The sequence below is a fragment of the Aplidium turbinatum genome, chromosome 18, assembly GCF_918807975.1.
Source record: "Aplidium turbinatum chromosome 18, kaAplTurb1.1, whole genome shotgun sequence".
Lineage (NCBI taxonomy): Eukaryota > Metazoa > Chordata > Ascidiacea > Aplousobranchia > Polyclinidae > Aplidium > Aplidium turbinatum.
In genome coordinates, this window is record NC_137489.1 from 19,522,625 (window position 1) to 19,641,433 (window position 118,809).

At 38.4% G+C, this 118,809-nt stretch overlaps 7 protein-coding genes across 7 annotated transcripts in view; 3 read left to right on the forward strand and 4 right to left on the reverse strand.

Moving 5' to 3' along the window:
- The window catches only part of LOC145787758 (tripartite motif-containing protein 54-like), an 11,971-nt gene extending 6,411 nt beyond the window's left edge, over window positions 1–5,560 (forward strand). The window contains exons 6-7 of the mRNA XM_082599576.1: window positions 442–582; window positions 5,172–5,560. Of these exons, the coding sequence (XP_082455702.1) occupies window positions 442–582; window positions 5,172–5,327 (297 nt within the window). The 3' untranslated portion in view covers window positions 5,328–5,560. The remainder of the gene's footprint in view (window positions 1–441; window positions 583–5,171) is intronic.
- Window positions 5,561–8,698: 3,138 nt separating this feature from the next.
- Window positions 8,699–11,865, reverse strand: LOC145787750 (mitochondrial import inner membrane translocase subunit Tim22-like). The gene is made up of 3 exons (XM_082599561.1): window positions 11,589–11,865; window positions 10,543–10,724; window positions 8,699–10,091 (listed from the first exon to the last, which is right to left on the reverse strand). Exons 1-3 carry the CDS (start codon window positions 11,848–11,850, stop codon window positions 9,939–9,941), a joined length of 597 nt encoding a protein of 198 aa, XP_082455687.1. The 5' UTR covers window positions 11,851–11,865; the 3' UTR covers window positions 8,699–9,938.
- A 13,131-nt stretch (window positions 11,866–24,996) lies between these two features.
- On the forward strand, window positions 24,997–29,392 carry LOC145787281 (citrate synthase, mitochondrial-like). Its single transcript, XM_082598991.1, has one exon. It carries the CDS (start codon window positions 25,036–25,038, stop codon window positions 26,443–26,445), a length of 1,410 nt encoding a protein of 469 aa, XP_082455117.1. The 5' UTR covers window positions 24,997–25,035; the 3' UTR covers window positions 26,446–29,392.
- Window positions 29,393–48,798: 19,406 nt separating this feature from the next.
- On the forward strand, window positions 48,799–62,833 carry LOC145787746 (uncharacterized). Its single transcript, XM_082599555.1, has 7 exons — window positions 48,799–48,900; window positions 58,215–58,418; window positions 59,018–59,185; window positions 59,702–59,821; window positions 60,551–60,786; window positions 61,200–61,368; window positions 62,622–62,833. The coding sequence occupies exons 1-7, from the start codon at window positions 48,848–48,850 to the stop codon at window positions 62,740–62,742; spliced, it is 1,071 nt and encodes a 356-aa protein (XP_082455681.1). The 5' UTR covers window positions 48,799–48,847; the 3' UTR covers window positions 62,743–62,833.
- A 645-nt stretch (window positions 62,834–63,478) lies between these two features.
- On the reverse strand, window positions 63,479–65,678 carry LOC145787265 (general transcription factor II-I repeat domain-containing protein 2A-like). The gene is made up of 5 exons (XM_082598977.1): window positions 65,068–65,678; window positions 64,726–64,907; window positions 64,202–64,576; window positions 63,772–64,119; window positions 63,479–63,576 (listed from the first exon to the last, which is right to left on the reverse strand). The coding sequence occupies exons 1-5, from the start codon at window positions 65,676–65,678 to the stop codon at window positions 63,479–63,481; spliced, it is 1,614 nt and encodes a 537-aa protein (XP_082455103.1).
- Window positions 65,679–85,030: 19,352 nt separating this feature from the next.
- Window positions 85,031–88,297, reverse strand: LOC145787307 (protein FAM219A-like). Its single transcript, XM_082599028.1, has 5 exons — window positions 88,196–88,297; window positions 87,639–87,676; window positions 86,558–86,692; window positions 86,224–86,295; window positions 85,031–85,328 (listed from the first exon to the last, which is right to left on the reverse strand). The coding sequence occupies exons 1-5, from the start codon at window positions 88,226–88,228 to the stop codon at window positions 85,121–85,123; spliced, it is 486 nt and encodes a 161-aa protein (XP_082455154.1). The 5' UTR covers window positions 88,229–88,297; the 3' UTR covers window positions 85,031–85,120.
- Window positions 88,298–92,254, reverse strand: LOC145787306 (la-related protein 7-like). The gene has a single exon (XM_082599027.1). It carries the CDS (start codon window positions 92,232–92,234, stop codon window positions 90,399–90,401), a length of 1,836 nt encoding a protein of 611 aa, XP_082455153.1. The 5' UTR covers window positions 92,235–92,254; the 3' UTR covers window positions 88,298–90,398.
- Between the last annotated feature and the right edge of the window lie 26,555 nt (window positions 92,255–118,809).

Sequence of the window (118,809 nt, forward strand, 5' to 3'; positions counted from 1 at the left end):
AATAACACTTCATGATTGAAAACCTGATGTTTTAGGCTAAAAGAAAGACGAGTTCGGATATTCAGATTCAGCGCCCCAAAATTAGTTCTAGTCTAAACGATTCGAAAGTTGGTTCGTTTACCTGCGTCTATTCTTATTACTGTAAGCCTACAGTAGCTTGCCATGTTTTATTTTTGTACAATTTCTTAAGCTACATACCGGTAGCTTACTCATTTGATTAAATCACCACATGTTTCATCAGAAATGGTCTACCGGGTAGGCCTACCTAAACAGCAAAGCTATCATCATGTGCGGAGAGAAAGGTTGACTGTCAATTGCAAACCTATCGGAATATATAAAAGTTGCTTCTAAGTTGAACAAACTGCGTGTTCTAAAACTTGTGTAAACAATTGAAACTATTTGATTCACCGGTTTTCCTTTGTCAATGATACGATTGTGCAGGTGGACAAAGAATGCGACGCGATGCTTGCTCAGATCGAGAAGCGGCGGCAAGCAATGTACGCAGACATCGATGCCATTATTGAAAGGAAGAAGGGAAGGAAACAGAAAAAGATCAAAGGACTGAGAGTAGAATTTAACCAGGTGAGAGACACTAGAAAGAGGGAGTAGTCTGGGAGCCTACGACAGAAGATTTCACCCCATAAGGTACAAAAGGTTTGACCCCTTGAAGTTACTGGGGTCAACCATGTCACTCACAAAAAGTATGGAAGATTGACCGCACCGGGTGGATCTGGACGTTAGAGCCCCCTAAAAAGCCCAAAAAGGGGGTTAATTTCACCCCATAAGGTACATGGACCAAACTTGGTGAAAACGAAGTTCTATGTCAGGATATCACAAAAATATCAAATCTAACAATATTTTCGGGTGGAAAGGTGATGTAAGACCCCCCCGAAAGTGACCCCCCGGGGGGTTAATTTCACCCCATAAGGTACATAAACCAAAGTTGGTCAAAACGAAGCCTTATGTCAGGACATCACAAAAATATCAAATCTAACAATATTTTCGGGTGGAAAGGTGATGTAAGATGCCTTCAAAGTGACTTCCCTTAATGTGACCCCCTCGGAAGGTGTATTTCACCCCATAAAGTACATGGACCAAACTTGGTCAAAATGAAGTCTTATGTCAGGACATCACAAAAATATCAAATCTAACAATAGTTTTGGGAGGAAAGATGATGTAAGACTCCCCCTAAAATGACCCCCCACGGGATTAATTGCACACCATAAGGTAGGCTACATGGACTAAAGTAGGTTAAATCATGGATCACGGTTAAATCGAAGTCTTATTTCACGGCATAACAAAAATATCAAATCTAACAATATTTTTGGGTGGAAAGGTGATGTAAGATGTCATCAAAGTAACCCCCAGAGGGTTTATTTCATCATAGAGTACATGGACCAAACGTGGTCAAAACGAAGTCTTATAGGTCCTAGGACACCACAAAATATCAAATCTAACAATACTCTCAGTTGGGAAGATGATAAAAGACCTACCCAAAAGTGAATCTCCTCCTATAGTTTAATTTACTTCATTCCTTACTCGAACCAACCTTGGTGTAACGGAAGTGCTATGCCAGGACAGTACCAATGGATTAAATCTAAAAATATTTTTATTTAGGTTTTGGTGAAATACATTCACAAGCTGTCCCATGATGCATGAAATGAAACTATAGCCTAATTTACAAAAAGTTTTTGCATAAATCATGTTCAGTCAATCGAAAAAAGGCAACAGGACATGACAATACATGGCTTTGTAACACCAAAAACAGAAAGTACATGAGAAGCATATAGGCTACAGTAGCCAGAAAATTGATCAAAGATCTTGATACGACCACTAAATGTTGAATTAATCGAACAACTGACTATCCAAATCAAAACGTTTCGAAGTGAACCATTTGGAACGTTAATTCAGGCAGTAATGAACATTTTCCAGCTGCTACAATAAATAACCCAATAAACCCAATGTAGTAAATTTTTGTTTAATGCTATTTGCTTCATGTCTCTAATCAGTTATTGTAACTGTTCATTCATAAAGAGATTGTTTGTGTAAATGTAAACGGTCGTTTCTTTATTCTTCATTGTCACTGCTGTCGCTTTCACTTTCTTCGTCTTATTCTTCGTCTTATTTGGATAGTCAGTTGTTCAATTAAGTCAACATTTAGTGGTCGTATCAAGATCTTGGATCAATTTTCTGGCTACTGTGGCCACGGGCGCCGATTCCTATAGGACAGTGGGGACATGTCCCCACCATCTTTTTACATGTCTCCACCATCTTTTTACATGCCCCCATCATCTTTTTACATTATTTTTGTAACGTAAAAGGGAAAATATTACCCGAATGTCACAATTTTACCAGTCAAACGTTTAAAATATATTGAAAGGAGGGGACAACATTTTTGTTTTATGCGAGGAAGCCCCAACCGTAGTAGAAATGTTTTATTAGGCAGAGAAACCCTGGTGTAACTCGCAAATTGTATTTAATTTGGTTACGCCAGGGCCACACAGTGCAACGTTTTAGAATTACTTTGAAAGAGTCGTACAAGCATGTAGTGCAGTAAGTGTAGCTTGTGTTACTTTTGTATAAGGAAAAAGCTATTTTTTCAGTTATTATTACATTGAGGTTAAGAGCTGCTGAAATGTCTTTACCGGTTTGGCAAAAAATTGTATATAGGAAAATTAGCAGTTGGAAGGCTGGCAGGCAGCTTTTTTTCAATTGAAAAAACTCTTACCCTACCCAATTTTTAAAAGACTTGTCACGTTCCAAATCGTCTTCAGTATGGACATGGCCATGGTCAACCTCTTAAACTTCAAGATCGATCGGTCAGAGTATTTTGCAGTCATTGACAGCTCGCAGCAAAATCTTACTGACTATTTCAAGTCGACCGATCTTGAGCACTACAAAATTCTACAAGAATCACTCTTTAGTGGAAAGCTACAATGACATTTGGTAGACGATTATCTTCAGTTCTTTGACACAAAGTCCCTTGCACAAGATTTTCGAATGATATTCAAGAAGATACCATCCGCTGTTCGGCAAATGTTTCCGCAAGTGGAACTTTTGCTCATATCACCAGCCCGCTCGTGTTCAGCTGAACGCTCATTTTCAACTTTGCGACGTATCAAAACTTTGTTACGATCTACCATGACACAGAAACGGCCAAATCATGCAATGGTCTGCTATGTGCACAATAAAGTTTTGAATTCGATCAACCTTCATTACAAGCCAAGGATCAACCAAGACTTCGTTTTTAATTCGACGGAGACTTGTTGCCGAGTTGCAGTTTTTAGACTTCTGCTGTCCAATGCTGACACTGACAATTAAAATACATCGCATTAGACTTGTAGCCTATCTACTGTAGGCCTATTTGTTTGTTTGTTGAACAGACCCCAATCTTTCAGCTCGCTTCGCTCGTCTGCCCTTTCTTTCCTAGTAAATGTCCCCACCAATCTTAGAGAGCGATCGGTGCCCATGACTGTAGCCTATATGCTTCTCATGTACTTTCTGTTTTTGGTGTTACAAAGCCATGTATTGTCATGTCCTGTTGCCTTTTTTCGATTGACTGAATATGATTTATACAAAAACTTTTTGTAAATTAGGCTATAGTTCCATTTCATGCATCATGGGACAGCTTGTGAATGTATTTCACCAAAACCTATAAAAAAATATTTTTAGATTTAATCCATTGGTACTGTCCTGGCATAGCACTTCCGTTACACCAAGGTTGGTTCGAGTAAGGAATGAAGTAAATTAAACTATAGGAGGAGATTCACTTTTGGGTAGGTCTTTTATCATCTTCCCAACTGAGAGTATTGTTAGATTTGATATTTTGTGGTGTCCTAGGACCTATAAGACTTCGTTTTGACCGCGTTTGGTCCGTGTACTCTATGATGAAATAAACCCTCTGGGGGTTACTTTGATGACATCTTACATTACCTTTCCACCCAAAAATATTGTTAGATTTGATATTTTTGTTATGCCGTGAAATAAGACTTCGATTTAACCTACTTTAGTCCATGTAGCCTACCTTATGGTGTGCAATTAACCCCCTGGGGGGTCACTTTGGGGGAGTCTTACATTATCTTTCTTCCCAAAACTATTGTTAGATTTGATATTTTTGTGATGTCCTGACATAAGACTTCGTTTTGACCAAGTTTGGTCCATGTACTTTATGGGGTGAAATACACCTTCCGAGGGGGTCACATTACGGGAAGTCACTTTGAAGTCATCTTACATCACCTTTCCACCCGAAAATATTGTTAGATTTGATATTTTTGTGATGTCCTGACATAAGACTTCATTTTGACCAAGTTTGGTCCATGTACTTTATGGGGTGAAATAAACCTTCCGAGGGGGTCACATTAAGGGAAGTCACTTTGAAGGCATCTTACATCACCTTTCCACCCGAAAATATTGTTAGATTTGATATTTTTGTGATGTCCTGACATAAGACTTCGTTTTGACCAACTTTGGTCCATGTACTTTATGGGGTGAAATTAACCCCCCGGGGGGTCACTTTCGGGGGGGTCTTACATCACCTTTCCACTCGAAAATATTGTTAGATTTGATATTTTTGTGATGTCCTGACATAAAACTTCGTATTCACCAAGTTTGGTCCATGTACCTTATGGGGTGAAATTAACCCCCTTTTTGGGCTTTTTAGGGGGCTCTAGTGTCCAGATCCACCCGGTGCGGTCAATCTTCCATACTTTTTGTGAGTGACATGGTTGACCCCAGTAACTTCAAGGGGTCAAACCTTTTGTACCTTATGGGGTGAAATCTTCTGTCGTAGGCTCTCGGTCTAGAGTGACTGATTATGACTTCCGGAGAGCTGCCCTAACGTGCGTTGTTCACCCCGAGAGTCGAACCAGCGCCGCTTGATCTTGAAGCTTCTTCGTTGCAGAAGGCACGCACCAACCAACTGAGCTGTCGGGTTAAATGCATCAAGCTGCCAACTCGTTTGTAGTAGGCTACGGTACCGTCAGTGTAGAAAAATCAGAAATAAGTTAACAAAAATCCATCGTCCACTGCTGTTAGCTTTGTTCCATTGGGGTATAATCAAGCTTAACGTTTCTTCTATGTTTGAAGCAAACCTTGCAATTAACAAAAATTTAAACAAAATGACGGCGAAAAAAAGCAAGGATCAGTTTGATGGTTGTTTCGTAATTGTTCAGGCACGTCAGCTCCTCCATGAGGTCGAAGATGTTCTGAGCACGGATGGACCAACAGACTTCCTCAAAAAGCTCGACGAGGTTGGCCTGTCCTCAAAAGTTGAAGAACTGAATAAGCTGATGACGCAGGTTGGACATGACGTCGCCCAGCAACATTAAGCACATTCCCTTCTAGTGTTGCGCTATCTGGTGGCCAAACAACAGACTTTCAATGTTGATTTTGAGACTCGATGCTGACCACTTCTACAAAACCTGTCAATGCCGTTTCTGTTTACTTGTGTTCACGTTTTATTAAAAACTCAGTTATAATGTGAACGAAGCTAAATTATTTTATAGTTTCCTCAAACATGTAACGAAAGTACAAGTACAGACTCGTTGTGTAAAATCCACTTGAGGGCCTTTGTTTTTATACGTTTTATCGATGGCAAGCTAGTTACAATGACAAAACAAATACGTGCATTTCAGTATTAGCTCAGTGGCCGAGTGGTTTTGTCTTCGGTAGATTTGAGATCGAACCCAGGTCAAACCAAAGACTTTAAAAATGGTACTGACCGATTGTGTTCATTCTTGAATAAGTCGGGTGATAATGTGATGACATCGTAAACCTTATATAAAATAAAACTGAACCTGTCGCTAAAGGACCTTAACTGTTGTAGAGTAGGGTGGAGTGAAAATTTTTTTTTCTTTCAAATCAAAAAGTCTAGTTTACTAAAATTCGGAGTTGACCCCAAAAACACCTTCAAACACAATTTTGGGTCGGTGCCCCCCAGGGGGTGCAGGCACACTCCCCCTAAAGTTCGAAAAACCCCAATTTTTATAAAAAAAATTAATATCTCATTAACCACAGACGATAGAAAGTCGGTTGATGGCTCAAAATCATCATAAGGTACAAGTTCATATTACCTTTAAGAGAAGTATTTTTACTAAAAGCACTACAAAGTGGTCATTTTTGCAATAATGTAATTTTAGTCGTAAATTTACGTCAAATTTAGTCGACTTTTGTATATTCAGTTGATATTTTATGCTTAGTACGGTGTAAATGCGTACAGTGGCGCTTGGCTACAAAACCGCATTGTTAATGACTCCCTTAGTCCTAATCTGTTATGATTAGGCACGGATGTAGCTTCAATAATTGTAAGTTTATTTCAATCTATGTTCACTTGTTCAGATTAATTACGTGCTCGAGGTTCTTCAGCTTTGTCAATATTGCCAACCAAATCTACCACACAAAACCGATCATCTCTAAAAGAAGTAGCAATAACTAGTGAAAGATTTGGAATTTCGGATAGAGCAGGTGCTGCTGTTGCTACTGCCACTCTCAAAGCATTTGGTATAGTAACTGACATCGATAAATCACAAGTTATTGACCAAAGTAAATTAAGGAGAGAACGACAATAGTACAGAGAAGAAATTCAGAAGGAAAAAGAATTGCAGTTCGATATTGTCGATGGACTTTATGTTGATGGGCGAAAGGATGCCACCATTACCAGTGTGAAACAAGGGAGCAACTATCATCGAACCAGAATCATTGAAGAGCACTATGTAGTTGTCGGTGAACCCTTTGAATTTTACATCACTCATATCACACCAAAAAATGGAACTGGTCAACAAATTGCTCAAGCCGTGTAGGCTATGGTGCAATTGAAGGCACAGCAATGGAAAGCAAGCTAAACATCATTGGAGCAGACGGAACAGCAACTATGACAGGGAAAAAATCTGGTTTCATTACTTCCCTTGAAAAAAGCTTGGGCGTCCATTGCAATGGGTGGTATGCTTGCTGCATCTCAATGAGCTCCCTCTAAGGCATATATTTCAAGAATTAGACGGTTCAACAAGTGGTCCAGAATCGTTTTCTGGAACAATTGGCAAGCAATTAAATGGAAAAGTGTCAGCTTGGGCTGTGGCGAATTTTCTGCCTATCTTAAATGACGAATTTCCTATTCTTCCTGATGAAGTAATTGAAAGTCTGAGCAGTGATCAATATTATGCTATGCAAATGTGTCAAGCTGTTATGACAGGCGTTGTTACACAGGATTTGAAATACCTTGAAGTTGGTGGATAATGCCATTCCCGTTGGTTGATCTTAGGATGTCAAATCCTACGTTATTACGTTTCAAGGAAGAGGCCTTCAAAGAATTTGCGCACTTTGACTGAATACCTTGTTCGAGTCTATTTTCCCTGTTGGTTCCGCATCAAATATCATCATAGAATTACAGACGGGTCCAAATTTTTTTTCTTTATGCTAAATGCCATTTCTCATTTTCCAAATGTACTGGTAAACAACGTTGGACTTAAAGTTTTGCAAAACAATGCTTTTTTTGCCCACCATGAAAACATAATTTTGGCAATGCTGGGAGATGATGACCGAAGCGTTCGTATCACTGCAATAAACAAAATTCTTCAAAGCAGAAGTCAAAGTATCCATCAAGAAAGTGGTTCTGCTAAGATACGAATGTTCATTCTTCCGAAGTTAGATGCGGGAGCCAAAGCCTATTACGATATGTCAAGTTTGGACCTTTCCGATTTTCACGAGCCGCCTGCAGTCAGGAACATGACGAATGAAGCTGTGCAACAAATTATGACAGATGAACTTGAGCTAAACCATCCCTGCCATAACCAGGCAGTGGAAAGGCATGTGCACTTGGTAACTGAAGCTGCTGCAAGCGTTGAAGGTTTTCACAGACGAGATGGCATGATCAGACGAGAAGGTTTTCACAGACAAGATGGCAGAAAAAATTAAGTCTTGTATGCTAATGCCATGCTTCAATACCAAAAATCAATTTAATGCCTGATGAAAAATTTGCTGAAATTTGATTTGTGATAAATTTGAACTTGGTCGTATAACTTACACGTAATTGAACATCTTTACATCAGCTCACTGTAGTTAAGTGCATTTCTTACAGCAGTTTTCTTCGCTAAGAAAATTGTAAAGTAAGTACTTGCCCAAAGTAGATTAAAGTACAAGTTTGCCCAACGTATTTTTTTCTGCTTTAGAAAAATTTTGCCCATACTTTTACTTTAACACACGAATTTTTTAAGTAATATTCCAATATTTCACACAAATCTATCTTCACATTTTTCAAATCAAGGAAAAAATTGCTCAAATAATTTCTCAACTTTGCACCTTAGAGCAAACACTGCATTACAGTTACCATTTTATGATATTCATATTGTTAAATGACAATGAATCTGCTTGATTTTTCACTTCTATGACACATACTAAGCACAAAGATTAACTTAATTTACAAAATCGACCAAATTTGACGTAAATTTACGACTAAAATTACATTATTGCAAAAATGACCACTTTGTAGTGCTTTTAGTAATAACACTTCTCTTAAAAGTAATATGAACTTGTACCTTCTGATGATTTTGAGCCATCAACCGACTTTCTATCGTCTGTGGTTAATGAGATATTATTTTTTTTTTATAAAATTGGGGTTTTTCGAACTTTAGGGGGGGTGTGCCTGCACCCCCTGGGGGGCACCGACCCAAAAATGTGTTTGATGGTGTTTTTGGGGTCAACTCCGAATTTTAGTAAACTAGACTTTTTGATTTGAAAGAAAAAAAATTTTTCACTCCACCCTATTGTAGAGTGACAATCAATTAAATCATACACGATCAAACGTCATGACACAAACAGTATCTGTTTCAGAGCTCATCCCCGACGGTGCATAAAACTTAACACATGAATAATATTAAAACGTCGGCTTTAGGCACTGGAGCCCGTGACTGGCGCACTTGTTCATTCACAACTTCACAACAATAACCACTCAATCAATCATTCAACCACTCAATCCAGCTCAATGACAGAGTGGTTTCGCCTTCGGCTCTAGTGCTAGTTGATTTTAAATCGATTTCAGGTCGGATTAAAGTAAACACCTTAAAAACGGTACCGATTGTGTTCTTTCTTGTATAACGCAGTGAGAATAAGTCGGGTGATAATGTGATAACATCGTAAACCTGACATAATAATAAAACTGAACCCTGTCGCTAAAAGACCTTAACTGTTGTAGAGCGGCAATAAATAAAAAAACCATAACATTATAACGTTCATTTCAGCGAGACAAACACTTTTGACGCACTAGTTTAAAATTCCAATTCGTTTATTTTAAAGAAGCAAAAGAATCAAAAATAACTTCACTATGTTTGTAACCGAGATGCCAGTATAAGTTGGAACAAATGACGCGTTTAATGGTACGTTGCAAAATTTACTCTTAGCACACTAAAAAGTTTAGGTGAGTAGTGTTCATTCCTACATTGATACTCTACTGCTCTATCAATAGCATCAACATGCAGAGGATCTAGTGGAGAGTTTAGTAGCGAGACTATAAAATTGGATAATTTAAAGGCATGAATAACACGTGGCTTGTTTAAAAACTTGACATTTACGACTGCAGCAAATACAACCATCTATATAACATTCAAACAAAAAATGACTGAGGTGGTTCAAGGAAACCAATCACATACAAAATCAGAGCCAACCAACCTTTGCAAAGTTAGAAATTTTAATAACTGTGGAATTAACAGAGTATCAGGCCTTTTGTCATGAAAACATAAACATGAAGAAGGCATTAGCACAGTTTAATATGAATCATAGGAATCATGTGAAACCCTGTAAGTTGAAACTGACCGAGCCATACCAACACGGAAGGGTTGTGAAGTTCAGTAAAATGTGGAAGAAGCAACAGCCGCTTACATCAATTTCGTCATCTAAAGTAGATTGACGTGGATGTTTCTACTCACAACTAACAAAACAAGAAAGTAATGTCATAGTGCAAAATAGTAATCAATCGCAGTAGAAAATGCAGCAAAGCCCAATCCTCCGGCCAGTCCTGCGCGAAGCCCCAATCTGAGCCCCAACATAGTTCCAGTCACGAAACCACTAGCGGTGCTGTTCCACATGTCTGAAACTCCCCGATGCTGAAAAGGAAAACGTTGAAACGACCAACTATGGTTGAACCCACATTTCCGACAGTGGTAACTGAACAGCAATGACGATAAGTTTGATTAAGAACTAGCAATATAGTGTCATGAAAAGTAAAATGTGTTAGAAAAAAAGAAAATCAATTCAAACTTTGCATTACAGGAGAAGCTGGAAAATTGATTTTAATCCGAAGACCACACAAATCGCTTATCAAAACCTTATCTTATCAATCGAATAGCTTTGCAGCAATGCAGCACACACTGCAATTTGCTACCAATATAATAAGTTAAAATACGATTCTAAAATCACAGTGCACCAAAATGACATGCTGCATGGCTATCACAATATTTGAGAGGCTTTGTTTTGCAATGTTAAACCATTTCATTTTCATCAGTAAGCTGCTAGTACAGTTAATGAGTTTTAAAAAAAATTTAAAAAAGAAGGAACCTTCTCTATAGCACAATGTGTGGCGGAAAACATGGCACCAATTAACGCGAAGTTCTTTGCCTTTGACTTAATCTCTGTCCCCATTTCCTTCAACGTCTCGCGAACGGTTGGAACTTTTTCAGTGTAGCTTCTTGTCTCCATTCCAGTCATAAAGAGGCCAAAAACGACACCAAGCGCACCACCTAGGGAATACATGACACTAACAATTGATTAAAAAAGTATGGAAAGATGTTTTGCCGAAAAATTACTTTACTTCAGTGGCCGATCCAGTGAAAGAACAGGAGTTAATGGCAGGTGAGGCAGCAACTCCGGTTAAATCAGCAAGTGTACATCACTGAACTAAAATTCCGAAACAAATCTAAATCCTACACAATCTCAATAAACAAACGTGTAACACATTACCTAACACGGATTGTTCATGATCGATCTGATTAACAATAAATGCCACCAAATTTGAACACATTGCCCAATGCACAGGCAATTGTAAGCACTGGTTACTTTACACATTGAAACAAGATATACTTAGGAGGAACTATGTTTAGTATATATATCGCATTTTTGCATAGCTCTTTGGAATCAATGTAAAACTTTGCTTGCAACATCAAGCTACCGGCAGATCATACATTTGAAATGCTACTGAATTTCCTGATACTAACACCAAATTTCTAAAATAGTTTTCGAAATGCACATACATCATTATAAGTTGTGTTTTTATATGGAGCTGTATGGATCACAGATATGTGTTGCTATGGATCACAGAAGTTTGTGGTACTGATATAAAGCAAAATATTTGGACTCGTCGCTATAACTTGTCAATATGACTGCATTCACTTCAAACTTTGATTCATAAGCAAGTATTTTGAATGTCAAGCATTTGTAAGCCAATTGCAAAGTGAGCAAAAAACCATTACCCCAAACATTGGAACACTGAAACCCTTAGTGCAAAAAGTAAATTAAACACAGAAATCAACTTTCCAGCTTGTTAAAAATTCAAGATGACACAAGTTTCCATCAAACCAGGTTGTGAAAAATATACAACAGCTTACCTGCTACACAAGCTGTTGCCGTGTTGAAGGCGCAACTATTAGCGATAGTTTCAATTCGTTGTTCCCATGGGGTAGCCACTGGTGTTGGAATCCCTCCAAATTGAGGATACACCTCAGTTTGTTTAAGTTTTTCATCCCCCACAAGATATTTTAAGACGGTGCTATATTTTAAAGTTTGAAAATCATAATTTTTATTGCTTTGCTCAATATTGGCTGCATTGCCAATATCAGACATAACCTTCCTGTTACAAAAAGCATTCATAATGATTTTAAGTTACCATATTACTAATATAAGAAACCATGCACTTATGAGCCAAGTAATCATTCTATATCTAAATAATACCTTGTTCAATTGGAAAAATAAAATTTCCCAACATTGGCAGGTTAACTGAAAAAGTCATGTTTACGAGCATCCTCAAGCAAAGCATGGAAGTGTTCATGATTTTTAAGAACTATATATATAACTTGCAAGCAAATGATAATAGTCAACATTACATTTCAATCAAGTAACTTTTACAATCAAAAAGAATGCAAATTGCAGAGTTTTAATTTATTAAAATACGAATCATGTAAATGAGCTACAGTACACTCAGAGTCACTTAATCGAAGCGTTTGAAGCTGAATATTTTTTAGAATCAGAAACTTTAAATTCTAAATTTGTATATAAACAATAGTGGTATCTTTGTAATTAAACAATCAATCAAAATTAAAATCTGCCTCCATTCAGCTTCCAAACTACCTCAGTTATTTTTCTTTTGGATAAAAACACACAACCAATCAAAAAACTCTTGAGTTCACCAAGCTATCAACCTCCTGCACCTGCCTTGACCAGACCGTCAATCAAAAAAACTGCTGCGCTAGCCTTTTCTGCTGCTTGTGACATGACAGTTTCACCATGGAATCACACAAGCACAGTAACAGTGTGCACGCGCAGTAAAAGTACCCTAAAGATAACAAACAATTTTTATTTAGTAGGCTAAATTAGATAGGTACGGTACTACATAAATATCTTCTTTGGCCTTAATATTCTTAAATTTTGCAATTAGAATCAATCAATCAATCATTTTATTTTTCGTCATTAACGCGCCCGGGACGAAAAAGATACTAACTACAAAAATCGATATAAACCTACCAGCACGTTAACGAATGAGAAAAGGTGGCAAAACCTTGAAAGGTTTAAAACATGCCTAAATGAAAAATTATGTAGTAGGCTACCGGTATATATCAGTAGTTAGCACGGCTACAAAACCCAAAAAAAACAAATAGCAAAAAATAAAACAAAAACAGAGAGAAACACACATGTAGTAATGAATGATAGCCTAATGAAAAGTGTTGTGAATTGAATTTGCCAGTTCCAATATTGATGAGGATGAGCAGTCATAATAATAATAATAGGATGGAGAAAGAAAACCGGACATAAAAGAAACCCATTCTCAGGCAAAAGCCCGTTTCAATGTGGCCCAGGAGAGCAGGTGTTGAGCTCTTTCTATGGTTAGACTGCACATCACACAGTAGCCTAAGACGATTGAGGTTTGATATCCAGTTTAAGTTATTGTTTCTTGTCCTGGTGGGTGATTGAATGGATGAGCTGGTAGATGATGATGTCCTCACGAATAAAACAAATTTCTTGAGATTCCTGTTGAGTTACTTCTGTGCCATTGAAGCATAGTCACCAGCAGTTTCTGCTGTTCTAAATTAACCTCTCATAAAATAAAAACCAGAAATCAAATGATCAATAAAAACCCAGAAGAACCCTACGGCCTCTGCACTCTGCAGTGAGTGCACTAGTATTGAGCGTTGCCAAGTTATTTTCTACAAAACAAGAAAGTAAATCTGAAAAAAGCAAAGATGTTAGAATCTAATTTTTCCAAGCTTCTGATCCAATTCTGATCCAACGAGTACAAGTCCTGATGATGTTTTGATCTGTTGATTTGCAAAACTGAAGAGGTCTTGTCCTGATCCTGTTAATTTTCAATGATTCTGTAAACATCTCTGCTTCCTGGCAGTGCTGGTCTTAGGGTATTTCGGGCCCTGTGCGGAATATGCTTTGCGGGCCCCAATGACAATAATCAAATTCAGTAGCGTAGTTAGGTAGGTTACTTTGAAAGAGGAGGGGCGGTGGTGGCGGCGTGATCGCGGAAGGTGACAACCAGCGGCGGGAGGTCTGGGGGGCCTCCCCCAGAAAATTTTAAAAAATTACTTTGAATTTGGGGCATTCTGAGAGCATGTTCAACAAAAATTTAGGTATGAATAGCAAAAGGATAAGATCATGCTTTCTTTGGCATTTTTCGGAAATAAAGCTATGTCTCTATGTTGAGTCTGGATGCAACCTATTTCGTCCCCTGAAAAATTCGTACCCTGAAATCGTGTACCGCAACAAAATTAAATTTTGATCTATTTCGTCCCCTGAAAAGATCGAGAAATTTTGAAATGTTTGCGGCAACTCCGATCAGCGACTTCGGCTATGTCGTTTTTTTTTCTCGATCTTTTCAGGGTACGAAATGTTCAGGTGACAAAATAGGTTGAATTCGTTGAGTCTCTATGTTTTCTTGTTGCTAATTCCTTTGTTGAATTTTTCCATTGAAAATGACAAAATTACTGTATTTTCTGAGTAAATTGCGGGCCCCCTAATTTGCGGGCCCTGTGCGATCGCACGATTTGCACATCCCAAAGACCGGCACTGTTCCTGGTAACTCCATTACACAGTCTTTTATCCTTGAGAAAAATAAATTCTAATTGACACCAATCAATCAATCAATGTTTTATTTGTCAGTAGGCTAACAGGAACATAGGTACATGTTTGAAATATGCAATTAATATACACAATGCAAAGTTACACAAGTTTCCATACCGACAGGGAGACAACGAGACGACCATACGGTCTACTAGTCAATTGCCACCCTACGGAAATGACGATTAAATGTCAATGTGATTTACAATCCATACCAATGACAATGGATATCCCGACGTCACAATTTTGTGCTTCACCGGAACGCGTGCGGCATATTCAGCGGTTCGTGGTGCTGTCAGCTCGGGGAACTTGTCCAATATTGCTGAAAACTCGTTGTACTTTGTCAGTGATATAGGTGCGATACTATCTTGTTTGCGTAAATGTTGCAGTGCGTAACGTTGTTTTGTGGTTTCATCAATAATGCATTTATTCTTCGGGTTAATTGACAAATTGAAATGCTGTAAAAAATCTAGACCAATAATACTTTGTTTTACATTGGCGATTATAAATGTCCAAGTTTTTATTTGATCGTACCCAATTTTGATGTCCATGGTACGTCTGCCGTAAGTCGGTATTTTATTATTATTAGCTGCATACAAGATGTCGTTGGAAAATGAAATAGAATTTTTTTTTAATCGAGTAGGTTGAACGCAGCTCACAGCAGCACCGGTATCGCAAAGAAATAGTTGTTGGGAATTTAGATCTTCAAGAAATAGCATGTTGATTTTGAAACCTGACGCTAAGTGTGATATACCTACCTTAGGGCCGACACCTCGTTTTTTGGTTTCTGTCTGTTATTTTGCATTGAATGGGGATTGGTGCGACGTGCTGTGCGACGTGCTGACCGCTGACGTGCTGACGTGCGACGTGCTGACCGCTTTTCCAAATGCGAACAAATAATTTTATATTATCAATTCCCTTTTTCTTATTCACTTCGGGAGCAGATTACATGGAAAATTACAGAAACACTAGGAATTAAATTTAGGTTAAAGTGCCTCTGACAGGTAAATAAATTCGCTAAATTTACCTAAGATACCAAAAAGATGACACTAACAAACTTCCCTGACCAGCAAATCCTAAAAAATATCAACAGGCTACTAAGTTACACGCTTGCAAACTTTCGTTGACATCGGCGAATCTGGCACTCATTCAATTGCAAAAATAAAAACGGCAACACTGCTGTGACGTCACAGTAAGCGGGAAGGATGCATTCTTTCTCTGTAATGACTTGGTAATGTATGGTACTGCTACTGCAAAACGTGAATGTGTGGGACTCTGTTGGTCTAAAGCATGTGCAAATTAAGAATTATCGAAATGAAAAAGTGAACTTATTATTACTATCAGGTTTCGATCAAATAGGTTGAGTTTACTTTTATCAAACAGCATCTCAATTCAATTGAAATTGCAGTTTCATAGGGCTACAATTTTCATACTTTTTTTATTTGTCCTAATCTGGCTATAGCCATTTGCAGTGTAACAACAGTATCTCACAAACAGTAGCCTACGTTTAATTTATGGTTGAGGCAATGCCAACGAATTGCTGTTTATGTGACATTGTCAGTGACAAAGACCGTGTGCTTTCTTTTCCCACTTTCCCACAAAACAAGGTAGGCTACTGAGAAGAAAATGGTCAAAGTTTTCTTCAAGTGTTCGAAAGTGGGATAGGCCATACAAAACTAGTCGTATATGTTCACTTCACTGAAGATGATTTTGTTAATACCACTCAAGTAAAAATGCCTACAGGCATGTGTTGGAGTGTATACTACAAGGTGATGCTCTCGGAAGCAACAATCGGATTGTGATGCCGTCATGCATTGTTTGGCGAATCCGAAACAATTTTCCAGATCCAGATGGCCGTTACACAGGATTTCAATGGCCAACTAAAGGCACATTATGAGAGAGAGAGAGAACTTTTATTTATTTTTGAATAGTGATGATGAATTAAATATGAATGATTATTCGTACGATTTCTTCATTTTTCACTTCAAGTGTATTTTAGGTTTTGTAGAAAAGTATTCAGTACAGTTTTATTAAACTGCAAAAAACAATAAATCTTCGAAAAAGCAACCGCTTGCACCAACTCCAACCAAACTGTGATCTACCAATTACATCTAGGAAGCGTTTGTTTCATCCGTTGCTAACGACGTCCACTTAGGATGACGTAATACCACCAAAGTCGTCCCAGAGCAGTGAAATATGGAGTTTCGCCTGTGGTGGCGCTGCGGAGCAGTCGTTTGATTAAATTACGCCCTAACCAGTCGAGCTACGAGGTTAAGATTAAAAAGCTCGCTAAGTGTAATTCTGCGCTAGGAAATGCTTTAAAAAGTTACTTATACTTGGATCCAACCTGTCAGGGGCACTTTAAACTAGTTCACTATAGTAAAAGGCAGGAAAACTTACATGATGAAATAATAGATCGCTACACCATGCACAGGCTACATAGCCGAGTGGTGAGAGCCCTGGAACGGCAATCGAAAGGGCGCCAGTTCGACACCGCTCAAGAGCATGCGACACTTAGAACACGCGACGCTCAAGAGCAAGGACACTTGAAGACATGCCTGAAGGTGGACATGAAGATTTCTTGCCTTGCCTTCCCGTCCACTTAATCTAAATTTTCAACCACCAGGTGTAAGCCTGGATACGACAAACAAAAAACATAAAGAATAAAATCTGGTGAGTTCGTCAATATTTTCAACCTTTGATATGCTGTGTACAGAGAGAGAGAGATGTTTGCTTTATTTTCCGTCCTAATACGAGTTGAGAAAAAGAAACACAATTACATGAAAATCAAAGTATAAGAATAGAAAGCTTTGACAGCACCGAACAACCTTTGCGGTTAACGGAAAAACCTAGAACATCACACAACTAAGGCGAAAGAGAAAATTGAATTGAGTCCTTTCTTTGTCATGAGCTACCAAGGGGGGTGGGGGGACTTATATACCAGTCCCAGGTATACAAGTCCCCCACCACCCTTGGTAGCTCATGACAAAGACAGGACTCAATGGACGTGGCTTTTTCACCTTAGTTGTGTGATGTTCTAGGCGTTACCGCGGTTAACCAGTCAAGGTGCTGCCTGACATCAGGCCTCATACATTGCAGCGTCACACATTTCATATTTTACATTAGCTGAATTAATAAACAGCATGATTGATAGTGTATGATAGTGTATATAGTGGCTCTGATTGAACAGTAGCTTCGAAATCAAAATGAATCGTATGAGGTTTCGTAAGAAATTGAATCAAGACCAGCTTGCAAAACATTATCATATAATGAATCAGACAAGTAGCCTACGAGGTTACATGTAGATAAAATAATTAAACTGAAAAAATATATTTAATAAAAGTTTAGTAAGGTAATTTTATAAAGTTTTTTAAACAAAGCAAGGTGTTTGCTTTTTATACATTCATCTAATTCACTCCACAATTTAGTACCTCGATGTGCCAAAAGATTGTGTGCTACGGATTTGTTTATTAGTGGAAGAAAATACTTCATTTTATTTAGTTGTAGAGTGTTGTGCGAGTGAAGCTTTTCCAGTCCAAGGATAAAGATTCAATCAATCAATCAATATTATCAAGTTTTATAAAACGATCTTGCAATACAGGTAGTAGATTGTTATTGGAAACTTTATGCAAAAATTTGGCAATTTCGAGTTTGTAAATATCTTCTCGTTGTAATATATTTAAAGATTTGTATAAGTTGGTGACGTGACTGAATCTTGGTCTTCTAGTGGTTGCGCGGATAATATTATTGTGTCTGACGTCTAGCCTACTTTCTTGAGTAGCATTTTGTTTGCAGTACCCATTACATAGCAATACCGTATTGAACATGACTATATACCAAACTATAATATAACATGCATAATGTTTCCTGCAATACGTAGTTACGAAAGTGATAAAAAACTCCAGAATATCGAGCCATCTGCAGCGACAAATGTTTAATGGGTGACGACGATATTTTCGCTCTTTCTATCACTGTTTGGTTAATGCACAACCAGAAATAGTTTCAACAGTAGGCTACGCTTTGGCACTTTGTTTATTAACCCTTTATCCTGTGACGTATTTTGGCTAGTTGACTTGCGGACGGGGGGGTCGGTTCGACACTACCACTTTGAGCTCGTGTAACTTCAAAACTACGCAAGATACATCAATCAAATTTTCACATGGTGTAGATACTTTATCTGACAATATAACATCGAAACTCTTTTGCAATTTGTTCAATAGCGCAACTTGAAAAATCAAATAATTTGATGGTTGGTCATATTTTTTTATTTGACTTGAGAAATTGCTTCGTAATTAACTTATAATTGAGTGTGACGGGTTAATTCCATTGTGTAGATTTTAATCTCTTACGCGGAGACGTCGTCCACGCTTCAATGAAATCGTAATTGGCGTCCGACTCGCGTTTGCTTGTTGTTTTGCCGGAGGCATTGTAAAAAAAATTTGCTTTGTTTCAACATTTGCAGAGAATGAGACAAAGTCACAACAAAAAAACTATTTCAAGTTCTTTTTGAGCCACATGTTTATAGTCTACACTTTTTCAAACGTACTGTCATTACTTGATATTGGAACTAAATCAAGCAAATTTTTCTTCACATTCCTTCTGTCGAATTTGGTTATGCATGATCAAGAAATACTTTGTATTTCACAGCACATCTCGGGAAGCTATTTATTCGTTTTTAACATTATTTCAACGTCTAAAGACTTTGAATCGATGTAAAAAGTGTCTGATTTGCTGCTGTCTGGGTAGCGGTTGAATACAGAAAAGTAAGGTAGCCTAATGGTGTCACGTGGTATTTGAACAACAACCTATCCAAAGGTAGTGACTTGCTTCGATAGGAGCTTGTTCCATTTTAGGCCATCATGCACTCCAAAAACAAAGAGCGTCTAAAACTCCTGACTGATAAACTATGTCACGATGCATTCCAAAGTGATATGTTTCAATACTTACCAACAATGATCACTTTGAATGAAACAATTTTGCAAACAGTTGTGACAAAATGTAGTGATAATAATCGTTTAGTCAAATCGTGTTGGTAGGCTTTCGAAGAGGTCGTTTGCCAAATGGAACTCCCGTTCTGCGTGACAAACTCAAAGTCGTGGCATAACGATACGAAAAATAGAAAAAAAATCTTTTTCAGGCCGAGTGCTATTGTCGTAAAAAAACAAAAAATCACTAAAGTGTTGACTTTTTCCTTGGGCAAAATTGAAGGTTATTGATATTTTAAAAATGCACGTTTGTGTCAAAATGATTGAAATGTTTTTTTCATGTTGTTAACTAGATTTGCAAAATAACGTTTTCTACATTTTTTTTCTAATTTGTTGGACATGCATTTTGTGTCAAGTTATTTATTACGTATTAGAAGATTTCTTTCTTTTCAAATTTTGAAATAACATTTTAGATGCAGTTTGCGGTTGATGGCGTTACTGCAAAAGCCATCTTTTGTAATTGACACACTTCCAAAAACAAAAGACGCATAAACTACTGCTGACTGATAGACCACGTCACAATACATCATAATGATGTTTTTTCGAACCGAAGACCCAGAAAACCAATTTTGTGGTATATTATTTTAGACGTCTGCAGACGTTGAACCAATGACAAAAAGTGATTTGCTGATTTGAAACAAAGTGATTGCTGTTTCCAATGTGCATACATTTTGATAAAAAGTAATCAAGTTTAGGCCACAGCTTTCTGGTCCATTTAGGCTACTATGGTCAATCAACTCACGTTGCAAATAACTTGTTTTGTGTAAAGTCTTGCTTGTGAAAAAGTCGAAGTAAAAACACAAAAATGAAGTAAGCTATATTTACAAAGTATTATATTCTTGAATGAACCAAAGTTTTTAAAAAAAATAGTTTGAAGAGGTTTCATCTGATAGAAACTATAATTGATATCAGCGCGAAGGATCAAATAGCTGCGAAAATCACTTCAAGCAATTCTTTGGGGTGATTTTAATTATGCAAACCAAGGTGAACCTCAATATACATATTTTTATGCCAAACGATAAAAATCGTTCTTTCTTTTTTTCAAGGACAAGCAAAACGATCCGTATAAAATATAATTCAATTCAACATATTTCACTTCTTTTGTCAGATATGCATTTTGTGTAACAATGCTTTAGAAAAATTGCTGAGTATGGTATAGCGTTTGAGATGCAGTCAGAGAATACAACTTTATGGTTGATGGCGTTGTTACAAAAGCCAATCTTTTGTCACAGAGATGTATTCGAAAACAAAAAGGCACAAAAGCGCTGACTGATAGATTACGTTACGATACGTTACAATAACGAGGCATTGATTTCAGATTCTTTCAACCCAACAAACAACTTTGCTCCAAATGACACAAACGTCCAAATTTATGGAGAAAAAGATATAGGCCTACACCGTTTTGTGAAAATAAGCTTTTGAAGACCAACATTTCAATGAAAAGTTTGAAATTATTGAGTTGGTCCTAATAGTGTTTCTGCTGAGATATATCAAAACTTTTCAATCCTCGTATTTTGTAATCTCTCAAGCAACTGCAAAATTACCATTTAGGTAAAGATTCAGTGATGATACAATATGCACAATGCTTGTCAAAGCACAATAATTTAGCTGCGCGTGTTTTTCACAAAAGCCAAGCAGTTTAGATAGTCTGTGTCAAGTTCTTTTCACTATCCATCAATCTCTGTTTTCATAAAACATTTTCACAACATCCATAAATATTCATGTGAGTATAAGTGTACAGGTACATGCAAAAGTTTATTGGCTGGTCAAGAACGCACTCCTTGCTTTCCGACAAGAAATCAAGAAACTTACTACATCAGTCTGTTTGTTTTATGAGATAAACAGAGTTTTGTCAAGAATTTTCCTACTGCTTCTTGTTATAAGTTAGAAACAAAATGTATTGGCCATAGAAAACAACGTAAAATTACATTTTTTTTAGCATAGCTTATCGGATGCTCTCTGATAATTTCAAAGCAACTCAGATGTAATTAAAAGATTAATCAAAGCAACTCAAAACTCGAGTTTGCAAACAAAAGACGGAATCATCACGGTTGAATGCTTTACAACAAAGCCAACTCATGAGATATCTGCGTCGCAGTTCCACGCACGGCGGCGCTCAGTAATCCTATTAATCCGTATAATTTGAAAACAAAAGGGCTAGCTAGTAGCTAGCTAAAATATCAGAGTATGTTATGAAAATCATGCCATATCTCTAAAATTATAGACAATAGCAACGTCATTTAAAGCGGAATAAATAGTTGAACAATTTTTAGGAAAAGTCAAGAAATTTTAAAGCTGTGGATCGCGTAGTTCTTTAATGATATTGTATTGAAAAGTACCAAGTCCCCACCGACCCCCCCCCCACAGGAAATAGGGTTAAAATGTAGTTTGTTTTCGGGTAATTTAAGAAAAGTTTATTTCTTCGTAGCCAATCATCAATTTTATGTAGTTCAGAATTTGTTTCTGTTTGTAGCCTAAAGAATCCAAGTCTTCACCACGTAAAGCTAGATAGGCTATGTGTCGTCAGCAAAAATCGTGAGAGCTTTTTCTGACGCCACGCGCTCTTGCTTCGCGTCAGAGTGATAAAATTTATTTAATCTGTAGCCTACAACACCGTAGGCCTATATAGCGCAGTTTCGCGCCTCACCAGGGAATTGAAAGCACTGAATTTTTAAGAATGCCTAATCGCATTCAAGCTGTCACCTCAGAAACATAGATTTGCCGTTTTGTTACGTTGCGTGTTTGTGTTTAGCGATTGCGATGCTCACAGCGGCGCTTTTCCAATCAAAACTAGGTTTTTTTTCTATTCAATTGAGTAACCGAGGAGGGGTGTTCATTTCTGGTTTCGGGGCCGTCAACCATTCTGGTGTTTTTTGTTCAGTATTCTGCTGCTCAACGTCATGCTTGCTCTGTTGGAATAAATTAATGAATGTAATGTCAAAGAATACCGTTGCTTGATCACATCTCGCTGCGATCGTTCCCAGAGGTGTTGTCGTTCTGCCGACGACTGTAGGCTATATGAGTGGGCATGCATAGCAATAAGCAACGCGCTGTTACATGCTGCAAAAACTTTTGAATCTTGTCCTGATCCTGCTTTTTTGCAAAAATTAAGATCCTGTCCTGATCCTTTTGGATTGCTACTCAGTGAACATTTATGGCGTGGAGCAGGAGTTCAGAAAATCTGAGTCCGTGGACCTACACCTCTAATCAACACACTGTTTATTGAAATCAAAGATAGCCCAACCATTTCTCCTTACCGCTCAACTTTCGCTTCATGAAGTTGAGTAACACAGCATTTTTACGGTTGATTTGGCGAAACTTAAATGGAAGTCAAATATAGTAGGCACTAGGCCTTCCACTTTCTCGTCCTATCGGCCACCTGTCTCCATACCGGCGGCGCCATAGAGACAAGCGTGGACTATGATATTCCTCCTAAGCTACTGCGTGGACTATGGTGTGTGGACTATGGTGTTCCTCCTAAGCATCCAGTCTTTGTACGGATGCCATGCTTTTTCCGCTTAATCGTGCACCAATAGGGAGTGTGTAGCCTATTTTTCTTTTTTTACGAATATGGTAGGCTACTATGAGCACACCATAAACGTAGGCTATAGCCTAAGCAGCATCAACGATTGCACATTTTAACCCACTAAACGGAGCGGAAAATCTACGTGTTTTTTATGAAAAAGCCACAAGCATTGGTTGCTCTCTTGTTGCGTTCCAGTGTAGTCTAACAAACAATGTCCTCCAAGAGGGAAAAAGAATATGATTGAGAACTTCAAACAAAGAAGAAGTAGGCTAGACGAGAAGGCAAGGAAGTTGACCGCCCCCATAGCTCAATTGGTTAGCGCGTCAATTATGGAACGAAGAAACTTTCAAGATCAATAGCGGCGCTGGTTCGACTCTCGGGGTGTGCGCTTGAACAACGCACGTTAAGGACTGTTCTCCATTCAGTGGTATCTAATGGATGGAATAATTTCCCGGCAACAAGACTTCAACAATCGGAAACTTCACTCTGTCAATCTCGGTGACCGGGCCGCGAGATTTTTTTTCCCACGAGATTTCTGTCTCATTGATTCTAGTCACTCTAAAAGTAAGATTTTCCGAAAGTGTTTTGAGAGATTGGTTGATTCAGATTGCGAAATAACTATTTACCAATAAAATTCTGCAATGATAATAAAATATAAGCTTTCCCTAACCCTACTTTTTTTGAAAAGCTCTAATTATTGTGCACCGCAAAAATTTAATTTAAAGAAAAACAAAGTTTGTCTTCGACGGGCGTCGAACCCACGTTCTCACGATCACTAGGAAGAGGATGAAACCACTGAGCCAACTGTGCCAACGAGAAATTGTTGCATTCACAAGGTTTTCATACAAACTTTTACCAAAGTGTGTAAATGAGATAGAAATCTCGTGGGAAAAAAATTTCGCGACCGGCCCTGCGTCAGTGATTCAAAGCCTCTACAAGTATGCGAAACTGTCAGGATTAAGCTCTGCAAGAAGCTTTCCCAGTCCGAGGATAAAGATTCAAGCAATCAGTTTGGTTGTTTTTTATTTTATTTCTGTTTTTCATATATCAAAAACAATACACGTCAACATAGCAAAGGTCGAGAAAAAGGTAGAAGCGACAAAACGCGAACGTTAAAACGTGCTTGTGACCGAAGTAAGTTATTGAGTTGAGAAATTTGGCACGGTCGCAACACCAATCAATATTGGTGTCCACCTTCAAACATGCTCCAAAGTTTCCGGCCAACGACACAACCGCACACTCTTAAGCCATATCACATCGGCGCCGTATCGAACGTCTTGCCAGTGCTCTGTCTACATTTGTCTATGCATGCCGATACCGGTACCGTAGGCGAAAGGCTGGATTTGTTCGTTTTAAGTTAGCCCACCGTGGAAAACATGCATGCCTTTTTCCATAAAATTTAGCAACCTTTTGTTCATTATCAGCTGATACATTGTAAAATTTTATGAGAACTTCGTTTCTGTTTAGGACACGTCAGTCATCAAAATTGACTGTAGGCCATGTCGACGTTTCAAGAAGCAGCTCGTTTGTCGTCTCTACAATGTTTAGCTCGAACTTTTTGGTCTGAAATTTGGCTGACGTAATACGATATAATCATTGTTTATTACAAAAATAAATGGAAAATCAGCAGAGCCCTATTGGCATATGCATTTCGCGCAAACATACGAAAGCATTACCTAAAAGCTGTCACTAAATAAATCTGCAGTAGCCTATAACTAAGATACTGGCCACGACTAACTGGTAGGCTAGTTATCCCCCTATCCTTTATGGAAATCAATATATGTAATAGGCTACGATATAAGATTAAACGTATTGTTAACACAAGTTCCCATAAGCTTCTCGTCAACGTCTCACTGCTTTTTCAAAAAGAAAAAGGTACAGCTGCAGTCTACATTATGCAGCTCATAGTAGCATGTCCGGCAATGTTTGATCTTCTGCTTTGAGACCACTTTCCAATTAATTTATTTCTTTAGTAAATGGAAACACCTTTTATTTGGCCCTGAGCAGTTGGCTTTCACCTTCAGAGTTCTGGCAGGGCACATCATTAAAAACTGACCTTTCAGTGTTCTGAATGCATCAGTTGCAAGACTTTCTTTCATTTAAACAATTTTAAGGTAAAGATTGAGGTTCGTTGGATTTAAAAGCTCACTTTTGTATTTCAGCTTGCTTTAAAAAAATTAGGTTTGTAAACTCCTCAAAACTAAAATGGCATTACGAACGGCGTTTGGCAAAGCTTTACATCAATGCAATACCTTCAGTGCAACACGTTTGGTCTCGTTATCCTCAAGCAGACCTTACGTTTCAGCATCTAATGATTTAAAAGAAGTTCTAAGTGTTAAAATCCCACAGAAGCAAGAAGAAATCAAACAGTTTCGATCAGAAAATGGTAGTACAAAAGTTGGTGAAGTTACTGTAGACATGATGTATGGTGGTATGCGTGGAATCAAAGGGATGGTCTGGGAAACTTCTGTGCTAGATCCAGAAGAAGGGATTAGATTCCGTGGCTACAGCATTCCAGAATGCCAAAAACTGCTTCCAAAAGCCGTAAATGGTTCAGAACCACTTCCTGAAGGATTGTTCTGGCTTCTTTGCACTGGAGATATTCCAACCCAAGATCAAGTGACATGGCTTAGTCGTCAGTGGGCTCAACGAGCTGACCTTCCTATTCATGTGGTTAACTTGCTTGATCAACTTCCTAGCAATGTTCATCCTATGTCACAGTTAAGTTCTGCATTAACTGCTCTCAACACAGAGTCTGTGTTTGCGAAAGCTTATGCTGAAGGTGTTCATAAAAGCAAGTATTGGGAGTTGGTCTATGAAGATTCAATGAATTTGATTGCCAAGATTCCAACAATTGCTGCAAAAATATATCGAAACTTGTACCGTGATGGAGAGTTTCATGGTGCAATTGATGAAAATGCTGATTGGTCTCTGAACTTTTGCAACATGCTTGGTTATGACAATGTTGACTTCATTGAGTTGATGAGACTTTATCTTGTCATACATTCAGATCATGAAGGTGGAAATGTAAGTGCACATACATCTCATCTGGTAGGAAGTGCTCTCAGTGATCCATATCTTAGTGTTGCTGCAGCAATGAATGGACTTGCTGGTCCTCTGCACGGTCTTGCCAACCAAGAAGTTCTTGTGTGGTTGACTGGAGTTCGTGAAGAGCTTGGTGGAAAAGATGTTTCAGATGAGGTTTTGCATAAATACATTTGGGACACACTCAAGAGCGGCCGTGTAGTGCCAGGATATGGGCATGCAGTTTTACGTAAAACAGATCCTCGCTACACTTGTCAACGAGAATTTGCTCTCAAGCATTTACCTGATGATTCCATGTTTAAACTTGTTGGCCAACTTTACAAGCTTGTGCCTGACATTTTGTTGGAACAAGGAAAAGCAAAGAACCCGTGGCCAAATGTTGATGCCCATAGTGGTGTGCTATTGCAACACTATAACATGACAGAGATGCAATACTACACTGTATTGTTTGGTGTGTCACGAGCTCTCGGATGCCTTTCTCAAATGATTTGGAGCCGAGCTCTTGGTCTGCCTCTTGAAAGGCCAAAGTCAATGAGCACAGAAGGATTGAAGGCATTTTTGAAAAAGTAAACTAAAAATATCATTGATAGCATTACTAATTTGAGCAAAAAGTTTGGCTTCGATTTAGCCACTATCACAACAATAATAATTCAATTGATTTCTATCTTCTTGGATGTTTTATATTTATTATGAATGGGCAGTGGTCAAATTATTGAGTAATGGTTCAATCAGCTTATTATTCTCTTTGTTCAAGTACTGTATTGTTTTCATGCTTTAATTTTTCTTGGCTTTGTCCAACCTCTTACCCACTGCAAATATGTGGTGCCGTGCCAGAGTAGTTGAACATCGGGTATAACATTACTACATTATTAAACACCGTATTTCATCTCAGAACTAGTGTTCTCAATTCTCACAATTATTTGAAGTGAATTAATCTCAGAACTAGTGTTCTCAATTCTCACAATTATTTGAAGTGAATTAAGTTAACTCACAGTAGCTCATCCATTAAAATTGGTGCTTTACTTGCAGTGGTGGAATGCAGCTAGTTTGTAGAAACTTGTTTTAGGGCATGAAAACTAGTTGTTGAAAATATCAGTGCTGGCCTTGATTTAGCAAACAATCCACTCATATTGATCAGTGATCACTCATTACTCCAATACAATTACATTATATCTTTTCATAAGTTTTAATAGTTAATTGTATAATGTCTAATCTGACTAAGACTAGCTAACAACAGCTGGTATGACAGTAAACTCATGAGGATGTGCAAGGCTTGAATTGGATTACTACCATATTCAGATAAAATAACTACCAGTCAATAACCATTCAATAACAGGCCTCGAAATTCGTTTTTGTTGACGGCGGACAAACGTGTCCGGTCTGAGCAGCTATCTCGGCGGACAAATTAAGTAACACGGCGGACACACCAGTTTTAGCGTCGATCGTCACGCTTAATCACTTTATCTTGATAATTCTTCGCCATTTGAGAACTATAGCTACGGTTGAGAAGTCTTTTTAAAATTTCAGCGAAGTCACTTTGAAAGGCTTTCATCAGACCAACGACGTGCGCTTGAAGAGTCAAAGCGCCGCGTAGCTGCTTAATACGCCACATAACTAATTAACTTCCACCGAACGAGGTCGTGTGGCTTCTTGCGTCACAATGCTCTGGACACGAGTTGAAAAACTTCTACACTAACGCTACTATTTTCTGTTGTGCAAAGTTTCACTAGGCTTTTTTCTTTAGGTTTATTTTTGCGAGTCATATGAGTGAAAGTGAATTTTCCCTGGGCCTTTTCTTTCTTACTGTAATACCAAAACTAAACAAATTTTGCTGCATCTTGCTGTAATAGCCTACTCGTATAATCTAATTTTGTAACCAACCTTGCCTTATCAATATTACTCGGAGATCAAGGCCAGACATTGTAACGTAAAACTTGAACTAAGTTGCGCGTGATTAGTGTGAAAGTACCGGTACTCCCATCGGTTCTTAGCGAATAATTCACCTTTGTTACGCTGATTCAATGTCACCAATCGTTGAAGCAACGTAAAAATCGAAAGTTTTCCTGCTTGAATGAAAGCTAAAGGATACAGTATTAACATTTTCTAGATGCGCGCTAGAGTACGCGGGAAATTATATATTCGCAACAATTGTTCGTGCTATGCAATGACGATTTCTACCGCTATTTCTCGGCGGACAAATATGACCGATCTAGATGGTACTTCCCGCGGACATCACATGCTGTGACGGCGGACATGACCGCCGTGTCCGCCGTGAATTTCGAGGCCTGCAATAACACTAATGAACTAAATTTTACTTTAAAATCATTATTCTTAAACTGGTTCCAGTATACATTAAGTTTGTATATATGTTTGTGGGTAACTTAGTGATTTTTTTTTTTTGAGTTTGTCTAAGAGATCCCCATAAAAAATTATAGTCCCACTCAGGTTTTACTCGGTTTGATTTTCATATTTCTCTGATCGAACTTGTTTGTAAATTAAAAAATGCCACCACTGTATGGAGGCCATGTGTAAGCTATGTAGGTTCATTTTTTTTATTGCAGAATATTCATGAAAGAATTTGCCATGTGTATGAAGGTTTATCAATCTAGTGCTTAATATTATTGTGTGTGTTGAACAGAAAGAGTGTCGTGGAAGTGGATTATGATGTACATTTTGCAAATGCCCACATAAGTTATAAGAATTTGTATGTTTGAACCTGATAAAATAAAGATTTGTTCCATAACAACCTTGACTCACTGAGATTCATATTGATGTAACTAACGAAACTAAGCCATGTTGTGTTTCATGCTTGGAAACTCATCTTAGTAAAACACCTTTAACTGTAGTCTTGGGACCGGGTCTGCTACTATTCGGTGAGTCCAATTCGGCTAGTCTGATTCGGCGAGTTCCCTATTCGGCGATTTTTTGAAATTTTTTTTTTAAATTATTGGGTACCGTAGCCTAATTATCATTGCCGCTTTTACATCGTTTTAACATCGCTAAACGTTGAAATAAGACCCTAAACCCCAACCCTTACTCCTAACTCTAACCTCAACCCTTACCCCTAACCCTAACTCCACTCTAACCCTAACTCCCAACCCCTAACCCTAAAACGGCAATGATAATTAGGCTACGGTACCCGATAATTTAAAAAAAAAAATTGAAAAAGTCGCCGAATAGGGAACTCGCCGAAAAGGGCTCTCGCCGAATAAGGCACTCGCCGAATTGGACTAGCCGAATTGGACTCGCCAAAATGGGCCATTCTGCTTGGGACCACTATCACCTCAGGAGCCAGAGTTGAAAGTGATGGCCTGAGGTTGTTCTATTACTGTCAACTATACCGCAAGGATATCCGAGCTTTTTCTTAGGAGGCCAGAATTGAAAACACGGAAGCTTTATTTTTCACAATGAAAGAAAGATATTCATAGTGTGCTATGTTGTCATTTTATGCAACAAAACAATATGCTAGGTTAAGCATTTTGTCGTTTACAATTACATATCACGGGATACAATAGACTGTATATTGGATATGTAGCAGAAATTGAAACATCTAGAGAGTTTGCTTTGTTGAACCATAGAGAAATTAAGCAGAGTAACCTTAGCGGGTTTAACATACCTTTTTACACACAAAAATACAACATAATTATAATAAACTCAAACGTTTTTGACACATACGTGTGTCCTCATCAGGAATTAAATCTGCAATATACATAAAATGAAAAATTGTAAGATAAATTTGACTTTGCGCTACAACTGTAATGACACTCTGGACTGAAAAGCACAAAATGACACAGGAATGATCACGAGTAAATTGTGCGGTGAGAAACAGATTACATGAGGTGTAAACCAGTGATTCTCAACCTTTTTTGGCCCATGGACCATATTTAAAAAAAATATCCGATGAACCACTTCAGGGGCGGCGCCAGCCAAAAATGAGTGGGGTGGACAAAAATATTTCGAGGTAATATACTACCGTAAAGTATGGTCACTAAGATTACCGATTGCGATGTGACTCACTGCAGCTCTGTTGTGAAATTTATTGAAAAATGAACAAAAGGAAATTGAAAAGGGGCAAAAGCTCGTTTTACATTGAGCGCACTCTAAATTATGAATAAAAGAATAGAATGGGGCCAAACGCTCCCATACATTTCCTCTGCAGTCCATAGATTTGCCGACTACGATCTTGATGTTAGCAAGCATGTCGTTATTTTATGTCATGGAGCTGCAATGATAGGCGGCCTCATAAAAATTTATTGGGTGGCCCTTTAAACAGAATTAAAAAAAACCTGGCTATTACCCAATAATACCCATAGCCATAGGTTAAAAATCACTGTCACAAAAGTTTTATTTTGCGCTCGCAGGTCAGTTTAAAAGCTTTCACCAATTTTTGAGGACCAGTGTTATCGGCAATGTCTCGCTCACTGCTGATCTGCACCAGATGTTCAAGTCTTTGTGATGACATGGCAGGTTGCAGATAATAATAATTTATTGTCTTAACTTTGCTGTGGATACGTTCACAAGATGCCACAGTCATGGGCAAAGTAGCAACAGTAGCAATAATTTGAAAAAATTCGCTGTACAAATGATTTAGGTCGTTTTGTCCACACAATTTCAAAAGTGAAGGCAAACACAACCACGCGGTCTTGGTCTATCCACTTTGGTGCTTTTTAAATTCTAGTTTCCACTTGTGACAATTAGCTGACCTCAAGAAAAGAAGATCCTATTGCTGCCCAACCTGATTTTCATCGAAATTATAGAATTTGACTAAATATTCAACTTTAGGCAAATTTGATGGAGACATGTGCGTGAAATAAAATGCAGTTGCATTTGACATTAATTCACATGCTTGATCCGAGTAACGCTTTTTAAGTTCATTTAGCATTCTGTCAAAGGATAAAGAAAAATCTCTTCTTAACTTTTCTGTAATAGATTCAGATTCACTCCACGGAAGACTGTTGCAACCTATCAATCATATCTGACCATCTCGGAAATGGCTTGGTGGGTAGCGACATCACTTAGCCGGCGTGGTGGTTTCACTAGTAATTTGATTTCTATCCGCAAACAGCGATGAGTTGAAAACCAATTTGTTAAAATCTTCCTCTGAACGCAGTGAGTCAAATGCTCTTTTCAAGTCGTTGATAGCAGTAACCCCAGTGGTGAGATCCATTTCTTCACTTTTTAAATAATCTGAAGCCTGTTTACTTAGCGAAAAGCATTTATGAGGAATAAGACTAGCAGCAGTAGCAAATTCAGTTTGCTTGATGCGGAACAACAAACCAGTAGCTACACCATTATCTTCGTTTGACATTCGTTGGAACATTGACAGCAGTGCTGGATATAGCCTACATTAATAACCCATCCACATCACCTGAACGTGCAGACCATCTAGTAGCCTATCAGATAACGAGTGCAATGCAATTTTTCTAGACGTGATTTCCTCCTTTTTCAAATGCTCTTTAAAGAAAAAAATGTCTCTTGGGAGAACAGTCCATAAAGTGGTAGATGTTACCAATTGTTTCAAAAATTGTTTTGACTGTCGCTACGTTTTCAACACTGTGCCCAAGCACAAGATTTAATCGGCGTGCAAAACAATGAAAATATACCGACAGTTTGGCACCCGCTAAACTAGGTGTTGCTGTACACCTTCATCCTTTCCTGACATGTTGGTGGCCCCATCAAAACCTTTGCCTATTAGGTCTTACAAAGCTTATGTCTCAGCTGTGATAAAAGCCATCATCTCAAAATGATAAAATTAGACTAGCCTACAATCAATCAATACAACAGAGCGATAACAATGAAGATTCTTCATTTCTTCGTATGTCAATGCTGCAAAAGTAATTCATACGTAAGAAGTTGAAACTAATTTATGACGCAGTCACTAGGCACCCCTAACCCCCTGCATACACCCCCAAGTTTTCTCATCGGATCTCGACGAATTACAAAATTGACCCTAAATAGGAGTGGGGTGGACATGTCCACCCCGTGGCGCCGCTACTGAACCACTTTGCTATGCTGACGCCTCATGAACGCCACTAGTCGAAACTGTATTGCACATAGGTCAGAAAACCCAAGGGCGTGTTCAATCCTAGTCCTTAATAAAATAATATGTAATTAACTAATTAAGCAAGCCCTCTTAATTTGCACACTCAATCTTAACTAGCCTACTTAAACACACATAATTTTAATTTCAAATTTTATTCTAACAAAACACCATGCACATATTGTTTCAATATAATGGTAATGTCTCAGTTGTCAGTTTTGCTTTCTCAGCAACAGAAGCTTCTGACATTTTGTTAATTTGAAAGCACTGCAGAATACAGTAGGCAATTTAGCGTTTGAAAAAATATAACATGCGACATTCATAAATTAATTTAATTAACATTCAGTTGACTTTTATAGCGACAGTTGTAGCAAGTTTAGTTTCCCAAAGTAGGTACTTGCGGGGACGACCACGTGGAGGTACTTGCTTTCGTCCCCAAACATTCAGTGAAACAGCGAATAGCTCTAATTTCGCTAAAGAAACTTTGTACCATGAAGAAGCGCAATCTTCGTGCACCGACAACACCACAACTATTACAGCAACATATGATTTATTGACTAGGCCTGCCAGCTCTTCACTTAAGCCTTGAACAGTTCAATAGCCTACTCGTCAACCAGTAAAATAAGTTCAAAAACTGCTGAGCTTATGCTTATCTAGCACTTCCAGAAAAATCAAACAAAAATCACGCAGTAAACGTGATTATTATATCACACTGACATACAATCATACACAGAGGTGGGCACCCGCTAGCGCTACCCGCTACCGCTACTTGGACCAAAATAGCGTGCGCTACCGCTACACGCTACCAATTTACAAAAGTAGCGCGCTACCCGTTACCGCTACTCGAACCAACGTAGCTACCGCTACTTCTTCCGCTACTTTTGTCTAAAATGACACTATAGGAAACACTCTTCAAATCCCTAGTGACGCAAAAATGACCTTGAAAACGAATTTTGACATTCGTTTACACTGTCAACTTAACGGAAGCCACTTTAACAAGTCGAAATTCTGCCACTGAAATTGATTAGAATGCAACCGCCAACCAATCAGAACGTGTTATAAGAGGCTACCGTCCAATTGTGACCCTTCTAGCACTCATCCAGAGAGTTAATGCTTGTTTTGAACTTTATTTGGTAATTACAGAAGAAAAAGAGCAATAGCAGTGGTGAGAATCGAACACGCGTCAATGAAATGACTACTTTCTATCCCTAACCCTAACCCCTAAGCCAACGAGCTGACAAAAAATCCATCACTTAATTTGCTTTCTATGATCTTCTTTTCGCCATTTTTTACGTCACTTGAGCCGTAGCTCATGATTGGTTGGCGGCTGCATTCTAGTCAATTTCAGTGGCAGAATTTCGACTTGTTAAAGTGGCTACCCAACTTAACGTCGTTATAGAAAACACGTTCTAAGGGAAATTTATTGTTACGCATTTTTCAAAAACACGAACATTTCAAGATGTGAGTCACCACGTACTGCCCGCTTTGACTTAAGCACATCTTTACCAACAGAGAAAAGTCTCTCCACCGCAGCACTGGAAGGAATGGTGGTGTTGTATTTAATGAACAGATGTTTTAACTTGGTAGGCTATTCGAAAAGCCCAAGGACTTGCTTCTGTCCGAAAAAAAAGGCGTCCACAATTGCTGTTTCCTTCTGCACCGACGTTTCACGGGATGGCGCCAACATACCAAAAAATTCGTCCTTGGAGTTGTGACTGGTGTTGGTGTCACTCTTCTCGGTATCAACCTGGCTTGACGTCTCCCGCAACAGTCGAATTGCATCTGTCTTGACTTTTTCTCGCAGTGCGTCAGCATCATCCGTGGAAACGTAATGCAGAAATTGTAGCCACGATGTCTTGATGGAGTGATGACGACATGATACCATAACGCATTTCATGTCGTTGAAGCACTTGTTGAATCGTTTCTTCACCCCTTTAAGGACTTTAACTCTCAACTCACAGGATCACTGATCTCGGTCAACTTCTTCGCGAAAATTGTAATGGTTGAAAGCAAGATTCCGTAATACGCCTTGGACTCGCCCTGGAGAATGTCTAAAGCCTGGCAGATAGGCTTCATCACACGGAGATATTCGCCGAAAAAGTTGACGTCAGCTAGAAATGAATGAGCTGATTAGAAATAAGATAAACTGTGTTGTAACTTCTAAGTTGTAAGCAAAACAAATCACACAAAATTGCCCTGTAATGATTTCTTTTAACAAAAACCATCGGGTAAGAAAATTTTATCAGCAACAAATATCTTAGCTAACCATTTGTCAACAGTTTTACTTTAACCAATACGATAAAACCTTATTTTTGGACATCTTAGCATAGCCTGCATAGGTGATGACTGATGAGGCAATGCTCACTGCATGTAGTCTATATAAACCATATACAACTTTACTTCGGCTATTATTAAAATGAACATTATTGATTTCATACCTTGATCGCAGGATCGGAGCTCCACACCAGAAAACGCGACTCCCGAAGGACCGAAACTTGCAACCAAACCGATAGGCTATTATAATATGGTAGACTCTTTAACATAGGACAGTTTTCCGTGCGAATCAGCTGATTTCAGTCATGTGACTCAGCACGTGATATTCCGATCTTCTCGATCCGCTACTTTGGAAAAAAATAGCGCCGCTACTGCAGCCGCTACTCCAAATAAACAGTAGGGCCGCTAGTAGCGCGCTACTGCCCACCTCTGATCATACATGCTGCTACATAATTTTCTTACACCTGTATGCAGTCCTTACATAATTTGCTGTAGTAGATGAGACAATTGTGAAGAACGTTTTATAAAGGATTTAAGAATTCTCTGTGGACCAACAGAAATTCCTGGTGGACCACCAGTGGTCCACCTGGACCACGTTGAAAATCACTGGTGTAAACTACAGGCATTGTACAAACAATTAGAGCACACAAAAAAGGGGACAATGAGCCACAGGCGAATAATTGCCAGTTGAGAGATGGATTGTTACGTTTGATTCTTAAGGCTTCCATGATCTTAGTCTGAAAATCAGTTCTGCCTCGAGAGATGATTTTAAATTGGTCAATCGAGATATTGTCAGTGCACGTTACACAAGAGGCAATGTGCTCTTTTATTGCACTTTTGGTTGTTAAGTTTGGGTTTAAGTGCTCCCGGCCCTTGTCAACAAATGTCTGGTTGACAAAACATTACAGTGACGTTCGGTGGCTTAAACCGTTGGCAACTTGGAAATATGCTGCAGGCTGCAGCAAGGAAGTAGGCACGAAGGGCGTAACCGTCGGGCGAAGCCCGAAGGCGTGTTGCCGAAGGCAACACTTTTGAAAAACACTTCCAATTTGGTGCGCTCTGAGAGCATTTCCAAAACAAATCAAAAATAAAAATCTGTCAAATTGTACTTCGTCTATGTCGTGATCATATATCCATTTAATGTTTAGAAGTCATGAACAATCTTAATTTTGACATTGCAGAACCAAAATCAGATTTATAATTGTGGCTTAAGTTTAGAAAAACAACATATTTATAAGTAATAAATTTAACCAAATATTTATCAGTAACAATTGACCAAACATCATAAAATTTTACGTCAGTGACTGCCATGTTCTTGATGTTTGTCACACATTAAGTCATAATTACAAGTAAAAGTTTGATTCAATCTTAATCTTACTGTACCACGCTTATTAATATCAAGTCGGTTTCTTTTTTTTACAAAAAATATCATTAATAACAGAAAATCCAGCCTCAACTAGCCATGCTGTTGGAAAGGATATGATGAAAGATTGTACAACTTCGTAAATCTGTGGATTGGAGTTCTTTATTTCAGTATAACCAAAGACACCTTCCCTTTTTATTTTTGTAATAAGCTGAACATTTTTTTCATGTCTAACAGCTCTTCACATATTTTTGGATCAATATTTTCATTTGGTTCAAAGTTTGAAAGATCAAGAACCCATTCTGGGATATCTTTTTCCGAAAAGGCGAAACATGGGGATTCCCCAAGAAATCGTAAACACATAATATTTATAATATTGTTCGGGGGCCAATGATATGTCACAAGCACAGTGAATACGGAGTTAAATTGCTAATAACTTAGCATTGGTACAATACCATAACAATATGGAAATAACTTTACCGAAAGTGTGTGTGTCTTGAATTATTTTATCCGTGGACCACCGAAAATTCTCTGTGGACCACTTGTGGTCCACCTGGACCACGTTGCTCTTCACTGGTTTACAAGTTACCTTGGCAACCGATATCAACGAGTAGAGTATTGCGGTACACTTTCTACTAATATTAATAAAGTTTCAGTAGGAAAACAGTGGTCAATTCTTGGATCTTTACCGTACTATATTTAATTTACGTGAATGACTTTTCACAATGCCTTCAACGGGGCACAGCCATTATATTGTGCTGATGACACGACTATAGCCTGCTGTATGAAAATGAAAACATAGCCTAACTAAATTATATCGCGTTGCAAACAATGACATGAAAAATGTTACCCAATGGCTACCAACTAATCAATTGTCGTTGAATGTTTCTCAAATAACACACACATTACTTTCAACCCCAAGAATCAAACCTCTCTCTTTAAATTTAATCTTAATCTTCCAAAACGATACCATAAAAAGTAACTTCAATTAAATTTTTAAGAATCATCCTAAATGAGCACTTATCGTGGAAACCTCACATGGAATTTTTGCTAAGAAAGATAAAATCGTGTCTTTGTGTAACAAGAAAGATTAAACCATATCTAAGCAAACATGCGCTTTTAGCCATTTGTGGTTACATGCAGGGGCGCCGGAACGATTTTTGACTGGGGGGGGCAAGATTACGAAAAAAGGGCACTTTTTTTTATTAAAAAGCAAATTTTTTGTCAAGTTTTAAGATAAGATATAGCGATAATGCTAATCTATCAGCTCACTATGTATTGAGTAATGATAGCCCACAAGTGTCCAGTATACAAAGAAGGGCATCATGCTATGTCATAATGATGTAACCAGGGGTGCATTCCTAAATTTTTTTATGGGGGGGCTCTAACACTTAACTGCGTTGTTATAGACAAAGTATGTATAAGTAATTAGTGTAGGTTAGCCAACAATGTTCACCTTTTTTAAAAGGAAACACTGTTCAGTATGTTTTTACTTCTGAACATCATGTCGAAAAACAACCCATGCTAAAACATAGCTTGAAGTACAGAAAAAGGTAGAAGCAACAAAACGTGAAAACGTGGTTGAATCCGATATAAAATTATAAGTTTGAAATTTGGCTTGGTTGCTACACTGCAATCTCCTTTGCTTTTTTTTTTACTGCGTAGGCCTACACTTGAAACTCGATTTGCATGAGCTAATTCCAATCTCTTAACTCAATTGTAAACTTATTTGTATGAGCCAATCCTAAGCACACTTGCAAAAACATTGACTGCAATAGGAAAGTAAGGAAATGCAATTCTTGAATTGAGCGCTTGTGGTTGCAGATTTGCTATATAGCCTAAGAACCAATAAGCTGCCAATGTGACAGTTACACTAAAATCTCATTTAGTTATTAACGAACAGTTTAAAAAACTCCAATTACTGCAAAAACATATTCCAAGTTGGTGCAAACGAGATTACACAAAACAAATAGCCTGTCTGCCAGGTCGTTGGTTTTATGGACTAAGTTAAAAGCACCACGACAGTCGTTGATTTTAGCCAGCAAACAGTTTTTGCAGAGATCTGAGTTCATTCAATGTGGGCAGCTTAGAATGCTTAACTTGAATATCCACAGCCGACCGATGAGTCTGCAACCACTTCTGAGTTGCAGCAGTGCCATTCCATAAATGAGGAGGTGGTCCATTGATGCTGATGAACAACAATGCTGAAACAAGTGAGTATATGGTCAGCCGTGGTCGTAGCGTGTGATAACAAAATGCATTTGTGAAAATCCACGTTCGGCTTCACCGGAACTTATAGCAATCATGTTTAGTACTACGTTCTTGAGCAACTTTATCGTATCTGGTATATGACAAGGATTGTCAACATACAATCGGAAATAGGAGTGATGACATGAAATCTCTCCTCTATTTTTCGTAATCTCTGCTCCCCTTCTTGCCATGGAACTTCGACTGCAGCAGGCCTTAACTCTGGTACAATAATTTCCAAGCTCTTCACAGAATTTTCATTGTTGGTGTCCACCATCTTGCTTCCAATGTTGTCAACCAAAGCTTGAATAAACCGATTACGATCAAAAGAAGGGTAAGTCTCTACGTCGAGCTTTGAACTGGTCCAATGTTATGCCTTTAAAGGAGTAGTTTTTTGTACTTCCGGGACTCAAGTTAACAACTTCATCAAACGAATACTTTCCTTCTTGAATAGCTTTTTTTATTTGAAGTAGAGAATTAACAGTTCATTTGACATGACAATTAAGTTAGCTATTACGAAGTTAATATTCCCAGTCTGGAGAGTTTCTGACAAAAGTGATAATTGCCGAAGACAATCTTTTAAAAGCGCCAGATCTTCTACGAATTTCTTGGTGGTCATTTTTATGAGACCTAATCAGGGAAAACGGCGATTGCTATCAACTTATGTTCGTGTTCTTTTGCAGTTCTGTTGTGAGAAAGCTGTTAAAGTGTTACTTGTTCAGTCGAGAAGTTGTTGTTCAGCCAGAAAAGCTGAAAATGGAAGCTTGAACGAGCCCCCCCTGAGCCCCCCCTACATCAAGCCTTTTCGTATTTCGGGGGGCTGAGCCCCCCCGAGCCCCCCCAGGAATGCAACCCTGGATGTAACCTACTGTCAAGCCTTAAAGCAGCCTGCGGCCATGGCCGCTAAGTAATGCTTGAATGACCGCCGGTGCTACCTCCTCAATCGGCCAAGTTTGGCCGCCGGTCTCTTCTAACCAATTATTTAATTTCGCAATAGAATGATCGTGGATTAACTGTCGAAAATATGTAGCATAAAAGAGTGACGCAAAATTAGGTCAGCGAGTCATAATCGCCACTGTTGCATTGTGCGGGGATATTTGTTATTGATTGAATATATCCATCTGCGACCACCAGCGCTGTAAGTCTTGTTTGTAATTCTCGACGTTTATTTTTAACAAAGTCTTAATCCAAAGTGCTAATTTACATCGGCTGGCAATATTGTCGTTTTTATGTCGATTCGATGTTGTCGGACATTGAATCGTTGTTAAAAAGGAGAACTAGGTTAGTTGACGTCCAAGGGGAAAACATTTTTTGATCATATTTTGCAAAAATTATGCTTCTTTTAGTAATGTCCTTCACATCATTGAAATACTTATTTTATTACCTTGCCGTCATGGTCAACACAATCATGTCGAGCGTTGTTTTTCGTTGCTAAAAAGAATTCTAGGGGAGTGGCGAACTTCTTTAAAATCAGCCACATTGGAAACACTCGTGCGAGTGTCGTTAGATGGTCCCGCAGTACTGGATTACAATCCCGATAAAGCAATTATTGCGTGGTGCAACGATTCTATTGTAGGACGTCGCCCACGCCCAGACTTCAACAACGCTAAGTGATCATTTTAGCATTGTTGCAAGTTTAATTCTATTTACTTGTGCTATCGTTATTTTTATTTTTATTTTGTATTTTGGCCTCAAAGCACACAGATTTGGCCGCCGAGAAGGAGCTCCCGAAAAAAAAACGAGTTTTAAGGCCTGTAGGCTACTGTGTTGCAAAATTTTCTGCCGTAAATATTATTTTGAGGCAAAAATGAAAGATTATTATTAGGCTAAACGCGAATAGCAGAAATTGTTATATTGCAAAATGTGCAGTTGCTTACATGATCTTAAAAGGGCACCATTGCCCCCCTGCCCCTCCATCTGCAGAAAAATTGAGGGCAGGGGGGGCATCCGCTCCCCCTGCCCCCCCGCTTCCGGCGCCCCTGGTTACATGTATTTTATATGTTTAACGATTAAGGATAGTTTATATTTATATTTGAATTTAGATTTAATGTTTGTTGGACTATCTGATAAATATTCTATCTAACTAATTTATCTAGTTTGACTATTTGACTCCATGAACTAATTTCCACACAATTGTTATTCGAATTATAATTTTGAGTTACCAGAAGGTGTTCAAATAATATTGTAGGTTATGGCAAAATGAATTTAAGCAGTGTAGTTATGACAAATAAATTTAAACATTGTAGAATAGTGAAATGGCAGAACAGTAAAACATTATCACGAATTATTACATTTTAAGTAAACAAACAATTTAATGTTTTCTGAGAGCTGAACTGGTCTAACTGGGCTCAGCTTGAGCTGGTCCGATTTGATAGAGCTGGTTTGATGTGAGCTTTTTGTCTAATTGAGCTGGTTTGATGTGATAGAGCTTTTGTCAAAGGACGAACAAACCATTTTATTGTGTGCGCTCTTTTTCTTATTTACTCTACTTCGGGAGCAGGTTCCATGGAAAATTACAGAAGCATTAGGAAATAAATTTAAGTTAAAGTAGTTCACTATAGTAAAAGGCAGAAAAACTTACATGATGAAATAATGGATCGCTACACATTTACCATTCTTTGATTAAAAGTGATTTTTTCGAATAGTATACAATGGTGATCGTAGAACAAGCATAAAAAGCCACCGGAACAAAACAAACTTTTAACTACAGTATCTCTCAACACTACACCACGGAAATATCTAGTTTTATGTTCAAGTATGTCAAAAAGTTACTTTCATCAAATTTTCACAACGTCTTCATGTGTCAAAACTTAAAGCTCGAAGCTGACGTCACTTACCCTATCAATCATGCTTTCATTCGGTGATTGGCGGATCACAATGTCATTGTTTTGTCATGCTCTATTAATCACTTGCGCACATAAATTACCTGGTTAGTTCTTCATGGATTGAGTTTTTAAAAACACTTAGGCTAAGGCACATGAAAGTGCTCGCCAGCTCACTTCGGTTGACGTGTTTGTGCTCCGTGGGTCGCTGCAGCGGATGGAGTGTTGTGACCACAGACGCTTTGAGGTTTAGACATTTTTTGATTGCAGTCGTTGACCCTTCTGGTGGTTGGTCAGAGAGTTGATTCTTGCTTTGAACTTTGACAATTAAAAGAAGAGAAAAAGTGGTGGCGGGACACTGACGACAACTAAACGTTCGCTTAATTTAGTTTCCGTCAAATGCTTCAAGCAGAGCGCTTACAATATTACGTGCATGCAGATGCAGGATGATGCAGCACTCCTTCTGCTGCGGTGACCTGCGGATTGCAAATACGCCTACGATTACGACTAAGCGGGACACAATTGACTGACTGCTAGTATTATGGTTGGTTGGTTTTAAGTCTTTATCATCGGACTGACCAAGCCTTGATTGGTTATTCCTGGTAGTTTCGCATAGTTGTAGAGGCTCTTGACACAAGGCCGGTAACCGAGATTGACAGAGTGAAGTTTCCGATTGTTGAAGTGTTGTTACCGGGAAATTATTCCATCCATTAGGTGCCGCTAAATGGAGAACAGTCCCGAAATGCGCTGCTCAAGCGCACACCCCGAGAGTCGAACCAATGCCGTGTGATCTTGAGCCGGGCGCGTAACCACTGAGCTAACGGAGCTATCTATGATTCTACGTGACTTAATAAAATGGCTTTGCCCGTGGTAGGATTTCTTTCAGGGGTTTTCTTTGCCTACCTTGTTCTTCATGATGAACTAACGCATCAAGAGTGTTCCCCTCAAGACCATCACCACTTTTGATAACCACCAAGGTCGATTAATATAGCAACTGTCTTACTGTTTTGTTTTTTAATATTATTATTTATTATTCATTTTTTTACTCCTATGTGACCGTGCCATATTTTAAACTGATTGTCCTGCTTTAGTATCATGCACATTATAACATCCGTGTTCTGTCGCTTCTATCTTTTTCTAGACCTCTGCTATGTTTGGCATAAGCCTATAGGCTATTGTTTTTTGTTGTGATGGTTAGAAATAAAAACAAACTGCCATGCTGAACTGAACAGTTGTGTAGCAAATCCGATGTTAAATCCTCACTACCAGGATGTATCACACAAGACGCTTTATAGAAGTTCGGAAACAAGTAAATCAAATCAAGCGGTTGCCACAGCGACTATTACAATAAATATCCACTTTTCACATGATTTACGTCGGAGAGCTCAGTTATATCCTTCCAACTTATCACCGGATGGTGGCGCTTTAATTATTAATGAAGCGCAACAAATGTTTCAAGTTGTCACGTGGTCACATCGTAAAGTGACGGCTTTATTACGCAACAATGTAAAGTTCTTTTAAACATGTTGAAAAGTATCAATGTTACGACGATCGCAGGATGCAACACGTTACGTCACAATAGCAAGGATTATGATAATAATTGTCTTCATCGCTTTCGCATCCCCATACGCCAACATTGCTTTGGATCATTGCCTGTGGAGCGCGTCTGAACGCCTTAGACAGGGCAAGATTTTTGCAAACTTACATCTTGATTCGCGAGTTTGAGAAGTGAAGACTAAATAGATGAAAATGTTAGCTGTAATAACTAACTCAGGTTCTAAAGTTACCATGACGTCTATAGTGACGTAGTATGACTTCAAGAATAGTCATACGTCAGTAAACGAAACGTGAAAAGGTTATTGAGACGAAATGAGGTCAGTAGCGGTTTAAGAATGTAAAGTAATCCAAGTTTTAAGTTATGGCACAATTTGTGCTGGAAGTTAATAGAGCAAGAGTAAAGTGAACTTGAGGTAGGTAAATGTGGTAGATAAATTTGCTACTATAAATTTGCTAAATAAAATGCTACTAGGCTACAAAAGTGTCCACAACTTATGGCCTACAGTTTGCACTTTTCACTTATAGTTGTTTTGTCGTTCTAAAATATATTTTTTTATTGCAAGTGCAAGTGTGCAACCATCACTTTGCTAACCTTGATACCGAGGGACCAGTGGAGTACGATCATCATTTTTTTGTGTGTTTCCTTTTTTCATCAGGCTTTAACCCGTTAAGTGCGTAATTAATTTTTCGAAACTCTCCTTACTGTGCGTATTTAATTTGATCACTCGCAGTATTTTTCGTCGCATTATTGTTTGGTAGGATATTGGGGAACCCCCATGACCCAGCACAATACGCTTTTGTTCAATTTCTTTTTGTGTCCATTGCTTTAACTTTTCATCGACTATTGCGGAGAAGTCTCCGGCTGGACTATTGTTTTCTGGTGTAATCGCATTACTCTCAAGTGAATATACCTTTCACCATTGTGAAATTATTCAACTAGTTGTTTATTATGAAAAAAAAATACGTTAGTTCTCAGAACAGAATAATTTCTAAGCATTTATAGGACACTAAATAAAGTACACGTAAGTTTAGTTTGGAAATATTCAAACTGTATCATTTTCTGATGCTTGTTCTAACATTAGCAGCAACACAAAACCCTATTGTTTTGTTGACTATATGTTACAAAATATGTTTTCGAACACAACAAAATATTTCTGAAACTGCTTGCAACATTACATCAAAATGACTTCACACTGACTGAACGCGCATGCTGTGGTTCGAATTTTATACACCGAAAGGAAGCGATTTCAGAAAAAAAAAACATTTAAGATAAAATCTTTTTATTCTTGCAATTGTGGTTATATTGTTGGTGTGTGCAGAAGCTACCTAATATTGTAATAAAGTGATTTAGGGATTAATGATTTCCGTCAAGCTGCAATCGTTATTGTAGTGTAAACAATGCATCTATGTTTCTTCACAAGTCATAATGGCGCCATCCAGACAAAGCGAATAGAGGAAAACGAAATTAAAAGTGCCATGAATAGCTGCGATCACGAAAACGACAATTGTCGTCTTACGCACAGCAAGAGCGACTGTCTCGGACGACAATTGCCGTCATACGCACTTAACAGGTTAAACAACCTACGTTTGGCAGTTTGCTCAATGGCTGTTCAGATCATATCAAAATAAACTGATGTGGTATGATATCATATAGTGAGTCACTATGCAGATCAAGCATGTGTTTGAAACTTTCTAAATAACGTAAACACCCAAAAATGTTGTTCACCGCACGCTACTGCTAGGGCCTTCCATTGACGCTGGTTTTCTGCTCAGGAATGTTTATTTTCCATTCATCGACATCACACATACTAAGTCTGTTTTGTTTGTTTATGCTTCAGTATCACGTTATTTTTTTATTCTTCAAATTTTGCCTAAATTGTTTCAATTGTTTGTATGGATGCAATCTAAGATTTACCAGACGGATGCGCAAACAAAACTTGAGAAACTTTAGAACAGGTTTATCTTTAGGAGTCTTAGTGGCATGCTAAAAAATGTTTTATAACTTTGCGTAGTATATTCTATGTTTCATTTTTGTAGGGTACGTGACCAAGTATCAGGCAGTGCTGCAGTTGTACTTCATTGATGAGTTTCATCACAGAGCTGCTGTCCTCTCATAAGTCGCTCTACGATACTCGCAACGGAACGTTTTGAAACCCCTGAAGGGCATTTGGCAGGACACTTAAAGGCATGCCTGAAGGTGGACACGAAGATTGGCTTCCCGTCCACTTAATCTAAACATCTTCAATCTGGACCTGGATACAACAAAACAAAAAAACAGACGAGTTATCACTGCATGTCAAGTTATTGATAAGCAGCGCTGGTGACGAAATTATGCTAGAGGCTGTGTAAACGGGCTACCAGCTGTCAATCATGTTGTGGAAGCTTTTTGCTAGAGAAGGAAGTGGTGACAACCATTCGCTTTATACATTTATTCAGCCTCACACAATATAAGTGTGATGTAACACATGGATCGTTTATTCGGTATCAACTCTTCAGTTTCATGCATTGAGATGACAGAGGCCGCTTTCTTGCTGTTCAGGAACGAGCAGAGAGATCATTAAGAAACTGTGAACAAACCAGAAAATCTTTTTCTTTTTAATTCATACTTCCCACAACAAATTTAGCTTGCGAGTAGCCTATAACTTTTACCAGCTTTCTCTAATTTTGTTTAGCCTACATCTTCCAGTAATTTGAAAAATTACAACTACAACTGAAAAAATGACTTATCACCTGTTTACGAACAATTTACCTGTACGAAGAATTGATGTATACGAAGAAATGAGTTACGAAGAAATGAGTTACGAAGAATTGTTTTACGAAGAATTAATTTTACGAACAATTGTTTACGAACAATTGTTTTACGAACAACTGTTTACGAACAATTCACCTATAACCGAACAGTCCTATCGCTGTATGTGAATACGTTGGTAGACAGGTAGAGTCAGCAGCGCACCCAGAAAAAAAATTAGGGGGGGCTAATTCAGAAATGTTGGCCCGAGTGATTTGCGATAACAGGGACAGTGAGAATAGGCCAATGCCAGTGGACTAGCCAGGAATTTTGAAAGGGGTGTTTTAACGGCTGGTGGCAAAGCCAGACGGCGTGTTCGCCTAAAACGACATCCAGTGGCGGGGGTCTGGGGGGCCTCTCCCAAAAATTTTTAACAAAGTACTTTGAATTTGGTGCATTCTGAGAGCATTTTCAACAAAAATGTGGGAAGGAATATTCCTGTAAAGTGGTGCTGTCCGGTGGCATAGCAAAAGGATAAGGTCATATTTTTTTCGGCAGTTTTCGGAAATAAAGCTTAGTCTCTATGTTTTCTTGTTGCTAATTCCTGGCTGAGATATTTAAATGTTTGGTATTGGCAAAACTCGCTTTTTTAATGCAGTTTTGTTTAAAATTAGGCAAACTTTGTTTTCGAGAAATAAAGAGACTGAAAGCATCATTCTCAATATCGTGACGTCACACGCGTGCCAAAGGGGGGGATTGAAACTCACAACCCCCCTGGCTACGCCACTGGCCAATGCCCATTCCTTTGATTAATATTTAAAGGCACTCACAGCCATGCTACTAGCACCATCAGCATCCTCATCCTTATATCCACTCTCGAAATCGTTTATAGATCTCGACTTTTTTTGTCATGTATGACAAAATAGAATTAGCTTTTTGTTTGCCAACATAAATAAGTGCAAAAACAACAACCAGCACGAAAACAGTTCGAAACAAAGCACAAATTTTGTAAACAGTAAATTTGATGCGGACGTTTTTCCTACTTACATTCAAAATTAGTTCGTATTTTCAACTGAAGTCCCGGGCGCCTTCGTCTCTCTGCTCAAATGTCGTACACAAACACAGTTTTACATGTCCGTGTGATTCGGCATTGACGTGCATCGGTATGTCCACCAGACATTTGACCACGAGAGTACGGGGGCATCTGAACTTTAGGGAGTTAAAGAAAAGTGCCATCAAAGACCATATCATGGAGTGTTCTTTTTGCACAGATCGAAAATTTTCTGCTGACTCATCTAAAATTTACACAAAGGCAAATCCCAATTTGACACCAAAATTCAGGAAGCAGTGTTAATCAAACGCTTCAACCCAAATTTAAACAAACAAATATTTGCTGGAGGTGCGTCCATTCTTCTCAACATTCACTTGATGTATCACGTTCCCTTTGGTGCGAAATTTTTTGTAGTTATTTATGTAGTTGCCTTTTCCTAATGTAATTTTACCTTCAAGAAGTTGAAACTCATTGCATTTTTATAAATATTTTCAGGTTCCTGATGAGGGCTTAAGTTAAGCCGAAAACGTTGGACTGCTAAAACTATTTGTAAATATGTAAAATATATTGTTATAATGCTCAGCCCTGATGTTGTGTCTTATTCATATCTAACCTGTGAGCAAAAGGTATAAATAAGGAACATACAAAATTTTATTTTTGGTGGCAGGTTTGAGGGGCTTGATCCCCCGTAGCCCCATGCTGGGTGCGCTACAGGGTAGAGTGAATCTCGTTTAGGACTGTAATTCACACAATGGCATAGATTGTAAAATATAGGCTGCAAATAGGCTGCTTAAATAATGGAACAGCTTCTTTTAGAATTTCCTATTTGGCCGGTTACAATTGAAAATGACACAAGTTTATTCGATCAATTACTCCAAAATTGATATATGACATGTGGACAACACTGTACAGTAGTGTACACCAGGGCTACTCAACTGGTGGACCGCGGTCCGAATCCGGACCTTCTGGGTGTTGATGGTGGACCTTGAGAATAATCTCGATGCCACGTTTCAAGGCTTCATTAAGCAGATTTCTACTGGTAGGAAGTAATCTTTACTGTGGTTATCCTAGTTGCTGGGGGGCTTCGACTACCAGACTTCCTAACACTTTCTCAGAAATCCCATTCGAGTTACATTTTACATAAAAAAGAAGTTTTAGTACAGATAGTTTAACTTTCGTGGTTGCGTGTGAAATAACTTATTCACCGAACAGCTAAAAATATTTTACTTGTCAAACTGGATCTTTGTTAAGATTAGTTGAGTAACCCTGCTGTAGGCCTACACTATGGGAAAAGACTAGAACATCACACGCCCAGGGCGAAAGATAAAATTGAATTGAGTCCTGTCTTTGTCATGAGTTACCAAGGGGGGTGGGGGGACTTATATACCAGTCCCAGGTATAACTTGTCTCCCCCACCCCCCATGGTAACTCATGACAAAGACAGGACTCAATTCAATTTTTTCTTTCGCCCTGGCCGTGTGATGTTCTAGGCGTTACCCCAAACACTATGAACCTAACTAGATTTAAAGCAATGCCATCCATAAACAGAAAATAAGCAGGAAGGATTTACTTTCATTAATCTTGGTTGAAAATTTTTCACCTTTCTAGGCATGTTGGATCAAATTCCTGGCAAACGCAGTTTTTGAAGTCAAGGTTCAATTGGTCAAGCAAGAATGGTAAGCTATTGTACTCGCTTAGCCAAAGCAGCACCAATTTTCGAGTTAAAACAACACAAACCGTTCAGTGACACAGAAATCAGTGTGCTTATTAATAGAAACAAATGAAGTAGCATCTACAATAGGCTGCAATCATGAAAAAATACTTGAAACTACCCATTTCACTAAAAAAATTGTTTATTTTCAAGTTGGTACATTTTTTTAGTAGCAAAAAATGGGCCCCCCTCAAAAGCAAAAAAATAAAAAACCACTCGTTTTTCCTTTACAATGTTATGCTTGGGGGAAAAGTTGCCCGATGCCCCCCTCTTGGAGCCCCTGATCATGATTTGAAAGCCAGAATCGTATTAACAACAGTCAGGAATGATAAGGAATCTTCTGGTTCCATGACAAAGTCTCAAACTGATCCAATTGAGCATAACCAGTGGCGTACGCAGGATTTTCTTGGGTAGAATGTCTTAGTTAGGGTTATGGAGTCATAATTTGTTTAAAATTTAGTTGCTTAAGAAAATCGTTTGAAAAGGCCATGGCCCAATGCCCCCCTGCGTATGCCACTGTGCGTAACCGAGCGGTGTTGGACGGATTGAGGATTAGATTGTTCGTATTGTTGTATTTCTTTCTTTCACAATCACGGAGGTGATTCTACGTTGTATTGTTTAGTAAATTCTATCTTTGTAAACCAGCAATTAGTGATTCTTTGGAATTCATGTTTCCACATAACCTAGTTGGTGCTGCAGTTCCTTATTGTGGTTAACTGACTCGTGGCACGGCTGTACAACGACTATTCAATGTTGATAATAACAAACATAAAATATTAAATAATTTTTTATCCTATTCAGGCTTACGCCCGGTGGTTGAAGATTTAGTTTAAGTGGACGGGAAGGCAAGGAAGCCAATCTTCGTGTCCACCTTCAGGCATGCCTTTAAGTGTCTTGCCAAAGACACAGTCACATGCTCTTGAGCGGTGTCGAATTGGCGCCCTTTCGAGTGTCGTTCCAGGGCTCTCACCACTCGGCAATGCAGCCTGAAAAATGTTAATACTGTAACTTAATATGAAATAGGCCTACCCTACAGGCTAACTTAACAAACTTGCTAATTTGTATTTAAGGAGAAAAAAGACTTTTAAGAGAGAAAAAGTTTCTTAGTAGTCTATTGAAGTAACACATTAGAAAGTGTTATAACTCTCATCATTCATTTGAATTTGCCACAACATATCAATGGCAAAGCTTATGGATTCCTTGATCAACTTTCGTCATCCCGAACCTGACATGTGAGTCTTGTATCTGTTTATTGCAAAAATCACGGTTATAGTTTGGATCATATTACTGTAAAATAAAATTATTACAAGGCTGGATGCAGGTAAATGATTTTTTTACTCAAGCAACAAGTAAACATTAAAAAAAATACTTGAGTAAGTTACTTGAGTAGGCTAATTCAAATAAGTTGATAAGACATATGCAATTTACCCAGGCATAAACAATTCCGGTTTTAGATGAAGTAGATGTATTTGCATCATGGTATTTTTATGATGCTACATAACCAAGACAATTCAAAAGGCAAAAGAGAAGACATTAAAGCATTTTTGAGTGTCCATGGAGGACATTTTTTAAGAAAAGAGGATATAAGTTAATTCTCTAAAAAGAGAGCATAAGTTAGCCCTACCCTTACTCAAACCAGTGTAGCCAGCGTTGCAAACCGATGATGACATTGGTAATTGTGACAACAATGTGGGCAGAATGCGAATCCGTCGCTTCCTCTTTATAAATCTTTTTCTTGTCTTCCTTACATAAGGGGGGTATCTGACAAAATTCAGCGTATCCTCAATGGCATAGGAATAAAAGTCGCGATGAAACCCTATCTGACAATAGGCTACCTTCCCTCGGCTAAAGACCCCATGAAAGAAAGTGAAGTTTATGGGTTGATCTACCAAGTTCCGTATCATGATAGTGATTTAATCTGCATTGGACAGACTAAACGTGATCTTAAATCAAGAATCAATGAGCACTAAAGAGCTATTAAATTTCAACGTCTGGAAAAATCCGCTCTTTGCAAACACTTTATAAATTCAGACCATAAATTACTCGGACCAACGCTACCATTCTTAAAACTGAAAAGGATTACTGGTGCCGTATACAAAAAGATTGTTTATAGAAAGTTAATAAATAAACCAAAAAGCACGATGTGTTCTTAAAGGCATACTAAATGAAATTTTCAAACGGGAATTAGGCTAAGCATTAAAATGCGTAAACTGAACATTCAAGAATACATTTCAAAAAAAAATTACCGAAAAAAAATTGTTTTCAATGGCGCTGGCAAGGCCCAAAGTCTAATGTTTCATTTATTTTCATTTTTTTTTTAAAATGACCAAAAAGTGCAAACACTGCTCGAGAATACGTCACACAAGACAGCAATGACAAAAGCCACGTTACAACATTTAATGTTATAACATCAGATCTGAGGTTTTGAGCAAACTGTCTGATGTTTTGATGTTGAAATCTGATGTTTTGATGTACATACATACATAGCCTACAGTTAAATCGCCGGCAGTAACAACTGTTGCGTGATCAGCTGATTGCTCGTCTTTTGTGACGTAGACTGTACAGTCGCACGCTTCACTGCTCAGGCCCATTCTGGTTTTGAAAGCTTTGACAAAAGTACGCGCGGAATGTTGATCAGACTGCAATGGGGCAAAATTTTATTGAAAATCGTTTTATGGTAGCAAGTTAAACACAAAGAACGTGGAAAATCGCCAAGTCAGGTTTTTCCTTTAGTACCCCTTTAACCAGAATGATGGTCAGAACTTTTCCTCTGTGTACAAAAAATTACTTTGACTTTGCGTTCACCTCGTCCTTTGCTCAAAGCTTTTTTACTATAGTTGTAATTGCTAATTCCATTTCTGTCTTGTCTCATATTATTTCAACGTTTCTTGACGTTGGCTTTAAAGAGATAGATAAATTTACGGGGTCTGCTACTATTCGGTGAGTTCGATTCGGTAAGTCCGATTCGGTGAGTTCCTAACTCCTGACCCCTAACCCTAACCTCTAACCCCTAACCCTAAAACGGCAATGATAATTAGGCTACGGTACCCGATAATTTAAAGAAAATATTCAAAAAATTACCGAATAGGGAATCGGACTCACCGAATTGGACTCACCGAAACGGACCATTCCGAAATTTACGCTGCCGGTTAGTACCCTAATGTGTTAGGCATCACGTGTCACGATTTCTTTTTATCTCTTACCAGGAAAGAGACTTGGAAAGGTTCAATGACGTAGTTTAATGGGATATTACCAAAAAGCACTCAATTAAATGTCGAATAGTTCCACTGGTGAAATGAAAACTCTTGAAGGACTTTAACGAACGGCTTCTCAAATAACTCTAGTTTCGAACACAATTTATATCAGCACCAACTCTCATCTACTTGTATTCAATTACTTCAACTCTCAATGAACAATAATCTCTGCACCTATTACCAACTCTACAACGACAATCTACAACTCCTCATCATAATCATAATAATAATTTACGCAAATTACACCACTATTTATAGCAGGTTGTTTGGTCTAGCAACTTCGGGAAGGTTACGTAATGTTACATCATCACAAACAACATCTGGCAATTGTGAAAAACAAAAGAACATTCCAGGTTCGCACGTACACAAAATGTTTTAGAAATACGTCACAAATAAAGATTTCGCAATCAGAGGTTACTACCGGACAGTAACCGATAATAACATATAGCATAAGAATTCTACAATCAAAATAGCACGTTTGGTCAAGAATCTTGATACTCTACTTGATACGTACTCAAGATACAAAGCAGCCCGTCGCGAGGCCTTGCACATTGATTGTGACAACTGTGTTATCAATTAAACTGAGCTTTAATCTAGTTGCGTTTTTTTTAACTCTGATTCTTGCTACTTTATTCATTTCGTCAGTAGAACAGCTCAGTGGCCGAGTGTTTTCGCCTTCGGCTCTGATGCTGGTAGATCTGAGATCGATTCCAGGTCGGGTCAAACCGATGACTTTAAAAACGGTACCGATTGTGTTCTTTCTTGCATAACACAGTGAGAATAAATCGGGTAATAATGTGATAACATCGTAAACCTGATATAAGATTAAACATGAGCCCTGTCGCTAAAAGACCTTAGCTGTTGTAGAGCGACAATAAATAAAACCATAACATTATTATTATTTTGTCAGTATGTTTTTGTGTTGTGCCATTTGTTACTGAACAGGTTGCGTTTACCTGTTTCAGATCCCTTAATAAAGCCAGCCGTGCAGACTGACGAAACATCGGTAATAAAAGCTAGGTATTATCTTTCACATCAGGAGGTAACCAAGTAGCCCATAGTCACCAGAAGAACGCAAGTCACTTTATGTATTGTACAATATGGTCGATTAGTTAATTAGCAAAGAAAGAAAACAAATAGATGACCCTGCCGTGATATTTCCTTGTCGCTTGAATACTTATATTCGGACTGAGAAAACTTCGCCTTAAGATAAATCCTGACAGTTTCGCATACTTGTAATCGGGTGCGTAGCCAGGGAAAAAGGGTGCAGTTGCCTCTCTCCTCCCAAAATATATTAAACACTTCACTTTCCGTTACTACGGCTTCATTGCACAGAGTTTTGCTGTTGATCTAGGCTGAAAGCAGCCTAGGCTTTCAGAATGCGCAATTTTAAAGCATTTTTTCAAAAAATTTAGGAACAGGTCACCCAGACTCTCACAAGGTGCTTCGCCTTTGGCGACTCGTTGTTGGGCTCAGTTACATGCGCAATAATATTAATTTCCTCCCCCTGTAAAAATTTTGTAGCCTACTGGCTACACCCCTGATTGTAACAGCTTTGGATCACTGATGCATCCCCGGTCATCAAACTTGGAATGCAAAGTTTCAGCTTGTATATAATGAAGTGTGTTGCCTGTAAACTATACCGTATACTAAGTGCAGTGATGCACGCGCATACCGTACAAAAAATGTTGACGCCGTCAGCGTAAACGCAAACGTTCGAAAATCCATACGCCGCATGAGTCAACGCAACTTGTAAAAAAGTTGGCGGCGTCAGCGTCAGCGCATACACTAGCGTAAACTCATTTTGTTTGCTAGGTGCCAAACATTCACACGGTATAAACCACTCGAAACAAACAAGTTTTATTTTGAATTTCCACGAAGAAACACAAGCATCTGAAAGTGTTCATCTGACATTTTGCTGCGTTTTGGTTTCAATATGTCTTTGCCCATTGAAAACATTCTTTCAACTTATTCAAAATTTGGAAAGTTTGATAAAAAAAAATGCAAACAACAGCTAAGACATTAAAAAGTATGCGTTGACGCTATGCGCTAAAACAACGCGAAAACTTTACGGCGTAGCCTCAAGCGACAACTATCCAAAAAAATGTGGCCGCAAGCGTTAGCGCAAACAAAATGTCTACGCCGCAAGTCTACGGCGTAGAATTTGCGGCGTATACGTACATCTCTGCCTAAGTGGCGCTGAATGGAGAGCAGTCCTCAAAAAGCCTGCCCCTCAACTGCAAATTCAGGGGCAGGGTATGGGATGGAATGGAAGACGTTTTTTTCCATTTTCCATCCTGAATTTTTCGTCCACTCCATCTCCATTCCATCTTAGAAATCTTCCATTCCATCTCAGAAATCTTTTCCATTCCATCTTTCATCTTCACATTTTGTGATCTCCGCGTTGAATATGCCACAAATATACCTAAAAACCATAGCTTTCCGATTGGTCAATTCTGCCTAACGACAGTAGGTTTAACAAAGACGCGTTAGGCAACAGTCCCGTTGGTTTAATACGAACCGAAAATCGAATTATTTCTGCAAGCAACGTAATATTTTGCATGTCTTGATAAAGCGTTAGAAAGTTAATGATGGAATTGGGATGGGATGGAAGATTATTTTCCATCCCATCATCAAGATCTTCCATTTCTTTCCATCCTTGACATTTTCCATCTTCCATCCCAAAATCTGTCTTCCATTCCATTCCATCCCATCCCATTCCCTGGACTAGTGTCGCTTGATCTTGCTGTTATTTAGCAGCTGACCCAGCCAGGTGTTTATCGATCGAACTTCTAATTATCACGTCACAAGCACAAAAAGTGTTTGACGTTGAAAGTCAGGTGTGTCCAAGTTATCGATTTTCTCGTTCTAACAATAACCTGAGTGCGGATATACTTTGTTTCGTTGTATTGATTTGACGACATTTTCATAAAAGAACAGTGAGACGCAGCAGTGATAGTGCAGACTGCAGACTGCAATGTTTGTGTTAGAATGGGCTGGCACTTCGAGGTTTAACGACAAACGTCGCGAAAAGGTGATTTTGTTTCTTAATTTCAATTCAGTGCATTTCTGGCAAACTCGATGGTCAAAAGCTGCGTTAAGACCTTGAAAGTGGTGCCTTGTAGTCCAGCTAATTCAGTCGACCGCTTTTATCCAGTAGGCTACAGCTCGTTGTGTCACACGGTAGGCTATAGTGGGAGTTGGGCAAAAACAACCGGTCGGTGATCATCCTCGTGGTGCGATTGAGTGCAATATCAACCTTGGTAGCATGTGCACTGCGACACCAGGCCAGAACAGCATATTCGGCTGTGCTAAACGCCAGGACAAGAGCATTTGTACGAAGTGTGGCAGTGCAATTACCCCGTGACGTTCCAGCCAATCATCCCAGCAGATTACTTTGTGCTGACAGTTTGGCCCTGAGAGCTTCAATGTGTTTCTGGTATGTAAGTGGTCGATCTAGATTCACCCATTAGCAATGGAGTAGTATTGTTTTTTGTGGAAGTGAGTTCACGTTGAGGTTGGACAGGTAGACAGTTGCCGTCTGGATTGCTTGTTCAAATAGAATTGTGTTGTCTTAAATTAGTCTTCCTTCGTACTTTGGCGTTTGGCAGGACATTAAAACATGCCTGAAGGTGGACACCAAAATTGCCTTTCCGTCCACTTAATCTAAACATCTTCAATCACTGTGCATAAGTTTGGACATGGATACAACGAAAATTTTATGTGCTCAAACTTTTCTTTCGTGTTTAAAGCATCCTTACGGATATCTGGAGGAATATCAGAAATAAGTTGGTGGTAGCATTCGGTCTAAGACTTCCTGTGACCAGACTTGAAATGTCGTTTTTACACTGACATAGCCTACGTTCGCCAAATCCCAGTAGATATGTTTCGTATTTCATTAAACATCTTGATCGATTTCATAAAAGATCAGTTTGTAAATGATGACAACAAATGCAGTTGCATATCATGAAAAAATAACCAAACTTGAGATAAAAGTATTCACAACTCAGCTCATCACCTAGTTTTGTTGTTTGCAACAAACACAAAAAAAAACAAGAGAAGAGACCAACGTAACATACAATTAGTGACGTAGGCTAACTCCTGGGTTCATGGTGCAACGGGAGATTGCAAAAGCTCTCACCACTCATCTCGACCGATACAAATGTCGTATTTTGATGCGAAATATTGAGAATTTCTACACCGCATACAATTTAGCGTTCATCTACTAAGGTTAGTAATCTTTTTCACAAAACGATGAATATTTATGGATGTATGGCATTTCGCTTGATGTTTATTGCCTTCCATGATTACTTGTCATTGGCGCTGCATTATGCATTAGTTCGAAAGAACTATGGCTTTATATCGTTAGGTGGCTGTATGCCGTTAGATGGCTCTATAGCAAAATGAATGTTTGACGCAAAAACTGACACAAAAGCAACAACTTCCTGAAATTATGTTTTTACAAACTAAATCCGTAAACTCAATGCTGAATCAAGCAACGCAAAAACTTTTAAAACTACAAGTTTATTTGTTGTAAATACTTGAAGACTGTAACTGGGGGTTGTTAGGACGTTTAGTTGGCCAACACTTAAATTTAAAAAGGTTTTCACTTGGAAGTAAAAGTCCTCGTCGGGAGAGAGGAAAGAAAAGCAAAATTATGAAGGAAAGTAAAAAAACAGATTATTCGCCACGCTTTTGATCAACATGACGTATTCCTGGCGCATAAAATAAGTGAAGGTAGCTCATGTTTAAAATACTGCTTGTCAGAGATGGCCCACCCCTATCACCTGTTAGCTAGACACTTCGCACACAGCCACATTGAAGCAATTTGAGTGAAATTTTCAAAAACAACGGTTTGTCTATGCTTATGGTGCGTCTTAGTTGTGAAGATTGTCCATTGCGGATACCCTTCCGTTTCAAGGGAGGCGATGTGAAACAAAATCGTAAGAGATCCCGAAAAGAAATCATGCAAAAAGTATAAATACTGAAAAGAAAACTTAATCATGCAAGTATCAAAAAACTTGCTGGAGATCAAATAATGGGGCAAGCTACAACCATCACCAGTGGGTGGTGCCAGATCATAGACCAGATCTACCAGACTTGTGCAGGAGTTCACTTTGTATACGCACAATTGAGATAAACAAATTGAATCTAATGGCTGTCACGAGCGTGGTCCCTTGAGGTGACGCTGGCAAGACAGTGAGGAGACAAAAATCTAACATTTGTTTCTGTTTGATTGACAAAATAACAAGTGATAGGCCAGATTGAATGTTTAGCTTGTTGATATTTATAACATAAAGGATTACCAAGCAATCTAGAGTTGCATTGGCGCAAAGGAAAGCAATGTCAAGTTTTCACAAAGAGATAATGACAACACAATACAAGAAGCCGGTCTGGCGAAGGAATAGAAAGGCTTTAATTTAAAACGAAATCACATTCGAAATACCACTAGAAGATTGTTTATTAGAAAAAGAAATTAGCTGGAGATTTCTTGGCTTTAAACTTAGGCTAAAACACAGTAGGTCCACTTGTTGGCCTGAAACATTTTAATACCGCTGAAATTGGGCAAAAGTAATTTTTATGGCCACTTAAAGCCTTTTCTTGACCGCTGATTATATCTTTGTGCTTTCCCATCCAATTATGGAATGCAACAAATAGAAGAGGAAGAAAGCAATGATGTTGGCAAATCAATATTGCTGCATCTAGAATCTGATTACAAATCAGAAACTGACTGAGAAATTGCAGTCTCAGCAATCTTGTTGGTTTGAGAGGTTCCTTTGAGACTGTGGCGACTTTGTTTTCAGTAGATTCTGCATTGTGGTGCAGAAAGTTGTTTTTCGTGTTGTATTTTAGATTGGTTTTGTGAAAATTTTTATCCTCGGACTTTTGAGCATATTCGAAAACTCATTTCTGGCAGTTTCGCGTATTTGTAAAGACGTTGATCCACTGACGCAGGTCCGGTCAACGAGGTTAACAGAGTGAAGTTTCCACGTTTTACCTTAGTTAATAGAGTTATAAAAAGTAGATTGTTTCTCTAAATATCAACTAATGATCAAATCGAAGCGGCGTTTTATTGTACTTTTCCAGCCAGGAAAATTTTGCGGTTTGTCGCTCAGACAACGATCTCAAAGATAAGTTTGCTGACTGTTGTGTTGGTTACAAAGAAAAGCAGAAAAGTTTATGAAATGTTAATCGGGAAGGAGGCAATCACATAGATAGAAACGATGCATTGTTTTTCCAGATAAATTAGCGAAAGAAACACCAGGGAAATAGAAGACCAGAAGTGATGGAAGTACAGTAGACAATAGCCTACAATTTAGACTTTGTTTGAAATATAAACACAAAGCTTTTTTATAGGTTTTCTTTTTACGTACGTTGTGATGTAAGTTGGATTGAATGATGTACGCCTACTAAATGAGCAATTGCTTGGTGTTTTGTGTTAAGTTTATTTTGAAATAAAGATAACTGTACTTTCTAAACATGTCGGCCCGACGGGGGGCTAGTTTCCACGTAATTGACTTCATGGACTGGTTATCAGGGTGAGTTCAAACATCGCTTCATGCGGTCAATATCCTGTTGTCGAGCGTCCGTGTGATGTCGCCAGCAACATATCAACCACAATTGACATGTGGCGAACTTTCATTACAAGTATTCTTTACTTTTGTCCCTTCGAGGTTTTCTTTAAAACAAAAACCTTTATCAGGGTGACTCTATATAAACTAGACTCAGGAAACAAGTTGACAATCGACAACTTCACGTTTATAACTTGTCAGTTTTTCCACATGTGTGATAAACGAAACTAAATGGCCGTCATTGTCACTAAGCAGTTTTCCGTTGTTCTTTTACTTGTATGACGCAAGGTATGTATATAAGGGAAATTTCTTTATGAAGTGTGATCTTGGTGGAGTGCTTTGTCATTTCGATCATCACTTGTTGGTTGTACTTTTTGTACTTTTTTGCTGCTGCAACAAAACAGCAATCGGTTTAAACAACTGAGGAGATTTCAAGGGCGATCCTTACTTCTTTGAAATCAAAAATGTGATTGGCGATTTCGACCAACAAGTGCCCTGCATCAAATTAATGAGCCGTTTAAATCATTTCACTGCTACACCGCTTCCCATATTGCGAACACTTAAGCGCATAGCGACCGTCACAACAAGCCTGTGACGAGAGTTAGAATCCTCTTTATAGCCAGCTGGAAATAGAAGGTTTGAGTGAAACCTTTCCAGGCCTTCAGCTGCTGTGCAAGTATTTGTGAGTTTCTTTGAAACATTGTTTTCTTGTTTTTTCAGCGAGCCAAGTGCCATCAAAGGTCGAACTGTGTTTGGAGACGGGGGGCGACACAATGCAGGCCGCCAGACAGTCCAGGGGAAGCGACGGCTTCAACACAATTACGAAACGAAATCAGTCAAGGGAATCACTCCTGAAGAAATTGATGAGTTTCGGCAAATCTTCGAGTTCTATGACGTAGACAACAGCAAGACAATGGACTTACAGTGAGTTCTATTTGAAAGCAATAGCTTGAGAGCATGAGCATGTTTCAGACTAAACCTAATAGAGACAACTTCGTTCTTGCATCCGCATGTCCATTCTTAGAAAAATGCTGGTTTTATAACACCTTGTCTTTGTCTATTCAACCACACTATAGCATCTTTAAATGTAGGCTTGTGTAAATAAGTTTTCTTCATTGTTATTGGAATCGTTCCGTCTGCGATGTCGATATGGAATGATATCTGACAACCAAAAGACATGAAATTTTGATTGATAGCAAGATGGAAACTAAAGACTTTTACTTTGGAACCTGATTTGTGAAAAGTTTCATGTGTAGCCTACCTGCTGCATGGTAACGGACTTGTTTTGTTATAAAGCAAGTTCCCAAAGTTGATATATTCGACTTAATTGTGTAAAGTTGTTTTTCTTAAAATATGCGTAACCGATTAAATGATTGGACTGTTTAAAATTGAATTGAAGTTGAATGTGTTGAGACTTTAAGTCATCGAGTTGTATTTTGCTCGAAGAAGAATTGTTTTGTTCAAATCTCTCTCTCTCTTTTGCAGCGAGTTAAAGATGGCAATAAGCTCTCTCTCTTTTGCAGCGAGTTAAAGATGGCGATAAGCTCTCTTGGTTACAATCCTGAGGATGATGAGATTGTGGAGCTGGCAGCAATGATGGATGTAGACGGAGATCGAACTGTGGACTTCAGCGAGTTCTGCATGATCATTGAGTACATGAAGCAACAGAAGGCAGGATACGGAGATCTGAGGTGACGCATCATGATTGATCGATTGTGAAAGTCTTTACCCTCGGACTGAGAAAGCTTTTTTTGAGAGCTTAATTTTTGCAATTTCGCATTCTTGCGGAAGCTTTCAACCAATGAACAAGTTTAAATAATTTGTCGCTCTTATAGGAAAGAAAAGCTTTCGACCCCTCACAACAATAGTCGAAGTACAAACCATGTCATAAGCGAATGATTTCGTACACGCATGAGAGCTGTATGAAGTATAGTTAAGGATCGTATGTACCACCCGGAGCTGTGGTTAAGAATAACTGGTTTATCGGAATGCCTCACGCTATGCATGACTACCGCTATGTCAGTTCCATCAGCAAAATATGGCCCGTTTGCGATGAAGTAAACTGTTTGAGACAGAGTTTTACTTGTCAAAACCTTTGAGTAGTTTGTTTCATTTTGTTTTGTACACAAGCGTCACAAGATACCATCTCCTGGAATGATGATGCAACATCGTTAATATGAGAAACGGTGAAGTTATTTTCGCTTCAGGGATTCGTTTCGCTGTATCGACCCGAACAAGGGGGGAATTGTCAAAGCAGATGATCTCAAAAAACTCTTAAACTTGGAACCAGATGGGATGAAACTTAGTCAGATAAACAATCTTGTTAAGTGAGTCAATTATCATTCTGCTTACAGTTCCATACAGTACTGTATGTTAGATGCACTTGATTCTTTTTTTTATTACCTTCAGGAATTTGAAAATTATTTGTATGTCGATCTAAGATATTTTTCGAGCTTATGGCGAGCTTATGTGAACAATTATTGTAATTTTTATCTTTAAATTTATCCCAATCGGTTTTGTTATTCAACCATGACTTAGTCTATCCACGGTGAAAATACATTTAAAATTATTCAGACAGCGATCTTTTCTAACCCAACCAGAGTGCCAACACACCTTGCTTGCTGTAGCCTATAAAGCGGAGTCTGGTTGCTGGGTGCTGCACAATTAGTGTTCGAAGTTGCAAGAACGCTTTAGGTGATTGATTGTGAGGATCTTTATCCGCACACAACGAAACCCTTGTAGGAAGCGTAATCCTGGCAGGTTCGCACGCTTGGACAGGTTTTGAACAAGGGCTAGTCACTGAGGTTGGCAGAATAAAGTGTGAGCTTGAATGCTTGATAAATATTGTTGTTGCTTGTAATTTGCTTAATTCCCTTCGCTAAATTTGCGGAGAAATGGAGACTATCCTTAAAACACGTTGCTCACGCACACTCGAACACACAAGAGAGTCGAACCAGGGTTGCTTGATCTTGTTGTTTCTTCGTTCAATGTTGGCGCTCATCCAACTCATCTATCAGAAAGTAATGCATGTGACGTCACAGACGATATTTTTGTAGTTTTGCTGACCCGAAGAGGACTGGGTTCATCGACTACGAGGGATTCATCTCCAGGATAAAGGAAGAAGGAGAAGGGAGGATCGAAGAAGACGCCAAATCATCTGGTGGAGGAGATCCTTTGAGGAGACCTTCTACAAGTCCTATTCCGGAACACAAGATTCAGAATGAAAAGGAAAAAGCACAAAAGAAAAAAAATGAAAAGAAAAAGAAAGAAGCACAGAAATTGGTCTCGACAAGTAAACTTGTTTTCTAAGGAACATTGTTGATATGATAAAATGCCAACATGTATAAGCGATGTTATGGGCTACGTTGCAGTAGACCTACTGGCAACAATATGCATTGGTTAACAATTTTGAATGTAAAAGATGGTAAAGCAAAGAAGCTCATTTTCGTGCTCACTTTCAAGGAGCTCATTTAAACGGACCTGACGAAGGAGTGTTGTTTTAGAAAAATTATGTAGGCCGGTAAGAATTCTCCGTGAACCGTGTCTTTACTTCATTATGGTCAGACTCATCTACAAGCTGGCCTGTTGTCAAAAGTAAGAGTGAGCAAACATTGCGGCCATGGCTAATTACTTCTTCCTAATGTTTGATCAAGCAATCACGAATAAGCTTTCTTTGACATTTGCAGCATAACTTGTGGCTTTTAGGCGGCAAACAAAGCGTGGAAGTGGTAGACGGTCTCGCAAAGGCGCTTGGTGGTCCTATCCTTCTCACTGCCGCTATCATTATCACGTCATCGTTCTCGAAAGGTGGCCGGAAAAAGAAGCTCCGATGGCCATCTGCAAAGAGAGTGCTAGATAATAAGAGAAAACAAGAGTGAGTGCAGTCGTGAAGTCTAACATGTGGGGTCTTTGTACTAATGAACGTAAAGAGTGGGCTGCGTAAACTTGGAAAATCGTACGTGTTAGAAAAACAACTTTGTAACTTCTGTAGCCACACCGCCAATGTCAGATAAGATGGACAGATCGATCTCGTGCTATGTGCATTGTGCAGGGCTGCAGGCTATTTTAGTCTACACCAGTCTACTACTACTACTTAAACCTACACTACATCTCGTTTGCTAGAAAAAAAGTGCCGTCGTAAAAACATGTTTATTTGCTACTAGGGGAGTCCGGGGATAGCTCGGACGATGTTTTGAAAACAGCCCATATTTTTTACAATTACACAGCAAGTTTGTAAATGTTATTTTGTTGTAAACCGTAAAGCTTTGCCAAAAAAGGGTAGGAGTATCGTTTGTTTCAGCAAACCGAAAATGCTTGTAAAAAGCATAATTTCTACGGTCCTCAAATGTCCGAAGTCACCCCGGTACCGGGGTAATTTCGGACATGCCTGGGGTCATCTCGGACAGCAATTTTATGCAGACGTTTTGAGTTGCTTTGACAGTTAATACAGAATATTTGTTTTTCTTTTATATGTCCAAACCATTAGCCTATGTTTTTAAAATCCAAAGAATTATTCAAAAGATTTGAAAATAAGATTTTGTTTAAGTTTGATTTTTTCCACGGGGATACTTCGGCCATTGCGTCCGAAGTATTCCCGACCATACGTGACTACAGGTAAATGAAGAAAATATGGCTATACCTGATTAACTGCTGGTCAAAATCATCACTTGCTTATCTGAGTATCACTTTCTAACTACAACCTCAATCAATGAAAAGTTTGTTTTGGTTAACTGCAACGGAATTATGACCTTACACGTACAATTTTGAAATCTCGATAGGCTATCACTGATAAAGTTACTTTTTCGACCTCAACTTTTTAATAAAACTAGACATACTTGCAAACTTTATCCTGAGTTGTAATGGAGCCACAAAGCTTTGGTAAACGTGATTTAAAAATACTCTACTGTGACGTCTAATGCCTTATCCGAGGTATCCCCGCGTCCGAACTATTCCCGGTCTCCCCTATAGGTCTAAGTGTGTTATGCTGAGTTTAAAAAATGTAACTTACTGCGTCGCCCGCATTGTTCTGCAATTTGACAATGCTCATTGTCAGCCCGTAGCTACAAGTAATGGGTCTGCTAATGGATAAAACCAGCGTTTTGGTACCTACAGTTATTGACATTTCAGGATGGAGAAATTTGAAGTGGAAACACTGACTTCGGGTGACCAGCAGCTGGGAGACGAGAGAGTCGGTTTGTTGGAACACAGAGTGGTAGCAGACGAACAGCAGCTTCAATCACACATTTAACTCTTTTCAAAGAAGAGATAGTTTAAAAAAAATACTTTGACAGTCGTCCTACAACACTCGGTTCATAATTTTATTTCGGACTTTCCCGTGATCGCCGAAAATGTTTTTTTTTTGAGAATGGCGCTTGTCTACCAAGGGTTGTTCAAGCTTTACACGTCGACGTTGGGGGTATCAGCTGGCAGATTATGTGTTAGGCCTATAGGTTGACAACATACGTCATAACGGTTGGAAGATTCCGCTCAGTTTTTTAAGCACCTATCATCATACAATTTTGGTAAAGAGGTGACTTTCTTCAACCATAAACAGATGAAACCAAGCAACCACACAGCGTTTAACATAATATATTAAACTGAACATAAACTATCTACAAACGCTTTCGGCCATACACATGTTAGCCCTTTTCAAGTGACGAAAAAATAACTGATTTTACATCCACATTGAAATAAATAACTGATCTTCACACTAAATTGAAAACGAAATGCATAAGAATGATCATTCTTATGAACATTGTAAACTATGATCTATGAACAATGATCTATGAACATTGTAAACATCAGTTATTTATTTCGTTACTTGAAAAGGGCTAACATGTGTATGGCCGAAAACGTTTGCAGATAGTTTATGTTCAGTTTAATATATTATGTCAAATGCCGTGTGGCTGCTTGGTTTCACCTATCATCATGAACGAAGAAACTGCAAGTTTAAGCGGCGCTGGTTCGACTCTCCGGGTGCGCGCTTAAGCAACGCATTTCGAGGACTGCTTTCCGTTTAGCGGCACCCAGTGTATAGATGGAGCGGCACAGTCAGGTTTTTTGTTTTTTACAAAATTCATTGCTGAAAACAACGATTCACACAGGTAAGTGGAGCCAAAGCAAGTAAGTAGTCTTCTAGCTAGCCTAGCAGTAATTGGGTACCTTTCCAAACTTACAGGTGATGACCAAAACACATTTGAGTTTGAAATAGAAATCTCATCTCCTTTGAGATTGCACAGCTCTATCTGTATTTGAGGCACCAGTAATGCATACTCACCTGTAAGTTGGGTTTTCCAACTGCCATTAACATCAGTGGACAGGGGATGTGACACAAGGTCTATGACTGAACTGATTGCATAAAATTCCTTGAACCTACTTAAAAACTCAGTGTTCAACTTTTCCAGAAATGTCACAAATGATAGCAAATCAACATTACAGCAAGGTTCTTGGAGAGACACTTTCAAACACGGGAAGTGGAGCATATCTTTGGCGACATCCGCAATGAACAGTAATAATTGTTGCTTGAATGATTTCACTGCGGACCACATTTGAACAATAGTGTGACCTTTGCCTTGTAGATTCAGATTCAAATTGTTCAGATGGGCAAAACAATCAGCAAGAAAAGCTAGATTGTACAGATTGGTATCCTAGATTATACAGATTGGTACAGATTGGTATCCATTGGTATCCGTACAGATGGGCAAAACAATCAGCAAGAAAAGCTAGATTGTACAGATTGGTATCCTCAAGCAGAGCGCTGCTTTGACCCTTTTCATTCAAAAACAGTATCAACTCTTTACGAAGGTCCCACAGCCTACGCAAGGCATTACCTTTACTCAACCATCTCACATTATTATGGGTGAGTAATTCATCGTATTCTGCATCATTCTGATTAAGAAAATTTCTCAATTGGCGGTGTTTTAGCGATGAGTTTGCTTTCAATTTGTTGATTAGTTTCATCAAGTTAGTCATCAGCTCTTGAAAGTCCCCTGACAGCTTGGCGCAGAGGACAGACTGGTGGAGTATGCAATGAATTCCTATCAGATCAGGGCAGTACTCAGCTCTCAATTTGCTGACAACACCTACAGAAGAATAAGTTAAAAGTTTATGTAAATTAGAACGTGTCATGATTTATTAATTTTGTCTTGAGATAAACAAATAGGAATAAAGTTCTTTTCTTTATAGTGCAATGAGATGAATAAAACTGAATATTTGTTACTATTAAAATTACCGTGGCATGCTCCGATCATGGCAGGTGCTCCATCAGTCGAAATTGCACAGATGTTCTGAATTGGCAACTGAAGCTCCTTAAGTTTTTCTATGAGAGCATCATATATCGCAGCAGCGGTAGTATTACCTTCGAGAGTTATCAGCGCTAGCAGTTCTTCAACGAACGTTCCATTGTAAAAGTACCTGAACGTATATAAATAGCAAGTAGTCAGTCATACTTACAGGTACTGTAATGACACTCATGACAGTGTACTTAGCTTACATCATACACGATACAGTTAATTTATTTAATCTGGACATACCTATTCAAATATCGCACTAATACATAATAATATGAACTCACCTAACAAATACAAAAAGTTGAGCATAATCAGTCTTGTCTGTTGACTCATCTAAAGCTATTGCATAAAACTCGGCATCTTTGAGTTCAACCACTGTTTGGTCCATTAAATCCTTGGCAATGTCAGTACATCTTCGCATGCATGTATTTCTGGAGAGTGGCAAAGATTCCATGCTAGCAATCACTTCTTTCTTGCTTGGATGTAGGACTTTGACGGCTTGAACGAGGCTTTCCTTCACAACCTCAGCATGACTGTATGTCATCATATGTTTGGCCAAGATGTGACTGATGCTTAGAGTTGCTTCAGTGGATCTTGTCTGCTCTGACAGAAATGCTGACAGGCATTTCTGCTGTGAATTGTAGCTGTTGGCAAGCGAGGCAATTTTTTGTTTTCCGGCACAAGAACCAGGCGGATAATCCGCATTAAATTCTTTGTGATAAGAAAGAAAATGCCGTTTGATGTTTTGACTTTTGATCAAACTCAACGTCGTATCACACAATAAGCACTTGGGATGATTGTTGGGGTTGAGTACAAACAAGTATTTCTCAGTCCAGTCAGTGTTGAACTGCCTGTTCTCTGCATCAATTTTACGCTTTTTACTGTTACTTGCCATGTCGATAGATTTCTGATAGTGCTGTACAGCAAAACGGTTATTCTAGAAACAAATTATGAACACAATATTAACGTGCTGAATTCGAATAGTCTCAGTACAATGCTACATATCACAATTCCATAGGGTAAAATTATTCAGTTGGGTATAAAAGATTAAAAGTGGGGTACACTAGATATTATGGTAAATGTCAGGTTTGACTGATCTTCAGAGATAAGACATAAAGACGACAAATTATATGACTTACCAATTTGTTGGCTCTCGAAGAACACAGATTCCTTAGGTTACGGTTAGGTTACAATTCAAATAAACAGGTTTCTTGCTGACATAACAATTTGGTTTAGAACTGTACAAGCAGTCACAAAATTAAGCTAATTTAAATACACTGACAGATCAACCATAAAAGAATAACATATCATTAAGAATGTTGACCTGACCTTGGAGCAACCAAAAGATACGCCACAATATCTACTGTACTTAACTATGGCTGACCCACAACTGAAGTTTAGTAGTTTACCAATGTCACTTTCAAGAAGAAAAATTGCTTTCTGCAAGTGTGACGTCACAAAGAAATTTAGTCATAACACATCCGGGTTCATGGCGTATTTCAGAGTTTCCAATTAGCGAAAATAGAATTAAAAAAAAAATTAATTAAAAAATGGAAATTTTTTTTTAAAGAATTTAAAAATTTTTTTTTTTTTTAAAATAAATACTTTGAAATTTTTTCAGAGCCAACTTGAAAGATCCACAAAAAAAGTTGAAAAGATCCGGATCGCGATCCGCCATTTGGCCATGCCTGGTTTATAGATTTGCATATTCCACTAACTCTTTCAATATCCGTGGCAAGCGTTGAGAGAAGATTTTCAAAGCTGAAACTTATCAAAGCGATTGTTGGCTACGCTCTACAATAGATTAGGATGGGCTTGCCTTGTTAGCAAATTAGTTCTTATGTAGGCTACGCTGAGTCGACGTGTACAGACGTTCACGTTCTACAGACAGTTCACGTCTGCAGACGTTGAATCAATGAAAGAATTATAGTATCCACCGTGAGAACCACTGATAAAACAAGTCTGGCCAGGCATCAAGCGTAATTCGGGACCTTTTCTGAAAAAAACTAAGGCCTCCAGGTAAGTTTTGTCTAAGGAAAAGTTTGGTGCTATTGTTTCATAAGGAAGGATACTTCAACTATTATAATGCAAAAATGAGGAGAACTTTATAAAAACATCTCCCGCTTTTCAATAAGTGTCTGGTTCCGGGGCTTGGTCGAAAAGTAGGCTACTCACTGGCAGGGCCTCCAAGAGTTGAAAGAAATCAGGGCTGGTTGGGAAACAATACAAAAACTGGGCCCCAACAAAATAATTTTTAGCAAAAATAAAAATATAGACCTATATATTTTTTGTTATGCGTTGCATGTTGGTCTTAACCTACCTTCATTGGCGTGAAACTGAATTCCTTTCAATAGTCAATTTTAACAACGTATTGATATGCTAAAAACTTCTTTTGATATGAAAATATTCAAAAGTTACTCGATTATAATTACTTACAGGAGAAATATCATTGTTGCTAACTAGGCTATTGGAACCAGATATTGTGTGAAAGGCTTTTCTAGACAAAACATTGTAAACATACAATAGCCTAGGGCTAGGCCAGTGGTTCTTAACCTTTAACAGTGCCGGATCAGAAAAAATATATAAATCTTATTGCCGACCATCATCTAGGCTACACTCTACAGCAGTGGTTCCCAACCTGGGGTCCGCGGACCCCTTGGGGGTCCGTGATTACCTTGATAAATTTCGGGGGAAAAAACGAAAAGCAATCTTTTTACTTTCATTTTTCTTGCAGGGGTTCGAGGTTTTATTGTTGATTTATAAATGTTTATTCCCCTGATGACAGCAGAACCGCTGCTGGCGTAACAAAGCTTCAATGGCAACAGACGTAACGCAAATGAATCTCAAGTACTTTTATTCGTGAGTTCGAATTGAATTTAGATTTGGAATTTGAAAAGTTATCTTATGAGTCTGAGTCTATTTTCAGTAATATTATGAGTCTGAGTTTTATATTATGAGTCTCTGTCTGAGTTAAAATTGTTTTGTGCAGAGGTATATATATAAACCACTTTCAGAAAAAGGGAAAAGCAAAGCAGTTACGTAATTTAAAATTGGCAAATTTCAACAATGTTTACGAACTGGAGTGAACTCCTGGTGAGATTCCGTCGCAGAGGTGAACTGCGGATACAACGTTTTGTTAAAGCAGAGAAGATTGAAAGCGATGACTTGCCATTAAACAGAATCACTTGAGGAAAGCTGGCGGTGAAAGGTTATTTGAGTAAAAATGATCCATCAATATTATCTCGGTGCACAACAAGTGAGTTTTCTTAAGAAACGCAACTATTTATTCTCACTGTTGGGTTCAGTGAGTTTTTAAGAAACGTAAATGTTATGTGAGAATTACATTTTGTAGAGAGCTAAAAACAATGGAAATTCATTCGGGTCCCTACACTCTCATTAAATTTGCTTACGTTGAAAAAGTTTCGGCATGGCACTTTGGGTCACCTTAACATTCAAATACTGCTGACATTTCTTGAACAATTTATTCATTTTCTTATTTGAGCAAATGTTTAACCTGATATTTGCAGCAGGAGTCATAGCGGCAATGCAATATGAGACAGTAGCCTACAGTAGTTCAGTAGCATAATTATTACAATAGTCATCATCATCAGCCGGTCATGCCACTGCTGGCAGATGGCCTCCACATTATGTTTCCACACCATTCTGTCTTTTGCTGTTCTCACCCAGGTGGTGCCATGTTAATTGAGTTTCAGGCAAAATTTAGATAGGGGTACGCAGAATTAATAATTTGTCTAAACGGATCTGTGACAACAAAAATGTTGGGAACCACTGCTCTACAGTATCGAAGGCACGATTATTTGAAGAGAGGTGCGCGAGGAACTAAAAAGAAAACTTTTGCAAAACTATGCTTAAACATTTATTGTGGCTTCGGCAAATATTTCAGTGTGTGCTGGAACCCACTTCATTTTAAAGTTGCTTGAATAAACTAGGTTGTATAAATAATAAGTATCTATAAAATATTGCATAAATTAACCTACTATTGAGATTAGAATACAAAGTCGTGGTTGTTACGCAATAGCTGATACAGCAAAAAAACATTCCTAGCAAAAAAACAATGTAAATTTCGAGATCCAAATTTCTCCTTGTTATGGTCGCTTTTTGTGTAGGTTTTAATATTCTGTGCTTTCGCCTAATGCCTCATCTTCACTAGAAAATACTGTATTTATACGATTTCATTAAATTGTGTATTTGGTTTTGAATTTTTAACCTCGCACTCAGTGCCGGATTAAGGGTCTGCTGGCCTGTAGGCACATTTTATAAGTGGCCCGAAAATCAGGGTTGCCAACTAAAAAATTAGAGTTATCAGTGTTGCCAAATCATTGTCACAAAGATCGTTGTTGCAACTATAACACAGGGTACCGTGCAAAAAATTGGTCATATATGCCTAATTAAATAGCACCTTTGCGCGTTTTTGCGATTGAAAACGCATTAACTAGTTTTTGGAGGTCAATCTTACGGAGTAGATCGCTTTCAATACACAAAAGTCCCAGTGTACTAAGACGTTGTTGACACATTGTTGATCGTTTAACGTCTTTAATTCGTTTCAGTTGTGAAAACGAGCGTTCCCCCGAGCAATTCGTAGCCATTAGAGACAAGTACATTCTAAGTGCTATTTCAGTGTTTGGAAATGCATTATAATCACCAGTAGGCTAGTGTGCAGCATTTTAAACATCTTCTGGGCACTTCCTGTTGCTGTTGTTTCATCGCGTCTTTGCTCTTTATACCAGCACATAAACTGACGAAATTCTGATGGGAAGTCGGAAGACAGGTCCTTTGAATACACACCAACCAGACCTGCAACAGCAACATCGATGTCTCTAACAGACATGGAGTCGTACTCAGTCAAAACTCCAAACCTCTGCAGCACCATGGAATATGCATCGATACGTTTCTGTGGTGCACTCTTCAGTTGGTCGATGATCACATAAAACGTGTTGATTGTAAATTTTTGCTGGCCCGACATTCCTTCCACATCATCTGTAGCAGCTCCATCCAGTGGTGCCGAAGTAGGGGGGGATGGGGGGATATATCCCCCCCAATATTTTGGCAGCATCCCCCCCAATAATTAAGAAAAAAATATTTGCTATAAAGTTGTAGCCTACTTCGATTTAGTTGTGTGCAATCATCTTGCATTGTTGTTGTTTTTCTTTTATTGATGTTTGATCACAGGTCTAAATTGTCTTAGATTTGACGCTAGCTAATGAAGGACCTTCATTGAAGGTATTAAGGACGAGTTGGACCAGGCCACCGGCCACGGCACTGCAGTAATGCTTATGAGGAGACTCATTGTTTTAATATCCTGTGCAGGCCTTGTGTCGTTGGTATGCAATGGATTAGGCTAATCTCCTGCGTTTAATCGTAGCTCCTAACTATAGTGTATGTTGTTCTAATCTAAAAGAGCTTAGTAGGCATTGTCCTAGTTGGAAAAACCTCTCCATTCTCAAATACTTCAGCTGATTAAGATCCTCTTAGTTTGCCTGGTAAGCTCTGCTGCTGCAAGAGGTCATTTTCCAATCTGCATAGATTGAAAACCTTTCTGAGAAATACTTTGGGACAAGAGAGGTTGAATGCTAATATTATTTGCAGCATTCACCAAAATATTCTTAATGACATCAGCATAAATGACATTTCTAATGAGTTTTCAATGTGCACTACCGTAAGACACAACATGTTCGGTTGTAACAAGTTCTTGTTAAGTGTTTGAAAGTTATTATTTTTGTCATAAATTTGCAGATGTTCTTCTGTAGTTTCGATTGTTTTCAGTGTCCTGACTAGTGACTTTGTCTTATAGTGCACTAAGTGTAGTGATTCTAGTGAAGGAGAGGACAAGAAGAAAAGTATAACTTCTGTGTTTTTTTGAAAAACTAAGTATTCATTGGAAGGTCATAAGTTCGAATCCTGCTGGAGTTACCAATTTTTCTTTGACTGCTGCAAGAATAAGAAACAAGCATTCACAAGCGCACTGGTAGCACTTTTATCTCCATGATTTCTTATCTGTACCGTATATTATGCTGTTAGCAGCTAATTTACCCAGGTCCGGTGATTGTTTAATAAATTTAATACCTGTACCACTAAAATTGTGTACAAAAATTTGCATCCCCCCCAATGTTCAAAAATCGTCTAAAATTTGATAAATTGTTGAATTATCCCCCCCAATCCTAAACTAACTTCGGCACCACTGGCTCCATCACTGACATGCTTCTGCCGCTTTGGTGCTCGCCGACTTTCAGATTTATATATGCTGCTGCCACAGCGATCACGTGCCTGCTGCTCATAACAGTCAAAATTCTCTCTGCACTCATCCAAGAATTTATCCAAGCTTCAGCAGACCAATGGCTAGTGTCAGTTCGATAGTGGAACTTTGAAGCAACTTGCTACTAGTATTGAAGCGCTGCAAAATATTGTTCCAACGTATGCACATTAGGGCAACTTCAAGGGTGTTCATGTGTTTGGCCAATGCACCTGCTTCATTTCGTGTGCTGCCATTCTGGGTAGCATCCCCAGAGATTTCCTGGAGAGCACTTTGAAACTTGTGGTACCCAATGGTTTCTTGTGCATCAAAAGTGCTCTGCGGGCAGCACAAAATATGTCCGCGGGCCGCATGCGGCCCGCGTTTGGGTTAGACCACCTTGCTCTAAATCACAACATTAGGCTAGAAAGTTCATATCAATAATCAACTAACAACTTAGGGGAGACTCGGGTAAGTTGGCCCAGCAAAATGAAAAATTGAATTTGTGAGCTGATAACAAAACATATGTTAAAGCGAAAGCTATTGAAGAGTAGAGAATTCATCACTCTAGAAGTGGACATATTCTTGCATCAAACAAACATTCTTAAGTATATAATTTTTCAAGTTTTCCGAAAAAAATAAAATGGACCATCTTGCCTTCATGTGCTGGTAATTTGGCCCACCATGGAAGGTAAGTTGGCCACGTGAGAAACATGTCCATCTACGGTATATTAAACAGTGGAAAAGTTTTCTTTCTCCCCAATTTTATTTTCTTTCTAATTATTTCTTGGTTTTATAGAGGCATACATACCGTACATAATTTATTCTATGTATGCATTCATGTATGGTTTATAATATAATCTACTATTAGGCTATAGGCTAATGCTGTATCTTACCTCAGTAAACTTTTTTTACATGAGTAGCCTACACCAAATAAGCTTTCGAAAATAACAAAGGTTGTATCAAACATCATGTAGTTGGAACGGCATGCCTTTATTCCTAACGATCTGGTCACCTTTAACGATACTGATAGGTAGGACCTTGTGTGCAATAGGCTACAAACCCCATTTTTGCATGGGTACCAATATCGGAACATTTTTTAATGTACGAGGTACGTTTTAGACCGTCGCTTGAGAAGTGGTTGATACACATATCCGCGATTGGTTGTCTTGATTAGGCTACCTAGCCTACTGTTAAGTATTACCATATGAGTTAGGAATAACTTGTGGCATAAAAACGATGTTAGGAAGTGTATTATTGTTATTGATCGCTTAATGCTGATGTAAAGCCGCGATTTACTTACTTTGGATACTTGATGATAGGCTACTTCAATCTTGCAAAAATACGTCATCGTATTAATTGGTCAATTATTATCATGCTATGTAATACCTCATGAAGGCAAGTTGGCCATGGTGGCCAACGTACCCACCCACGAAATGGGCCAACTTCCCTGCATGGCAACCACATTGCAAAAACTAAAATTTATGTCAAACTATCGAGCTTCTAACAACGGTTTCACAGTCAAAGTGAGCCTTAATAACCACTCTAGCGCTGCACTCACTAAATAATAACCTTTCTTATATAGTAAGAAAAAAATCACTCGACATCTAAAAAAATTCTAAAATCCAAAAATTTCAAAAATCATAATTTTTCATACAAAAATCGTGCTCACATGTTTATACTGCTTGCTAGAGCCTCCCAACCTGGTGATAAGATAGTTTTAACAGCACTTTCTCAGTATGCGTACGATACATAACAATAACTATTTTAGTTAAAAAATTATTTAGAGTGGGCCAACTTGCCTACTGGGCCAACTTACCTGAGTCTCCCCTACATTTTTTCTTCTTAGAAGCATAAAACGTCCGATAAGAAACGGTTCACAAGTCACAGCTTCAATTGCACCATAAAACTAGTCTATGGAAAATTTTTGCGATTTTTGCGAAATTACGATTTTTGCAACCTTTAATTCATCTGGAAAAACAGAGCTATTAAGATGAATACTTATTAGTTTAGAAAATAATTATTTTGAAAACATGACTAAATTTTTACTGATTTTAAAGTGGCCTGGATTTTTGACTGGCCTTGTAGGCACGTGCCTACTTTGCCTAATGGTTAATCCGGCACTGCTCGCACTAAAAAAAAGCCTTTGGTAGATTATTTCTGGTAGGCTAGTTTCGCATACTTGTTGCCTGAGAATTATTTCATCCAGCAGGTGCCGCTGAATGGAGAGCAGTCCTTAGAATGCATTGATCAGGCGCACACCCAGAGAGTCGAACCAGTGCCGCTTCATCTTGAAAGTTCTTAGATTACAAAGTCACGCGCTAACCAACTGAGCTATCGAGAAGAAAGCTGTAAGATAATCATCTTCACGCCAACCAGTCAATGAGGAACGTGGCGCTTTAGCACCCCCATATACATTGGTCGTGAAAAACACATGAAAAACACGTAAAATTCTGAGGAAACTCGTGTAATACACGTATATTTCTCGTGTTTTTACGAGCCAATGTTTATAGGGACGGAAGGACACCAATCTGAACAAAGCTTTGACGGGTCCAAATGTGCTAAAAGACTTGCACGAAATTTACGAAACATATCTAGGTTATCATTATCCCTTTTGTTGTGCTGGGAGTGGAGCACGAAGTTAGAAATTCCTCGTAAACGTGCGTCTGGCGTAAGTCCAGTGATAAACACAGCTAATTGCTCTTTATGCATAATGCCTATTGTGTTGTAAAGTGTAATATCATGTAGGCAGGGCCGGATTAAGGTTTTGATGGACCTGGGGCTATATGGTAATCTGAGGCCTATATTATATTTCATTCCCAGTGTTGTACGTTGACGGCGTCAACTTTTTGTTGACGCTGAGGCTAGCGCCGTCAATTTATTTTTTAGTTGACGGAAGTGATAGCGCCGTCAACTATTTGGCCGATTTTAAGCGTCAAGCGCTATGTGTCATTTTTTGTTTTCGTGGAAAATGTCGTTTCACAATCAGAGTTTCACGATGTATTTTGGCCATCGCGACTCATCCGAATTACCCGTTTTCGCGTTGGTTGGAATGGCTACCTGGAATATACAAGCGGAAGAAGTTCCCCAAATAGTGATCACTCATATCGTGAGCAGTATCGAGAACGAGGGATCAAAGAGAGAAAGAGGAAAATCAATGAATGTCATCGCGGAGGTTGAAGATACATTATTTTAAGAGCTCTATACCCTTGAAAACAGCGATGTTGGTGCAGTGGACCGCGTTAAAAGATTTATATATGCTAAACCAGGGGTGGGAAACCTTTTTAGTATTGCGGGCCACATAAAATGAGAAATAATACAGGCGGGCCACTAAAAAATTCGAAATTTTATTTACAGATAAAAAATGCAGCGAAGTAGACAATGATTTATTTCACTTTCACAGCCAGTGAGATGGCTGAAAGTTTTTATTTTTGGTGAGTCGTGTGATGTCTGCTGACACGGAAGATGTTGCAACTCTTATCTGCATCTCCACGTTTTTATCAGTCAGTCTGGAGCGAAGCCGATGGATTAACTAGTCACAGGCCATTCGCAATATACCGAGAATGTAGAGCCTACTCTTTTTTGAGCTGTTGTTTCAATATATTTTGGGTAAAGAAATTTTGACGCGGGCCACATGAAACAGTCACGCGGGCCGCAGGTTCCCCACATCATCATCATAATCCATCGTCGGTTTGTTCCCCACTAGTGGGGGGGGGCCGAAAATAATATTTTGGAGCATAGATTTTCCAGCCGGATGCCCTTACCTGACGCTAACCACAGTTATTGGCGGTGGGCCTAGCCTTTACTTAAAAAAGTATTTCCTGCTAGGCAGCAGGATTTCTAACAAGTTTTAGCCAACCAGTCGAGGTTGTTGCCCATGAGGTGGGACGTGGACCCACTTGTTAGTTTGGTGTGTGATAAGACCAGTGTTCCCCGAGACCCATGGTGTAACAATCCATGGCGACTGCCCAAGGTTCAAAGGTGCTACTTGTACCACACACTTACCCCACCCCTGTGCTAAACCATCACAGCACGCTTGGAACAGTGATCCCTTTCCGAGTAAACGCTTTCAAGACTTGTCCTTGAAATACAACACACGTACAATACCATTAAGCGCTACTGTGGAACGCATGTTTTCACTTGGAAAGGACATCATGCGTCCCAAACGCAGCAGATTGTCAGACAAACGTTTTGAAATGCTTGTTTTTCTACAAGTAAATAACTAATAAGCTAAGCAGCTCATTACAATACAGTCTCAAAACATAAAACCTGTTCTTTATTTATAGCCATAATTGTTAGCCTAAACTTGGTTGCAATGCTTCCGTTTTGTGAGACCCTGGCTAAAATAGCGCTAGAAATTAGCGCTGACGCCGTCAATTTCTTTAAGAGCTTACGCAATACTTTACGCGTAAAGTTTTTAGGCAATTTGCGCTGACGCCGTCAATTTATTTCATTGACGCGTACAACACTGTTCATTCTCCTTATTGTACCAATCACAATTAAAATGAAATAACAAAAACTATACCCGAACTGCAGTATTTACTTATTGAACACATTCAAATGACATGTTTTCTGGATTTAAACAAAGCAAAGCTGGTAATAACATCATGGGTGTCTATTTTTTTTCCAAAATTTTGTTTTCAATGCAGAGTAGAGCTGAGGAATGCAACCTTTTCTGGCCCAATGGATGAACGCAGTTGATTCTTTACTCTTTTAAGCACTGAAAATAAGCGCTCACCTGAACAATTAGAAATCATCAGACACAGATACATTCTTAGTAGGCTACAACAGATACGTTAGGAAATGCATACATAAACTCATTTTCATTGATAAATCTAAACATTGGAGTGTCTTTCCTGCATTCGCTGTTAAAATGGTGTTGTTTTAGCAGTGAAGAAAAATGAATCATCTCTCCAAGCAGTGATTATTCTAGAATTTAGATCATCTGGATACTTGTGAAGCAATGTTTTTGCACTCTCTTCAATGTTTCAGTTAGACATGGTGTTTAATTCCGCCAGAAACGACAATATTATTTTAAGACGATCGTATGCTGCAATTCGGGATTTCATACACAAAATAATTTGGGCAATGTTTGGCAAATGTGAGTTAACTATGAATCTGCTCGATGGATCAAGTGATGTGTCTTCAGATCCACCTTCGCTATCCAAGCATACTTTTCTTCTCTGCTTTCTTGAAATTTCTTCAATATGATGACAGTCACTACTCTACCCTTTTCTTCGAATTCTTGAAATTGGGATCTTAATGTTTGAACAAAGTCATGTAGATCATGAAGAAAATTTGTTGCCTTATTCAAAGTAGTTTTGCCATCCTGCAGTGCCCGACTAGTTTTATGAAACCGTTCTATTATGCACGACCATAACTCAATTAAATTAACGGTTATGTCTCGCACCTCCCTTGGAAATTAGCTGACGCGCCCTGGGGAGGCATGCCCCCTGGCTAAGAACCACTGGTTTACACAGTTAGCATATTCGTTGTATGATTCTCGTCCTTTATTCTTTAGATCATGCCCAGAAGCATGTCAGTTACTCTTAGTAAGTTGTTATCGGTGGGCCTATTTTCTTGGTGGGCCTGGGGCTGCAGCCCCATCAGCCCCCGCCTTAATCCGGCCCTGCATGTAGGCGGTGCTGTATTCGTAAAAAAAGCACAGGGTATAGCCTACTGTCAGATTTGCCAAAATGATAGATAATAGCCTACACAACTTGCAAAATACTAACTTAATCTTTATTCTACCATAACATGAATTATCAACATCAAAACTGGACGAGAGGTAAGCTACCAAATTGTTTATTTTTCTATGAATACATTCCAAACAGCCTTCCGAGAAGAATCTACATCTTTGTCCTTTTTACAAATTTGGGATCTAGCATCCTTAGCTGATCGGTGGTTTAGCAGCCAGGATCTTACATAATTTTTAGCGGTAAATTGAGCATTGAGGTGGACCAGCACAGCACAACAACATTGAGGTGGACCATTGCAATTAATAAACATCAAACAGCTCACAATATCAATGAGCAAAGATGCTCTTAACTTTGTAATAATTTTGTTCATTAAACTGAAACCACGTTCACATTCTGCTGTAGAACAAGATAAAGTTGAAATAGCTATTAAGAGAGACTTTAAATTATTGGGCACAATATCAATTTTTTTCACTAGTCTCTTAATCCTTGGATTGACTGTAGGCTATTTCATCAATGTCAAAGCGTTTACAAATTCTTCTCACCTATGCTTCTCCATGACGCAAATTAGCTTCTATCATTTTTTCAGGTTGCAAGTTAGCAATATCAACCAGTAGCTGACCATTGTCAGTGTCGGCATTAGTGCAAAGTCTCATTTGCATTCTGCTAACAATGCTCTGAATGAATTAATTCGCGTTAATTGGCACCATTTTAGAATTCTGTATCAGAGGAATATTTCTGAATATTAAATTATATTATCCTTCGCTGCTAAAGCCAACTGTATTTTTTCCCGGTTTTCGTTGAAACTCTCAATAATTCGTATTGTCCTTTTTATTAAAAGTTCGGCTCTAGGTAAAGTTGTACTTCGACACGGAAGTTCAATGGATAACATGGATATAATTCGTGCAGAGCATCATACATTAGGAATCAGTAAAGATAACATAGGCTGTTAGGCACAGCACTCTCTTTAGAAAACCAGAGGGTATAGGGGAAGGGAAAGTAATTTGATACGGAAGGTAATTTGATACACCCTTCTACAGAAATGTACAAAAAATATTAGTCAAAAATATTGTTATTAGGTGGAAGATTTGTGAAAATAATGCCTACAAAAATTTCGCCGTGCAGCTAACTCGTGCTTTTATGGCATAAAATTGTAAAAGTGTGTTTTTTGAGTATTTTCGTAAAAATTTTAACTCATGATAATTTTCGTCTGGAAACTTAACGAAAAGTTCCTGAATGATGAAACCAAACTCATTTGACAGTTCATTGATAAGGCTTCAAGGGCATGCCACTTTTTTTCTGCAATGTGCATCCAAGCATACAAAAATCAGAATTTTATAACTTTTTTTGAAAAAAGGTAAATTGATACATGTGGAGAAGGTAAATTGATACATTATATTAAGTTCTTTTTTGTGACTGTAATAACTGTTGTCATTGATTTAGTTGATTTAAATAAGTTATTCTTTATTAACAAGACCTGCTACTTTGGGAAACAACTATTATATAGGCTTTCGTCGGCCTACACGCTATCTGCTGTAAAAAAAATGAGAAAAGCGCAAAGCACCCCCTTGAATAAGAACTCCAACCAATCATCCTTCCCATCTCCATCCCGCTGCAGAAGCTTCGCCGCACACATAGGTCTCAACAGTCATCCTTGCACCCAAGCACGCCAACCACATATTAAATTTTCATTTATTGCTTTGCTGTCAAAGGGGATTTCTGTATTAGTTTTACTGTATTAAATTACCTTCCGGGTGTATCAATTAACCTTCCGTGGAAGGTAAATTGATACATTTGAGTGACGTTTTTAAAATTTCAATTAAAAAAAAAGTAACAAACATAGAAAAGTGAAAATGTTTTTAAAAAGTGTGTAAGGGATCAGACTTTCATTTCAGCTTAAAATCAATAGTTTGTGTCACGTAATTTTCAGTTAATAGGCAAAAATGTTAAAAGTGGATCAAAGTACCTTCCCTTTTAGTTGCTCGAAAAAGCAGAGGGTATACACTATACAGCACTGTATTAAGTTATTCTTTTTATTTCAAATGTTTTCTTTTTTTTCTGAATCGATGAGGGCCGCGAAAACGCGCCGTGCCAAATTTCTCAACTCAATAACTTACTTCGGTCACAAGCACGTTTTAACGTTTTGTCGCTTCTACCATTTTCTCCACCTTTGCTATGTTGACGTGTATTGTTTTTGATATGATGGTCAGAAATAAAAAACAACTGAACAATGGTCAAGGAGCGCGGTTCAGAAACACTGCTCGAGACTGTAGAGCATATGTTCAAAGCCTCCACACTGGGCTGTGCCAAAAAATGGAGAGGTTCATGGATTTTTCCTCAACTTTCTGAAAAGTTGTAGTGGACTTTTACAAACTCAAACGTGAAAAAAAAGAAAATAATGACGTCACACGGTCGCGCTGAGCGTTTCTATGGTTACCAGTATCAATTTTCACAAAAATTATCATATTTCGAAAACCACTGAAGGTAAAAAGAGGAACGTTACATCAAAAGCTGCAGAAGTGGCATGTTTATATCTGCTCTAAAAACACTTTTTATTCTAGGACTACTTGAAAAATATTTATAAGCAAAAAACTCAATTTTACTATTTTTTTGTAGTAGGGGAGATGCAGGACCTATTAGACATTTTTTTCTTTTTTGTTCTCATTTCTTCAGCTTATATCAAAATAAGACAAAATTTTTAGAGAATACGGCCAAGGTCAATGTTTATTGACTGTGTAAATATCTTGACAACCGAATTTATTTTTGTGAGGTTAAAGCTTATACAAACTTTTTTGAAGAGTGAATAATCTGTCCTGCCTCTGAAAGACCTAGTGTACACAAGCAAACATTGAAATACAAAACATGTTTTTTTTTACTTTCATTGCAAAAACAAGCACATAAAAATGTGAAATAATAATACTTAGTGTCTCTAAACATTTTAATTGCCAAATTAAGATCAATTAGCGTTACATCAATAGCTCTTAACTGTGTAAGAGGCGTCTTCATAAGGGGGTGTTAAACTTTTCTCTGCCACGGCCAAAATTCATTACTTTTGTTGAAATGACTTTTGGAGCTTACATGTAATATAATGTTGCTAGAAAAGTAAGCTTTATTTTTCAAACGTACAAAAGTTAATTCTTCAAGTGCCTTAACTGATTGTAGGCTATATAGGTCTTGGACGTTACTGTTTAATAGGTTCTTCAAGACTTCATTTCAAAGGTGTGAAAGAAAAGCTTGGAAGTTTGGCGACATCATCAGAGCAGGTTACTAAAAAAGCCATTGCCGTTGTTGATTATAACTGGAGTTGAGGTGACAAATACCAAAGACACATTTTCGAAGTATTGCTTCATGTAAACTCTTTATGGACAGACATAAAACGAAAAACATAGTTGTCAGTGCTAAAATCTTGCAATTTCAAGCAATTGCAATATGTCTGTCAATAAAGAGTCCTTCAAAATGGGTACTGGTAACCATAGAAACGCCCAGCGCGACCGTGTGACGTCATTATTTTCAATTTTTTTTTCACGATTGTGTTTGTAAAAGTTCACTACAACTTTTCAAAAAGTTAAAGAAAAATCCATGAACATCGCCATTTTTTGGCACAGCCTACTCCACACGTGTTCGAAACTGCTAGGATTAAGCTCTCTCGGTTAGAGGAAAAGATTCTCACTATCGATCAATCAAAACTGGTTGCTAGCTCGCCACCACTGAATGAGCATAAAACATTTGGTAAAAACTTTGGTTGTCGCTTACTTACCTTTCATTACAGATTAAACACCACAATCGTAATTTAATGAAACAATAATATTGAAAGTATTGTGTCAGAGCTGGATTACAATAACGACAATGTGTAAGTGACGTCACAGTATAATATAGGGGTGTGTCATTGCAAGGGAAGGCCAAACAATATTGTGACAAGTAAACACAAACTCAAGGTGGTTGCTTATTGCAACACAGTCAGCACCACCAACAAACTGGATCAGTGGGAACGACAACAGCCGCTGCCTTGTTGTTGCGGAGGACATGGACAGTAGGGTGGCCCTTAAAATTGAAATTTTGAAAAGTCATGCTCCAATGGTCTAATTCTTTTCCTATGCCTGAAAAAATGATTTTGTGAAAGTTTGAAGTGATTTGAACAAAGTTTAGAACTTGCACATCGACGTTGAAGTTTTAGGGGGGTATCGCAGCATATCGCAAGGGGGGCAAAAATGCTAAATCGGCCATATCTTTTCTTCTACACAGCCTAAAATCATGTTTGACCACTCAAAATTTGTAGAATGATTATGGTTATTCACTGGACTTACATAGAATAGCTTTTAATTTTGTTTAAAACCACAAATTTAGCAGAAAATGAAAAAAAACTAATTTTTTAGCAAAGTTTTGCTTAAACGGTTGGATATTTCTGTTTATATGGGATAATTAGGAATTTCTCAGAAGTGAATTACATGTGCTGAGAGCTTTTGAACATCTAATTTCAAACCTACTATAGTTGTTGTTGTTGTAATGCTTTTACTCCTCTTTCAAAACACTCTAAAATGTCTACTGTCTAGCTACAGTTAACTTGTCTCCTGAAAAGATTCACATTTTTTTCTATTTAATTGCGAGGTAAATGTATATAAGGTAAAAATTTACGCCAAACTGATTTATTTCTATACTTCTAACACATTTAATGTACTGATACCAGTAACGACAATACAGCAATACAAAGCGATCTTTAAAAAGACAAATGATTGAAAAAGAACGGCAATTCAATGTGAGAAAGACGCTATTGCAACTTCCAGCAAAGTAGATTGGAATTATCTTCTAGCGGCAGCGATACAGACTCAACATGTGATCATGATCAAGCGCTGTGCAAGAGGCAAGCTTTCCGAAACAATGCAGAGCAACCAAGAATGTTTTAACTCCGCAATTAGCTATGGCTCTCGACAGGATAAAAGTAACTGACAGATGTGCTGCTTACGTTTTGACCGAAACAGTTCGTTCAATTGGTCAAGACCCAACAGAATTCAACATTAATCGTACTTCTATTCAACGATTACGCAAACGTCACCGGAAGTCAATTGCAGGATCTCTGAAAGTTGAATTTCATGCTGATTGTCTTTTAGTGGTTCGCTGGGATGGTAAACTGCTTCGAGATTTGACAACCAGAAAGCATGTTGATCACTTGCCAATTATTGTTACTGGCAATGGTGTGTCTCAACTGCTAGAAGTAGCAAAATTGCCAAATGGTACAGGATTACAACAAGCAAAAGCTGTAGTAAAAGCTCTTGATGATTGGGATCTAACAGATACAGTTGCTGCTATATCTTTCGATACTACAGCTTCCAACACAGGAAGAAATCAAGGCGCATGTGTCATGATCGAACAAGAGTTACAAAAAGATCTTCTGCATTTGGCGTGCCACCACCACATTCTGGAATTGCTTGCGCAAACAGCCTTCACCACAATTATGGGGAGCACAGCAGCACCTGAAGTGCTACTCTTCAAACGATTTCAGTCTCAATGAGAACTTTTGGATAAGACATGGTTTACCTCGATAGTGACAGAAAATGAAGGCATAGCTAAAACAGTTATAGATTCGGATCTTATTGCTTGGGCTGAAAAATCATTGAAAGAAAAGATCTTCGTGACGATTATAGAGAATTTATTGAACTCTCATTAATTTTTATGGGAGTTACTCCTCCAAGAGGTTTTCATTTCATGGCTCCTGGTCCAATGCATCATGCTAGGTGGATGTCCGAAGTTTTTGCACTCATTAAAGGTTTGGATTTTTCATCAACAGTTCAAACTTACAGTGAAAGAATGCAATGGGGTTCTGCAGATGTGCATTTTTGCTGTGAAGATCTATCTTAAAGCATGGATAGAAGCTCCTCTTTCAGCTGCAGCCCCAAACAATGATATCAAGCTGTTCAAGTCTAGCATATGCTAGCATCAACATTCAACAGTGCAGTATCCAAAGCTGTATTGTCCAAGTTTTGTTCCCATCTGTGGCATCTATCCGAAGAACTTGTGGCCCTTGCCTTCTTCGATATATCTGTGCCTGCCAACACCAAGAGTCCAAGAGACTTATGGTTCAAGCTATCAAAGACCACAACGAGACAGAAGATGCCCCAAAACGACAAATGATTAATCCTTCAACAACTACTCCATTCGAGTTACTTGATCTTGTCACCAGAGGATCTTTATCGCTGTTACAAAAGCTTGGCATTTCAACTAAGTTCATGGAAGTTGATCCACAAACTTGGCCACTACGTGATGATTTTCATAAGGCATTACAAACGGTTCACACACTTACTGTCACAAATGATCATGCAGAGCGAGGAGTGGCACTCATTGAAGAGTACAATCGCATCCTCTCTCATAGTGAAGAGCAGACGCAATATCTGCTAGTGGTTTCTGAACATCGGAAACAATTTCCAAACTGCAAAAAATCTACTCTCACTCAGTAACTAAGAACATGTTTGTGTAAACTCTATTTGTATTTATCTGCGACGGTTTGACAATGTTTTGCCTTGAATTTACAATTCTTAGAGCTCTCTGTTTTGTGATTTTGCTAATTTTGAACTTTAAAACTATCGAAAATATCAAACCAATTAAAATATTCTGCAAAACAGTAAATTATGGCAATTTTTTTCACTTTCTTATAAGTTAATGGTTTTGAACAAAATTAAAAGCTGTATTTTGTAACTCCAGTGAATAACCATAATCATTCTACAAATTTTGAGTGGTTGAACATGATTTTAGGCTGTGTAGAAGAAAAGATATGGCCGATTTAACGTTTTTGCCCCCTCGCGATATGTTGCAATACCCCCCTAAAACTTCAACGTCGATGTGCAAGTTCTAAACTTTGTTCAAATCACTTCAAACTTTCACAAAATCATTATTTCAGGCATAGGAAAAGAATTAGACAATTGGAGTTAAAAAATTTGCAAAAAAAAAATTTAGGTCCATATAAGGGCCACCCTAATGGACAGATATATGGGAGGCAGTGCTATACAAAGTACAGAACATGTAAAAACAATTACGAAATTGATCAATACTCTTCATTATATGCAACGGCTCGGAAGTGAAAACAGAAGAAAACAGTCGAAAACCTTGGTAACTCCCCGACTGCTACATCGGTGCCATGCATAACCGAAGTTGCTATGACGTGGCAGCCACCGATTGGTGCACCTTTCCTCACAATCCACTTCACAAAATACTTTAATAGCGCAGGAGAAGATACCATGCAATCTCACAACGTGACGCTATGATGATGTCACAGTAGTCACAATTAAGAAGATAGACCTCGTAAGTGTCTAGTTGGAAGAAAGCGAGAGGGTAAACTGGAGCGGTTGACTCCCCTTCCAAGCTACTGCATTTCGCTTAAATCGGCGACGCAAAATATGGTCAAGTTACGTGAATTGAAGATGCAACAAAATGTGTAGAAAAGTTCATACTTGCGATGTGAGGATAACGCAAGCATAGTGACACAACTCCAACGCAACAGCAGCAAAGAAGCCAACGGCATTAAATCTGGCTGCAGCGAACTTTCATAGTTCCAACCACAAATGCCAGTCGGCAAAAGTTCAACAGAATAATGTACAGAAAGATCGAGCTACAAAAGCACAGGCGTGGACAGCAACTGCTCCTTGGATAACCACGTGGCTTCCCAGCTCACGGTGAGTTTGGAAAGCGAGACAAAAGTAGGATGCGTCGTGTTGTATGACAGCTCAGTCAACGTTTTCAGTGGACAATTTTGAGTCTTTACATTCTGTATGCCAAATAGCTAGTATGTCGTCATAATAACATGGAGAGAGTTGCTGTCTTGATCAGCTCACATAAAGTTTGCTCTTGGTCGCCCTCTTGTAGCTTAGTATCGTGAACGATAAAAGAATGAGAGTAAATGTTCTATGCTCACACAAGACACACAAGCGTCGGTAGCAATTCCAAGAGGCTTGATCAACGGGATACGATTCATCGCGATTATATCGACACAGAATAGAAAAAGTATTTTCGAAAGGCAAGAAGCAGATGCCAAGTTAGTGGCGCTTTGGAGCGCGTTGATCAGCTACGTGCGGCAAGCTGGTTGGTGGTGAAGTACAGAGACCGCTTTGTTAAAATGGGGTTTGCATAACAACTACATCTTCCACAACACTTATTCTCACACGCATTGACGGATTCACGGTTTAACAACAAATAAGAAATCTCAATTTCAGTGAAGATAGTGCTTTGTACAAACAATAAATTGCTATAAATATAACATTACAAAACAGTCGACAAAAACACAACAACACGACAGGATGAAGCAGGGATGGATCGGGAAATTCAAAAGCGTTGATTGATGGGATGGTGAAGAAATTCACATAAAATTTATTCACTTTGACACTGATTCATTGAAGTTGAAGCCACTCATTGTATCACACAGGAAACATTAAGTGCGTTGCAGCATGTACAAGTCCTGCCGCTCCGGAAGTCGCTGGGAGGGATCAAATCAAGTTCCTCATCATCCGGCATCTCATCCAGTTGGAAGCCATCCTTAGCCAGTTGCCTGGAAAGCTGTTTGTTAACCTGGTAGGCGCTGCGGGCGTGTTTATGGGAGAGGAAGAGTTCATCCTCACTGAATAAGCCACAAAACATGAAAGGTCAGCGAGTGGTTCCACCAACCACAACAAACTTTAACTTCATGCGCATTCCAACTATATACATCATCAACCACTATACATCAACATAAATTATTTCAAAAGGAATGAATGCAAGATAACACCATCCTGGGTCCGACGCCAACCCTGACACGAAATGACGAGAAAATAAAAACTTTAACGTGGTTCTGTAACTTTTGTTGGTTAAAAATAGAACGATTTCAAAAAGTACAGATATTTCTACAAGAACTTCCTTGTCTCGCGCTGTGTAAACATCCGACGTGACATGCGCTGCAGCAACAAGATGCCTTCAATGGGAGTTAAATATTTTTGGTGACATTCTGCCTCCATCTATTTCAAAATGTTTCTTTGTGAAAGGCACCGGCATTTTCAGATACAGGTTCAATGAAATGAAATATTAAGCTATTTTGTGTGCTCTGCCCCAACAGAAACTTGTGATGATTCCACAAAACCTTGGAATTTTTGTTACAAATTCATTACAAAAACTAAAGGTTTATTGAAGATTCAAAATTAAAGATCTATCTTGTTTTGATGTTTAAAGGTTTTCAATAGAGAAATATTGTTTTCGTTGTTTGAAAACAATGAGAATGTTTCGAATGGAGTTTCTACGTGAAACGTTTCGTTTCAATGTTTCAGTCGCATACAATTCATTTATAAAAGTATACAGAAGTTGAATAGTATAGAATACAGAAGTTGCCTGCATTGGCACCTGGGGACAGGTAACATTTGAGGTAAAAGTCCAAGTGTTTTGAGCAGTGCTGTTCACAGTCCAATTTCTCCACACACAATTACTTTCACTAAACAGAGGTTTCACAGGTGGCTATCAAACTAACATGTTATGGGAAGTCTCACCTGTCAGACTCCAGTTGTACGAGTGGAGAGCTTTCCAGCTTCTGGTATCCGCCTGACTTAGGGATTTGCAGCCTACGCAGGAAAACACAATCAGCGAGATATTAGATTAATATCAAATTATATCAACACCACATCTCCTACGTAGCGCAGCGTGTGGAGAATGGAGATGACATACACATTACACATTCGAGTTTTCTGCAACTAGTCTAACATATCACCACTCCGATGAAAGATCAACTGAATGACCGCGACGAGTCAATATAACATTCATACTTGATTGAAAACAACAGACAAACCAACAAATCTTATAGTGAAAGTTAGTCATACAAGTTACCTCGTTGCAGACAGCAACGATGACTTCTTAGGAGCACTGGTGATTACCAGACGCTGTGAAGAGTTGGGTGGGCTACTCTTTCTCATCCGATCCCGCTGCTTGACCAGCTTAACCTGCAAGCTCGAAGGGGAGTACCTGGGACAACACAAATGCTGCACAAACCTCCACACTGGGATAGCGGAACCTGTCACGGGATCAGCTGACACCACTGGACATCTTATCAAATGTTTGATTGAATATATAATTCACTTGGTATATGTGACATTGAGAACCTCACTTGTCTGACGCGAGGTCATTTTGTTTTGGTTTTGTAGCGGCACTATTTAAAGATGGGCCACCCATATATAGCTGCAGTAGTGCAACAACATCCCGAGCACGGTAGCGGTGGGGATAAACAGAGAACGGCGTCTATATTCTTCGTAGTAGTTTATCGCGATTGCACAAGCACAAGCCAACTTAACACATTGGAACAAAAGAGAGTAAGACTGGTCTGACGAAATTAAGCCAACAATGGAATGCAAAACTGATTGAAATCAATCTTGAAACTGAAGCACATAATGAGAGTTTCTACAGTTGGAGCCTACTGCTCATCTTGAAAACTATTGAAACTACTTTTCTACATTCGACTGCAAGTTGAAACTTCTTGAAACATGTAACAAACTTACATATTGAAAACCAACTCAACATCGAAACCTACATACCAAGAGTTAAGACTCTCAGTAGTTTTCATACTAGTATTTAAGAGGCGGGACGTTGCAGCTAAAGAACTAGCGTTTAGATTACAAATATGGCCCAGACTTATTGATTACACACAGCACATAACAGACCAACAACGCAGATAGATGTAAAATCATGTGAATGCAACGTAATGCGAGCACGCACGCTGTGAAATTCCAGCCTGAGGATTTGTAGGTAGGGAAAAAATTATAAGCCTGAATGGCCACACGAATTTCAGAACCAACTATGAAAAGGCGTTCGCAGAGCCCGCAGGAGCCACAGTCTTAAAGAAAACATAAAAATATGAATATCGTGCAATAACAAGATAACAAAAACATAGTCACAAGTGTACTATATAACTTACTTTGCGGCCAGAGGTTGGTTTTCATTGCCCGAGTCACCCTGCAATGAACTAGTGATGAAGAAAGGTAATTGATTGCAATTATGCTGTGATTACATGTGTGCATGAAATAAATTGCGATCATATCATAACTACGTAGAGCACACGAGAGAAACGCAACGACTTCTAAGTGTTTGGAACAATCCAGAAATATAAAATAACAATCAACCGTCGCAGCAACTTCAGTGTTCCGATAAGAGGCTGGTGCTGCACAATTCATAAAGCAAATGGGCTTCAATGTATAAACTTTTAGTAGAGGCCACTTACAAATGATCAGAATACAAAATAGATATTTCACATATATATATACTTTCTAGAATTGCTGTCCAATTCAAACAATTAAATTAGTTTTCAGCAACTTCACAGACCCACTAAAACGTATAACAAAAGAACTAGACACACTGTTTAGACAAATTAATTTTTTTTCACAAGACAAGTTAATAACTCATACTAGCCTACTCTTTCAATTTGACATGTGAAATTCAGCTACGTTTTCAAACAATTTCAGTTTATAAAGATACCTTGCTGATAGAATCATAAACGATTCCACTCATTGTGGCCACGTCACTTGAATAAAAGTCTTCGATCCATCATTGCACCAACTACAAAGTTTCTTACACAGCTCTTCAAACCAAAAGTAAACTTAAACAATTAAAAAATGAAGTACGATTGGGGTAACATGCGAAGTATCAACATTACGGTAAATTGAGACAGTTTACTGAACATGTCCTTTTTGACGAGCTTAATGGTTGCACTAACAAATACAATGAAACACAAAATTTAATGCAAACAATTTTTAAGTCAACCCAGTCAGTTTTAACACAAAATGAATATACTTCCACTTAAGATTGCCATGTTGCTTTTAATAATAGCAGACTTGTTACATGTCCAACGTTGTCATAAATTCATAAAAAGCCAGGTACAGTAGTTATTGCACGGTCTCCCACAAACATATCTGAAGAGACATTCTGGCACAGTCGTTGTTCCTTGAAATGGTTCATCATTAAACAATACGACTGCTTTTCACCATAGACAATGTTTTGACCTGCGCAACCATTTCATTGTCAAATAATGATGAAAAGACATGGTAATTTTTTGGAAGCAGCATTAACCATTTAATCAAGAAGTTACACAAACTAAAATCCAACAGCAGCCTTCATATATTACTGCAGCATTATTACCATAACATTCCTTAATGTTTATCATATATATTCTGTGTGCAGTAATTCCAAGCATGGGGTTGTAAGATCTTGACAACAAAATTCCATAATAGGTTTATGTATAACGTTTGTTTCAGTTTTTCAAATGACAGGATATGTTAACGATGCAACTGTTACAGTAATGGCAGTGGATGGGAGATGGCACAGACATGTGCTGCACAAGAAAGATCAGGACTAAGTCAATAGTGTTATGAAGCGACAAGTGAAAGGAGACAAAAAAGTGGAGTTATATTTCTAATTGAGTGTGAAGACCTTTTCTGAATAAATTTCTTATAACATTCCAAAAAGCTCTGTTCAAACAACATATATACAGATGTTCCAGCACAGAAAAAAGCTGGAACTTACAAAAGGGTGCAGGAAGGAGATTAGAACATCCAGAAGTGGTCTACCTGTGGCTGGGTATACCTCCCACGAGACAAGTCGAGGCGAGTTTTGTTCATTGATCACATCTTGCCTTGTGCAATTGTTTGTGCAATTGTTTACCATTGTTGATTTTCTATCAAAACAATGCGATTCTCGAAAAATGATGATGAAAGTTCAACACTGGCAAACAAAAATAAATGCACAGGGCAAGATTATGCTCAATGTATGACATAGAAATCATGCCAAATAGTCAACCTTGAGATGGCATTTTAACAGGGCGGCCACAGTCAAGTGTCTCGTGCTAAGTCAGCCACGCCAAAATATTGTGTTTCCTGCAAGATGAGTGACTGTTTGTGGGCAGGGTAGGTAGAATGACCTGTGTGCAGCATGGTAACAAAGCACTTGCTGTGCAAGTATGCAGGAAGAAACCAGACAGACATTAACAATATAAGACAGACATTAACAGTACACAATGCTTTAAAGCAGATTTAACACATGGCTTCTCGAACGGTATTGCAGCAAAATCTCACCAATCTTTGGCTAATCAATCTAACTTTCCTGACAATAATTAATCACCTTAGTTTAAAAAGTGGCGTATCCTTGAAGATTACCCTCCTAGCCTTTACCACCAATCAAACATCTATCTGTGATGGTAATTTAAGAGATTTAAAGGTGTACAACATAACAAATAGCATAAAGCCTCAGTCATGATGGTATGCAAACATCAAAGAAAACGGTTTTGAAACTTGGCAATGATTTTGGACACCGCATTATTCCCAGTCCAAAACATACATTGGCTTTGACATAAACATAAAATAATAATGTCTTGATCGCACGGTATCACTTCTACCTCAAACGCATCAAATATAGCCCAAATAAATAGCCTAGTATTATGTAGAAACCTTTGAAATGGTCAAAACCAAACAGGATGATCAACACTGTTTTAGAGCACATTAATCACACAACAAATTCAAAAAATGTAAACTGATATGATTTGTGCTCTGTGCCTTTGTTTTTTTTAATTGAAAGGCAAACTTATATATTTGAAATTCTAAAACACAGTAACTGAAGTTGAGTTACCAAAATTTCACAAAAAGATCTAAAGTTTAGGCAGAAGACAATAAATGAAAACAGCATGTATTTAAAAGTCTATGTTAAATTTGATATGTCTTTTACTTGCAAGATCAGTTCTATGCTCGGCTTGTAAAATTAATTTGTCTTTACCACTAGTTTTTTTTCTTTCACGACTTCGCTTTTGTTGCCTCAAAAGCAACAATGAATCCCAATAACTTTCTTCCTCAACACCAGTCAATAAGCGCAAACCAAATTTCTTTTCTTCCATAATGGCAAGTTGCGCAGTTGAAGTGTCCTTGAATCTGACGAAACCATGACTTGATCCTTCTTTCACATCCACATACGCTACACCGCCATATTGTGAAAAGTAACTTTTAATTTTTTTGTGGTTAGGCAAAGGAGTAAAAGCACTCTTAACTGAACAAGATGTGCTTGGTGATAAACTTGACAATGATGCAATGACTCCAGGAACAAAGACTGGTGCAGTGTGAAAGGAAGAAGGTGTTTGATTGTTCTTGTTAAAAGTACAAACAGCAGACTCTTTTTCTTCTTGGTCTTCAGCAACATCATCATTTAACGCAATATGCCGTTTAATGTACCCAGACGTTGGTTCAGAGTCAGTTGTTGACCATTTCTGTAAAACACTCTTCAATTTTCCAAAGTTTTCTCTTTGTTGTCGCAAGTAGCCACGCTTTAACTCCATCCATTCTAATTTTGTATAAGCATGGAGATTGATTTGGTTGTTTTTTCCTCCATTTGGTCTGCTTGTGCCAATACGGTGCCTCCGTTTCCGATTATGTTTAGTGCTTTGCTTTCCTTGATTTAGCAGAGGAGGATGTGGTTTCTGCTTGACACAAACAATTTCGGACTTAATTTTAGGCGTGTCTTGTTTTGAGACCTTGCTTGATGACAAATCTTCACTCTCACTAAAAGTACTGAGTGGTTTGGAAGCCATACGTTTCCTGTTATTTTTGTGCACACAAGTTATTTTGCTTTTGATTAAAGGCAAGTGGTTAGTAGCCATTGAGGTCACAATAGAATCTTCACCATTGGCAAAGTGGTGGCCGTTGTTTTCTTCAGACTGGTGGTTAATGAAAGAAGTCGATGCACGTGTATCAACTGGCTGACATGTTGGAGGCATGCCAATAGAAGAAGGAAGCTCTGAAATCTTGGTGCCACTATTAGTTAAAACTGTGGATACATCACATGCAACATGATTAGATGTTACATGAGACAATAAGTTCAATTCAATATTCCGATTTGAAATACACTTACTTTGAGTGATACATTCCAGGCTCTGTCTGGTGGTGCATGTAATGTCAGATGATTTTGTTAAAACTGATGGTAACTTTGGAAAAAAGTTTTTAGGTGGCGAGTTTATTACAGAGCAAGCTAAAATAGCATCTTCAGCACGTGCAAACTCAATAAATGCAAAACCTTTGATAGAACCAGATTTGTAATGTGGCAAAGCTATATAATTCACTTGACCAAGTTTGCGACATACTTCTTTTAACCAGTGCACAGTTGCCTGTGAAGGTAATGATTCAACAAAAATAGTGCAGTGATCAACATCAATTGGTGGCCCCTCAATTGTGCTCAGTGTTCGCTGCACCATTTTTCCATCTTCAGAAAGCTGGAGAAATTGAATGTTTTTGACAGCTTTTTGCACGAGGCATTCTGTTGCATTCATTTCTTTTAAAGAATTAAAAGAAAGAAGGACAGATATTGGCACAAATCCCCTTCCATTAGGACCAATGCATTCTAACAAATACTTATCTCGATACAAGTTGGCATTGCTGAAATAAAATTTGATCTGTTCTGCAATGTCACGAAGCAACTTTTTTGTTCTTTTTCGTTTTTTAAGATATTTTTCAGATACTAAATGCAATGATGTATCAGACATGACAACATTGAATGCAGAAGGAAAACTGTACTGTCAATATATATATTCAATTTCCCTACTTACAAACGTATCAACCTGAAATGAAAGTAGAAAAATAGTCATTATAAGCTACGACAGAAGTGGAAAACATCCTTGTCATCGCGAGTCAAAAAAATTTCTATTTTAACTAGAGATGTATCGACATATCGGTGATATTCGCCATTTGTTTAGTACCGATATTGGCAAAATTTGGCAGATTCAAAATTTTGCTGCGGATTTCCTACAGAAGCAAAGATATAGATTTTTTAAAGTAGTAACTAACGTCACATTGATGTAGAAAAATAACAACATGTTCATATTGTTCAAAGTTTTGATAACTCACACTCCCATGACTTCTTGAGCGCACCATTTGGCATTGGTTGCCTGCAGTGATTCTTTCACTCAAACAAAGTGTTTTGTTTCAGCAGTTTTGCGAGGTTCGATTCTTAAGTTGTGAAGGAGACTCATTTTCTCCAATATTTATCATTTGTGTTTCTTTTTTACTCTCAGCAGAGTATAAAACTTGTAAAAGTTTTTCATCCATACGGCGTTACCATAGGCGTCGAAATAGGGTAGGCGACGCCCACTCGGTCGTGAAACGAGGGTGGGCAAAATATGTTTCGCCCACCCTGTTTTCATGACACTGAAGTGTTCGTTATATACAATTATTATTTCCGTTTTTCTTAAACGCTGGATTATCCAACCAACTGCAGTTTTACGCTATGTCTCTCGCTAAGTATCCAAAAGAACAAAGCAATTCCGCAACAACGCTGCGTGGAAAATTTAAAAAGAGGGGCACTCACTGCATTGTTGTTGTTACGGCAACTGCCACAGCTGGCAATTCCTGGTGAGAAAGCCACGTATGATCTTTTCTTCGAATGGTCTCATTTTTGTTATGTCACAATCAAACTTCAGTTCCCAGTCAACGTAAGGGAATGTGAATATGACATCTTAATGAACATGACAATAAAATAACCAATAAAAACTAAACCAATAAAAACTAAAGACGTACTGAAACAATCGATTTTACAAATCAAAATGCGGCAAATCCAAAGGCGCCACTTTAAAGATAACAGGTCACGAGTCACGCGCTTTTTAGGTTGCAAAGGAAAACAAAAGAAGTTTGTTTAGTTTAGCAGCGCTCAAAAGATCGCAAAGTGCAAGAAAGAAAACATCCAACCCATTAAAGCTTAATTGCTGCAGCGACGCTAAACGCAGTCTTTGTGAGAAAGACTAACCACACTCTTCGAAATTAGCGTCGGCAATTGCCGAGGTGATTGTAAGGACCACAAGATTACAAGAAAAAACTAATTTTCTTAGACTACACCAGACTAGGATTCAATCTTACTATTGCTGGATGATTTATTTGGGTTACTTCCTACTTCGCCGGCGCTTAGACATGTGTCCAGCTGGAAGAATCTTTTATATAAATATCACCCTATTTGCATTGATTTAACTCCAGTAGACGTCAAATTATTGTAAGCATCTACTCCTTGTTGCGCCTCGCTTTCCGTTATCTCGTCGAGCTGATACAGCATCTGATGATACCGATTCTGACTAGTTCATCAAACACACTTTGTGTTGCTCGCAGTGTCCCAATTGTGCCGAAATCATGTTGGCTTATAAGCTTACGTAAATCAAGGCATACTTCTCTTAAGAGCTCTTGATATGTTACCTGTACCTGGTTGAGCAATTAACGTTATTTTATGATTTTAATTCAGCGTCGCTAGATGTCGAATTAATGTAAAACAAACGTAAATTTATTATTGGGCATTGTTGTTACGCAATATAACTCGCCGGGAAAATTCAATCGATTAATGCTGACTCGAACGTTGAATCAACCCAAAATTAACTGGGTCTGCTACTATTCGGTGAGTCCGATTACGTTAGTCCGATTCGGTGAGTTCCTAACCTCTAACCCTAACCCCAAACCCTTAAACGGCAATGATAATTAGGCTACGGTACCCGATAATTTAAAAAAAAAATTGAAAAAATCCCCCGTTAAGGGATCGGACTCACCGAAACGGGCCATTCCGAAATTAACTTACCTCTCCCTCCCCGGGAGTTTTTTAACGTGAATTATTGTAACAGCGTGCGTATCGCGTTGCTCGCTTTATCACTACTTTTGGTATTATTACATCATAACAAATCAAACAATGCGTTTGTGATAAACTACTCTAGTATATTTTTTGCTTCTCGTTTTACATGTTTTAGTAGGCTGCAATCTTTTTCCACTAAATGTTCACAGCAATTGCCAAGGCAATTTCAACTTTTGCCGCTTGGCCTCGGCAACGTTTTTGCCGAAGTAAAAATATGCTAATTTTGAAGACTAAACCATTGCGAATTTGCAAACATACATATTCAATGAAATCTGTTTGAAAACTCTCGTCCACCCAGAATTCCTCTCATCAAAGAAAAAATTGACGCATACGGGCGTTACGAATGAAATTATATCTCAAATCGGCATACTGACATGACATCTAAACATTTTATCGAATAATAATCTTCAAAATTAGCATATTTTTACTTTGGCAATATGTTGCCGAGGCCAAACGGCAACAGTTGAAATTACCTCGGCAATTGCTGTGAACATTTATTATGAAAAGATTGTACCAAAACATGTAAAACAAGAAGCGAAAAATATACTAGAGTAGTCTATTACGAACGCATTGTTTGATTTGTTGTGATGTAATAATACCAAAAGTAGTGATAAAGCGAGCAACGCGATACACACGATGTTACGATAATTCATGTTAAATAACTCCCAGAGGGGGAAGCAAGTTAAATTTGGGTTGATTCAACTTTCGAGTCAGCACAAATCGATTTAATTTTCCGCGGGTTATATTGTGTAACAACAATACCCAATAAAAAATTTACGTTTGTTTTACATTAATTCGACATCTAGCGACGTTGAATTATCATAAAATAACATTAATTGCTTAACCATTATACCGGCAACAAATTAATAACTCCCTACGAGAAGATTGCCTCGATTTACGTGTAAGTTAGTTAACATAATTCGGCACAATTGGGACACTGCGAGCAACACATAGTCCGTTTGATAAAGAACTGGTCAGAAACAGTATCATCAGATGCTTCATCAGCTGGATGAGAAAACGAAAAGCAAGGCGCAATGAGGAGTAGATGCTTACAATAATTTGACGTCTACTGGCGTTAAATCAATGCAAATAGGGTGATATTTCTATAAAAGATTCAATTCTCCCAGCTGGGCGCGCCAGTGAAGTAGGAAGTAACCCAAATAAAACATCCAGCAATAGTAAGATTGAATCAACATTCTATTCTAGTGTAGTCTAAAAAAACTAATTTTTTTGTAATCTTGTGGTCCTCTACAAGTGCTCATGTGGCTTCGGCATTTTTAGTGCCGACGCTAATACGCCATTCATGCATCTGCGTCAACAATTGCCGACACTAATTTCGAAGACTGATAATGAATTAACAAATTCGATCGTCACAAGTGGTGAACAAATACTTTTTGACTTTGAATTTCAGTGGAACAAAATATCCATTAATCGATGTGTATATAACAATTATAACATATATATAGTCAAATCCCATATCAAGAATAAATCCATATTTTTTAAGGTTTACCGTACGTCAGCTCCAGAGATCAGTAGACACAACAAGACCTTTTACTGATAGGTTCAGTGAGGATTCGTGGTACCATTGCTCTCATTTTTAGTGAATAGACTCTTTTTTAATTCATTTATTCATTTTCAATCTATTTTCATCTCAAGACATTACACAATGAAGAAATATGTGATAAGGTTGGAAGACCATGTCATATTGTCATATATTTTGATAAGGTTAATAATTACAAAAAATAAATTGAAGGAAAATACAAATTGAAGTTTAAAATTTATTCTTTTGTTCAAAGTCGTAATCCATCTTCAAAGCAATATTACAAAGAACAATTTTCGATAAGGGGGGCATCAAAAATAAGTCGACATGATTTTTACGGCCAACATCAGCACCGGAGATCAGTAAAAAATAATTTTGTCATTTTAGATGGGCAGTGGCTATTTGACCGGCTCCGGTCTTTGAATCTGAAACACTATTTGACCGGTCATGACGTCATTACATAAGTACTTTTTTCTTTTTCTCTTTCAAAGCAAAAGACGTGAAGCGCCGATATAAACTTCTAAATTCAACACGCTCTCTTCAACTAAGTCCGTGGCGCATACGTTGCGTCTCGGGTTGCCATTCTAGAGGGGATGAGTTCGATACTATCCGGAAGCATTGACTTTTTTTTCATTTTATTTTATTTAAACTTTGAACCGAAGCGCATTTTTGTGATCAATTTTTAATTTGAGTAGCCTACAGCCCATTTTTTTATGTCTTTTCAAATGTGAGAAATAAAGTTAGAGTTTTTTTAATTTGCTGAAATTTGAGAATTTCTCTTGGTAATTTTCCGATCGTGATAAGTGGTCCAATTTTCCAATCGTCCATTTTTTTTAAAAGAAAATTACATTTTTGCTCTCAAGTTAGTTATAGCCTATACATAACTTCTTTAAAAAATATAACTAACTTCAGAGCAAAAATGTAGGGTCGTTCAGCAAACACGGTCACTTATGACGATCGGAAAATTACCCAGAGAAATTCTCAAATTCCAGCAAATTAAAAAAACTCTAACTTTATTACTCACATTTGAAAAGACATAAAAAAATGGGCTGTAGGCTACTTAAATTAAAAATTGACCACAAAAATGCGCTTCGGTTCAAAGTTTAGATAAAAAAAAATGAAAAAAAAGTCAATGCTTCCGAATAGCATCGAACTCATCCCCTCTAGAATGGCAACTCGAGACACAACGTATGCGCTACGGACTGAGTCGAAGAAAACGTGTTGAATTTAGAACTTTATATCGGCGCTTCACGTCTTTTGCTTTGAAAGAGAAAAAAGTACTTATGTAATGACGTCATGACCGGTCAAATAGTGTTTCAGATTCAAAGACCGGAGCCGGTCAAATAGCCAAGTGCTGCCTTTTAGATGCAACAAGACCATTTATTGGATGATTTAGTGATATCGTGTCGGATGAGTCGTGCTGGCCAAAATACATTGTGAAACTCTCATTGTGAAACGTGATTTTCCATGAAAACGAAAAATGACGCATAGCGCGTGACGCTTAAAATCGGCAAAATAGTTGACGGCGCTAGCCTCAGCACCAACAAAAAGTTGACGCCGTCAAATTGATGTCAACGTACAACACTGGCTAAATCTCTTTTTAAAATTTCTAGGCCAAATGCTGCTGTTTGAGGTAAGGGTTGTCAGACAGATTTTAAGAAAAAAAGCCAAACAAGGTCGTAAAAAACAGCTATATTGTTCAATAACGTTGTTAAATACATAACAACGTTAACAACGTCAATAACGTTACAACATTACAACAACACAGTCTTCTACATTTCTACAAGAACAATTCCAAATCTTCATCTTCTACAGTATTTCCACTCGAATCTTTGGTATTGGCATAAACATTGTCAGCTAAACGCTGTCTAAAAAATCGTAATGACACTTTTCAGTCTCCATTTCCGAAAGACATTTTTTTAAATAGCTAGTTTGATAGTATGTGCCAACTGCTTCTGAAAACAGCCAAATATTGAAAACAAAGGGCCAAACAATTTTTTATGCGTCAACTGGCTCTAAAAAGGGCCAATCTGGCAAGCCTGTTTGAGGTTTGCTACATTTAAACTTTTTGAAGAAGCAAGCCTTGCAGAGTTGCCAGACTCTACAAAATTACGCAGCCAAAAACTAGCCAAAAACACGTTTCAAACCAATCCCGAAAACAAGCCATTTTTTGCAAGTAGCCCAAAAAGGAGCCAAAGCAGTGGCGTAGCCAAGGGGGGGGTTGGGGGTTACAACCCCCCCTTTGGCACGCGTGTGACGTCACGATATTGAGAATGATGCTTTCAGTCTAATAAAAAATTGCCTAGTTTTAAACAAAATTGCATTAAAAGAGCGAGTTTTGCCAATACCAAACATTCAAACATCTCAGCCAGGAATTAGCAACAAGAAAACACAGAGACTTAGCTTTATTTCCAAAAAATGCCGAAGAAAACATGATTTTATCCTTTTGCTATGCTACCAGACAGCACCATTTTACAGGAATATTCGTACCCACATTTTTGTTAAAAATGCTCTCAGAATGCACCAAATTCAAAGAATTTTTTTTAAATTTTCTTGGGGAGGCCCCCCAGACCCCTGAAAAAGACCCCCTGAAAAAGTTAAGTTTTATTTATCGTCTTCAGCTCGGTTTTTAGAGAACCAGTTATTAGTGAACTTACCCAACTATGTGTTACGAACAATCGTTCTTCAAATGAAACGTCACATAACTTACGTCATGGAATATTTTTAAAAATGTGCAGAGATTGCAACATATTTCGTAAGACCTGTAAAACATTGCACCTGTAGCATAACATTGCACAAACCGTTTCAACACCTGTTGGGAATTGCATAACAATGTTTATCACTGTTACGTCACAGAAGCTGGTTACGTGCATTTCAAATATCTCAAGTCAGTTTCGTCATTTTTAGAATTGCAGTTGGAAAGGTTGGTCGCATATTAAAATTGTTTTGCTTGGTGCTTACCAACTAGACGAAATTTCCATCTTTATCTCAGTAATTTGTATTGTGGTAACAAGTTTTCTACTGCGTAGTGCATGGCCTACGCGTTGCACTAATTTTCGACAGCCGGTGGCTATTTTTTGCTGAAATACAATTCTTGAAAAAGACGTTTCAGAAGAGTATTCTTTTTCGGGGTCATCGCATAGAGGAGTGTGGGGATAATTGGGACGCGTTACAACTGGGACACCTGCAATATTTCCCGGGTTTTACATCCAGTCATGCTAACGATCATGTGTTCACGTAAACATCAGTTTCCTTTCACTTGTGTGTAGTTGAGACCATTGTTGTAGCAGTTATTCAACTTCAGTCGCTGTAGCCTAAGTAGTTTTTGAGTGATAAAAGTTCTTTTGTAGGCTTGGCACTATTTTGTAATAGTGCTTGAATTATACAGGTATATAGTATCAGCTTGCATTGATAGTAGTAAAGAAGTCATACTTTTGCAAGACAAATGGTAGAACTACAAAATGGCGTAAAAACATCTTGCAGGAGAACTGGGACAGGCTGTCCCAGTTCTTCCCGATAGTGGTGATATTTCTCATCATAGGGTTAGATCTTGAGAAAAGACACCGTAAAAAGTCTAACTCTTCAGTGTCGCACGTCTGCAAAAAAAGAAACACGTCGATCGTTTGTGATGAAAGCTCAGATGATGACAACGTTGTGATGATCATGGCGGATAGCAAAGATGACGAACTTGAGAAAGTGAAGATGAATTTTTCGATCCAATTTCCTATTTAGGACGTGTGGATCCAAATGCCTTTCAAATGGGGTGGTATGTTCTTGTATAATTTAAAATAGAGAAGGCTCCCAATCCTTTATTATATAGCCTATATGGCTCAAGTTAAGGAAACATCTCCTGAAGATGAAGAGGTGATGGTTAACTTTTGAAGGAAAACTAGTAAATTCAACAACAAATTTGTTCATCCAAAAGTTCCTCACTTTACTTGATAGCCTAATTATATTTCTCCATTCTTCTAAAGCAGGGGTCGGCAAACTGCGGCCCGCGGACAAACTTTTTGCGGCCTTCGAACGATCTTACTTTTAGTGCATAAACTAAAGTTTCATCATTATGTACGCATGAATTCATTTTATATCATAACAATGTCTACTGTTGTTAACTGTGCATCAAGATCAGGTTAGATGGCTAAGTCGCAGTGCTATGTTACAACGGTTTTATGATTTGCGAAACGAAATAGGGAATTTCTTGAAACAAAAGAATGCAGGTTTCGGCATTGATGAACTGAGTGATCCTGATTGGTTAACAAATTTAGCCTTTCTCACTGATTTCACTTCTCATATGAACAAGCTAAACTTACAACTACAAGGAAAGGAGCAATTTATTAATCAGATGTATGATCAAATTACTGCCTTCGTAAACAAGCTACGTCTTTGGGAAACTCAATTAATCAATTCCAACTTTGCTTATTTTCCCAATTTTGGCCTTTGTAAACCTTCCAACCCTGATAAGTAGCCTACATATCACTTATCGTTTCCACTAAAACTAACTTTGAATCTCGATTTTGCGATTTGAAAAATCAAAAAAACAGATTCGATTTATTTGCCTTCCATTTTCAATGGATGTCAATACTATGCCACATGAGATGCAAATGGAAATAATTGAGCTTCAATCGTCTTCGTCGTCGTGTGAGCCTCTGGGGCCGAGGGTTTATTTACCGAGGATCTTTTTACCACCCCAGATTCACGATGTTCCCGGACTACCGTGGAAGGCTACTAGAGAGCAGCCAGTGTTTGGTTGAACATTGAACTTCAATCATCCAACGTATTGAACGCCAAATACGATTCAGTTCCAATTGCCAACTTTTTTAAAGAATATGTCCAGAAATCCACCTATCCTCATCTGTGTGGCAATGCAAAACCTGTAATGCGCATGTTTGGAAGCACATATTGCCGTGAGCAGCTTTTTTCAAAAATGAATTACGCGAAGAATAAACTTCGCACTCGCCTATCAGATCGTCATTTGAATTATGTATTGCAAATATCAACAAAGTTGCCAGTTGATTTAAACACCTTGGCCATGACACAGAAACAACATCATCCTTCACATTGATAACTAAATAAAAACAATGCATTGCGTTTTAATACGTGTTTGACAATAAATATGAAACGGCAACAAACACGTCTCATTGCGCAATAGACACAGGAATAGGAGTTGCAGGTGCGCCATGATTTTAAGGATAATGTGGCGATTGTTTATAGGTTGAAATTTATGCGGCCCGCGCGTTACCGGAAGTTTGTAGATTTGGCCCAGTATAGTAGCCTACAGAAAGTTTGCCGACCCCTGTTCTAAAGAAGAAGTTCTTTTATTTTGCATCATCAGCACATGCGAAAAAACAAAACAATACAAGATTACAATGTGAGCTAGGTTGTTTGCTGATGACGATGGGAGTGACAGAAGGACCGAACTGGTCATCGAGTCTGCCACACCCGAGTGGTGTCATGGCTTATTTAAAATGGAACGGTGTCGAAATTGAACGCAAATATTGATTGATTGATATATTGATTGATTTGATTGATAGATATTTATTATATACAACATAAAAAAACAATACACATACGAAATTTAGCAGTGCGATATACAAAAAAAACAAAAAAAAAACAGAACTACTAGAAATGATGCAAAAATACAAAATGGCATATACAATATACATACAACACAGCATACTGGTAAGACAAAAGCAAATATAGCCTACAGTAATTAGCGAGATACGGTGAGAATAAGTAGAAGCAGTTTGATGGTACTATAGGCTATCAGTTACTTATACTCAGACATTAAGTGCAGTTTTAATTTTTTAGAAAACATACTAATTGTTTGAAATTTTCTTAGCTGTTCCGGTAATTTGTTCCAAGTGTTTGTTCCAAGAAATTTAATTGAGCGTTGACCAAGCTTTGTACGCATTCTTGGTTTGAAAAGCATATCTTTCTTAGCACCTCTGGTATTATAGTTATGAGTTTCCTTACTAGGACGAAAGTACTCAAAAAAAATTGCCGGTAGATGTCCTTTATTGCTTTTATAAACAAACTTGCATACTTCTATTAAAAACATGTCTTCGATTTGTAGCAAGTTGCTTTTATTGAAAAGAGATTTGGTGGGAATTCTGTCCTTAATCTTGGTGAAGTTTAAACAGCGAATGATGCGATTGTGTACTAGATTTAAAGGATACAGTTCCGTTTTAGACGCACGACCCCAACAGATAATACCATACATTAGATGGGAGTGAACTAGAGCATAGTAAACTGCTCTTAATGTCTGAGAATTTACGTACTTTCTTAATCGATATAGAGCACCACAGCTTTGAGAAAGTTTTGTTGAGATTATATTGATGTGCTGTTTCCATGATAACGACTCATCAAATGTTATTCCTAAGTATTTGTAGGTGTTTGTGCGTTGCAATCTGGTATTTTGAAAAGTTATTTCTAGATTTGAATTTTCTCGGACAAACTTTGACCCAAACAACATGTATTTGGTTTTGCTTACATTAATTGTTAACTTGTTTGTATGCATCCAGTTTTGAATCATTAGGAGGTTAGAATTCACTTTTTCTTGCAATCTAGTAGGGCTTTTATCCTTAATACATAGTAGTGTATCATCAGCAAACAAACGAGTCTCAAATTCAGAAGCATGATTAAGGTCATTAATGTAGATAATGAACAACAGTGGACCAAGAACTGAGCCTTGGGGAACACCACATTTGATTTCTTCATATTTAGAATTTGTAGTACCAAACTGCACAAACTGGTAACGGTGATTTAAGTAAGACTTTAATAAATTATAAGCATTTCCTCTGATGCCATAATAATCTAGTTTCTTTAAAAGGATTTCATGGTCAACAGTGTCAAATGCTTTAGCAAGATCAATAAAGATACTACATGTAACAAAACCATCATCACAATTTTGTATTAGTTGTTCATAGATATCCGTAGCAGCTAATGTGGTTGAATGTCCACCTCTGAAACCAAACTGTTGTTGGGACAAAACATTGAATTTTTCAAAAAAATTTACTAACCTTTTATGAATGATTTTTTCAAAGATTTTAGAGAAACATGTTAAGATGGAAATAGGCCTGTATTGATCAACTTTATTTTTTGGTCCTCCTTTATGAAGGGGTATCACTCTTGCAATTTTATAGCTATCAGGGAATTTACCAATTGTCATAGATTCATTTATTATAGAAGCTAAGATTGGGCTTATGACATACTTCAATCTTTTTATTGTTTTGATAGTGATGCCATCTGGACCAGTTGCTTTTTTGTTATCTAAGCTGTTGACAATGCTTAAAATTTCCATTTCATCAGTATTTTCTAGGTGCAGGGAATTGAGAAGTCTGCCTCTCATCAGGGACAATGGATTAGAAGTGGTTTTTGGAACTTTGGCTGCAAGTGAAGGTCCCACTTGAGTAAAATATGTGTTAAATGTATTACTTATTTGCACCGGGTCGGTTGTAACTTTATGACCATTACTTAATGAGAAGTTGGTTGCATATTGTTTATTGTGTTTTTTGTTTGTACGGCCAGTAATTTCATTTATTATTTGCCATGTTTTGCTAGAGTTGTTTCTTTCTTTGTTTATTGAAGTTTTATAATAATTAGACTTCGATTTTTCTTTCACATGAGTAAGCAGATTTCTATATTTTTTGTACTTGGTGTATAAATCATTACTCTTAAAGTTAGATTTATATAGTTGCTTGTACATTTTATTCCTCGTTTTGATGGAGGATAGAATACCCCTTGACAACCATGGCCTCAAATATAACCGGCTCTCTTTTTTGCTAAGTTTAGTATAGGGCATATGCTTGTTGGTTTCATTATTAATAATCTGTTCCAAGATTATTACTTTCTCTTGTGGTGTCATATTGAACGTCATGCTGTTATCAATAGATTTTGCAACATCATTTACAAACTGGTTTTCATTAAAATTCTTCATACTACGTATCCGGATGTGAGTGTCTTCAGCAGACTTGGAGTGATTGTCTAAAGTAAATTTAGCAGCTACAGGAAAGTGGTCAGTGATATCGCTTTGAATAACAAAGGCCTGAGATTTTATATTGAGAGTGGATTTTGTATAGATATGGTCAAGCAGCGAGCTGGAATGAGATGTAATCCGTGTTGGTATGTCTATTAGGCTATTTAAACCAAAACTTTGCAAAAGATTTTTGTAGGATAAAATATTTTCTGTTGTAGAATTTAAAGTGTAGAATTTAAAGTCATCTTCGAAAGGAACAACACTTTATAGGCTACAAAGGACAGTATAATATTTACTGTCAAGTTTGGAGATCTTGATATTCGCTAACAGATCGAAGATATTTTTTGACAAACATGTTTGAAACATTGCATTTCTATAGTGTGGTGCTGACTGTTAACATCATTTTCGTTATTTGAGTTTGTTATTATTGCAATAAAACCAAAAGACAAGTTTCAACAGCAAAATTTGTGTGCATTCTTTGTACTGCCCATTTCACCCCAAGGTGTTCCACTTCTCCTAACAATGTGTCTCAGTTCTCCTGCACGTGTTCCATATATAGCCATTTGACTCACTGCTTTCAAATTCAAACCATTCATTTTTCTTTAAACCTATGATTCCATGCAATCCAAGATTGATGAAGGGCATCAAACTCCACAAAATACAAGCGCTAGTAATAAAATCTCGGGAAGCGAAAAATCGTAATTTACGTTTTTCTGAACCCTAAAAATTTTTGTCCCATTTATCCCCAGTCTCTCCTACAGACGAACGAATCCGGGAATTTTATGTTACAAATTTCCCACGAAGATATTATGGTTTACCGCTGTGACCACTAGGTCTATGGTCTAAGGGCTTGAGTACTGATTCCAGAATGTCTGACTACCAAATTTTGCGTTTAATATTACCTTTCAATATCTCACAAATGGTAATCACAAAGACATGGCTTTAAACGTATTTATATCAAAACTAACCATATCTTTTTATACATGAAAATAGAACATCCATAGGCTACTAAACAAATAACTACAAATAACATATTTAAAAGAGTTTTAAAAACATGCACCTGATAAATATAATAGTTTCGGGAGAGAGTTTGCTTTTTAGCACCAAAAACGCCAAGATATCGGAACCGGAGAGTCGAACCGAACCTGAACCGGATTTTTGTAAACCGGTTTTGGTGCGATTTTGTCTGAACCTTAACCGGAACTGAACCGAAAATTTGAGTTAGCTTAAACCCTAACCGAACCCGAACCGGTTGAAAAAAGCGGTTCACTCCAGCATTACGTCATTGTTCGCATTGTGTTGTTTCATAAACGGATGTTACTTCGTGCTGTGTTCGTTATTTCGATGGTTCTTGATATTAGGCAAGGCCTAATAAAGTGCTGATATTTCTTCATTGACTGGAGTTACATGTGTTATTATTCTAAACCTTGGTAGGCTACCAGTGTTGCATTTCAATAGTAGGCCTAGCGCCTAGGCCTAATTTTATCGGACCCAAACCGGAACTTATAAAACTGGTGTTGAGACTATTTTTGTCGAAACCGAACCGTACCCCAACCACAAATCATTGTTGTTGAACCGGAGCTAAACCGGAACTCTTAAGTTTCTTCGAACCCAAACCGGAACTGAACCAAATTTTGAAACAATCTTTGAACCAGAACCGGACCCGAACCGGAAAAATCAAACGGTTTGACTTTCTGATCGGAACTGGCAAATTCAATCCACAGCACTTTTCATTAGGCTGTCATTTATTAGGCCTACTCCATGTGTGCTTGTAACAGAAGTGGCTAAACTAATATTCTGTATACATAGACAAAGCACTACTGTTGCTTCTCAAAAGGGTTTCTTTATTGATTACCCAGCATACAAGTTGATGTCATCAGATAGCCGAGACAAGAACAGGTCACGCCAAGTTGTGTCAATTTGAAAAGAACGAATATTGCCATGCTAGCGTGTTTTATGCAAGAATCGAGTGCTGCCAGGCGCATTGGAAATGAATTAATAAAACTTGAAACAGTTGAATTATGCTAATAATAGTAAAACTTGAAAGTAGACTAAACAGTAGAATTATGATAACTGCACTGCAGATATGGCTGATGACGAATACGAGACAGCAGTCGGTACATACGTTGGCCCCAGTCAAAACGACATTGATACGTAGGAGAGATGTCGTGAATGACGAAAACAGTAAGTATTATGATAACTGCACTGCAGATATGGCTGATGACGAATACGAGACAGCAGTCGGTACAAGGTCACGCCAAGTTGTGTCAATTTGGAAAGAACGAATATTGCCAAGCTAGATGTTTTTATGCAAGAATCGAGTGCTGCCAGGCGCATTGGAAATGAATTAATAAAACTTGAAACAGTTGAATTATGCTAATAATAGTAAAACTTGAAAGTAGACTAAACAGTAGAATTATGATAACTGCACTGCAGATATGGCTGATGACGAATACGAGACAGCAGTCGGTACATGCTTCTCTCTGTTTTTGTTCTATTTTTTGCTATTTGTTTTTTGGGTTTTGTGGCTGTGCTAACTACTGATAGGTAGCCTATATAGCCTAATACATAGTTTTTATTCAGGCACGTTTTAAACCTTTCAAGGTTTTACCACCATTATCCACCACCATTTATCTTGATAATGAGCTGCCATATTATGTATTTGTTCTGCAATATATAGGCTACTTAATATCGTTGCTGCGAACACTTTATTTCTGTATGAAATCTGTAAATAGTCCTTGTTTTGATAGTCCGTTACGTAATTTCAATATGTGTGTGTAACTGTGTATATTAGTTTGTTTTTGTGATGTTGGGTTCAGTCGTGTTCTCATTGCTTTAAGAATTGGCGCTCCAGTTGTTCCAGGAACGAGGAGGCGACTGATTCTTAACTAATTCATCAACTTATTTTAAAGTATCAGGTTTGGTGGCCGTGCTTAACTATATTTATCGATGCATATACCGCAATCTTAGATCCTTTTATGCACGTCTTAAACCATTAAGGTTTTGCCACCTTTTCCTTTTGTTGGTTTTGTTACTGTATTTCTTTTTCACAACATCATTTCTTTTGCATTCTGACAAAGAAAAATAAATTGAATTGAATTTTCCGTTCATTAACGTGCTGGTAGGTCTATATATCGATTTTTGTAGTTAGTATCTTTTTCGTCCCGGACGCGTTAATGACAAAAAATAAAATGATTGATTGATTAAAAAAAAATACAGTTAAAAAGAAATACTATCTGGCATCCTTGTGGTTTGCTAAGTTGCGAGAAGGGTTGCCAACCTTGCAGTTTTCACGCCCAATTTTCGTCCACGCCCAATTTTCACGCTGGTTTTCGCCTGAGTTGCGGGATTTTTTTGAAGGTTGCAGTTTTTGGGCTGGTTTGTGTAATGTGTCTCAAACAACATGAGATTGCTAAAACATGTTAAAAGGAGAGAATGTAGTCGACATTCAAATGTAGCCTACTGTAGTTAGCTTGAGGTAGGTTGTATAGAATGCTGCAAGTTGCTGCTCTAGTGCTGGCATATCAGCCATTAGATTGGTCTCATAAAGAAGGCAAGTTTATTTTGTGCTTGCGAGATGCATTATTGTTTTATTATTTTTCTGTTTTCATTAGGAAAGTTTACATAAAAGTTCAGTAGGCCTACAAAGCTTTAGCCCAGTGGCGCGGGAACTATTTTTCTCTAGGGGGGGCTGAAGATGCCGTAGTGTTGTCAGCTTCTGGGGGGCTTCGCCCCCCAGACCCCCCTTATATGGGTCAGCATTTAAAAGTGGTAGTAACCTATAAGCATTCGGTCCCCTCCGGTGTAAGATACGACGCCAAAACACACACATTGTAAATTATGACAAATGAAAAACGGCAACAACAAAGCAACTGTTCAGAAAATTCAAATGAAAACGTACAAATTAGAAAGTGATTTGAAAACGATAGTTTGTGGAAGTGAGTTCTCACACGCTTCTGAAGATTGCTTTTCGCTCAGGTGTTTTCTCTATGAACTGTGTCATGAGTTCTTTGACATCGACAGTGTCCAAAATGTTTTGGTGGACATGCATCAACGCAAGATGAGTAGCCTAAGTCTTTTTTGTGTGATTGAGCTTCTCAACCACGTTTTCAAGCGTCTTAGAGCAGAAAAAGAACGTTCTGATGATGCAGGGAGGCAAAGGCAGAGCTCCACAAATTTTCGCAATTCTTTGAAAAGATCTAGTGTTTGAGGATTTAGTCAGGCCCGGATTTGGGGGGGGCAGAGGATGAAGGGGGCCCCCCGACGTGGAAAAAATGTAATTTTGTGTTATTTTTTTCTTTTAGCCTTTGATGTTTCTACAGAATTCTGTGCAGTGCAGGATTAATGCTACTGTAGACGTAGTAGTTTTTCGCCGGGGGCCCCCCGATGTAAAAGTGCTCCGGGCCCCACATCATCTAAATCCGGTCCTGGATTTAGTTGTGAGAGTATCTCAGCAACCTTTCGAACGGAGTTTGCGGTTTTTCCACTTACAACTTCGCTGAACAAGGAAAGTTCCGTTTTTAGGCGATCTTTTCTGATGGCATCGGATAAGCTGTTCTCAGTAGCCTATCGAAGAATATCAGAAGCCTATCAGTAGCCTATCAGAAGAAGAAGTAGCCTATCAGATCTTTCCTCACCATTTGCACAGCTCAGAAGGGCCTTCTATCTGTTGGCTGCTGTAAGCAGATCCGCCTGGTCGAATCTTCGATCAAGCTCAGCTTGAACCAAATCAAGGGCTTCAATGTAGCCTATTACTGTTTCCACGCTCTTTCTCCCGCAGACGACAAACCATCGGATTCTTCTGTGTTTCGAAACCTTGCTGGAGTTTTGCCCACTCGGGGATCCTTTGGCGTTTTTAGGTTATCGGCAAACGTAAAGACGTTCGCTGCATCCATAAGCTTGGAAATGGATTCATCTTTTCTGAGATTTTTGATCCGTTCGCGGAGAATGGTGATGGATTTCAAAACTGAAGAAGCAGAAATCTTCTTGTTTTGGAGCTGTCTTGCGACGGCTTCTGCAGGCTGATAAACTTCACCACTGCAGGTAATCGCAATATAAAGCCGCATCGTGCGTACTTGTTTTACAAAGCCGAATATTTTTGCACGTACGTCTCCTCGCATTGCACTATATCTTCTGTCATGTCGGTCAGTCATTGCGACAGGGTAGGGTATCACTTAACAACACGAGCGAGGCAAAAGCACCAACGAATAGGACGCAAACCCAGCAAATTGCAGGCAACTTCATCGGAACCAAAAAGCGACATGAATGAAGATTTACGCATAGACGATTCACGAATTACAACTGCAACACTTTGAACGAAGTTTAAGGCATCGGCAATAAGCCTCGCTTCCTTTACAACGTCTTGCAAAATCAAATTGAGAGCATGATTACTGCAGTGAATGTATACCGATCCAGGGCGCAACTTTTGAAAAGGTACCATTATAAAATCCCCTTTCAACTTGGTTTGGTAATTACAGAAGAAAAAAGAGCAACAGTTGTGGTGGGAATCAAACCCACGTCAATGTAATTACTAACTACTACCACCGCCCTAACCCAATGCGCCAAGCCAGCCGATGGGGAACGAATGACTAAACTGAGCTAGAATATACGTTTTTGTTTGTTGCTCAGAGGGGATTTTTTTATGGTACCTTTTCAAAAGTTGCATCCAGGGCATAATGCTTTAAGTTTGGCCCGCACTCACTTCTAGCAACCAGACATACTGTATTTGCTGCACCGTCAAGACAGTAGCCTTGAAGGCGTTCAATCGGCAAATTCAGCAGGGAAAACAAATCGGTAGGCTAATACACGAAAACAACGTTTCCGATTTCGAATCGGGAGCATTATAAAACCCAAGAAAAACGTTTTGCAACACGATTACTGAAAATATGTTATGTAACTGAAATTGTCAGAATTTTCTAGGGGGGGCTGAAGCAATTATCGAAATTTCCAGGGGGGGCTGAAATAGCTCTAGGGGGGGCTGCAGCCCCTTGAGCACCCCTACTTCCCGCGCCCTTGCTTTAGCCTACTTAACGGTGTTGTGTTCATAGCAAGATATTGTTTATCATGGGAAAGTGGGCAAAATATGGCCATCTCTAAAATTGTTAGATAATTTTGACGTGAATATGTATGATCATAAACGTGTAGGTAGGCTAATGTGTAATTGGTCAAAATTAGACATATTGTGCCTGCTGTCTTGACCTGTGTTTAGTAAAGTTACATATTTGTTATTTTGTTTGCAATGTAATTTTCTCAATTTTTACACATTGATTGTTCTTTTTTTGCAGGTACATGCTTCCTCTGTGTTCCTTTCAAGATCCTCGAAAGACTGATCTACGCACGCGTCAACCCAATCATCGACCCGCTCCTTCCAAAAGAGCAAGCTGGATTTCGGAACGGAAAATCCACCGTAGATCAGGTCAGAGGTCACACTCTTAACCAGTGGCGGCTCGTCTATAGAAACTGCAGAACTGCAGCACCCCCTGCACATTTCAGAATTTTATTTTTTTTATTAATTTCACGTTTTTTTTTCATTTTCTCTATAGATCCTACTGACTAGAAGTTTCATAATTTCTGGATTTTAAAAAATATTATGATTTTTTAAGTTTTGTATTTGGCAGCTCTGAACTGCAAGCCCTGCAGTTGCGATCTTATAAAAGAAGAACAAAGAGAAATTGTGACGTCATATTTTGGCTGAGGTTGCTTCAAATCCCACAATTTCGAACTGCAAATTTTGCAGTTGCTGGTCACGTGGTCAGGCCAGCTACTGTTGCAAATACTGTTGTTTTCAAGCACGATATTAGGTGGCTGCGACTGATGCTGTTACATGGTTAGACTAATGTGCTTTACTTTCTGCACGAAAAGATAAAGCTTAGACTAGGTTTTCATTATTGTTGTTAAACTCAATTGTACCTAGGTTCATTGTTAACTTACCGGTACGACAATAAGTTAAGGCCAAAGGTCACATGCTAAAACAGCCTATTTAAACGTGTTGAACATCAGGAAATTGAGTGCTAAAATAGCCTCAGAATTCATGAAATACCACTAAAATAAGGTCAAATTTTATGGGGGTCTTGTCCCTAGACCCCTTGGCATCGCGCCTTTGGCGCTCGCTCTTTCACGTATAGGCTACCTCCGGTTGCAGCACCCCCTGCTATAAATACCACGAGCCGCCACTGCTCTTAACCCAAGACATCGAGGATTGCTTTGAGGCAAAAAAGAAGGCCGGCGCTGTCTTTCTAGACCTTACAGCTGCCTATGACACCGTATGGCATCGTGGCCTTATTTGCAAGCTGCTTCGTCTGCTTCCTGACCGACATATCGTTCATATGATTATGGAACTTGTCAGGAATCGAAGCTTTACCCTCACCACAGGTAGCTCACGCAAAGCAGACTGAGACGCCTGAAGAACGGCGTCCCTCAGGGATCGGTCCTGGCTCCACTTCTTTTTAACATCTACACCCACGACCTGCCAACTACGGTCTCCTCAAAATATGCTTATGCGGACGACCTGGCAATTCTCCGTTCCACAACGTAGTGGGAAACTCTAGAAGACACCTTGAGTGAGGATATGAAAACTCTCTCAGCCTATTTCCAGAACTGGCGACTGAAACTCAGCGAAACCAAAACTGTGGCAGCAGCTTTCCACCTCCATAATCGGGAAGCCGATCGTGAGTTACACGTCCAGAACAACGGAAAATCTCTGTCCTTCTGCCCCGAACCAAGATATCTTGGAGTGACACTGGACAGATCGCTCACATACTACCACCACTTGGTGTCACTGCGCAAGAAACTCACATCCCGCGCTGCGCTACTCAAGCGCCTGGCAGGCTCTAGCTGGGGGGCGAGGGCTGACACTTTGCGTATAGCAGCCTTACCCCTTGTCTACTCTTCAGCAGAGTACTGTGCACCTGTTTGGTGCTGCAGTGCTCACTGCCATAACATCGACACTGCCATAAACAGCGCCCTGCGCACAGTGACCAGATGCCTGCGTCCCACACCATGGGAAAATCTCCCCATTCTCGCTGACATCCAACCCGCTGAGCTTCGTCGCGAAAAAGCCACTCTGTCCCTCGGTCGACGGGCATTGGAGCCTAACCACCTTCTCCACAACAAGATCTCTGCTCTCCCAGACGAGCACCCCCGTCGACTGAAATCAAGACACCCATTCGTGCCAGCCGCTCAACTTCTTATCATCGAAGCTGATGTACAAGACATCTCTGCAGCTGCTTGGGCGACTATAAATGGAGTTCTGAATGGAAGTCAACCGCCACCAGACTCTATTCGTTTATCTCCGACGCCGACACACGCCCCATCGATCTAACACTACCAAGACAGGCATGGGTGCGCCTCAACCGTCTCCGTACGGGCGTCGGGCTTTTCCGCTCAACCATGCACCAATGGGGAATGGCCTCTTCCTCCTCCTGTGAATGTGGTGCTGATGAGGAACAGACAGCAGACCACATCATCAACAGCATCATCAAGGCACCTAACGGAGTGAAAGGGTGTCATGGATGATGAAACCAAAGACTGGCTGCTCTCTGGTAGCCTTCCAGTGTAGTCCGGAACATCGTGAATCTGGGGTGGTAAAAGAATAGACCCTCAGCCTCAGACGCTCACATGACAACGACGAGGTACATGCTAATTTCAGCATAAATTATAAGATCTAGATATGTTAGACATCAGTATATATGATTGAATTGAGTCTATCAAAAATATTTTGAAATTTTGAAGCATTTTGGAAATTGTAACTTACTGGTTTTGGGCTGGTTTCAAAAAGCGTATGGGCTGGTTTGGGCTGGTTCAGTGATCAGTTTGGGCTGGAAACATTTTTAACAGTTGGCAACCCTGTTTGCTAGGTTTGCTACATTTAATTTGGCTGTCTTTAAATGTAGCAAACCTAGCAAACCTCGCAAACCTAGCAAACGTAGCAAACCTCGCAAACGTAGTAAACCTCGCAAACCTAGCAAACCTCGCAAACCACAAGGTTGCCAGATGGTATTTTTTTTAAATTTTTTTTTCTTTATTTCTTGGCGTTTTATTTATCGAGTGCATTTTTTTTAAAACCCTTTTGATTATGTTATTTGTTTAGTGTTGATGTCTTATTTTTATCAGTGAAAAGATATCAAAATCTCTGCTTTGTTGGTTATGGTTAGTTTTGATATAAATACGTTTAAAGCAATGCCTTTGCGATCAACATTTGTGAGATGTTGAAACTTGAAAGGTAATATTAACGCAATTTATATTTGGTAGTCAGACATTCGAGAATCAGTACTTAATCCCTTAGACCATGGTTGGGTGAGTTCACTAATCAGTGGTTCTCTAAAAACCGGGCTGCAGACGATAAATAAAACTTAACTTTTGCAGGTGACCGTAGTTCCTGGGCTACGCCGTGTGACACAAAAGGAAGAAGTTCCTAATGACAAGTTTTTGTGTGTGTTTAGAATGTAAGGAATATTTTGTAAACGAAACCGGTTTTTCCAAAAGTTTTGGTCATTTGAAGTGTGTTTAAAATGCCTATATGCTTTGGCTCCTTTTTGGGCTACGGTACTTGCAAAAAAAATTGGTTTGAAATGTGTTTTTAGCTGGGTAATTTTGTGGAATCTGGCAACTTTACAAAGTTTGCTTCTTTAAATATAGCAAACCTAGCAAACCCGCAAATCTTGAGAAAGGTTTCTACAATTGATGGCCGATGAGGTTTTCAACTGTTCATAGTTTGCACCAAATAGATAGGCCTAGACTACAGACAACCTTATCATTACTTGCTGCTAGTCTAAATCTATCTTCTTTAGGGAGACTATGAAAACCTATTGCGGTAGGCTTTCAAATGCAGAAACCTTCTCAAGCTTTGTGAGGAATTCGGAGTTTGCGACATTTAAAGACGCCCGCTGAGAAAACCTCATAACACAAAAAATATTTTCCCGTAATTGTACAAATGTACAAACCTTGTGAGGTTTGCGAGGTTTGCTAGGTTTGCTACATTTAAAGAAGCAAACCTTGCAGAGCTGCCAGATTCCACAAAATTACCCAACCAAAACACGTTTCAAACCAATTCCAAAAACAAATCATTTTTTTGCAAGTAGCTCAAAAAAGAGCCAAAGCATATAGGTATTTTAAACACACTCCAAATGACCAAACCTTGGAAAAACCGGTTTCGTTCACAAAATATCCTTTACTTTCTAAACACACACAAAAACTTGTCATTAGGCACTTATTCGTTTTGTGTCACACTGCGTAGCCCAGGAACTACGGTCGTCTGCAAAAGTTAAGTTTTATTTATCGTCTGCAGCCCGGTTTTTAGAAAACCAGTAATTAGTGAACTCACCCAAGCATGGTCCAACTAAGGGATGGAGTACTGATTCCCGAATGTCTGACTACCAAATATTGCGTTAATATTAACTTGCAATAGGCTATCTCACAAATGTTGATCGCAAAGGCATTGCTTTAAATGTATTTATATCAAAACTAACCATAACCAACAAAGCAGAGATTTTGATATCTTTTTATAGATGAGAATAGAACTTCTGCAACATCAACACTAAACAAGTAACTTGTTCAAAAGGGTTTTAAAAAACATGCACCCGATAAATAAAAAGCCAAGAAATTTAAAAGAATAGGCTACAATAAATAATACCATCTGGCAACCTTGTGGTTTGCGAGGTTTGCTACGTTTGCTAGGTTTGCGACGTTTGCGAGGTTTGCTAGGTTTGCGAGGTTTGCTACATTTAAAGACAGCCTTTAATTTCAAGTCTAAGATACGCATTGTTACTAGGGTTGCCAGATTGGGCGCTTTTACGCTCAATTGGGCGACTTTTGATTTCTCCAGGCGCCAAAAATGCGCGTTGGGCGCGCTTTTTTGGATGACGCCCAATTGAGCTACTTTTTTTTAAAGTATGCTATAACTTTTTATGTAAAAATTGTGTCATGTTTAAGATTTTTACCTAATTCGTAGTTATTTTATTGAGAAGGAGCATTTTTGGAGGCCTCGATCAGGCAGGGTTACCAATTTGGTAGGCTATAAAGATGCCAATTTTCAAAAATGTGCATGTTTAGGCTTTAATATCTGGCAATCCTGGCAACTTAAGTGATCCAGGTCTTCATGAAAATGCAGTGAGTGGACATCAGTTCAGGTTTGTTTTTATTTCTGACCGTCGCAACGAAAAACAATGTATGTCAACATAGCAGGGGTCTAGAAAAAGGTAGAAGCGACAAAACACGGATGCTATAACGTGCATGATGCTAAAGCAGGACAATCAGTTATGGCATGGTCGCAACACCTTAATAAAGTTTTTACAAAATGTAGAAAGATGAGAAAAAAAGGCTAGTGAAGGCATTTTTGTGTTTAGGTACCGGTACCTGTTTGTAGCTATTTTAACAAACAGTTGATTGATTGAATCTTTATCCTCGGACTGGGAAAGCTTCTTAAATAGCTTAATTCTGGCAGTTTCGCATAATACTTGTAGAGGCTTTAAATTACTGACGCAGGCCCGGTCACAGAGATTGACAGAGTGAAGTTGTCGATTGTTGAAGTATTGTCGCCGGGGAATTATCCCATCCATTAGGTGCCACTGAATGGAGAGCAGTCCTGAAAATGAGTTGCTCAAGCGCACACCCCGAGAGTCGAACCAGTGCCGCTTGATCTTGAAGCTTCTTCGTTCTTGAAGTCACTCGCTATGCGCTAACCTAGTACCAACTGAGCTATCGAGTGAATGCATGGTTGCCAATCTGTTTGAAAGATGTGAAGAACTGGAAAAACACTTAAAATTTGGGACTGATGATCAAGCGCTCCGGAATAGTTTTGTATATTAGCCTATATCTTTGCTTGGGCTCCATTTTGGGCTCTATTTTAGAACCCCCCAAAAAATTGGGCTACTTTTGAGCTACTTTTTGCATAAGCTTGGGCTCTTTTTTATATTAACCTCTGGCAACCCTAATTGTTACTTGTTAGTGTCGCCAGATATTTTTAACAAACATAGCATGTATTCTATTGAAGCAAATTTGAATTAACAAGAAAGTAAAGGATTCAACGATACAACACTTTGTAATTGTTAAAAATAATTCTCAACCGGAAAGCAAAAGTAGCCCAAGATTTGCATGCAAAGTTTGCGGATCTGGCAACTCATAAAAATAGTGGGGCATTGGCTCTCCTCTTTAGGTCTATTTTAGCTTTGGGTAGAGATTAGACTTAAGAGAGGTAACTTTTTTAAACCATAAACAGACATAACCCAGCAACAACACTACATTTAACATTATAAAAACGAATAGGCTACCGTATGTAATGTATGTACGGTATGACATTGCGCCACATTGAAACGGGCTTTTGCCTGAGGATGGGATTCTTTTATGTCCGGTTTTCTTTCTCCATCCCATTATTATTATTATGTTATTATGACTGCTCATCCACATCAATATATTGGAACTGGAAAATTCAATCCACAACACTTTTCATTATGCTGTCATTCATTACTACATGTGTGTCTCTAAAATCGATTGTCTCTAAATATCACCAAAACCAATCATATAACTTATTATTTTCAAGTCAAGGAAGCAAGACACTATCATGCAACCCACCCTTAAATATTCGAAAAAACAACATAGAACAAGTTGCCTCAATAAAGTTTCTGGAAATAATTGTAAACGAGCATTTGTCATGGAAATCTCATATGGAAATCTTGCTTCAAAAAATAAGATCAACACTCTGCGTGACAAAAACATATCAAGCCTTTCCTAAACAAACAAGCACTTTTCTCCATTTACCATTTTCTAGTTGAGAGTCAGATATTATATTGTATCTCAACATGGTGTCATGAAAACAAAACTACATTGCAAAAGCTGCAACGTAGCCTACATGCAATAACTTTCTTCGTATTGTATTTGACATTGACCGCAGAGAAAGCATAAAAGGTGTAATGGAACTCAATAATTTAAAATCAACTAACCACATGAAAATTACAGAGATTGCAACTTTCATGTTTAAATATTCAAAAAAGCTACTTCCCACAACATTCAATGATATAATTATGTGTAGGGCATAACGGGGTAATTCCGTACAGAATTTCCGTTTTCGGATTACCATTGCTCACGTGTTGCTTTTAAATCGACCCCAATGATGCAAATTTAAGACATTCACGCATATGTTAATAGTATGATACAGCAATTTTCTAAAATTATTTTAAGATGGCCACAAGATGAGGCCTACATTTCCAGTGCCTAACTGTCCGGAATTATCCCATCTGTGGGGTAATTCCGGACATGCACACCTTTTATGCAAAAAACGGAATTTCCCCGTAGCCTTACCGTTACAGGTAATTCCGGACAGCACAAAAACTTTATTTTTTCAGTATTTCACCACATTTAGCGCTCGAAAGCTAAATTATATGTATATAAAAAAGGAACATTTTGCTCACTCTGAAAAAGATTGTGTTTGAATGTTTTTTTATCCTTGGACTGGGGAAGTCACTTTCTGAACGCATTAATGTATTTTGTTTGCGTTGTGTTGTTTACTTACTTTGTTATTTTGTATTTACGTGTGCATTTATTCTTTATACTTCTGTTTTGAAATAAAATAAATTAATAATACGATTAGAACAGGAATTACCCCAGGCTGTCCGGAATTACCCCATGTCCGGAATTACCCCATTATACCCTAAACAATCAAGTAGCTAGCCTAACAACAAGAAGTAATTCTCCCTATATTCCGATATATTGCAGAATTAACATTTGCAAACAATCAATACGGTACATGGGGCCAACAGTTTGGAACAAGCTTCCCCCTACTATAAGAAATGAATGCAAAACTGTAAAAGGCTTTAAATAAAAAATGAACAAGCTAAATCTTCCTTGAAATAATCCTATCTAAGTATTACATGCACCAAACTTACTAATATATTTTTTTGCCCATAAATGATAGGCCAATGTGTGTAGATTTATTAGCAAAATAGTAAGGTTGTAAGTACTCCTACTGGTCTTCTGGTTCTTGTGTTTTTTTGTCCACAGAAGTTCTACAGAGTCTGCAGAAGTTTTTCCATCCTCTTCGACCAATCGCCATCTTTCGGTGAAGCGGTGGCTATGTGCTCCAACCAGTTGTTTTATATCAATATCTTGGACTGGATCGTCATGCTATTGTCCGATTGTTTATCTATTTTTCTAACATGGCAAATTGGATTTTTTTTTACTTTTGTTGTGGTGTAACGTGTAAAACATGTACGGTAACCCAAATTTCTAATATTATATACTGTGACATGTCGCTACTACATCCCAGCTGGCGATGCCTGTCGTGTTTGCATTAATTCAACGTTTGCTAATGTTGGATCAGTGTGGAGGTGACGAGTTTAGCTGACTGGGGTCTAAAATTATCGCTTTTTCAGCGCAACTTTTATCACAGCACGCTTGATATCTTCAAGACATAACTTCCCTGGGTATAATTGAATTTACGCAAGATGATGATGTTGTTTTTGCTAGTTTGTTTTTGTCATTGTTTTCATGTCGTCAAGTTATAGCCTATCTATTATGTGAGTCGTGCAAGGCCTATGGTGCGTTGCGCTTGAAATGGCTTTGCCCGTGGTAGGATTTCTTTGTGGGGTTTTCTTTGCCTGCCTTGCTCTTCTTTGCTATGAGCTAAACGCATCAAGACGTGTTCCCCTTACGACCATCAGCACTCTTGATAACGCACCATATGGCCGATCTTCATAGCAACTGTCCATACAAATCTTAAATATGTCAGCTAAAGCTATGTGGGCTAATAAAGCTATAGCCTAAATATATGATATGTTATTTTTCTTTTGTAACATTTTCTTTTTTTATTTTCCCTTTATATCTTAAATTTTTGTGAAGGTGTTGCGACCGTGCTAAACTTCTTTCAAATCAATAACTTATTTCGGTCTCAAGCACGTTTTAACGTTCGCGTTTTGTCGCTTCTACCCTTTTCTCGACCTTTACTATGTTGAC

Excerpts from the sequence above, each read along its gene's own strand:
- LOC145787750 (XM_082599561.1), bottom strand. The coding sequence starts at position 11,850 with ATGAATGCTTTTTGTAACAGGAAGGTTATGTCTGATATTGGCAATGCA. Across the intron at positions 10,725-11,588 it reads GGCAACAGCTTGTGTAGCAG|GTGGTGCGCTTGGTGTCGTT; the intron begins GTAAGCTGTTGT and ends TGTATTCCCTAG. Across the intron at positions 10,092-10,542 it reads CACATTGTGCTATAGAGAAG|CATCGGGGAGTTTCAGACAT; the intron begins GTTCCTTCTTTT and ends TTTCCTTTTCAG.
- LOC145787281 (XM_082598991.1), top strand. The coding sequence starts at position 25,036 with ATGGCATTACGAACGGCGTTTGGCAAAGCTTTACATCAATGCAATACC.
- LOC145787746 (XM_082599555.1), top strand. The coding sequence starts at position 48,848 with ATGGCAAAGCTTATGGATTCCTTGATCAACTTTCGTCATCCCGAACCT. Across the intron at positions 58,419-59,017 it reads AGCAAGACAATGGACTTACA|CGAGTTAAAGATGGCGATAA; the intron begins GTGAGTTCTATT and ends TCTCTTTTGCAG. Across the intron at positions 59,822-60,550 it reads CAGATAAACAATCTTGTTAA|TTTTGCTGACCCGAAGAGGA; the intron begins GTGAGTCAATTA and ends ATATTTTTGTAG.
- LOC145787265 (XM_082598977.1), bottom strand. The coding sequence starts at position 65,678 with ATGGCAAGTAACAGTAAAAAGCGTAAAATTGATGCAGAGAACAGGCAG. Across the intron at positions 64,908-65,067 it reads CAACTTTTTGTATTTGTTAG|GTACTTTTACAATGGAACGT; the intron begins GTGAGTTCATAT and ends ATATACGTTCAG. Across the intron at positions 63,577-63,771 it reads TTGGAAAACCCAACTTACAG|CAATGAATTTTGTAAAAAAC; the intron begins GTGAGTATGCAT and ends CGTTGTTTTCAG.
- LOC145787307 (XM_082599028.1), bottom strand. The coding sequence starts at position 88,228 with ATGAGTGGAATCGTTTATGATTCTATCAGCAAG. Across the intron at positions 86,693-87,638 it reads AACCAACCTCTGGCCGCAAA|GTACTCCCCTTCGAGCTTGC; the intron begins GTAAGTTATATA and ends GTGTTGTCCCAG. Across the intron at positions 86,296-86,557 it reads TCGTTGCTGTCTGCAACGAG|GCTGCAAATCCCTAAGTCAG; the intron begins GTAACTTGTATG and ends TTTCCTGCGTAG.
- LOC145787306 (XM_082599027.1), bottom strand. The coding sequence starts at position 92,234 with ATGTCTGATACATCATTGCATTTAGTATCTGAAAAATATCTTAAAAAA.